The sequence below is a fragment of the Pinus tabuliformis genome, chromosome 4_1, assembly GCF_031772625.1.
Source record: "Pinus tabuliformis cultivar Carrire ecotype Pingquan chromosome 4_1, CPIR1, whole genome shotgun sequence".
Lineage (NCBI taxonomy): Eukaryota > Viridiplantae > Streptophyta > Pinopsida > Pinales > Pinaceae > Pinus > Pinus tabuliformis.
The window spans coordinates 493,751,887-493,896,065 of NC_142303.1; the positions used below are offsets into that span (position 1 = coordinate 493,751,887).

General features: G+C 38.4%; 1 protein-coding gene across 1 annotated transcript; it reads left to right on the forward strand.

The window, feature by feature from the left end:
• Positions 1-21,740: 21,740 nt before the first annotated feature.
• LOC149176682 (uncharacterized) lies at positions 21,741-84,821 on the forward strand. Its single transcript, XM_089421531.1, has 4 exons — positions 21,741-22,262; positions 22,354-22,451; positions 84,115-84,476; positions 84,696-84,821. Exons 1-4 carry the CDS (start codon positions 21,760-21,762, stop codon positions 84,819-84,821), a joined length of 1,089 nt encoding a protein of 362 aa, XP_089277657.1. The 5' UTR covers positions 21,741-21,759.
• Positions 84,822-144,179: the final 59,358 nt, after the last annotated feature.

Below are 144,179 nucleotides of genomic sequence, written 5' to 3' on the forward strand. Positions count from 1 at the left end.
ACACAATTAGAGGTTGTAGATCCTTGGATACACCTGACAGGAGGAATGCTATGTATGTGCATCATTCTAGTTCCTCATCCAGGAGACATCATCACAGTCATCATTGTCATCATCCTTGTAGGAGGAGGGAGTATTTTCGTGAGGAGTTCAAGAAAGTCAAGACTCCTACATTTGATGAAGAGATGAAGAAGCTAAAAGATGCAGAGGCATGGTTGCTTGGAATGAAGAAATTCTTCAGATTGCATATTTATTCAAAGAATGTGAAAGCTAAGATAGCCACTTTCAGTCTTAAAGGGAAGGCGGATATCTGGTGGGAGGATGTAAAGAATGTCAAGGTTATTCAGGAAGAAGACTTGATTTGGGATGAGTTCGAGAGGCACTTCAGGAAAAAGTACTTATCAGAGAGGTACTATGATGATAGAGCTAAGGATTTTTATGATCTACGGGTGGGTTCTATGACAGATGATGAGTATACTAGCAGATTCTTGGAATTATTGAGGTATTTTCCATATCTTAAGGAGGAGAAGGCCACGATTCATAGATTCATCAGTGGATTTCCAACAACATATAGAGACCATATTGAGTTTGATGAGCCTAGATTGTTAGACTAATCCATCTATAAATTGAAGCATTGTTATGAGCAGTCAAAGTAAAATGTTGAGCCTAAACATGACTTGAAGGGAATGAGAAAGTAAAAGGAAAATGGCCACCGAAGTATTGAAGACCTCAAGATGTAGGTGAGAAAGAAAATGTTTCTCCTTACAAGAATTTCATTACAGTTGAGAAGGGACATGTGTCACAGCCTGAAGAGAAACAGACTAGAGGTGATAGTAGAGCACTGTTGCAATGTTGGATATGTGGCAAAGATCACCGTAAGAAGGATTGTCCATTGTACCAGCGAGGTAGGCCTCATATCTATAGTGTTCAGGAGATGCAGATAGTTGGGGATGTTGGTCATAATATTCCTCGGATTTATGCGGTTGTGGACAATAGGCATTCAAATCACCACGCATCTATCATTCATATGGATGATAAGCTTTGTGATTAAGTTATTTCTATTTTGAATTATGCTAGATCTAATTGTAGTTATGTTAATCCTAACCTGGTGGATAAGTGTGGCTTGAGAAAAGGAGTGCATGCAGAGTCTTGGTTGGTGCAATTGGCTATAGGTACGAAGAAGAGATTTCATCATTGGGTAAGAGCTTGTGCATTTGAGTTGAATTGTATACCTACAACAACACATTTGAATGTACTTCCATTGGGATCGTATAGTATGCATTTGGGTATGGATTGGCTATATCTTCATATGACCAAAGTAGATTTCTATGATAAGGCTATTGAGTGCCTAGATGATAATGGAGAGAAGAGAATCTTGCAGGGGAAGAAGAATCCTACATTAGTGAGGATGGTCATAGCTATGCAGGCTAAACATAGTTGCAGGAAAGGGTGTGTGATGTTTGCAGTTCATATTTCCAATGACAAGGGTAAGGATGTTGAGGATGCAAAAATATTCAATAGGTACCTTGTATTGCAGTTGTTTCAGAATGTGTTTCCAGTAGAGATTCCAAAGTTTCCTCCACACAAGGAAGAAAACTTTTCTATTGAGTTGGTACCAGGGGAAACACCAGGATCAAAGGAACCTTATAGGATGAGCACTCCAGAATAAGTAGAGTTAAAGTTGTAGCTGAAGGAAATGCTTGACAAGGATACCTTAGGCCAAGTGTACCACCTTGGGTGCACCAATATTATTTGTGAAGAAGAAGGATGGTACTCTTAGATTGTGCATTGAGTACATGAAACTGAACAAGGTGACGATCAAGAGCGGGTACCCATTTCCGAGGATTGACGACTTGTTTGATAATTTTAAAGGAGAAACAACGTTCGCAAAGATAGATCTGCGATTAGGATACCATCAGGTACAAATCAAAGAAGAGGACATCTACAATACTGCCTTTAGGACTAGGTATGAACATTATGAGTTTGTTGTAGTTCCATTTGGTTTGACTAATACTCCAGCTAATTTTATGTGTTTGATGAATATTGTGTTGCATCCTTAGCTGGACAAGTTTTTTATTGTATTCATTAACGAAATATTGATTATACTATAAGAATGAGGAAGAGCATGCAGAGCATTTAGCAACAATGTTGAGATTCTAAGAGAGCATCAATTGTATGCTAAGATTAACAAGTACAATTGCTTTCAAACATAAGTACACTACTTGGGACTTGTTGTTTCCAAGAATGACATAGCAGTAGACCCAGAAAAGATAAAGGTTATCATGGAGTGGGCAGCTCCTAGAAATGTGGAGGAAGTTAGATCATTTATGGGCTTAGTAGGTCACTAAAGGAGGTTATCAGGAGCTTCTCGCGCATTGCATATCCTATTACATCATTACAGAGGAAAGGTAAGAAGTTTAATGGATAGAGGAGTGTGTAGCCAGATTTGAGCAGTGGTTGAAAAATACTCCAGTGTTAAAGATTGGAAATCCAAATAAAGAGTTTGTAGTATGTACAGATGTTTGTGCTAGAAATGTTGACCAGACCCACGAACATTCAAGAGATCTCCTTGATATGAAGTCCCAACTAGATCTCACACCATTTGGAGTAGGAATCCCAACAGTGGGTAGTAATGTTATGCCTTGACTGTGAAAACGCGTAGAGTGAAGTATGATAACTTTGGGTGAGAGCAAGTGTGTGACCCTGCGGAGAGTCAAGTGTGATGCATGAATATTCCAACACACGAAGGGAAAAGGAAGTGCGCCTCTTGGAAGTTTGTAATAGTGCGTAGCTTGAAAGGAACACACAAGCGTAATAACATCACAAGCTAACATGTAGAATATTCCACAAGTTAATGTGATGAATTAACACAACAACACATATTCAACAAGATTCATACAAATACAAATTAAATATTTCATAAGCATAAGTGTAAGTTAAATAACGTACATTATAAATACAATACGAATAATCCTACTATATCCACAACATATGCATGAAAGTGTGTTGGCTCTGATTTTATTATAAGTGAAAGTTCCATTCATACATACACCATTTATAGACCATTAGCACCAATAGTGGAACATTAAATTCAAGAACTCTTGCTCCTCCAAAGACATATACCGCTCTACTCTGCGGAGAAGCCAAGGTTCTTCACAATACTCCCAAGCTCCTTCTAAGCCTAAGCTACTCAAAATCTTGGCTCCCAAAAGCTCGTTACATGAGTTATGAGGTTCTATTTATAACAAGAGGGCGTGACCCTTCAAATCCCCTTTGTGACCTTTGGAATACCCTCACGACTCTTAAACTTATTCACAAAATGACTCATTACATTACATCATGACTCTTCGCATTCCAATATTGACACTTGCAATTTCACTTACAACATAATTACAAATAATATTACATTTTACATTTATACCCATGTAAGATAAAATAGGGTAGACAAAACATGACAACCTAACAAGACAGAACACTATGATGCTTGATTTTGGGAAAACTCTAGCTCAACAACCTCCACTTGCTACTTCTTGGTCACATATTGGTGCCAAGCTCCGTACTATGTGATGATGTCCCCAAATTGCGTGATGGTGTCTGGCTGGAAGTGGAATCTAGCCTCCATAGCATTAGGGTACTATGACTTGGGGACAGCCTTAACCTCTTTCTCAACCAAGGGAAACATTGTTCTGATATGAATAGGGCCACCAATTTAGTTTTTCATGTTTTGTCTGTTCAGCTCCAAATCCTCCTTTGTGGCACTTTTCTTCAGTTGCTCCAAATACTTTTCAATCTCCTGCCTAACTTGATGTTTGTGCTTAGCTTCGGTGAGTGAGCTAACTAATGGGATCTTGTGGTTTCTCACCATGAAATCCAAACTGTTGCATAATTTTACATATGAGGCCTGAATGTTTCCAATGAATGAGGCGAGTTGCTTGTTAATCTGAATCAACATTTGAACTCTTTCTTTCTCCAGCTTTGCCTGTGGCTTCATCTTATTTACCAAAGTAAGTGGTGCCCCTTTGTATCACATTGTCCATTCTTGCATGGTGGTGATGGTATTTTGCACATTCCTAAGAGTCTTAACAAATTCCTTCTCTACTGCTGCAAGCTATGAAAGCGGACAACTACCTTATGTACACCTCCTCATAGAGGTCTCGCATAGTTTCTCCATGTGTTGATACTTCACCAAGTATTGTTTCTCTCATTTCCTCTAAGCAGACATGAGCAGAGACTGCGTCCTGTGCTGCTGCATGAAGTTGTTTTATCTCTTGCTGGGTAGCCTGTAGGTCGTAAAATATTGAGTGTTTGATCTCGCTGCACCTACAAAGGCTAAGTTGGCCTCGGCAATGGCATTTGGATTCTTGTTGGTGTTTTCCACTATCACCCTTTATCTAGTGAATGCAGGTGATGCATGATCATCTGGAAAAAAAATTCTTTGCATTTGTACAATTCTCCCCTGAAGTTCATTATATGACAGGTTTTACACATCCATTACCGGATCATCATCAAGGGGAAGTATGCCCCCTTCCTCGCTTGGGGCTAACTCTGTGGCTAGAGGTCGTGGAGACTGAATGATGTCCTATGTTGTAATAACCATCAGATCAATATTTTCATCCTACAACTCCGATCCCAACTCCATGTTCGCAACTTCAATCAAATCTTTGAGCAGCTAAGCAAGCTCCCAGTCCTACATATGTTCGCTCTCTCCCTCTGCTGCTCGCTGGTTTTATTCTTTCTCTTTAACTTGAATCGGTGTTGTTGCTTCTGCCATTGTGCCTTTCCTTTATTCTTCTTCCTGCTTATGCTTCTCTTCTTGTTCTCTCCTTCTTTATTCTCGTTCTTCCCTCAGTTCTTGTTTTTTTTTATGTTCCCTCAATTTTGCTTCTTGCAAGCTCTATTTTCTCTCTTCCTCCACTGTTCTCTCTATATCTCCTGCTTCCTCTTTGCTTCCGTTACCAAAGATGTTGCATAAGGATTGAATTCGCTTTCACTTTGCAGCATTGTTCTCCCTCTTTTCTGTCAGCAACCTTTCTCTTTCCCTTATCTTATACCTGATTGTTGCCTTCTTCTAGTGTTGCTTCCAGAGTTGTCCTCTAGATCTGCCTCAAGGCTCTTAGCTGAAAGAGCTTCATTAACTTGCTACCGTGTTAGTGTTGACCCCTTTTCTATAAACAACTGAGTGACAATATGCATTGGAAAGTCTACTGATGTTTTCTCAACTGCTTCCCAGTACTGATTTCAGTGGTCTCTTTTGAAGCAACTCTCTTTGGTGCCATAATAACAATTACTGCTGGAGAGAAGTGCTTCACAATTGTGGTAACTATGGGACAAAATACTTTACAACAAAACAGGAAATTTGCTCTAGATTTAGCACCAAATTTTAGTGCATTTTTTTCTTCTAATTAGGATGAGCAACCTAACGCTAAAATTGACTCTATTGTAAATTTTTTAAAACTGCGTCTTTTTTTACGCCATATTTTGCGTCTTTTTTTACATCAGATTTTGCATCAAGATTTGCATCTATTTTTATGACAAGTTCGCTTATGGTTTTGTGCCACTTTTTGCATATGTTTTTTCATAATTTTTTGCTTCCTATTTTGTGCCATTCTTTGCTTTCAGTTTTATGCCATCATTTGTATCAAGTTTTACACCATCTTTTTCATATAATTTAAGGTCTTTTTTTACATCTAATTCGTGTCAAGTTTTGCATCTAATCTTATGCTAGTTTTTTCTTCTAATTTTGTACCTATTTTTGCATTTGGTTTTGAGCTAGTTTTGCGCCAGTTTTGTGCCTATTTTTGCACTATTTTTGACATCCAAATTTTCATCATTTTTCTTTCTCATTTTGTGTCCACATTTTCATCTCATTTTGTGCCTAGGTTTGCGTATGAATTTGCATCTAGTTATACATCATTTTTGGCATCCAATATGGTGTCCTTGGTTTCACCCTTTTTTATGCTCAATTTTGTATCCCAATTTTACACCATTCTTTGCATACTCATTTGGCATCTAAATTTGCTTCCTTTTTTGTTTATTTTTAGCACCAAACTTGGCATGCCCTTTTGCATTCAATTTTGTGTCTAGTTGTTTTTCCTTTTTTGCATCTAGTTTAGTGTCCATTTTTGCATCCTTGTTTGCACCCAGTATGGTATCCTTTTCTATGCCCTGCTTTGTTCTCTTCTGTGTCTAGTGTTGCACCTTTTTTCACTTTTAGTTTAAAACCCTTGTTTAAAATTCGTGGAGGAAGGTTTTGGCGGAAATGAGGCTATATGTTTAGAATGTGGCAAAAGCATAGGTTAATTAGTCAGTGTGGCTACAACTCCGTAGATGCAAACCTATTTTTATTAAAACACCTGTTTAGGGAACTATAGATACTATGGACATATACATTTCATGACAATAAAATCCCTCTATTATTTGAAGTAACTGGATTAATAGGATAAAACTTGGTGCTCAAACCTTAATGTTTCTTCTGCTTCTAAGTAATGGAGCTCTTATCATTGTTATACCTGCATTATCAAAACCCATGTATCAACGCAGTAGATATAGCTATGGATATACGAATCTCACGACAATAAAATATTTTTATCAAAATGCATGTAGTAATGCTGGTATACCTACATTATCAAAACTTGTATATCAGGGAAATAGATCTAGCTATGGATATATGCATTCTAGAACAATAAAAATCCTCTATCTAAAGCCCCCATGTCAATGAACTAGATATAGAAATCACTTGTATCAACGAATTAGATCTAGCAAGCCCATGTATCAATGAACTAGATCAAACAAACTCTTCTAGAAAACACCTGTATATGTCAACTAGATCTAGCACACCCTTCTAGCAAATATTTGTATTAGCAAATTGGATCTATTAAACCCCTCTATCAACGAACTAGATGTAGCAAATGGATATGCATTCCACAGTAATAATAACCCTCTAGTTGTGAAAGCCTAGATGCTTCTTCTGCTCCTTAGTTATGAAGTTGTTATAAACAAAAATAGATAGATATATTGATAGTATATAGATATATAAGGAGGGAAAAAAGAGAGTAAGAAGGAAATTTAACAATAAAAAATGAGAAAAAAACAATAATATAAGGAAATCCAAAAATAAATAAAACAAATGAGGCAAAAAACAGAATGGGGAGAAAATTTAAGTATTAATTATTTAATTCAAAAAAATGATTTCTTTATATTTTTAATACATAATAACTTCTAATAATATACTTTTAATATATTCATATTTATAAATATTTATATTTTTAAATACTTATATTTTTCTTTATGTTGTTTTTTATTATTTTTACGTTTTCATATGTTTAAATATGTTTATTTTATTTTATTGGTTTTTGACTAATTAATGTTGACATTAATTTTATTTGATTTTTCTGGATCTTTATTTCCTCCATCTACGACATGATGATGAGTTTGAAAAGTTAGACCCAAAAAATATAGTTGTGATTCTCTTAAAAAATATTTTGGATTATATTAATATTTAATTTTGATGTCTGCATAATTTTTCATCCGTAAAATATAAATTTTATATTAATTTTGGTTGAAGGTACATTCTTATTCTCTAAAATACAAAAATCTATATTAATTTAGGTTGAAGGTATATTCTATTTTTCTAAAATATAGAAGTAGAGTAGGGTAAAATTAATATTAATTTAGGTTATTCTAAATTTGTAAAATACAAAAAGGTATTGTATTGATTAAAATGTTTATATTTACTCTGAATCTACCAAGCATAGAGAAGGATTAAATTTCTAGTGATGTAAATCTCTTTTTGAGTGAAAAACTTGAAAAAAGATTTGCACCTTTAGAGATTTGATCCCTCTTAAGTTTGGAATTAAGATAGATCTTTGTTGGTGTTATCAAATGCAGAGGAATCAAATCTCTCGAGATGCAAACTCATTTTGAGTGAAAATTTTGAGAAAAGATGTGATCCCTCTCGACACTTAGTAGATTCATAATTAAGATGGGCATATGCTTTTTCTTTATAATATTATTTATAGTATATATAAATTTAATACCTTTATCTATAAAAAATCTTAATATTAATTTTATTATAATCATCATAATACATATAACTACATACATGTAAAGAGAACTTTTTTAGACATGTTTTGTTATTATTTTTAGTTAATTTTTAATGTAATATGCATAATATAGAGTATATATAGAGAGGGAGTGCGCACATATTTAGAAAAAGAATTTATTGTAAGTATTAGTTTATTATATGTTTATTAATTAATTAAATATAAAATTTTGAAATGTCATACTTACAAATATGAATCCCCCCTAGATTGAATGACTAAGACATGCCAAGTCAGAGATTGCATGGTGATCATCCCATCAAAGCACTCACAGATGAGGATGTGGCTTGATGGGCCTCTAAATTAGACATAAATTAAGGCCCATGCCTCTAATTTAAAACATAAATTAAGACCCATGACCATCCTTCAGCACATTAAACCTCTCTTTTTGCATTAGATAATTTATTTTTAACTTTAATATATTCGTTAAGAAGGTTTATGAATAATTGAATATTTGTGCCTAATATTATTTATTTTTTGTGGAATATTATGAGAATATTGGGTAGATTATGAAGAGTTGGAGGAGGATAATTTATGGATTTGTTCCCTACTACTGGAGGATCAATAATAAATAATAAGTCAACAAGATATTATGGAATTATGGCACAAATTGTGGAACTCCAGTGATTGAGAAAATCTAAGAATGTGATCCATTAATCAAGGGATTTCGATGGGGAAAACTTCCTCTATTCATGGAGAATGATTCTTAATTATTTTGTATAAGTACCAAGTCGAATTTGCCTCTAGGGAATGATTGAGAAAATCTAGGAATGCGTTCTTGCCATTTAATGCAAATTCATAGTATTTGAGACTAGATCTACTAATCAAGGGATTTTGGTGGGGAAAACTTCCTCCATTCATGGGGAATGATTCCCAATTATTTTGTATAAGTACCAAGTAAAATTTGTCTTCAAGGGGAGATTTTCATTAGTGTTATTGTGGAGAGAGCTCGTATTCTTGCAGCTCCGTTGTATTTTCTTGCAGGGATGTAATTTTATTGATGGAAATAATGAAGATTGGTGTCATGTTCAACTTCTAAATCTTGTTCTCCTACATAGGTCTCTGAGTTTCCTTGGGCTTGGCCATCCCAGGAACCTCAAAGTCCTTTTGTATCATTTTCTTTCCTCCTTTTCATTGTTTATTCACATGCATCTCTAGTTTTTATTTCTTTCTACTTCTACATTTAGTATTAATGATTTATTGTTGTAGGATTGAGTTAAATGGTTAATGAAAGTTCTTTTTCACGATCACGAGCCTTATTTCATCCTTAGAAAATCTTTGGAAGTTCATAGTAATCATTGAGTTCCTTGGATTAATCTTCTTATTCTCAAATTTAGATTGATGGACCTCATTTTTAGCAAAGAACAATAAATTTCTGCTATTTTTTAGAACATCCTAACAAGCTTCAATCAAATTGATTCCACTTGCATTAGATCACAAAAACATTTTAGTTCATAACAAAAATTACCCCATTGCATTTGCACTTGATTTGGTTAAACATTTCTTAGATTTACTAGCTCACTAGTTCTCAAATTTATGGATTTTTGACTAATATTGTTTTTTTTTGCATGGGTTAACATAGGTATTTTTGAGTGATTCCACTTGGAATAGGGACCTAAGACATCCTAGTTAATAAAAAAAATTGTTCCATCCAATTTGGATTTGATTTGTTTGGTCATTAAACCCTCAACAATTTCATCATTTCACAAGGAAACTTCTCCAAGTTTTTTGAGCGAATCCATCCATCTTCCGACTTTCGTTTTGAGTTCTGAGTGATCTTAGGAATTTTCCCACTCCATTCCACCCATCAAACACCTTTCCTAGACCTACCATCACCTCCAACACCTCACATTTTTCTCTCGGCTGTATCCTATAGGTTTCTTGTAATTCCTACAGGATCATCCTGTAGGTTTTCCTGAAACAGCCTGTTTTCAGGCCGAATTGATGGAAAACCTCTAGGAAGTCACCAAAAGCCTCCCAAGAGTCTTCGGATTTCCTGAAACAACCTGTTTTCAGGTCGAATTGATGGAAAACCTCTAGGAAGTCACCAAAAGCCTCCCAAGAGTCTCCCACACCATCCAACCATCTCTTAACCCTTCCATCTAATCTCCAACATCCTTAATTCACTTGCCACATCCACAAAAGCAATTAGTTTGCATACTTGATTTTGCATAAAAAAGACAAAAAAGAAAAAAGAAAAGATTTAGTTCAGTCTCTTTACTTGCACATTAGTGATGTTTGGTGCTTCTTACTTCCATGCTTAGATAGTAACATTTGATTCATGATAATTTAGCATTATTGCAAAGAATAGTTTCTTGGCAGTTAATTAGAAAATTGTGTGATTTAGCTTTGAATTTCCGTCTCTTTCCTTGTACTTTCTTTCTTGCAATAGGTTAAGGTTCTACTTCGAACATTTCATTCTCTGTAATTAGTTTAGGATTTGACTTCAGTACACACACTCCATTACATCATGACAACAAAGGAAGGACAAATTGTATGCTGCACATATAGTGTCGATACAATTTAATTTATATAACTTATATACTAATTTAAATAACCAACAAACATCCACAATTTACAGTAAATCAAAATAATAACCAACATAGATACACCTTAAGCATGGATCTATCTGAGCCCAAGATCAAATTTTTGTGCAAACTTATTTTAGAGTGCAAAACACACCATGTAAATTTTCAATGTATAATTGTACTTTTGAGACAACTACTTAAATATACATGACATATTCTTTTTTCTTTTTTATTATAGCTGATATTTCTTTCTATTTAGAAAATATTTTATTTTTATTTTAAGAAATACAAGTATCAACTCCAAGTTGAACAAAAACATAGTTACACATTGCCTGCATACACTATAAAATTGTAAAATGAATCTCTACACTCAATAACTTTTTCACTAAACTCTACAACCCATGATATCACTTTACCAAATTATCTTATCACAATCTACACTCTCATGTTTCAAAAATAAACCCAAACCTTTGTTCTTGTTATCGATGTCCACATTGTTAAATCACTCCCCAAAAAGTGAGCTACATTCTATCATCTAATGTGCCTTGCGTTTAAACTAAAATAGATATCTAAGAATTGAAAATATTTTTTTTTTAACCAATTAAGGGGAATCCAAATTAATATTATGATATTCACATGATCAACCGTCCTTTAGTTGCTGACCAAAGAAATTAAAAAGAAACTTTTATTTGCTGACCAAAGAAATTAAAAAGAAACTTCTTAACAAATTAAGAGGAATCCATAGATGTTCAGGTGATAAACAGTCCTTTCTTTGCTGTCCAACCAGTTTACTTTAGCTCGCTCATAGGTATGTGTTGTTACAGTAACTTTTCACAATTTAAGTATCCGACTCAAGATTTAAAGACGCAGATTTAGCAGAAATTCACTGCCCAAACTTTGTTCAATTGGCTGCAAAGCTATCTTAGTAGTTAGTCGCTGCCACACAACAGTAGTAGGTGAGAAGAAATGATGTCATAGAAATCGTCATTATCACTAGCCAATGTCACAGTGACAAATCTCTCAGCTCTGGCTTAGTGCAAAAGGTTTTCACTCGATGAGTGCCAGATGTTGAAGAGAACAATCAATCAGACATGAGTCAATGAAATTTCTGGTTAAACACAAAGCCTCCTGCAACTCTTCAGCGGAGCTTGCCCGCGCAGGCTTTAGCTCCCTGTGGTATAACTAAACGTAGAGCTGCGTACAGTATAACTCTAGCCAACCTATTTAACAGTTGAGCATTGTCAAATTCAGCTGCTTTTTTTTTTTCCAGTGGGGAGAGAAGCATCCCCTTTGAAGAATCAACATATATCATATATCGTCGAAGTGAGCAGATTTTTACAAATCGCTGAAGCGAGCAGATTAAGTCATAGCCGAAACAGATATCGCCATAGCGAGAGTTCATCAACGGATCAAATGTGCTGCGGCGATTAAGTCATAGCCGATTCAACATATATCATATATCGCCGAAGAAAGCAGATTTTTACAAATTGCCGAAGCGAGCAGATTAAGTCATAGCCGAAACAAATATCGCCATAGCGAGAGGTCATCCACGGATCAAATGTGCTGTGGCGATTAAGTCATAGCCGAAACAGATATCGGCATAGCGAAAAGTCATTAACGGATCAAATGTGTTGCAGCCGCAGCTCCCACAAGAATCGAACGTGCCTTAGGGGTGCGAAAACCAACCGCCCCAACCACCACATCATACGTGCATGCTTTACCAGTTCCAAAAAATCCATCTTTAGAATAAATTGAATACCAAATTACTTCTGTTTCAAATTTGTAATCAATTTGACTAGGGGAGAGATTCCTATTCTTGTGCAGGGACCAGTAGTTGATATAATACTGGTCCCACCAAACCACCAGTGATTAAGACTTTTGAAACCAATATTTAAACAGAAATAAATAACATTATGTTTAAATAAGTTTTAAATTATGTCCAAAAATCACCCATATATTGACTGGGCCCACAACTGTCCATAAATAGTATTTAACTATTTAATATTGCAAAACATATTGACCCAAGTAGAAAACAGCTAGAGCCATAAAGGCTTCCAAACTGGTCTATTCCAGAAGTACAAAACAGCAGTCACTTCAACCCCCACTCATCAGAACTGCAACTTTGCATCCCAAATAAATATGCCTACCTGCACATAACAAAAGGAATGTATGTCAGCCATAACTGCTGTGTTGTTCAACAACTAAACACCCTATGTTCAATAAATGACACCCAACCCAACAACAATTAAATCCAATTTGTTCAATAAATGACACCCAACCCAATAACAATTAAATCCACTTTGTTCAATAAATGACACCCAGACCCAATAACTGCAATAAATGACACCCAACTCACTCTATTTCTCATTAAAACAGATCAAAGCACATGGATCAACAAATAAACAATTCCCAACCATTAGATCACAGCAAATTAAATCCATACCACACATTCAAAATGAAGCCATTGCAATCCATGTGCATCCATGTCCACCAATTAAAATCAAGTCCCCAAAACTATAAAAGAAGTCCACCCACTGTTGAAGTTGCATCTTATGCTTTCAAACTATTCAGCAAACTTCAAGACAACATCACAGAACAGTAGCCAATATATTCAAGTCAGTTATATGAATTACAACTCATTCTTCTTACAGTTCTGTTTTTATTGTTTTCATTTATCAAATTTCTTACATTACAGTTCTTTCCATTCATTTATCAGATTTCTTACATTACAGTTCTGTCCATAGGGTGGTGACAGTTAACCTATATAGTTACAGTTAACTTTTTTTATACAGAGTTTATGTATGTGTTCTAGCTTATAGAGTTAAGCTATCGAATACAATCGTATCCATCTAATCAATGTCACAGGTTGCTTACCTTACAGGAATTGAAGGTTAGCTTACACGAATTATTCGATCATCAACTTCATAGGGATTACAACTTACATATCACAAATGTTACGTATGTCCAAATGTTACGTATGTCGTGCTAGTACTGTAGTCATAGCTTGTTTACCTAACAGGAATTGAACCTTCAACCTTAGCTTACAGGAATTGAACCTTGAACCTTAGCTTACAGGAATTTAGCGATAGCTTGTTTACCTAACAGGAATTGAACCTTGAACCTTAGCTTACAGGAATTGAACCTTTATTATGGCTTGGGTTCTATGGTTCCTCCATAAGAACACTGAACGCCTAGCTTCGCAGAGCAGCTCTCCCCCAGCCCACAACATAGTGTGGAATCTGGATCGTTTCATCGAGCACCATTTCTTTTAGATATAAAGGTGTTCTGACTCTATTGGATCAAGTCATAATCTACGCCTTTTACTAGTATACTACTATGGGGAGAGACTAAGCTCTATTTCAGAGATTGGACTCTCTTATTTTGATTAGTCCCTACTAGTAAGAAGCTGTTCCCGAGCCAGGTTCCCTGGATCCACTCCTAGTCGGGCCTAAATGAATGAATGAAGAAGGGGGCGGGCAGCACTCTAAAGAAAGAAGCCTTTGCTCGTTGGACAGCTACCGAACTGGCTTGCTTGACTTACTTTACTGGTCGACAACTATATTATTATAAGACCTCCTGTCAGAAAGAAGGAAAGGTTATTGTAAAAGAAAGAATGCCAGCCGATGTCAAACTGTACTCCTAGTGTGAACCATCCGATTTTGGGCAATTCAGAAGTGACAAGATCCGAGTGAACATGGATGAGTTAAAACATAGAACATAAACGAATTGTAACTTTAATGACTCTGATAAACTTAGTAATTTTTCACATATTTTCAGAAGCATGAAGCTATTGAGAAAGCAAACATTTTGATATTGAGTCGAAAGACTGCAAATAAGTGAATTTATACTACTGATGAATGGACCATAGAACTGGGGAATGGTATCTTAGAATGGAAACCCGAGCAGATGACCATTTCTCTTTATTGGATTAGATGACTGTAAGATTTTAGATAATGAGAAAACACAATTATAAGTAACATATCAGATGACAGTCTTATTGGCCTTCATATCTTTTCACCTCGTTGAGCTCGAGACCTTAGGGTATGGAGAGCCCGAGCCATACGGAGTTGTAAAAGTTGGACCAAAGGAATGGGGATTTACATAATTCAGCACTGTAAATTAAGTCACAGATAATGGAGAGAAATCTTGGAGCAGAGATTGTTCTTCACAATATTCAAAATAAGTAAATAAATTATATGAAAAAATATAAAAAAATAAATGACTGCAATGAAACTCAATTAAACTGAAGTAAAACCATTTGTCTATGACACCTGGGAGACCATAGAATCATAATGTAACAAGCTCTGTATCCAAAATGTTTTGTCCTTACTGAAAAAATGAAAAATGTGGGTAACATAATTTTCAATTGGTAATAGAATTTGATCATGGGTAAACAAGTAGAAGGAATCAAAGACCAAGATTTTTTAATTCAAAAAATGTAGAGAAAATTAGGAATAGCATTAAATATCCTCAAATTGTTAGCAACTATAGAATAATATTTGTTCTGAAATATTTCATCTCTTATCAAATTGAAATTCAACACACAATCTCAGTGAAATATTCATGGCCAAAAAAGTTACAAATTCGATCCTTGTTAAATATCAAAAAACTGAGTCTTTCTTTGACAGCTGAAAACAAATGCTCTATCAGGACAAAATCAACAAATTGAGTCTTTCTTTGACAACGTTGAAAAAAAATGCTTTGTTAGGACAAATTGTTGCATGAATCTGTGACCTAAAGGCCTAAGCTCATTGTGTCCATGGGAAAATTTGCACTTCAACCCATTTGAATAGGTTCCCTTTTTCTCATAATGCATGGACAACTTGATTTTATAATTATTTACCTCGTCATAAATGTTGGAACTTATTGCATTGCCATAAATTGTTTCTAGTTTCTGACCAAAAATAGAAAGTTCGGGCTGACCCTTTTGAAGTTCTTCTTCTGAGTGAGCAAACTGACAATCAGTTCCCCACCCACACTTCTTTTTAGCCTAATAAAAATGGAAAATAACATATTTGTATGGAGGAAGTGTAACTATTTTAGTAGCACGTATCTCCTTCACATTTGATAATTTCCTGTAACAAGCTCTGTATCCAAAATGTTTTGATAATTTCCTGTAATAGAGGAAAAGTAATTTTTGCAGAAGTAATAAAGCATAATTTAACATATATTCTAATGTCTAAATGCATGCAATAATTTTACAGGTTGTTGCATCTATGGCAAAAGGAAGTTACTCTGCTCGTACAAGGAGAAGTGGCAGGAGAGTGACAAGGGGTGCGCAGCTGCGATGCACATCGTCTGATGATGACAGGCCAGCTGATGTCGATGCCAGCGATGCACCAGGGAACATTGTTGAAGATGACCATGTGACAGCCGCTGATGTTAACACACCATCAGCCACAGAACCACCATCAACAACAGTGCAAGGGGCAAGCTCAACTAAAAAGATCAGTGCTATAAGAGGATGGACAAAAGAACAAATGTTAGTTGCAATTGACGACATAGAGTTTAATGGATACTCAGTTCGGGCATCTGCAAAAAAACATGGTATTCCTCCCTCGTCAATACATTATTGGATAAATGGACTGACTCATACAAAACGTAGAGGGCCTCTTACAGTTATGACTGAGGATGAGGAGGCCGAGGTGGTTGAGTGGTGTAAAGAGATGGCCCAACTGGGACATGGGCTAGAGTTGATACAACTCAAATCAACAGTTGCTCAAATCTGTCAAGGGAGGCCAAACCCATTCAAAGATGGGTTTCCTGGTAAATCATGGTGGTTTGGGTTTAAAACAAGGCATCCAGAACTTGTATTGCGTACTGCTGAGGGCCTTGACAGAGACAGAGCATTAAATTTGCGCCCTGCAGTTGTGCAAAAATTCTATGACACACTTTCTAGTGCTTATGATAAACATTCTTATGGAGCAGACCATATATGGAACTGTGATGAAACAGGTTTACAGGCAGGGAGGAATTGTGGCATGCGGGTAATTGCCAAGAGAGGGAGCCGAAATGTGCCAAAGATTTTGCCCAAGAGCAGGGAGTGGATAACTATTTTATGTTGTGTTAATGCAATTGGTACTTCAATCCCAGGATTTTATCTATTCAAAGGTAAAAATCAACTGAAAAACTATATACAGAACTGTGAACCAGGTGCATGCATGGCTGCACATCCCCATGCATGGATGACTAAAGAACTGTTTCTAAGTTGGCTTTTTCACTTTGCTGCATCGGTACCAGGTGGCGTCTCGCCTAATAACAGACACCTTTTGATATTAGATGGCCATGGGAGCCACATGGCTGTACAAACAATTGAGGAAGCAAACAATTTAGGCATCGACCTGTTGACATTGCCCGCTCATACCACTCATAGGCTGCAACCCCTTGATGTTAGTGTGTTTGGCCCTTTCAAGAACTATTTCAGGTCGGAGCGTGCTGCATGGATGGCAAAGAATCCAGGGGTTGAGGTGAAAAGGTTTGAGCTAGCAGAGCTTGCAAGTAAAGCTTTTAAAAGGGCTTTGACACCATCAAATATCAAGGCTGGCTTTAGGAGGACAGGAATCTGGCCACTGAACTATGATGCTCTTATGCATGACACTGGTTGTAGCCAAGCGTTTCATGTGGATGGTCAGGAAGAAGGGAATGTCCAAACATGTGTTGAAGTGCAAGAAGTAGATGACCAAGATGATGTTGTTGCAGCTGGTAATATGATTTCCCTGTCTCAAGGACAGTTATATGCTGAAGATGATGAAACTGTGTGTGAAACACAATATAACAATGAACAAATTCCTAGTAACATGGAGATTGTTCCACCAACTCAAGAACATCAAATTCCTGTCGCTGATATTGCTAATGATATTGTTGAACATGCAGTTGACAATGACCAATTGACATTGCCAAGCCAAGTAACCCCACCTTCATGGCTAGCAGAAGCAATGATCAATTTGAATGCACATAGTGTCTCAGCAACCAATGAAGAAAGCATGAACATGCCCTCACAACCAGCAGAATTGAACAGTGAAATTGTTCATTTTTTTGTGGACAATAGATCAATGGAAGAAGATGAAGGACATAATGAGGCATCAAATGAAGATAATGATATGGTTCAATCAGTTCCAACAGATACTGAAAGGGAAGTACCAAGCAATGACATGCAGGTGGAAGGGGTGGAGAAGACACTTGGACGGTTCCTAAAGCTACCAGTAGAGAGAGTATCAATGAGAAAAACGCAAGGTGCACCGGGTAGTCTTCGTCTGGGCCGAAGCTCACAGCTACTCACCTCAGAGGACTATATAAACCTGTTAGTTGAGTCAGAAAAAAAGAAACTTGAAATGCAAGAATTAAAACAGAAAAAGAAGGATATGGTCAAGGAGAAGAAGGCAGCAAGGATTGTTGCAGCACAACAGCGAGCAGAAGAAAGGATTGAAAGAGATAAAGCAAGGCAAGTTAAGGACCAACAAAAGCAAATGGCAAGACAGGAAAAGGAAAAACGAAAGGCACAACAAATGCTTGAAAAGGAACAAGGGATGATCAACGATACAAGAATAGCTGATGAAACTAGGATTATTTCAAACTCATTGGACTCCATTGCAGATAATACACCATTATTCCAAGATCTCATAAACATTCAAGTGCCCCACTATCAAACCGAGGGTTTACCCACTTGCCTTGTTCCTACCAGAGCTGGTGTCAATTCTCTGTATGCTCATTACACACCTCCACTTAATGCAGGGGTCAGTAGTGCAAATGTGAGGTATGGGTACTCAATACCTCCATGGTTGGAAGCTGCAAATTGGAATCAATCATATGGCAACAATCGACCATTTCCTAATCAGCCCTTGACTGGTAGGCCAACCTACCTGGCTCAAGAAGGTAACTCAGGGAGTTTTGGCACTCAAGATTCTCAGGGCCATAAAGAATAGGGGTGTCATATGTTTTCGGTTCTAACCACATTATGATGTGGATTTTGGATGGATTGTATCTTTTTCTTGGCACAGCAACATTTTGGCTTACAACCTAGTAGTGATTTCTTGTGGCAACCTAACTGTGTGTTGATAAGAAATTTTCAATGGAATATGTCTTTCTGTAAAATATTAATTATGATAAAACTATTTCTATAAGTTATTCTGTGCGCACTGTACAAAGCTCTAAACTCACTTATGGCTCCAATAAGTGGACCGTTATAATGTGATGACAGTGCTGGGCAAGTTTACAATCACTTAACACTGAATAGAAGTCTACACTCACAATTAGAAACACCTCCTGCTCGCTTCTAATGTACGAGGCACTAGTAGTAAGGAACTCTATACTTAGCATGTTATTGATTGAATTAGAATGAATAAGAACTTTACATTGCTGGAAACTAGAAATACAATAAAGAACATAGTTATGATTTTTATCAATCACCTAGGGGAGGGTCGCCAATACATGTGCGCCCTCCCCGCCACGTCATAATACCACGCGTCAACCCACATGGCTCCGGTACGACACCTGTCCACCGTGGAGTATGCCCAACTTATAAAGAGCATGTGTTTTTATATGTGTCAGTAAAAATGATGGAAGTATCTAAATTAATCAAATCAGTTGATGAACAACTATGAGAATCATATTGTTCCATCTTGTTACATCAACTTTCCAAAAGCAATTGAGAAATTTGGGTGCACAGTAACCTAATCAGCTATATGACGAATTGTGGCTTAGTCATTAATTCTTTTCTAAGCACCTATTCACCTTTTTCATTTTCCTTCATGAGTAGATCAATTGTTTGACAATTACAATAATTTATAAATCTACAAAATATAAACCAGCGTAGACCCATCTTAAGATGGGATCTTTTAAGCATCAAGAGAATCATGTCTCTGTTTCTTTAGATCCCTTTTTACACTTATGAGTTCTGGGGTTAATATTGATCTATAACAGTGTATTACGGTACAGAAAAATTATGAATTGCCTCTAATACATGTAAGAAGGAAATTCCAAAGCAGTAGATATACAAAAATCCCACAAAATTGCTTCAGAGCTCAAAATCTACAGCATGTTAAGCTTTCCTGTAATTTAAACTTCCCTGCACAAAACTAGGCATTGCAAAAATAAGAGAGATTCAAAGGAAATCAGTGTACCGAAAGGAAATCCAGGGTAACTGCAATTGTGGGTCTTGTCATCAACGCTGGAGATAAATAATGTTTAAAATTTGAATGAACCTTAGGAAAGATCAACAATCAGGCAGAAGCACATGCCATTCTTAAAGGGATTGAATTGGCTCTTGATAAGAGTGTTCACAGTATCTAATGCATGGCAACTAAGCAACAATAATTATGTTTTTTGGAATAGAGATTATACCGACTCCATAAATTTAAAATTTCAGTAGGTCATGTGCTATATACGGGTCAAGGAGGGTTTTGATTCAATATTCTTTTCACATATTACAAGAAATTTACATTCAGAGGTACACAATCTAGACAATTCAACAGCTACAATGGACACCAGCACCCTACAAATATATCACTATTATCAACACATTCTCCTCTCCCGATAGCTCTGCACTCCTTATATCCCTGTTCCCCAAGCAACTAGGAAGAAAAGTTTCAAAAGTGCATAGAAATCTGTTTGCAGAATCAAATATTCCAACTTAGCACAATTCCTACACATCCCTTGGAAGTACAAAGGTTGTCTCCAACACAAATGGCAGACCACCAAAGAAATGGACTCTCCTATAATTGTGATGAAAAATATGCTCCAGGTCATAGGTGTAAAAAACAGAAATTGTTCCAAATTGATATGCCCACTCAAGACCTGACCGAAGACATAACCACTGAGAGACACTGGAGTTACAGGTTGAAAACACCAACACTCTGACTCAAGCAGATATCGAACCTATTTCTTCATGAAGAACGGTCAATCTCTCTGCATGCATTATCGGGCATTTCAACTCTAACAAAACCCTGACAAGGAAACTCTAACAAAACCCTGACAAAACTCTAACAAAACCCTGACAAGGATTTAATCCTATAAAGTTTGCTAGTAAAAGCTGAGCGATATTAAAAGGAAATAAAAGAGTAGAAGCTTTGTTCATAAAACAGTAAACCCTACCCATTTCTGGACTATATAAACTCATCAGCTGTAAAAACAAAATAACCTTCAAATAGAGATGCACCGTCACAAGTGAAAACGATCTCAAAAACTTAGCACTATGCAAGGTTTTACAGCATAAGGAAATCATAATATTCTACAATGAGTAAATCAAGAATAGTAGCGTTCAAATAGTATCCAGAGAAGTCAATTTAAATAATAGAGAATGCAACTTGTGTGTAAAATTCGGAATAAGACTTTCATAGAAGGAAACAAGCTAACAGTTATGACTTCAAGAAACCATAAATAAATTAACAGTGTAACTGTGATTAAGGTCGTAAAATGTCCACGGCTTCCATACAAATGTCCATACAAATGTCCACGGCTTCCATACAACACTGTAGCCCAAGTCAATTTAAATAATAGAGAATGCAACTTGTGTGTAAAATTCGGAATAAGACTTTCATAGAAGGAAACAAGATAACAGTTATGACTTCAAGAAACCATAAATAAATTAACAGTATAACTGTGATTAAGGTCGTAAAATGTCCACGGCTTCCATACAAAGTCCATACAAATGGCCACGGCTTCCATACAACACTGTAGCCCAAGTCAATTTAAATAATAGAGAATGCAACTTGTGTGTAAAATTCGGAATAAGACTTTCATAGAAGGAAACAAGATAACAGTTATGACTTCAAGAAACCATAAATAAATTAACAGTATAACTGTGATTAAGGTCGTAAAATGTCCACGGCTTCCATACAAAGTCCATACAAATGTCCACGGCTTCCATACAACACTGTAGCCCAAGTCAATTTAAATAATAGAGAATGCAACTTGTGTGTAAAATTCGGAATAAGACTTTCATATAAGGAAACAAGATAACAGTTATGACTTCAAGAAACCATAAATAAATTAACAGTATAACTGTGATTAAGGTCGTAAAATGTCCACGGCTTCCATACAAAGTCCATACAAATGGCCACGGCTTCCATACAACACTGTAGCCCAAGTCAATTTAAATAATAGAGAATGCCACGTCGTAATACCACGCGTCAACCCACATGGCTCCGGTACGACACCTGTCCACCGTGGAGCTGGCCGTGTGGGCTATCACCTCCAACATTAAAACACGAACTTGGCGCCATTTACATGGTTGGTCTGGGCTCATTTCGACCATGTTCCATTTTCCCTTTGTCTTTCTGCTCGGGGCCGGTAGTTGGGCGAAGCCCCCCGCCGAAGATGGCGCGGGACGGCCCTGTAACCTGCGCGCATGGTGGTTAGAACCTGTGTTGGGGGAATGCTGTGTTCGGTTGACAGGGTTTGTATTGTTGCGCGCAGAGTCGTTTATTCGTGTGCTGGTGCGAAGGTTTGATGGAGTTTCTGGGTTTCTGGCTGGGACAGCGGTTCTGCTTTTCTTGTGCTTTTCCGCCTGGATTTCTTGGTCGTTCTGGAATGCAAGTTGTTTAACATGGAATGCCGGTTGTTTAGCATTTCTCTGGTGGTGGTCTTATTCGGCGATTTTGTTGTTTGGGGAGGAGTCGGTCGCCATTCTACTGAGCTTGAGGTAACATAACATTTTTAGGGTTTAGCTCTGCTGTTTTTGTTGTTTTTGTGATCTCTAATGGCTTCTAATGGCTTTTTTCTTCCTGTTGCAGGTGTTGCAGGTGTGGAAAAGGACGTTGCAGGTGTGGAGAAGGTCTGGCGAGCTGTGGGGAAGGTGGGGAGGTCGGCGACCATCCATGGCCTGTAACCGGTAGGATTTTTAATCCTACCAGCTTTACTCTGTGTTTTTCAACACAAGCATCTCTAACAGGATATTTTGTGAACTTTCTATGGCATTTTATGGCAGTATTTTGAGCAATTTTTTGAGGGTTTAGGGTTTTAGGCATTCTATGGCATTTTTGCTGTTTTAGGGTTTAGGGTTTTAGGCATTCTATGGCATTCTGTCTGTTTTGGCTGTTTTAGCCTGTTTTAGCCCTCAAAACGCTCTGTAGCTGCTCTCCCCTGACTTGCATAGCCGGCCTCGAGCAGAAAGACAAAGGGAAAATGGAACATCGCGGAAATGAGCCCAGACCAACTTTCGAAACTCTCTGTAGCTGCTCTCAATTGCCTTGTTACTGTGTTTGCTTTATAGATAAAAACGCTGCATTTTTATTGTCCCTGCTATTTTATCTTTTTCATTTGGGATATGAGGGTTTCTCTTTTCTTTCATAGAGTTCTGAGTGCTCTGCTTGAGTTCTGAGTGCTCTGCTTCGTGCTATTGTTTGTTTTATATTCGACTGCTCGGAGGGGAAGGCTCTTCTAAAGCCTCACTAAACCCTTATGAAGCTTCTTCGCAGACTTGGGCTACAGTGTTGTATGGAAGCCGTGGCCATTTGTATGGACTTTGTATGGAAGCCGTGGACATTTTACGACCTTAATCACAGTTATACTGTTAATTTATTTATGGTTTCTTGAAGTCATAACTGTTATCTTGTTTCCTTCTATGAAAGTCTTATTCTGAATTTTACACACAAGTTGCATTCTCTATTATTTAAATTGACTTGGGCTACAGTGTTGTATGGAAGCCGTGGACATTTGTATGGAAGCCGTGGACATTTTACGACCTTAATCACAGTTATACTGTTAATTTATTTATGGTTTCTTGAAGTCATAACTGTTAGCTTGTTTCCTTCTATGAAAGTCTTATTCCGAATTTTACACACAAGTTGCATTCTCTATTATTTAAATTGACTTCTCTGGATACTGTTTGAACGCTACTATTCTTGATTTACTCATTGTAGAATATTATGATTTCCTTATGCTGTAAAACCTTGCATAGTGCTAAGTTTTTGAGATCGTTTTCACTTGTGACGGTGCATCTCTATTTGAAGGTTATTTTGTTTTTACAGCTGATGAGTTTATATAGTCCAGAAATGGGTAGGGTTTACTGTTTTATGAACAAAGCTTCTACTCTTTTATTTCCTTTTAATATCGCTCAGCTTTTACTAGCAAACTTTATAGGATTAAATCCTTGTCAGGGTTTTGTTAGAGTTTTGTCAGGGTTTTGTTAGAGTTTCCTTGTCAGGGTTTTGTTAGAGTTGAAATGCCCGATAATGCATGCAGAGAGATTGACCGTTCTTCATGAAGAAATAGGTTCGATATCTGCTTGAGTCAGAGTGTTGGTGTTTTCAACCTGTAACTCCAGTGTCTCTCAGTAGTTATGTCTTCGGTCAGGTCTTGAGTGGGCATATCAATTTGGAACAATTTCTGTTTTTTACACCTATGACCTGGAGCATATTTTTCATCACAATTATAGGAGAGTCCATTTCTTTGGTGGTCTGCCATTTGTGTTGGAGACAACCTTTGTACTTCCAAGGGATGTGTAGGAATTGTGCTAAGTTGGAATATTTGATTCTGCAAACAGATTTCTATGCACTTTTGAAACTTTTCTTCCTAGTTGCTTGGGGAACAGGGATATAAGGAGTGCAGAGCTATCGGGAGAGGAGAATGTGTTGATAATAGTGATATATTTGTAGGGTGCTGGTGTCCATTGTAGCTGTTGAATTGTCTAGATTGTGTACCTCTGAATGTAAATTTCTTGTAATATGTGAAAAGAATATTGAATCAAAACCCTCCTTGACCCGTATATAGCACATGACCTACTGAAATTTTAAATTTATGGAGTCGGTATAATCTCTATTCCAAAAAACATAATTATTGTTGCTTAGTTGCCATGCATTAGATACTGTGAACACTCTTATCAAGAGCCAATTCAATCCCTTTAAGAATGGCATGTGCTTCTGCCTGATTGTTGATCTTTCCTAAGGTTCATTCAAATTTTAAACATTATTTATCTCCAGCGTTGATGACAAGACCCACAATTGCAGTTACCCTGGATTTCCTTTCGGTACACTGATTTCCTTTGAATCTCTCTTATTTTTGCAATGCCTAGTTTTGTGCAGGGAAGTTTAAATTACAGGAAAGCTTAACATGCTGTAGATTTTGAGCTCTGAAGCAATTTTGTGGGATTTTTGTATACCTACTGCTTTGGAATTTCCTTCTTACATGTATTAGAGGCAATTCATAATTTTTCTGTACCGTAATACACTGTTATAGATCAATATTAACCCCATAACTCATAAGTGTAAAAAGGGATCTAAAGAAACAGAGACATGATTCTCTTGATGCTTAAAAGATCCCATCTTAAGATGGGTCTACGCTGGTTTATATTTTGTAGATTTATAAATTATTGTAATTGTCAAACAATTGATCTACTCATGAAGGAAAATGAAAAAGGTGAATAGGTGCTTAGAAAAGAATTAATGACTAAGCCACAATTCGTCATATAGCTGATTAGGTTACTGTGCACCCAAATTTCTCAATTGCTTTTGGAAAGTTGATGTAACAAGATGGAACAATATGATTCTCATAGTTGTTCATCAACTGATTTGATTAATTTAGATACTTCCATCATTTTTACTGACACATATAAAAACACATGCTCTTTATAAGTTGGGCATACTCCACGGTGGACAGGTGTCGTACCGGAGCCATGTGGGTTGACGCGTGGTATTATGACGTGGCGGGGAGGGCGCACATGTATTGGCGACCCTCCCCTAGGTGATTGATAAAAATCATAACTATGTTCTTTATTGTATTTCTAGTTTCCAGCAATGTAAAGTTCTTATTCATTCTAATTCAATCAATAACATGCTAAGTATAGAGTTCCTTACTACTAGTGCCTCGTACATTAGAAGCGAGCAGGAGGTGTTTCTAATTGTGAGTGTAGACTTCTATTCAGTGTTAAGTGATTGTAAACTTGCCCAGCACTGTCATCACATTATAACGGTCCACTTATTGGAGCCATAAGTGAGTTTAGAGCTTTGTACAGTGCGCACAGAATAACTTATAGAAATAGTTTTATCATAATTAATATTTTACAGAAAGACATATTCCATTGAAAATTTCTTATCAACACACAGTTAGGTTGCCACAAGAAATCACTACTAGGTTGTAAGCCAAAATGTTGCTGTGCCAAGAAAAAGATACAATCCATCCAAAATCCACATCATAATGTGGTTAGAACCGAAAACATATGACACCCCTATTCTTTATGGCCCTGAGAATCTTGAGTGCCAAAACTCCCTGAGTTACCTTCTTGAGCCAGGTAGGTTGGCCTACCAGTCAAGGGCTGATTAGGAAATGGTCGATTGTTGCCATATGATTGATTCCAATTTGCAGCTTCCAACCATGGAGGTATTGAGTACCCATACCTCACATTTGCACTACTGACCCCTGCATTAAGTGGAGGTGTGTAATGAGCATACAGATAATTGACACCAGCTCTGGTAGGAACAAGGCAAGTGGGTAAACCCTCGGTTTGATAGTGGGGCACTTGAATGTTTATGAGATCTTGGAATAATGGTGTATTATCTGCAATGGAGTCCAATGAGTTTGAAATAATCCTAGTTTCATCATCTATTCTTGTATCGTTGATCATCCCTTGTTCCTTTTCAAGCATTTGTTGTGCCTTTCGTTTTTCCTTTTCCTGTCTTGCCATTTGCTTTTGTTGGTCCTTAACTTGCCTTGCTTTATCTCTTTCAATCCTTTCTTCTGCTCGCTGTTGTGCTGCAACAATCCTTGCTGCCTTCTTCTCCTTGACCATATCCTTCTTTTTCTGTTTTAATTCTTGCATTTCAAGTTTCTTTTTTTCTGACTCAACTAACAGGTTTATATAGTCCTCTGAGGTGAGTAGCTGTGAGCTTCGGCCCAGACGAAGACTACCCGGTGCACCTTGCGTTTTTCTCATTGATACTCTCTCTACTGGTAGCTTTAGGAACCGTCCAAGTGTCTTCTCCACCCCTTCCACCTGCATGTCATTGCTTGGTACTTCCCTTTCAGTATCTGTTGGAACTGATTGAACCATATCATTATCTTCATTTGATGCCTCATTATGTCCTTCATCTTCTTCCATTGATCTATTGTCCACAAAAAAATGAACAATTTCACTGTTCAATTCTGCTGGTTGTGAGGGCATGTTCATGCTTTCTTCATTGGTTGCTGAGACACTATGTGCATTCAAATTGATCATTGCTTCTGCTAGCCATGAAGGTGGGGTTACTTGGCTTGGCAATGTCAATTGGTCATTGTCAACTGCATGTTCAACAATATCATTAGCAATATCAGCGACAGGAATTTGATGTTCTTGAGTTGGTGGAACAATCTCCATGTTACTAGGAATTTGTTCATTGTTATATTGTGTTTCACACACAGTTTCATCATCTTCAGCATATAACTGTCCTTGAGACAGGGAAATCATATTACCAGCTGCAACAACATCATCTTGGTCATCTACTTCTTGCACTTCAACACATGTTTGGACATTCCCTTCTTCCTGACCATCCACATGAAACGCTTGGCTACAACCAGTGTCATGCATAAGAGCATCATAGTTCAGTGGCCAGATTCCTGTCCTCCTAAAGCCAGCCTTGATATTTGATGGTGTCAAAGCCCTTTTAAAAGCTTTACTTGCAAGCTCTGCTAGCTCAAACCTTTTCACCTCAACCCCTGGATTCTTTGCCATCCATGCAGCACGCTCCGACCTGAAATAGTTCTTGAAAGGGCCAAACACACTAACATCAAGGGGTTGCAGCCTATGAGTGGTATGAGCGGGCAATGTCAACAGGTCGATGCCTAAATTGTTTGCTTCCTCAATTGTTTGTACAGCCATGTGGCTCCCATGGCCATCTAATATCAAAAGGTGTCTGTTATTAGGCGAGACGCCACCTGGTACCGATGCAGCAAAGTGAAAAAGCCAACTTAGAAACAGTTCTTTAGTCATCCATGCATGGGGATGTGCAGCCATGCATGCACCTGGTTCACAGTTCTGTATATAGTTTTTCAGTTGATTTTTACCTTTGAATAGATAAAATCCTGGGATTGAAGTACCAATTGCATTAACACAACATAAAATAGTTATCCACTCCCTGCTCTTGGGCAAAATCTTTGGCACATTTCGGCTCCCTCTCTTGGCAATTACCCGCATGCCACAATTCCTCCCTGCCTGTAAACCTGTTTCATCACAGTTCCATATATGGTCTGCTCCATAAGAATGTTTATCATAAGCACTAGAAAGTGTGTCATAGAATTTTTGCACAACTGCAGGGCGCAAATTTAATGCTCTGTCTCTGTCAAGGCCCTCAGCAGTACGCAATACAAGTTCTGGATGCCTTGTTTTAAACCCAAACCACCATGATTTACCAGGAAACCCATCTTTGAATGGGTTTGGCCTCCCTTGACAGATTTGAGCAACTGTTGATTTGAGTTGTATCAACTCTAGCCCATGTCCCAGTTGGGCCATCTCTTTACACCACTCAACCACCTCGGCCTCCTCATCCTCAGTCATAACTGTAAGAGGCCCTCTACGTTTTGTATGAGTCAGTCCATTTATCCAATAATGTATTGACGAGGGAGGAATACCATGTTTTTTTGCAGATGCCCGAACTGAGTATCCATTAAACTCTATGTCGTCAATTGCAACTAACATTTGTTCTTTTGTCCATCCTCTTATAGCACTGATCTTTTTAGTTGAGCTTGCCCCTTGGACTGTTGTTGATGGTGGTTCTGTGGCTGATGGTGTGTTAACATCAGCGGCTGTCACATGGTCATCTTCAACAATGTTCCCTGGTGCATTGCTGGCATCGACATCAGCTGGCCTGTCATCATCAGACGATGTGCATCGCAGCTGCGCACCCCTTGTCACTCTCCTGCCACTTCTCCTTGTACGAGCAGAGTAACTTCCTTTTGCCATAGATGCAACAACCTGTAAAATTATTGCATGCATTTAGACATTAGAATATATGTTAAATTATGCTTTATTACTTCTACAAAAATTACTTTTCCTCTATTACAGGAAATTATCAAAACATTTTGGATACAGAGCTTGTTACAGGAAATTATCAAATGTGAAGGAGATACGTGCTACTAAAATAGTTACACTTCCTCCATACAAATATGTTATTTTCCATTTTTATTAGGCTAAAAAGAAGTGTGGGTGGGGAACTGATTGTCAGTTTGCTCACTCAGAAGAAGAACTTCAAAAGGGTCAGCCCGAACTTTCTATTTTTGGTCAGAAACTAGAAACAATTTATGGCAATGCAATAAGTTCCAACATTTATGACGAGGTAAATAATTATAAAATCAAGTTGTCCATGCATTATGAGAAAAAGGGAACCTATTCAAATGGGTTGAAGTGCAAATTTTCCCATGGACACAATGAGCTTAGGCCTTTAGGTCACAGATTCATGCAACAATTTGTCCTAACAAAGCATTTTTTTTCAACGTTGTCAAAGAAAGACTCAATTTGTTGATTTTGTCCTGATAGAGCATTTGTTTTCAGCTGTCAAAGAAAGACTCAGTTTTTTGATATTTAACAAGGATCGAATTTGTAACTTTTTTGGCCATGAATATTTCACTGAGATTGTGTGTTGAATTTCAATTTGATAAGAGATGAAATATTTCAGAACAAATATTATTCTATAGTTGCTAACAATTTGAGGATATTTAATGCTATTCCTAATTTTCTCTACATTTTTGGAATTAAAAAATCTTGGTCTTTGATTCCTTCTACTTGTTTACCCATGATCAAATTCTATTACCAATTGAAAATTATGTTACCCACATTTTTCATTTTTTCAGTAAGGACAAAACATTTTGGATACAGAGCTTGTTACATTATGATTCTATGGTCTCCCAGGTGTCATAGACAAATGGTTTTACTTCAGTTTAATTGAGTTTCATTGCAGTCATTTATTTTTTTATATTTTCTCATATAATTTATTTACTTATTTTGAATATTGTGAAGAACAATCTCTGCTCCAAGATTTCTCTCCATTATCTGTGACTTAATTTACAGTGCTGAATTATGTAAATCCCCATTCCTTTGGTCCAACTTTTACAACTCCGTATGGCTCGGGCTCTCCATACCCTAAGGTCTCGAGCTCAACGAGGTGAAAAGATATGAAGGCCAATAAGACTGTCATCTGATATGTTACTTATAATTGTGTTTTCTCATTATCTAAAATCTTACAGTCATCTAATCCAATAAAGAGAAATGGTCATCTGCTCGGGTTTCCATTCTAAGATACCATTCCCCAGTTCTATGGTCCATTCATCAGTAGTATAAATTCACTTATTTGCAGTCTTTCGACTCAATATCAAAATGTTTGCTTTCTCAATAGCTTCATGCTTCTGAAAATATGTGAAAAATTACTAAGTTTATCAGAGTCATTAAAGTTACAATTCGTTTATGTTCTATGTTTTAACTCATCCATGTTCACTCGGATCTTGTCACTTCTGAATTGCCCAAAATCGGATGGTTCACACTAGGAGTACAGTTTGACATCGGCTGGCATTCTTTCTTTTACAATAACCTTTCCTTCTTTCTGACAGGAGGTCTTATAATAATATAGTTGTCGACCAGTAAAGTAAGTCAAGCAAGCCAGTTCGGTAGCTGTCCAACGAGCAAAGGCTTCTTTCTTTAGAGTGCTGCCCGCCCCCTTCTTCATTCATTCATTTAGGCCCGACTAGGAGTGGATCCAGGGAACCTGGCTCGGGAACAGCTTCTTACTAGTAGGGGCTAATCAAAATAAGAGAGTCCAATCTCTGAAATAGAGCTTAGTCTCTCCCCATAGTAGTATACTAGTAAAAGGCGTAGATTATGACTTGATCCAATAGAGTCAGAACACCTTTATATCTAAAAGAAATGGTGCTCGATGAAACGATCCAGATTCCACACTATGTTGTGGGCTGGGGGAGAGCTGCTCTGCGAAGCTAGGCGTTCAGTGTTCTTATGGAGGAACCATAGAACCCAAGCCATAATAAAGGTTCAATTCCTGTAAGCTAAGGTTCAAGGTTCAATTCCTGTTAGGTAAACAAGCTATCGCTAAATTCCTGTAAGCTAAGGTTCAAGGTTCAATTCCTGTAAGCTAAGGTTGAAGGTTCAATTCCTGTTAGGTAAACAAGCTATGACTACAGTACTAGCACGACATACGTAACATTTGGACATACGTAACATTTGTGATATGTAAGTTGTAATCCCTATGAAGTTGATGATCGAATAATTCGTGTAAGCTAACCTTCAATTCCTGTAAGGTAAGCAACCTGTGACATTGATTAGATGGATACGACTGTATTCGATAGCTTAACTCTATAAGCTAGAACACATACATAAACTCTGTATAAAAAAAGTTAACTGTAACTGTATAGGTTAACTGTCACCACCCTATGGACAGAACTGTAATGTAAGAAATCTGATAAATGAATGGAAAGAACTGTAATGTAAGAAATTTGATAAATGAAAACAATAAAAACAGAACTGTAAGAAGAATGAGTTGTAATTCATATAACTGACTTGAATATATTGGCTACTGTTCTGTGATGTTGTCTTGAAGTTTGCTGAATAGTTTGAAAGCATAAGATGCAACTTCAACAGTGGGTGGACTTCTTTTATAGTTTTGGGGACTTGATTTTAATTGGTGGACATGGATGCACATGGATTGCAATGGCTTCATTTTGAATGTGTGGTATGGATTTAATTTGCTGTGATCTAATGGTTGGGAATTGTTTATTTGTTGATCCATGTGCTTTGATCTGTTTTAATGAGAAATAGAGTGAGTTGGTTGTCATTTATTGCAGTTATTGGGTCTGGGTGTCATTTATTGAACAAAGTGGATTTAATTGTTATTGGGTTGGGTGTCATTTATTGAACAAATTGGATTTAATTGTTGTTGGGTTGGGTGTCATTTATTGAACATAGGGTGTTTAGTTGTTGAACAACACAGCAGTTATGGCTGACATACATTCCTTTTGTTATGTGCAGGTAGGCATATTTATTTGGGATGCAAAGTTGCAGTTCTGATGAGTGGGGGTTGAAGTGACTGCTGTTTTGTACTTCTGGAATAGACCAGTTTGGAAGCCTTTATGGCTCTAGCTGTTTTCTACTTGGGTCAATATGTTTTGCAATATTAAATAGTTAAATACTATTTATGGACAGTTGTGGGCCCAGTCAATATATGGGTGATTTTTGGACATAATTTAAAACTTATTTAAACACAATGTTATTTATTTCTGTTTAAATATTGGTTTCAAAAGTCTTAATCACTGGTGGTTTGGTGGGACCAGTATTATATCAACTACTGGTCCCTGCACAAGAATAGGAATCTCTCCCCTATCTAATCCTTGAAATTACATGTCTTGTACTTTGTCGTAGGAACTCACTTTCCAACCACTTTCCAACCGACCACCAATACAGACCATTCGACACTCTTAATTTTGAGGATGGAGGAAATCAAGAAGGGATCAGATGGAGTAAAGCTAATATTTAGGAATAGAGATTTAATTAACTTTCAAAGGGTAGGTAAGATTTATAAATTCGGTCGACTTTCTAGTGTATGAAAAGAAATAACATATCTGATATTTCTTTATAGTAGAAATGGTTTTAATGACCTCGTTCATGGTTTATAGAAATATTTAGTTATGATAGGGATGGTGTTCATGACTCAAATCATGGTTTATGAATTAAGCTTTATTTTTATATTTAAAATTATATAATAAATCATGAAATTTAAAGTATTTTAATGTGTAAGAAAAATATAAATTTTATTTATAATAATATAAATTTTTAATATTCATATATATATATATATGATTACATAATCATTTATTTTATTTTGACTCTCAAAATGATAGATTAAGTTAAAAATGATGAATTGTGTTATCTAATATAGGTGGAATCAAAGATCTCATAAAAGAATTTATGACTTAAAAATATTTATAATAATATAAATTTTTATATTCATATATATACAATTATATAATCATTTATTTTATTCTGAATCTCAAAATGATAGATTAAGTTAAAAATGATGAATGGCTTGTCTAATATTTTTATGACTTAAAAATTATACGTGGGATCAAAGATCTCATTAAAGAATTCTTAAAAGGAAATAGGAACTTTGCTGGAAGTTTGGGTCTAACAAAATGGTTTTTATATTTTAGCTTATGATTTGAAATCAAAGTTTAAATGGTTTTCATATTTTAGCTGATTTGAAATCAAAGCTTAAGAATTTATATAAGTTGTTAAATCAAATTTATATTTTATAGTTTATGGGATATTTATAAATTGTTAAATCATACTATATATTTTGTTGGAAAATTATGTATTTGGTTATAGGATTATTGTTACAGTTTAAAATAGTTTTATAATATATATTTATTTCAATAAAATGTTATATATATAAAATTTGGAGATAATGTTTATATGAAAGTTTCGAGTTGGTTTGATATTTTGTTGAGAGAATATTTCAAATTCTTTATCTATATTTAAAATCAGTGGGATCTCAATCCAACTATATATTTGTATAATATTTGTGAATGAATTAAGTGAAAAATAAAATAATTGGTATGCATGAGCCCATATGCGCTGGCTCTCAGCCCCTTCGGGCCGAAAAAAATGGAGAGTGTACGTATTTGTTTTAAGAGCATAATGTCATAGCAAGTTAGTTATTTTTTAAAGAGATTTGCCATCAGGTAAACACAACATCCTCACGGAGAAAACTGACGGTAATAAGTAAAGGTGGTTATGCTGAGGCATTTGGGCATTAACTTGATATAGGTGAATTTGGTAGTGAGACAACTTGTTGATATACAGAGAGTGCGCCCAACTTACCTAGATGTGATATGTTACAATTAAACTTCATCCCGCTTAGATCCACCTTGCTCTCGAAGCTCATTATATTGTCAATACTAAGACAAATGTTTGGATCATAGATGAAGGTATTAGGCATGTTGCAGTTACTGAACATCTCGGCTCTGATTCAGGTGTAAGACTAGTAAGACACTAGTAAGACTCCATTACTGTATTGTCAATATCATTAGGGCATGTTGGTTATTGTTGCAGGTTTTGTCTATTAAGTTTGATGTGCTGTGCATTGATTTAGCCTAGAAAGATAATGATGGTCTTATGATGCCCTCGACACATCCATTTTGGTGGGCATGTACATATACTTGCAGAGCCAACCAATAGCCATTATGAGCTTTCTTTGAGTGTTGCAAATTAAAAATCACTCTCATTACCACTCATTCATAAGCATGTACATTAGTGTTTGTGTCTACAGATGACGAGCGATCAACCTCATTGTGAATTCATTGATTCACGGGATCAAACCAACCATAAATGTTATCAAATGGATGTTGGTCAAAACAGATAATGAAACCTGAGAAGTATCTCAACCCCTACATGCTTGCTAGCTTGGTCCGTAGGAACTTGTGTTCCACAGTGCTTCCCCTGATCCATTTTGTGCACCCATCCCCAAGAATGTGAAGAATGACGATCTACGATTTTCAGCTGCACATTGGTTTTCATCCATGATATTCACAAACATGGACAATATCATTACAATCATTGTGTAGAATATTTTAATATACCTTACTTGTAAAAGGAAATAGATCGTTGTAGCCACATTTCCATCTTAATATTCATATGGATTTCCATGTTAATATTGACAGACAAGCTTCAGTAATGGGTGATTAGGAGTTTTTGGGTGATATATATAGTTATAATTGAGTTTGTAAAATTTTACGTTATGAAGAACCAATAATAAAATACAATAATATAATTTAAATAAGCGGTTTTCATTATATATGGTGCAACGAGAACATATCATTGATTTGGTTACGTCTACCGTTTGTTATAAAGTTGATGGGTCGAATAAATCCAGGAACATCAACTACATGTTCTCCTTATATGTTGCTAAGTGTGCTAGAGAGATTCTCAGATACAACAAGCTATGTCATCTAACATATGAGAGTTTGTCCATAGGATGGTTCGGTTACTTCGCTATATTTTCTAACAACTGCAATGAGCTATGTAACTTGTCATAATAAAGTATGTCAATAGTTATTGATTTGAGGCTTCTGCGATCTATATTCTTTGTAGTACTATCTTTGGAGTCATCGCATTCATGTTTGATTGGAATCGACATTTCGAACCAACCTCTGTGGTTCATCATCAGGACTAGATCCATGAGTGAAATAAGTCAAAACTCAATGAGGTTTAAATAAGGCTAGGGTTGGGATGGGAATGAATAATAGCCGACATGTTAGATGATGTAATTTTGCTTTATAATTGTTTATTATTAATTTAGTCATTGTTTTAGTTATTGGTTTTAAATACATAATCTAATATCTAGTTTTTGTTTTTTAGATTTAAAATAATGTCAATAGTGTTGATCATGCAAGCTCGATAGTCGGAGACAATTGCACATTAAATGAGTCAAGTGGGAAGTTTGAAGATTGTGGTGGAGAAAGAGCATGGTCGGTGAGATTTCAAAATGCCCACAAGTGCTAATTTGTCATTTTTGTATTAATCTTTGTGATATTAATTTTGACATGTAAGCATTAAATGAAAGACTTGAAAACAATGCTTAAATTTAGAGTTGGATTGAGATTTTGTTGAGTGAATATCTTACTTTTCTTACCCATTTTAAAAATCCGTTGGGTATATATTTGTATAATATTTAAATTCAACTTTTATCATATTTATAAATAAATTAAATCAAAAAAATTACACCCCATATGCACACAACCACAATATAACACAATATAACGCACGTACAAATGAATCTTACCCTCAGTGAAGATTATGGACAAACTGTAATTTAGAAAAGGGGTATGGATGGCTTACTATTTACAAATGGATAGTCAGCACACCCAACAAATTCTAAAATAAAAGGTAGGTTTTAACTTAATCAACTTCGGAAAACAAATAAAAAAATATCTTCTAGAATACATAATTTTATTCCCTAAATTTCTTTCCTACTTACTCCGTTATTAATATGTAATTAATATCACATGATCACGCAATCGTTGATTTTTATTATTTGCTTTTGATATAAAGAAGCCTTACGTTAACTGCACTTGGGCCCAAAAGAAGGGTTGCTGGCCGTATTCAGCTAATCCTTTGACAATGGTGCCATAACTCACCACCAATATTAGAGCGGGTATCTAATATTATAAATCAGGCGTTGAAAATCTGTCTGTGCTTTCACACTGTTCACCAAACAACGTACACCAATCATGACTGGAATGGAGTACGGTCCCGTTCAGTCAATGAAATGTCGTTTTAGCGTGTGCGATGGAGAGATCAGGGGGAACAGAGTACGGTCCCGTGCAGTAGAGGAAATGTCGTTTTTGCGTGTGCAATGGAGAGATCAGGGCAGTAAATTCCTGTAGGTCTGTAGACCATCTCGAAGGGATTTTCCGATTTCATTTTTAGAGCATTGGTTGTCTCACCACGGTTTTGGGATTTATATTTGTTGGCAGCAACCTCCTTTATGAAAATGGGGGGCATCAGAAGAATGGTATCAAAGTTATTATTGCGACCGCGTAAGTCGAATATAGCCTATATCTCGCTAAAGTCCCAGCCTGGAACGTTGCCTCACTTTGTTTCTGATTATTCTAATTCTGAGGATGGTTTTGTTACCGCAGAAGGATGTTTTTCTGTCGATGTAGGGAAGGAGAGAATACGATTCTCTTTGCCCATCTCTTGTTTAAATCACCCACTTATACGCGCTCTCATGGAGAGATCGGCGGAGGAGTTTGGAATGGATCAGAGTGGGGTTCTCACCATCCCTTGCGATGTGCAGAGCTTCCAACACGTGATGTGGTTGGTTCACAGTGATCCTAACCCCTCGGATCAAACCATAGAGGATGTTGTCAAGCACTATGTTCTGATCAGTCAAACTTATCTCGATGGAGAAGCAGACTAGATATGAGTTCACAAGGCTAATTACGGCCCTGTAATTGTGTTAATATATCGAGGAAGTAGGTCATGGCCCAGAGTGGAAGGAGGGAATATTGATGATAGATAAAATCAGTAATCGATATTCAGAAAATCTTTTTTATTACCATTTCACATATTGTTGGCATAGAGTCCCAGCCTCATTTGTGCCTTCCCTATTGTTGTGATCCTCCTTGTGAACTATCGTAGATGGCTATATGATTGTGCATTCAATATCGTTGTCACTGTTCTCAACCATGGTAGAGCTGGATGAAGGATCTTTGGTTATTCTATTATTTATTAGTGTCAAATTTATGGAAATTTCATTGTGTATACATCTCATGAATGGATGTTTAGATTTCAAATTAAGGTTTGGGTTAATAGACTTATGTCCAGGTCAAAGGAAAACTATGTTTCATTCGGCAGGTTATGTAAGTGAGAAAAGTTGTTTTGTTTTTGTTGTTTCTTTGAACGCCCTGTGAAATTATAATTTTATATGATTAAGTTTTATAAAAGAAAATCTAGACCACTCCATCTAAATTTTATTTATTTTAATAATAATAAAATGTAGTTTATCTATATAAATATATTTATTTTAATAATAATATAATAAAATGTAGTTTATCTACATAAAAATTAAGTCACTTAAAGTAAAAAAAAGAAGCTAATATTCAGAAAATAAATAAATGAATACCAACCAAATTATACATTTTTTTTTAGTGAGTTTGAGTTTTTCTATTAATTAACTGGAAATTCTTAAAAATATAACAAGTTTTTCTTTTGTCTATCACTTCAAAAATCCAACCAATATCAAAAGTATAGAATTTATATCCATAGAGTTTGAGATAAATTCAAAAGAAGCAGAGCATCCAAGCTAGCAAAAAAACAAAAATATGCATATAGCTACCATGTTTATCTCTATGGAAGTAAAAGTAGATAAGCTTTGATAGATTATTAAAAAAAAAAAAAAACTACATGCCTAAATATTAATATATCATTCTATAATGTGAAAATTAGCACTTGGAGAAATATGGATACTTTAATGAGTAGCAACATGCTTGCCGGAAGAGTTTGAACAAAGGAGAAATGGAACTTAGAGCTTACATCTTTAAGTTAGAGCATGACCTCATCCAACAATAATAATACTTCCTCCCTGATTTCATATTTTTCCTATAAGATTTTCCCCTCCAAGGTCTTGATGTGTCAATATAACTTCACATTCTTCCAATATTTTATGTCTCTGGTGCTAGAATTCCTTAAATCAAGTACCCCATTATCAATTGGACAATATTTCAATCATGCATTGCATCATTATCCAATGGAGTTTCCACCTCTAGTGTTGAAATCTACCCATGAATGTGTAGCAGGGTGAGTATTCCAATAGACATTGGCAACTTCCTAGCTACAATCCTAAATGTGAGATCCATAGGGGCCTATACAACCACAACATCCCATACATCCTATCGTCCCACACTACATGATAACATAGGATAGACTAAGAGACATAATATTAGTATTACCAGTGAAATGCAAGGGAGCCCGGAAATGATGGGATCTGAGTTTCCAAAACCAAAGGTAGCAACCAAAAAAATGCAGAGGAGCAAAGAATCAAAGGAAATGGAAATGTAGAGAGTAGTACTAGAAACCTAAGTATAGCATGGAGCATGAACCCCATGGAGGCATAGTGCAAACTTAAGCTTCATAAATCCTATTCCTATGAAATAAGATGAGAGTTAAGGTCCCATAATTCTCTTGTGGTATGGCGTCATTTTCCAAAGTGTGCAAATATGACATAGCAAGGTTACAAAGACAACTTCCAGATCACTTGTACCAAATAGATGGTTGTCACATGTATACCAAGAACAACCATTATGGCACATAACTTCGATCCACCGCCACCCTAATGATGGCATGCAAATCCTACATTGTTCTATTGCCATTTGTCACAGTGAAAATGAGAGGGGCAAATGGATTCACTATATTGACCATTGCAAGCCTTACTCATGGAGATTATCACAACCCTTGCACCCAATTGGGAGACACCAAATTACATATGTTAGGAAAAATACAAAACATAAAATACAAATTGTAAATTACAATAATACATGGGGATAGCTTGCTAATTTACATTATTGAATAACATTACCAATCAAGTGAATAGTGTTTGTAATCCATTAGGAAACAATCACCCTAGCTTGTCTTCTAACTTTTCATGATAAATTTATTACCTAAATTGATGAAGCCTTCACCAAATAGGTTGTTCCACTATGCCAATCCCTTAGTGTGTGCTATCTTTTTGAGTTTTTTCCCCACTATAAATATCATGCTAATATGTATCAATATTGTACCTAGGCTAAAGTTTAATCATGTTACAAGTATGCAAGTTTTGTTGGGAGGAGGTGTATATATAATAAATTACAGTAGCTTTTATATCTTAAGTATTGTTATATGCTTTACTTTGTGATTGCTAATGTAACTAACAAATTTTGTATACTCATTAATATTCAAAATATCTTGAATATGTAATTATCCATCATAGGACAAGTAATATTTATATATAAGAATGTTGATTGTACAAAAGATACCTTAGCTACAAATGAGGGCCATGTTTATATACTAGGAAAGGTGCCCCTTCACGAATAGTCATGTCTTTTAGGACATGTCTTTTCAATATACTGGTTATTAATTATATCTTATGTTCATAACACTGTCTTCCCCTTTAGAAAATCTTGTCCTCAAAGTTTACTTATGGAACACTTTATATCTTTTTTTGGTTTTATAATGTATTTTCATCAAAGTGTTTCAAATTGTGTTGGTTGATCTTTAAACTAGCGTTTGCACCTTATGTTGCAAAGGAAACGCCGTAAGGCATAGAGTGGGGAAGAATATCATAGAGCGGGGAAGAAAAGGGACATGTGAATGGACATTGTTGAAAGCAAGGGTGGATGATAATGAGTTACAATTGCAATAGTTAGTTATGTGTATTCTGAAAATGGATATTTTATAAATAATAATAGTTTGTGGAAGAATAGCGACATGTGAATGGACATTGTTGAAAGAAAGGGTGGATGATAATGAGTTACAGTTGAAAGTATTAGTTATGTGTATTTTGAATATGGATATTTTGTAAATAATAGTAGTGTGTGGAAAAATAGCAACATGTGAATGGACATTGTTGAAAGCTAGGGTGGATGATAATGAGTTATGCCTGAAATGATTAGTTATGTGTATTTGAATATGGCTATTTTGTAAATAATAGTAATGTCATGTAGAGGTTATCCATTATCCATGTAGTTGTTTTTGTTTATGTGAACATGTTTTTGTACATTATTTTAAAGTTTTTTTTTGTTTTTTTGTCTTCCGAGATGTAATTTTTCCATATGCTACATATTTATGGTGTTATTAGAAAATACTAGTAGATTGTAATGGAAGAGGTGAAAGAAACGATACGACATTGTGAACAACATCATGGTTGTCTTTCCATATTTGAAAATGCATGAAAAATTGTTGGAGCCATCGAAGCTTGGAGTAAAACACTTATCCTTCACACCATCTACTATGAAGCAGGCCTCAAGTAAGTCTTCTAGTTTTTAAGGCATCATGCTTTTAATGAGTTTAACCTTCTAAAGGTTGCCTACTCCTAGACATCATAGGTTTCACACAATCTACTGTGAAGCAGGCCTCAAGTAAGTCTTCTAGTTTTTAAGGCATCATGCTTTTAATGAGTTTAACCTTCTAAAGCTTGCCTACTCCTAGACATCATAGGTTTCTTCTAGTTTTTAAGGCATCATGCTTTTAATGAGTTTAACCTTCTAAAGGTTGCCTACTCCTAGACATCATAGGTTTCACACCATCTACTGTGAAGCAAGCCTCAAGTAAGTCTTCTAATTTTTAAGGCATCATGCTTTTAAGGAGTTTAACCTTCTAAAGGTTGCCTACTCCTAGACATCATAGGTTTCTTAATCAATTATAAGCAGGAAATTTGTTATAATGAGCTGAGAGTTGTTCATAAAAAATGTTCAGATCCAGATTTTGGCTGTGTTTCTTTTCTAAGCCCTACCAACTTACTAGTTGATGACAGCTGTAGCTCAACACCCGATAAGTATGAAAATCAAAATTACTCTAGGAAGCGAAATTGAAGTTTGTCTATTCTTCCAAGTTGAGTGAAAAACTACCGTTGGTGGTGATGTCATGTAGAGGTTATCCATTATCCATGTAATTGTTTTTGTTGATGTGAACATGTTTTTGTACATTATTTTAAAGTTTTTTTGTTTTTGTTTTTGTTTTTGTCTTCCGAGATGTAATTTTTCCATATGCTACCTATTTATGGTGTTATTAGAAAATATTATTAGATTGTAATGGAAGAGGTGAAAGAAACGATACGACATTGTGAACAACATCATGGTTGTCGTTCCATATTTGAAAATGCATGAAAAATTGTTGGAGCCATCGAAGCTTGGAGTAAAACACTTATCCTTCACACCATCTACTGTGAAGCAAGTCAACATGCCCATGTGGATCACATGTGAGGAGTGATAAAATGTTTTCCAGAACTTTAGTATTACATCATTAAGTTTTCGGTAACTTTTACAATAATAAAATAGTTGTGCATTGATTGTTCTTGCATGACAACTTCGTAGACTTGTGCTACTTTAATAGGATCTAGGAATGGATGGGTGAATGAGTTGTATGGCAGCATAGTTAACTAAAGCTCGATGAGTTATGCCACAACATACTTGAATGAATGAATTTTAATGACTTTCACATCATTAAGTTTCTTATAGTATTTTACCACTTGTTAACGTGATTGGATTTTCCTTGCTTGTTTTAGCTTAACTTCTTTTGAGCATTCGGATTAGTTTGTGACAATGTTTTTTTTTTTTTTTTTCCAAAATGACAAATTCAAAAATTACCATTGGATGAACTAGTATAAAGTAAAGCTACAAAATAGATATATCAATAAAGCTACTCAGTAGCTTAGCAACTTTACACTATTTGATAGGAGAGAAGTAGATATTTTATTGAGAATGATTAATTAATTCTTTTAACTAACTTTACACTATTTGATAGGAGAGAAGTAGATATTTTATTGAGAATGATCAATTAATTCTTTTAACTATTTATTGTATTGAAATATATTTTTTATAACCTAATATAAAAGAAATATATAATTCCTTCATAATTCTATATAAATAATAAAATAATTTCTATCATAAAAAGAAACATGTATAATTATTTTAATGTTAATATGAAATTTAAATAGAATATCTATAAATATTAATAAAAATAATAATAATAATAATAATAATAAAATATTATAATTTCTATTTTAATTAAAATATTTTTATTTCAACCTTTATGTGTGAAAATATATATTATGAAAATATAAATTTTATTTAAATTTAAATTTAAAAAAATTTCATTATTAAAAATAATTAAAAAATATTTCATTATTAAAAATAATCAAATCCGTCAAAATTAAGATTAAATTGATCTATTAATTTTTCATTTACATACACTGAAATCGTCACGATTTTGCATTCACTTTCAAATGAATGCCACTCTCTTAGAAAACGATGTAGTGGCATGCTGTGGATTTAGATGTGGAGCGGGGTGCAATGGTGATTTTCTAGTATCTACATGACGTTATTTCAGTTGAAGGGGTGTTATAACCGATCAATGTGATCCCTACTTTGACAACAATAGTTGTAATCATCTTGGATGTGAGCCTTCATACACAACGCCTCAGTGTATAATCAGAAGTGGTCACACTCCAACCACTACAATGCAAATGCATGCAAAATCAAGTCAGAGCCATATAATATAATGGCTAAGGTTTCAAAAGAGGTCCGATAGAGGTCTCATTTTCTATTTATGAGGACTTTACCCATTATGAAACCAGTGTGTACAAGCATGTCTAGGGTCTCTATTTAGGAGGACAAGTTGTCAAGTTGGTCATTGTAGAACTATAGACGACAGGGAATTGTAGGGGTCCCTCTACAGCATTTTGCCTTCCCTACAAATTTTTATCATCAAGTTAACAATGGCGCAAATGCACGAGGATTTTCCATACATGAGATGTATTGGTTCCTTGTACTTGCATTATGTTGCAAATCTTAAGACATTATGGGATTGCTTGAGCCTTATGTTAAAGATGAGTAGGATCAAATGGAAGGATGACCACAATGGGTGTTTATGTTCGTGTTTTATTTCTATGGCAGTACTATTTTGATACACTTTTTCCTTACATAATGGTACCTATCATGCGTCAAATTACCGCTCATTTGGAATGAATGAATCTTCCTACTTGGCATGCAGGAGTAACTGGTAATAGTAATCGCCATGGATTAGATGACACTAGCCGAAGGCCACCATCAATTAAAACTGCTTTATCTATGTCCTTTCGCTAGCCTGCACCACATCGTGCTTCTACCCGAGATGCCTCACCTGCGTGTCAATTTTCAAACACTACCTCGTAATAGGAATGGCAGTGATACTATTACAAAATCAACCAATGGTGATCATTATCGTGATGCAAAAAGGAAGAAACGCAGAGGAACTCTGGGGTAGGCCTACAATATGAAGGTGAGATTGACAACTCTATCAAGAAGAAGTTCAGTGTGTACTGAGGCCACATCGCAGAAGAGATCTATCAGACCAAGTTAATTATGGACCCCTCGGTGTTTTTGACTTTTGATAGGGGGGCAGTGGGGATATAAGCCCAAACCACTCAACATAAATCGACGATGGACATAAATTGAGGGATTAGCCATTATCCTTCATTCTTCTATCACTCTTTAATGGCTGATTAAGTCTGCAAATTTTGATAAATTGGCCTATTTGATGGAAAGAAAGGAGATTTTAGGGTTTTGAAGACTTATTAGAGTCTCACTAATTTATCAAATACCTATTCACATTTCACAGGTTGATAAAACATTTTGATGCCTCGGCACTGATTCCCTAGCCAGGAATTGTCTCCATGAAACAACATCAAATTTGGCGTCTTTGCGGAGGAGCAAAAGTTTGAAAATTTTCCATGGGATTCTTGAATTTTCAGATCTAATTTTTGAAGGTGAACAAGAATCAGGTATAGGCTGTTTGTATTTTCACCTGGCCACTTCACTGGTTTTCAAGATTTCTAAATTCTGCTGATAAAAAAAGGAGTATTCTTTCAAGAGAAAACAGGTATAGATAACATCCATTTTCCAAGAAATTTTGATTTTGTTACTTGGCTCATTGTTGGTTCTTCCTATCCAGTTGATGAGAGTTTTCTTCTATCTTGTACAAATAAAGAGTAGCATACTCAGAAAGTTATTCCCATTCTCAGAAAAGGAAATTTTCATTTCTTCTCATATCCTTTGGTCAGAAAATTCCTCTTCATATTCTAAAAATAATGATGATCTTTCTATAAGTCATCTTGAACAAAATAATGTTATTTCTGCCCCAACAATTAGTAATTCATCCTGTAATCATTCTGCAAGTTTTCATCCATGGGTTTTAAAAAGATATGGGCCTCTTAAACTACCATATGTTCTTCATGATTTGCCCTTGAAGTATCTCAAGTATCGTCCCAAGTTTAATGGAGAGGATAATATTTCAGCAGAACAACATAGGAAAATGGACTGTAAAAAATAAGATGCATAGCCTGCACCACATCGTGCTTCTACCTGAGATGCCTCACCTGCGTGTCAATTTTCAAACACTACCTCGTAATAGGAATGGCAGTGATACTATTACAAAATCAACCAATGGTGATCATTATCGTGATGCAAAAAGGAAGAAAGACAGAGGAACTCTGGGGCAGGCCTACAATATGCAGGTGAGATTGACAACTCTATCAAGAAGAAGTTCAGTGTGTACTGTGGCCACAGAGCAGCAGAGATCTATCAGACCAAGTTAATTATGGACCCCTCGGTGTTTTTGACTTTTAACAGGGGGGCAGTGGGGATATAAGCCCAAACCACTCAACATAAATCGACGGTGGACATAAATTGAGGGATTAGCCATTATCCTTCATTCTTCTATCACTCTTTAATGGCTGATTAAGTCTGCATCTTTTGATAAATTAGCCTATTTGATGGAAAGAAAGGAGCTTTTAGGGTTTTGAAGACTTATTACAGTCTCACTAATTTATCAAATACCTATTCACATTTCACAGGTTGATAAAACATTTTGATGCCTGGGCACTGATTCCCTAGCCAGGAATTGTCTCCATGAAACAACATCAAATTTGGCGTCTTTGCCGAGGAGCGAAAGTTTGAAAATTTTCCATGGGATTCTTAAATTTTCAGATCTAATTTTTGAAGGTGAACAAGAATCAGGTATAGGTTGTTTGTATTTTCACCTGGCCACTTCACTGGTTTTCAAGATTTCTCTCGTCAGTAAATTCTGCTAATAAAATTTTGATCAAGATTTCCAAGAAATTTTGATTCTATTACTTGGCTCATTGTTGGTTCTTCCTATCCAGTTGATGAGAGTTTTCTTCTATGTTGTACAAATAAAGAGTACCATACTCAGAAACTTATTCCCATTGTCAGAAAAGGAAATTTTCATTTCTTCTCATATCCTTTGGTAAGAAAATTCCTCTTCATATTCTAAAAATAATGATGATCTTTCTATAAGTCATCTTGAACAAAATAATGTTATTTTTGCCCCAACAATTAATAATTCATCCTGTAATCATTCTGCAAATTTTCATCCATGGGTTTTAAAAAGATATGGGCCTCTTAAACTACCATATGTTCTTCATGATTTGCCCTTGAAGTATCTCAAGTATCTTCCCAAGTTTAATGGAGAGGATAATATTTCAGCAGAACAGCATAGGAAAGCTTTTCAAAACTTCACAGATTCCTTTGAGATTCAACACAATGATGTTTTCATGAGATTGTTCACTCAATCTCTCGATGGAGAGGTAAGGAGATGGTTTAGAGATCTAACAGCTGAGGCAGTAGATTCTTGGACTAAGTTCCATGATTTGATTTCAATTTTAAAAAATACAATTTTAAAATAATCAAGAAGTTCAGCCGAAGCACTTGTGGAGGAAGGGCATGAACCAGAAGACCAGAAAATGGTGTTTCAATCGCCATTTGGAACATAATTGATAAAGTAATTAATTGGAATTGAATGAAGAGAACACCTTACACAGAGGTCAAAGTTGAGCCCAACTATTATCCGCCCTCGTGTGTCTCGCACTGCGCTTTGCTTCTCTCCTCTGTTCTGCCTGCAGAGGAAGGACTGAAGCCGAAGGTGCCTTTCAATTCACAGGTGTTTGTTATTCTTTTGAGATCTCGAGGGCATGGAGGGACAAATACGCTCTGAAGCTCCGCGCGACGCCACTGTCATCAGGTCCAGGGATCGATTCTTGCTGATCACGTCATGAGAAACCAGGCATGGATTGTCATTGCGCAGGTAAGCCGATAGCCGCACGCTCCAATAATTCTTGAAAACCCAACAAAAACACTGCAATGATCAGTTTTTGATCAACGATCAAATTTCCTTCAATCGTCTAACATCACAGATCCACGGTGAACAATAGGACACGGTGACAGCTGGGGCAATTCATTTCAAAGGGAACGCCTTACGGCGTAATAATCCAACTTGCTTAATAACAAAGGTATTATATATATATATATTTTTTTGTAAATTGAGTGTAAGTGAGACCTAATGGAGGGACATATATGATGAAGACGAAGCTTGTGTTTACTTATTATGGATTTGCAATTCAAGGGAACATTATTAAGTCATAGTTTTTAAATAAAGAGCTTGTCAAAAACATTTTTACGCAATATATTAAATTAAATATAAATCAGCGGAGATAGAAAGTAAAATTAACATGGCTGTGGGAGTGAAATTTTTTATTAAGAATCTAAATTGATAAATAATAAAACAAATGAAATATAGAAATAAAAACACCTTTACATTCCAAAAATGAAGTTACAGTCATTAAATTTGGAGTTGATTGAGGAACACCCAAACATATTCTATAAATCTACCATGATGGAGGTAATATAAATCAATTGTGTTTCAAGATTATTCACAAAACAATTTATAAGTAATGTAACCAATATACATGTATCAAGAAATACCTTCAAAAGAAATATAAATTCAAAATGAGTGAGTGACATGTTAAGAACAATAATTACGGGAAATTTTCATAATTTCACCAAAAAAACATGATAATCAACAAATTTAAAAATGTTAATTAATAAATTTATGAAAACAATGTGAGTGTGGTTCGGGTACACTTGACTTGGTCAAGTAACTAGTGGTTTCCCGACTCCAATTTTGTGACAACCGATGGTTTCTCCCATGGTATGTGTGTGGAATATAGCTTATTTAAAGCTAGAAAGACTCAGTAAATTGGCATTGATGACTAGTGGGATCATAGAAATTATTTTTCTAACATGGACCAATTAACATAGAGTCTTTACACCTTTAAATATGCTACATAAGAGATGAATACCATGGAAAAAACCATATGTTATCATAAACCAGGAGCCCAAAAATTGATAGTAGCTTGCTTGACCTGATTCAAGTTTATCCAAACTACCCTAACAATCCCACCTTTAAACTTAACTAAGGGAGATTAACCCAATCTCAATCATTCATTAACAATCTCACCTAAGATCTCACATTCCCCCCAAGCTAGGATTCAAATACATCTAGCACCCTAGTATCTATCCAAGTGGTCCATTCCACAACTTGATGATTCCATGTGCCACTGCACTACATGTATGCCTGATCAAAGTCTTAAGGCCTTACAACAATCCATGCTCTTGTGCAACATGTATGCTTGAACAATAGGTCTTACAATTTCCTGGGGAAATACACCTGCCTTGGACTAAAACCCTTAGGGTGTTCACACACCACTGTTGTTATCACACCATTGCGACTCTCTTTACATACTAGCTCCTTCACTATCCTCAAACACAATTGACTCTAACTCCAATTTTTCGTCCATATGACCACTCTCTTACTACATCTCTAAGCTTTGTTGATCAATATATTTACCTAGCATTCCAACATCATTTGCACTCAGAATATCCATGCAATCTCTCCTTAGCACAACTTGCACCCTTTTAATTGGCTTCATTCACTTTTATCACTACCACTATAGCCTTGCGCTACACATATGCAATATTTTCCCAGCAACTTCTCCACGGCCTCCCAAACCTGCTAGTCCCAGTGCATGGCCTACTACGACGGCTTAGAAATGTGATAATTCTTAGATGTCTTCATTATATCAACAATATTTCTCATAGGTTGTTCTAATTAGTCTCCTTTTCATGGGTCTTGTTGTTTCTCTAGTTCCTGCAACTAATCATCGCGGGCTTCTCTCGATAACTTCTTCTCACCCTTCGGAGTGGGCTTCTTCTCCACAAGTTTTTCTCAGTGCCAAGCCTACTTTGCCTCCCCGTGCAAGCCTATGTCACACCTTTTGATGCATTTCTCACATTGTCACACTGCCAAGCTAACAAGCCTCTCTCTTGGCTCAAATTCCATCCAAAGATTACTACACTCCTTGTAATCTCCATTGGTCATGCACAATATTTCATGCACTTTTCTATAGATTCCTCGAATGGTTCTACTCATTTCTTTCACTTATTCTTTCATCAACTGCAACAAATCTCTTTTTGGAGCTATACCCATCTACTCCACCTCTCACATACAACAAAGCTCGTTCTCTCGACTTTCCTTGCTCCATGGGCATGGACATTTGTTATGTCATGAACATCTACTTTGTCATGTGCTTTATATACTCCCTCAAAATGGACATAAACATCTCTTTCATGCATTGTCTCTCTTTCCTATGATCCTACTTTTTCATGCGCACCTTTTTCTCAAACAAATTAGTGAACTTTGCACAACTAGGGCCATCATTGTGGTGAACATTAAAACCACTACCATTATTGTCACTACTTGTAGCAGACATCTCATCTTTTTTCTTTGATATTCACTAGGCTATGATACTAGTTGTTAGGATTAGGAAACACTAAGAGAAGTGGTGGTGTCTAAAGACACTATGGATGGGATTCCACTGGTCACGAGGATCAATTTACCTTGATTCTTTCCTCTTGCAAATAGACTATATTCTACACATATATCATGGGTAAAGCCATGGGCTCATACAAACCTTTAGCCAGGAAACCACTGATAATTTGACTGAGTCATGTTTACTCGAACCACCCTAACAAATAGGTTTTAATATATATATATATATATATATATATAATTCATCTATTTTGAAACTTCTAAAATTAAATAAAAATATTTTATCAATTATATTTTTTATAAAATTAATTTTATGAATTATTATATTTTTTATATAAATTAAATTTATGATAGTTCAATTCATAAGTTTTACATTTCTTCCGAAATGTTCACTTTTATGAGAATGTTATATGATAAATGATTCATACAAAGTGTTTGCAATGATTTAAAGATTTTATTATTTAGGTTATTATGAAGTAAACCACATTGTCATTTAGTGCATGTGTTGGTTTTTTTTTTTTTCTTATTTATTAGGGGGAGCCACTCTTTATGAAGATTGTTGTATGACAAGCAAGGACACAATGCATATGGTATACATGCCAAATTACCTAAACAATTAGAAAAGATAGTGTACCACTAAAAGACCATTTAACAAAAATCACACTTGCTCTTGATAAATTGGTTAATAGAGGCAACATTGGCTTATGTTAAGATATAAAGCGATAATGAAGAATAGCAGTTCTATTATATTTGAAAGAGTAGAGAAAAAATGCATGGTCATGGTCACTTGCGAGTTGTAGTGGACAAAGTTAAGGAGTTATTATGGTTCAAGCCGTGGCTCCTGAGGGAACTATGGGCTATGCACACCCCTAAAACCATTAAAAGGTTGTGGTCGAGGATACATCAACAACAAGGCCATGAAGCTAACCAAAATTGCATGAGAAAAAGTTCAAACTCATAGTAACAAAGTCTGTAAGAGGGAAACATAGCAGAAATGGGTTGTCAGGATTGGTTTGCTTTGTTTGTTAAAATTTGTGATTTATTTATCATCATGTACTAGTGTTGTTGCACGGGGAACTTCAAAAGTTAACACTGCACATATAATGCCTAGATACAGTAAAGAAACTACCCATCAATACTAGCAGTGTGTTAACTTTGGGGGTTCTATAAGAGGGAAACACACATAAGAAAAGGGTTGTCAAGATTGGCTTGCTTTGTTTGTTCAAATTTATGATTTCTTTATCATCATGTACTAGTGTTGTTGCATGGGGAAATTCAAAAGTTAACATTGCACATATAATGCCTAGATAAAGTAAAGCAATTACCCATCAATAACTAGCTAGCAGTGTGTTAACTTTGGGGGTTTACTCCAAAAGTGTTTACACTATGTTTGGGGGTGTTTCATGGGATTTGGGGTACATGGTTTATGGGGTGTTTCAAGGGATTTGAAGTACATGGTGTATGATCAACTCCTTGATTACGATATATTTGCACATTAGAGATGGATTATTCAATGCTTTCTTAACCTCAGTCGGGTGCTTGCAAGACAAGCTTCTATAGGGTGTTGGAGATCTTCAAATAGATTGGTGACATTCTACATGTTGGCCAAATGTGGATGGTTGGTTGCTTGGAGAATGCCCATACATTAGAGGAGGAATGTTTGGCATCAGATGGTTGGTTTCTTGGAGAATGCCCCTACATTAGAGGAGGAATGTTTGGCATATTTGAGGAGGGCATTAACTCCTTGACAATAATATGGGGTAGCTTGGATGCTCCCAATTGGTTCAAGAAGAGGGTGCAGATCAAGAAGAGGGTGCACATCACTTGTATAAGGACTGCACCATCACGCAATAATACATCAAACTACTGGAAAAAATACACTCTTATATTTCTCAAAAGTCCGTGATGCAAGTCAAGTTGAATATGATTTCACTTATGTTGTTATTTTGTTAATTGGAAGTAACAGGGAATAGTTATATCTTTGTAGTCTGCTACCAGAAAAAAGGATTGACTCTGAATAGTTATATCTCTATAGTCTGCTACCAGAAAAAAGGATTGACAATGAAGGAAAAATGTATTACTCCTTTGCATTAAGGAATTGGTCATATGACTAAAATTTCTTCCATTGCAGCTAAAAGATTTTGATGCATTGATTGTGAAGATTTCTTGTGGTGCAAAATTATTGATGGAATTTTCATGCACATTACCATAATCAAAGCAATTGTCTTCAAAGGCTCGCATTGCTTGTACATGATTGTAATTACCTTGATACCCTCGCTATGCAATTGTAAGCTTCGACAGATTCTGCACTTTCAGATGAACACACCGATTTTCTTTAATTTGGACATCTTTGAAAGAAGCCATTTTGAGGTACCGTATTTGAAACTAGAACATTATGACATAAAATCTCTGCAAAGAGTATTTTCCACAATTTCTTGTTGTTGGTGAACATGCAGCTTCAAACTGTAGGAATTTACAGGGTAAGTTCCTCAGAAAGAACACCGCTCACAACCAGATCACAGATCAATACACCAGTATTTTTGACGTGGTTAAAACCCTCAAAGAGGGAAACAGTCCACGGCTTGCGCCAACGTGGCTACTACAGGCAATTTATTAATCAAAGAATGAAAATTTACATAAGCTTCTCTCATGCACTGATTACCCGAACAATGACCCTCCATGCGCTTTAAATAGAACTCATGGACCAATCGGTGTCAAGCCACGGATCAAGTGTCGGTAATACCGAGGAGAGAGTGAACCGTCGGATCACTACATATCGTGACCGTCGGATTGTAAGTTACAAAATGTACAACGGTAAAGAAACACACTTTACCTAACTCTATACCTAACTCTAAACTAGACCAAGTTGAACTTAACTATTTCCTATGTGTCAGAATATCCTAACATCCCCCCTTAAGAACAACTTGGGATAGGATTGAAGGATTTACAAATATGACACAATAGGAGAAGGAAGGAGGCACTAGAGCCTATCCCCCCATAGTGACAACTTCCTGAACTCCAAGCATATATCGAAGTTTAGTGAACTTCGCCTCTGTGAGAGCCTTTGTGAAGATGTCTGCAACCTGATCATCTGTTGAACAATATTGCACTTCAAGAACATGGTCATGAATGAGCTTTCTGATGAAGTGCATGTGTAGTTCAATGTGTTTGCTGCGCTGATGCTGGACTGGATCTTTGCATAGCTGAATGACACTTTGATTATCACACCAAAGTGTGGTTGGATGCTGCTGCTCAAAGCCAAACTCTGATAGGATCTGACGAAGCCACAAGGCTTCCTTACTAACTTCCATGGCACCACGATACTCTGCTTCTGCTGACGAAAGAGAAATGGCAGCCTGATTCTTACAAGCCCATGTAATAGGTCCTGAACCAAGAGTGAAGACATAACCGACAGTAGACTTCCGATCATCAAGGTCACCAGCCCAATCAGAATCAGTGAAACCAACTAATAGAGGAGCTGCTTTGGCACTGTAATGAATCCCAAACTGTACTGTACCTCGAACATAACGAAGTATTCTTTTGGCTGCTTTCCAATGACTTTCACAGGGGTTTTGCATAAAACGAGCAACAAGGCCAACAGCAAAGGAAAGATCAGGACGAGTATGGGTTAAATACAAGAGTTTTCCTACAAGTTGACGGTATAAGGTAGCATCAACTTCAGGAGAAGTACAAGAGACTGAAAGTTTGACTCCAGACTGAAAGGGAGAAGGGGTTGGCTTACAGTCTTCCATGTGAAAATGACGAAGAATATCACAAGCATACTTGGACTCGGAAAGGGAAATACCCTCCTTGGATTGCAAGACTTGAAGACCGAGAAAATAGTGTAAGTGTCCTAAGTCTGTCATTTCAAATTTCCTTTTGAGGCTAGACTTCACATGGTTTATAAGGTTGGGATCACTACCAGTAAGGATAAGATCATCCACATAAAGAATAAGGATGATAAGAGAGTTGCCCACTTTCTTGGTGTAGACAGTATTGTCAGAATGACACCTAGAAAAGCCAGATTCTAAAATAAAGCTATCCATTTTGGCATACCAAGCCCGAGGAGCTTGCTTGAGACCATAAAGGGATTTCTTAAGTCGACAAACAAGGCTAGAGTCTGTTTGTATGAAGCCAATGGGTTGTTCCATATAGATTTCTTCCTGCAAGTCCCCATGCAAGAAGGCAGATTTAACATCCATCTGATGGACTTCCCATTTTAAAGAGGCAGCAAGGGAAAGAACAAGGCGGATAGAGTTCATTTTGGCAACAGGGGAGAAGGTTTCAGTGTAGTCAATGCCTTCAACCTGTGAAAAGCCCTTAGCAACAAGACGAGCTTTATGTTTATCAACTTTCCCATCTGGTCCATACTTGGTTCTGTAAACCCATTTACATCTAACAAGTTTGCGTCCCTTTGATAGAGGAACAAGATCCCATGTATCATTTGCCAACAATGAATGATATTCTTCATTCATAGCTGCTTCCCAATGTGGATGGCCTGAAGCTTCTGCAAAAGTGTCAGGATCATGATTTACTGGAGCTTGAGCCAGTAAAGAAGAGGCTCTTTCAAACTGAGAACGTGTACGTCGCTGATCTGTAGGATCACCGGCAAGATCACCTGCTGCATCCCGAGTAGCACGGACCCATCTTGGAAGTTGAGGATCCTGAGAAGGTGGGGGAGGATTATCATCCTCACTTTCATCATCTGAAGAAGAAATGTTTTCAAAAGTAGAAGAGATAGGAAGAGGTGGCACATCCGCCGGACTAGGCTCGCAGGCCGATTTATCAAATTTTACATCTCTTCTAATGATAACATTTTTGGACTTAAATGGAATAAGTCTATAACCTTTTACATCTTCAGAATATCCAACAAAAGTACATTTCTCACTCTTAGGTTCTAAAGCTTTATGCTTTTCATCTGGAATATGGGCCCATGCTTCACTTCCAAAAACACGAAAGTGACTTACATCTGGTTTAATGGAACTCCAAGCTTCTTCTGGAGTGATATTCTTTAGAACCTTAGTAGGAGTGCGATTGATTATATAATTTGCACAATTAATTGCTTCGGCCCAAAAACTAAGACTGAGTCCTTTAGATTGCAGCATACAATTAGCCATTTCCTTTAAGGTGCGATTTTTCCTTTCAGCTACACCATTTTGTTGTGGAGTGTATGGAACAGTATGTTGCATTTGAATTCCATTTTCGGTGCAAAAGTTGATGAATGTGTTTTTAACATATTCTCCACCATTATCAGTTCTTAGCTTAAGAATTTGATGTCCAGATTGTTTTTCAACAAAGGCTTTGAAGGCCAAAAATGTGTTAAATACTTCGCTCTTGAGTTTAAGAAGTATACCCAAGTGCGTCTGGAGAAATCATCAATGAAAGTTAAGAAATACTTGCAGCCAGAGAATGAAGCAACAGAAAGTGGACCACATAAATCACTGTGCACAAGCTGTAAAGGGGCTGAGGCGTGCCAAGAGGCACGTTTTTCAAAACTGTCCCGATGATGTTTTCCGAGTACACATCCGGAACAAACACCATCTCTGCAAGATACCATAGGAAGACCTGTCACCATATTTTCTTTACATAGATGCTGAAGGGAGCGATAGTTTAAGTGACCAAATCGCTCATGCCAAAGTTTGCTCACTTCATCATTATGAGCAACAAATACTGAGGGAAGATTTGATGACCCAAAGTTGTGAAACTTATACAACCTTGTGGAATCATCAGCAATACCAGTAGCTAGAATCTGTTTAGGATCTCTTAGATCCTTGATTACAACATCATGAGGTGAAAATTCAACAATTTTACCTTCACCTGAATGAGTGATCTGATATACAGATAGAAGGTTGCAGGATAAGGTTGGAACACATAATACATCATTAAACTGACCATTGTCTAGATGAACAGTTCCAGTCCCTACAACATTAAGAGATCTATCATCACTAACATATATATTTTTGGTGTTACAATCATTTAAAGAAGAAAACATGGCTTGGTTTTTGGCCATGTGATAAGAGGCTCCAGAATCAATGAGCCACTCATGAGAAGGAGAAGAAGAAGATACATTTAATGCATAACCAGACTGAGATGATTGACAACGACATGCAGAAAGTGCCATTCCGGAAGTTGAAGTTGAACTATGCTCCACATGGATGTTATGTTTCTTCATTGCAGCTTCCAAGGCTTCCATCTTCTTAAAGCATTTAGATTCTAAGTGGCCATCTCGATTACAAAAGTTACAATGTCTATCAGTCTTCTTCCATTTGTTTTTATTGGGCTTATCATTTTGCTGAAATGATCTTTCATTTTGAGGCTGAGTTTGCTTAGGACCCTTGTTTGGTTTAGGACCATTCTTTTTAGGATATGACTTCTTAGGATTCTTTGAATTTGGTTGCTGCTGGACGGCTAACGCTTTCTTGGAAGAGTTTCCAAGATTAAGAAGACCAAGGTGTAAGAGTTTTTCTTGTTCTCTTATTAAGGAATCACAAAAGGAGTCAAAGGAAGGAGCCTTGTAGTCTTTTCCTTGACAAATGAAAGCTTCCCTTGTAGAATGGATAGTGGAAACAAATACAGAGTAGGCTGGTCCCAACTTAGTAAGGATGGAATAAATAAGGTTACCATCTTCTTTCTTAACCTTAACACCTTCCAAGAGATATCTAAGGGTCTTGAATTTGGACAAGAAATCTTCAATGCAAGAAAAATTATTAGGATCCAAAGTAAGCAACTCATTTTCAAGTTGATGGGCTCTAATTTCATTTTTAATCCCAAAAAATTTAGCGATTTTTTCCAATGCTTCATGAGGAGTCTCAAGTTCTGCAATATGGAATCTAAGATCAGGAGAAATAGACATCCCTATCAAACCACGTGCTTGATCTTGTCTATTTTCCCATTTTGCATCTTTGTCTTCATCTTTTGGTTTCTTCTCTTGGTTTGTGGCTATTCTGTAGAGACCTTTACTTCTAAGTAAATCTTCCATGTAGGCTATCCATTGGAAGTAGTTAGTGCTGTCAAGAATGACTTGGCATGGACTTTCCATTTTTTTTTTAAAATTGAAGCTGAAGATGTTGAAAGTAAGTGTTTCAATGGATAGATCTCGAAAAATTAGGCTGTTTTAAAAAAAACGGCTCTGAAAAAGGCTTCCGGATGAAGAAGTTATGGCTTTTTGAAAAAAATTGTTGAAGTTGCCAGCAAAGTGCGCGAATGTGCGTGAATGAAAAAATCCGCCCCCACAAAATGGAGACTTGAACCCAAGACCTCTACTCTCTTAAAATAGCTTTGAACCAATTGATCTATACAAAAAATTTGAGAGAGAGAGAGAGAGAGAGAGGGGGGGGGGGGGGGGGGGGGTTGGCCTTGGTTTGCGTGCTTGCCTTGAGAAAGCTCTTTTTCCCTACAAAACACAAAACACAAAACCCAACACGAATATGCAAAGAAAAACGAACCTTGCAGCTCGAAGTTAGCTTTAGCCAAAAAACTAGATATTTAGAAAAAAATGTACCTTGCGGCTCAAAGTTAGCTTTAGCCGAAAAACTAAATATTTTTCTCAATGTTTCTGATTTTCCGAGATCACACTAAGGTGCAGGGAAAAGAGCATACGCATGAGAAAAATCCTTCCTTTCTGTTTCTGATTTGCCCAGATCGCACAGAGTCGCAGGGCAAAGAGCATATGCAGAAATGAAAGGTATAGATCCGATTAAAAAAAAGGCTAAATAAACCGAAACCGAAATAAGCAGAGAGAAAATAACAGTAAATTGCAAAAACACTGTATACCTCCCGATCTGAAAAATGACGCAGCTAGGGCTACCGGAAACCTTTTCGCGTGAAACGAAAGGGGTTCCTCACTGGAACAGATGCTCCGAATGCAACAGAGCAGTCCTCTCGGCCCGAAAGCAGTCAGAAACAACAGATCTAGGAAACGACAGCCGCATGCAGTTCTACCGGCTTCAGATTTGGATCACCAACGGACGCGGCCCTCAAATAGCTCTGATACCATGTAGGAATTTACAGGGTAAGTTCCTCAGAAAGAACACCAAAAGGACACCGCTCACAGATCAATACACCAGTATTTTTGACGTGGTTAAAACCCTCAAAGAGGGAAATAGTCCACGGCCTGCGCCAACATGGCTACTACAAGCAATTTATTAATCAAAGAATGAAAATTTACATAAGCTTCTCTCATGCACGGATTACCCGAACAATGACCCTCCATGCGCTTTAAATAGAACTCATGGACCAATCAGGTGTCAAGCCACGGATCAAGTGTCGGTAATACCGAGGAGAGAGTGAACCATCGGATCACTACATATCGTGACCGTCAGATTGTAAGTTACAAAATGTACAACGGTAAAGAAACACACTTTACCTAACTCTAAACTAGACCAAGTTGAACTTAACTATTTCCTATGTGTCGGAATATCCTAACACAAACAAAGTAGCATAACTATTGGTATCAATATTATTTGATTCTTCTGAGCATGTTGCCATGTACCCAACTATACCAAATAAAATAGATAGGATAGTAAGCTCACCACACAATTTGTATAGCCAAGAATCTTCTAGCATTGATATAAGTAATATTGAACTAAATTGGAATGCAAACGATACACAAAAAACCAAAGTTACCTTTGTGACCAAGTTATTCAACAATTGCTTGCTCATCCACTTCTATATTTTTTCTCTCTCTTTGCACTTCAAGAGGAACAACCATTAATTGATGAGAGAATAGCATTCCAACCTACAAGAGTAAATAAACAACAACTCCACTCGTTAACTAACTAATTCCCCAAACAATGACATTGAACTATACTACAAAGGACAATGACATTGTGCCTAAAGAATGCATATAAACATAAAATAATCAATTACTCAAATCTAAGTCTTGTTTGGTGATATCCAAAAACTGCTGGTCCTTATGGGACTTAAGGTTTTTAATGTCAACCTCATCAATTGGATAAATAAGGAACAATACCTGAAAAATCATGATATCTAGTAAGACAACCACGAGCCATGGGTACCCATAACAAAAGGTGGAAATTATTCACTGATGTATTACCTCGTAGTATTTCTCTATACGCTTTTCTAAGAAGGGTGCATTTCTCACACTGGTGATGTTGTTTGCAGCAATGTAATAAATAGCCTTATGGCATTTCTTCATGCTATCAACATAATTTTCTACACACACTCATCCTCGTTAAACGATGGACAAAAGAGAAGGAGAGGAGTCCTTGTGATTTGCATGGTCCTCATGCGCTGAACATGTGAATCCTCACCATGAGAACACCAAAGGTAAGAAACCTTAAACATCCATTAATGGTGTGACTTCCTCTTTACCTTTTATTACACCATTTAAAGCAAGATTGATATATCTACTTATGATGGACACATTAATGCTGATAATATCAATGATTGGTTTGGCCAAATGGAGGTATATTTCGGTGTCCAAGGATAAAAAGGCAAGGAAAAAAACATACTTTTCTATGCTAAAAATGATTTTTGCTTTTTCTCGAGGCTTGAGATCTCATAGTAAGGAATAAGAGCATTGGTGATTGCGATCTCAAGGTATTTTTCCATATAGATCTGACCTCTACATTGATGAAAGGGTGGACCAATCCAAGGTGAAGAACCTTGGGTTAGTGTTTCTCCTACATATACATAGCCTTAGCCATCTAGTAACAGAGGTAGAGGGTTACAAACATTTGCTGGAGTTCATCGACACCTGTGCTGAATGCATCGACAATGCATATTTTAGTTAGTATGTTTTTATATAAAATATCATTATTTATTTTATATATGCTAGTTTTGCATGGGCTGCACGTGCCCCCTCTTCATGCTAATTGTTTTTTTTTTCTAAAGATATGTATATGCAAGAGGAACATTACCGTAAGGTTCTTCACATTTGATTGGTCCACCATTAGCTCAGAGCTATATGATAAAATACTATGAGATATCAATGGATAGTGCTCTTATTCCTTACTATGATATCTCAAAGCTTTAAGAAAAACTGCCACAAGAGAAAGGAGGGTTTGTCCCTTATCTTCGAGATATGGGAAAGGCCATTGCAAGATTTCCTTGTGGTCATAATGGGAATAGGCCATGAAAAGGGATTTAACATAGAGAATTTGTCAAGCTCATAGATGAATTGAAGAGAACTAGGTCCCAAGAACTAGTTGTTCCCCTCATACTAGTCAATTAGGTTCAATCAGGTCGGTGACAACTCAATATATTATAGAACCTTTGCTACCAATACACTACTATCTTTCCATGTGCAAGTGCATTGTAGAGCATAAAATCGAGGGAACAACACTCTTTAAGGCGTTTCAGATGAAGCAGTATCTTCGAGAGGACATCAAATGAGGAGCGAGATTGTCCAACCTAGCCAAGGTATGAGAAGCATTTGTTGGATTCAAATTTTCAAGTGCATACATATATGGCGAAATAGAGCAGGCCTATCCCATAAATTTTCCTACTTGGAACATAGATTCCTGTGAGGCTGCAAAACACACATTAGTTCTGGAAATTTGATACCTGCTTTGGATTTTAGGTAACATATTACATGATAGTTATGATATTTGTGTCTTTGCATTACTATGGTGACTTCCTTGCTAAAAAATGGTGATATTGGCATACACGTGGACTATGAAACATGAATGGATCCCAATCCTAAAGAAACTAGGAAATATTGTTCACTTGGCCTAATCACATGCCATCTTGGATAATGTAGGCTGCAAGAACCCAAATCAACCAGATGATCGTATTCATAACAACACAATTGTAGGATTTTATAATGTTGCTCCTAATGTTGAAATACACCCTATTGATCAAAACCATATTCCATCATAGTTTGTTTTGATTCATTGATGCAAGATCCTAGTGAGCAACATCCATGATTATTTTGAAATACCATAGTTTCAAAGGTTAACTCTTGCAAGATGAGAAACATACAAGTGTTACCCAAATCAACCAGATGATCATATTCATAACAACAAAATTATAGGAGATTATAATATTGCGCGTAATGGTGAAATACACCCTGTTGATGAAAACCATATTCCATCATAGTTTGTTTTGATTCATTGACGCAATATCCTAATGAGCAACATCCAAGATTATTTTGAAATACCATAGTTTCAAAGGTTGAATCTTGCAAGATGAGAAACATACAAGTAAACACTGTTAGTTTTGTATATCCTTGTGTCTCTGCATTACTATGGTGACTTTCTTGCTAAAAAATGGTGATATTGGCATACACATGGACTGTGAAACAAGGATGGATCCCAAGCCTAAAGAAACTAAGAAATATTGTTCACTTGGCCTAATCGCATGCCATCTTGGTGAATGTAGGCTGCAAGAGCCCAAATCAACCAGATGATCATATTCATAACATCAAAATTATAGTAGTTTATAATGTTGCTCCTAATGTTGAAAGACACCTTGTTGATCAAAACCATATTCCATCATAGTTTGTTTTGATTCATTGATGCAAGATCCTAGTGAGTAACATCCAGGTTTATTTTCAAATACCATAGTTTCAAAGGTTGACTCTTTGCAAGATGAGAAACATACAAGTAAACACTGTTAGTTTTTGTAGCATCAGATGTGTTCTAGCCTTGAAATTTCGTGGAGAGGCTAGAATACATGAGATCTCCAAAACCCAGAAATCATTTCTGGAAATTCTGCCTAGAAATGACTTAATTAGATTATTAGTCATTTTTTTAATATTTCCTAAGTTTAGCACCTAAAATGACTTAATTAGATTACTAGTCAATTTTTAAATATTTCCTAAGTCTAAACTTAGGGGAATATGACTAATTAATCAGAATTAATTCAAGTTAAAGTGTGAATGTTATAGAAACTCACACAGATTGACATCAAATTAATCATAGCCATCGATTAAGATCTAATCTTGGTCGTTGAAGTCTCAACAAAGGATTATAAGAAGTCGATGGGGCTTGGAGAAATCACTTGAGTAGTTTGATTTCCTTGGCAAATCGATTTCCTGAATTGCAGCAGTCAGTTGCCGGCGAGAGAGCCAGTGAGATCGAAGAAGTGAGAGAGGGGAAAAAATAGTGAAGCCAAAGGAAGGATTCCAGATCCGGTGAGTGCATTTGCAGAGAGGCAGAGAAACCACGGTGAGGTTGACGCAGAGTAGTGCAGTAGCCTCGAGAGGCAATTTCGAATATGTTGGGTAAAAACAGAGTTTCAGTGCCAGAAGCCGGGAAGAGGTTCTAGAGGCCAGGAGAGACGTTTTCCTAAACAACAGCAGACTAGAAAGCTTGAGGAGAAGTTGGTTCGACTGAGTGCAGAAGTGGCTACGCTAGGGTGACGCAGTAGCTATGTAGAGCTAGTTTGGATGACTCAACTTGAGTTGAGGTCAGAGCCTGGATTTGTGTGTGGAGTGAGGAAATTCCTCACTAGATTTCTCTTGCCAGTTTTTCTCTGTAGGATTTGCAGTTGTACTTAGATTATTTCAATGTTGCATAATAATATAACCCTCAGCTGCTACACCAGTTTTCCCAAGTTGGGCTTTTCTGGGGACATTGGTCCAAAAATAATTGTGTAAACTTATGTGTGTGTGTTAGTATTTCTTCCAACACTTATTTCTTTTGCAGCGTATTTGTGTAGGTTGCAGTGTAATTGATTTAGTTTTTGTTGTAGCAAACAATAAATAAATTTTAGATAGAGGAGGAATGACCTGTTGTAGAGTTTTGTGAACCTAACGTTTCGGACTACAAAGTGAGTCCATCATCAGGGGATGCGGCAATAGATGATCTTTAAAATTAATGATGTATCACAGAGCTATGATCATTTTTAGCTCTGGATAATCTTAATTTTTCGAAATCTGATGCGCTGTCCATCATATCCCTTCCATGGTAGGACTTGATGTTGTTAAATAGAGAATCCATACAGGTGAGAATGGTTTTAGATAGAGGAGGAATGACCTGTTGTAGAGTTTTGTGAACCCAACGTTTCGGACTACGAAGTGAGTCCATCATCAGGGGATGCGGCAATAGATGATCTTTAAAATTAATGATGTATCACAGAGCTATGATCATTTTTAGCTCTGGATAATCTTAATTTTTCGAAATCTGATGCGCTGTCCATCATATCCCTTCCATGGTAGGACTTGATGTTGTTAAATAGAGAATCCATACAGGTGAGAATGGTTTTAGATAGAGGAGGAATGACCTGTTGTAGAGCTTTGTGAACCCAACGTTTCGGACTACGAAGTGAGTCCATCATCAGGGGATGCGGCAATAGATGATCTTTAAAACCAACGTTTCGGACTACGAAGTGAGACATCATCAGGGGATGCGGCAATAGATGATATTTAAAACCAACGTTTCGGACTACGAAGTGAGTCCATCATAAGGGGATGCGGCAATAGATGATCTTTAAAACCAACGTTTCGGACTACGAAGTGAGTCCATCATCAGGGGATGCGGCAATAGATGATCTTTAAAACCAATGTTTCGGACTACGAAGTGAGTCCATCATCAGGGGATGCGGCAATAGATGATCTTTAAAACCAACGTTTCGGACTACGAAGTGAGTCCATCATCAGGGGATGCGGCAATAGATGATCTTTAAAACCAACGTTTCGGACTACGAAGTGAGTCCATCATCAGGGGATGCGGCAATAGATGATCTTTAAAACCAACGTTTCGGACTACGAAGTGAGTCCATCATCAGGGGATGCGGCAATAGATGATCTTTAAAACCAACGTTTCGGACTACGAAGTGAGTCCATCATCAGGGATGCGGCAATAGATGATCTTTAAAACCAACGTTTCGGACTACGAAGTGAGACATCATCAGGGGATGCGGCAATAGATGATATTTAAAACCAACGTTTCGGACTACGAAGTGAGTCCATCATAAGGGGATGCGGCAATAGATGATCTTTAAAACCAACGTTTCAGACTACGAAGTGAGTCCATCATCAGGGGATGCGGCAATAGATGATCTTTAAAACCAATGTTTCGGACTACGAAGTGAGTCCATCATCAGGGGATGCGGCAATAGATGATCTTTAAAACCAACGTTTCGGACTACGAAGTGAGTCCATCATCAGGGGATGCGGCAATAGATGATCTTTAAAACCAACGTTTCGGACTACGAAGTGAGTCCATCATCAGGGGATGCGGCAATAGATGATCTTTAAAACCAACGTTTCGGACTACGAAGTGAGTCCATCATCAGGGGATGCGGCAATAGATGATCTTTAAAACCAACGTTTCGGACTATGAAGTGAGTCAATCATCAGGGGATGCGGCAATAGATGATCTTTAAAACCAACGTTTCGGACTACGAAGTGAGTCCATCATCAGGGGATGCGGCAATAGATGATCTTTAAAACCAACGTTTCGGACTACGAAGTGAGTCCATCATCAGGGGATGCGGCAATAGATGATCTTTAAAACCAACGTTTCGGACTACGAAGTGAGTCCATCATCAGGGGATGCGGCAATAGATGATCTTTAAAACCAACGTTTCGGACTACGAAGTGAGTCCATCATCAGGGGATGCGGCAATAGATGATCTTTAAAACCAACGTTTCGGACTACGAAGTGAGTCCATCATCAGGGGATGCGGCAATAGATGATCTTTAAAACCAACGTTTCGGACTACGAAGTGAGTCCATCATCAGGGATGCGGCAATAGATGATCTTTAAAACCAACGTTTCGGACTACGAAGTGAGTCCATCATCAGGGGATGCGGCAATAGATGATATTTAAAACCAACGTTTCGGACTACGAAGTGAGTCCATCATCAGGGGATGCGGCAATAGATGATCTTTAAAACCAACGTTTCGGACTACGAAGTGAGTCCATCATCAGGGGATGCGGCAATAGATGATCTTTAAAACCAACGTTTCGGACTACGAAGTGAGTCCATCATCAGGGGATGCGGCAATAGATGATCTTTAAAACCAACGTTTCGGACTACGAAGTGAGTCCATCATCAGGGATGCGGCAATAGATGATCTTTAAAACCAACGTTTCGGACTACGAAGTGAGTCCATCATCAGGGGATGCGGCAATAGATGATCTTTAAAACCAACGTTTCGGACTACGAAGTGAGTCCATCATCAAGTCCTACCATGGAAGGGATATGATGGACAGCGTATCAGATTTCGAAAAATTAAGATTATCCAGTCCTCTATCTAAAACCATTCTCACCTGTATAGATTCTCTATTTAACAACATCAAGTCCTACCATGGAAGGGATATGATGGACAACGCATCAGATTTCGAAAAATTAAGATTATCCAGTCCTCTATCTAAAACCATTCTCACCTGTATGGATTCTCTATTTAACAACATCAAGTCCTACCATGGAAGTGATATGATGGACAGCGCATCAGATTTCAAAAAATTAAGATTATCCAGTCCTCTATCTAAAACCATTCTCACCTGTATGGATTCTCTATTTAACAACATCAAGTCCTACCATGGAAGGGATATGATGGACAGCGCATCAGATTTCGAAAAATTAAGATTATCCAGAGCTAAAAATGATCATAGCTCTGTGATACATCATTAATTTTAAAGATCATCTATTGCCGCATCCCCTGATGATGGACTCACTTCGTAGTCCGAAACGTTGGGTTCACAAAACTCTACAACAGGTCATTCCTCCTCTATCTAAAACCATTCTCACCTGTATGGATTCTCTATTTAACAACATCAAGTCCTACCATGGAAGGGATATGATGGACAACGCATCAGATTTCGAAAAATTAAGATTATCCAGAGCTAAAAATTATCATAGCTCTGTGATACATCATTAATTTTAAAGATCATCTATTTCCGCATCCCCTGATGATGGACTCACTTCGTAGTCCGAAACGTTGGGTTCACAAAACTCTACAACAGGTCATTCCTCCTCTATCTAAAACCATTCTCACCTGTATGGATTCTCTATTTAACAATAAATAAATTATTAAAAATTAATTTAACAATTAGGAGAATTATTTCCAATTGTTGTAATAGGATTCAGGTTTTTGAGTTTTCACATGGTATTAGAGCGAGGTTATCAGCCAAAGAGCTCAGTAATGAAGGAAGAGGGAGTTTCTTTGTTCATTGAGGGGCAACAGATTGAAACCCCAGAGGCAACGTAGTCACCTTGGCCAAGAGGCTGAAATTCTTGAGGAGATTCGATTTTTTTGAGTGAGAGGCAGAAAAATTCATTCTCTCCATATCGAAGGATTCCAGAGGCAAAGGGAGCATATAATGCCCTAAGTTCAACAATTAACAGAATTTAAATTTAACTTTATATTTGTGTGTGTATGTTTATGTGTTCCTGCATCACATGATTAGGGATAGTAATTACAATCAGCATACATATAGTAATTAAAATAGGCATTAGGCATGTATAGTTAATGTTAATTCATGTTTATGATCATTGTTTTGACAGTATTATATTCACAACATAAAGGATTTCACGCATATATATAGTTAATATGGATCCAAGTTATGAACTGTAGCCTTTCTTCTATTACCTAGGAGTCCATTTAACTGTGTAAACTAACAATTTACTGTGCAACTTGTGTGAAAGATACTTATCTAAAATCCATATGGGAAACTCAAGTGCGATATTGTCTGATATAATGCCCTAAGTTAAATAATTAACATAACTTAAATTTAAGACTTATACCCAATTTAACCAGACAATGAATTTTAGATGGAATTTAAAAATACAATTGCAAGTACTTACTTGGAACTTTCGCTTGATGGTGTTGTTACCTGTTGTTACTCCTGCTCTCGTTACCAAAATGATCAAAACCTCCCAGCCAAACTAGGCACATTCTCGGTGCCCAGCTCCAAAGTACTTCACAATTGAAGTACTATGCCTCTGTGCCCAAAAATAATACCAAGAAAAATTAAGGCTTCAACCTCCTCTGTCTGTGGCTCTTTGCTGTAATTTTCCTCCTTCCTGCAAGGTATGCTCGTTCTCCCAGTCATGTCCCTTTCCTTTTATATTTCTCCAAATCACCGTCTTTCTTCTCTTTTCTGTCTCTGCGTCTTTGTCCTGGTTGCGTGGAGCTATGCATGCTTTATTGATCCTTTATTTAGATTGAGCCTTTATATAGATTTGATTGAGCTTTTATGTAGATTTGATTGAGTAGATTTACTCCATTTGAGGGTAGGCTACGTAGTTTTTTTTTGTATTTATTATTAACTTTATTTAAATATTTAATTAATTTAATTTACTTTATAATTTTAATTAAATAAAATTATAATTTTATTTATCTGAACAAATATAATTCGTAATTTAAATTATATTTTCTTTTGATTAAGGATTTATCATATACATGTATATAGGGGTGGTATACATATCAAGTACCCAACTTGATATATTCATTATATTTCAATAAGTTAAAAATTTACTTCAATGATTGATTTATTAACTTAAGCTTAGATATTTTCCAATATTAGTTGGTATGTATACTATTGCAATACATGCAGGTCATGCATATGTAGTTATCATATGGGCGGCCTGTATGCATGCTAATATTCACATTCTATTTGTAATTGTAGGTGGGTCATTACAAAGCAACCAAATTTTTTTGCAAAGCAGATCTCTAGCTAGACGCAACAGTTTTGTAGCAGTTTTCTAGAACAAAGCTAGCATCGGGTGGAAGAAGAGCACACACTAAGGGAATATTTTCCTCAGGGAACTTCTAGTCTCAAGAAGTTCGATTTCCCTTATAGATCAACAATCGTTGTGTGTAGAGTTTCTCATTCCAGAAGGGAGTGCGAATATGAGCAACAACTGAGTAGAGGGAGAGAGGGAGTTTTAAAGGTTTATTTCTCCAGTTTTGAGTTTCCAGCTCTGTAGGAATTGTCGTACGAGATTGCCAGAAGAGGTTGTGTGAGTTAGCCATAGTGCAGATCTGAGCAACAAATTGACTTCGAGTCGCTGGAGGCAGATGCCGGAGGAAGTGCAATCTGTCTAGTGTGAGTTGCAAAGAAAGGAAGGGTCCCATGTAGGGACTAGGCTCGAAAGGAGATAGTGGGGCACTAGATCCAAGTGGAGGAGGAGTATGAGACTCTAGTGTGCCAGATGGGTAGGGTCTAGCACAATTGCAATAAGGAGATCAACCAGATCAGTTCCATATTGTTGCAACGGGACCATCACCTTTGCTACAAGAGCCCATAGTATCATTATAGCAGGTTCAGTGTCAGCAGACGCAATCTGTCATTATACAATTGCAAATCTAGTTGCAGTCAGTAGTCGAGAGACAATTGCAGAGCTAGATGCAGTGATACAGGCAGTGAAAATTGCCTAGTTGTAGGATGCAGGTGCAGTTCCAACCAAAAGATTCCTAGGGCAGAGCTACACAATCTAGTTTCCAGTACAGGAGGACAGTGCGAGTTGCTAGGAGGGAGCAGAGGGGTTTCCCATTGGGAGATCAAGATTCAGAGGGAGCATCCTTATGGAAGCTAGTGCTTCAGGATCTGGGGATATCAGACTCATTATTTCAGGGTTTGTAGTAGTAATGCAGAAGCATTAGCAAAGCAATAGCAGCAACAGTATGAGTAGATCATATTTTGCTATGTTTTTCGATATGCCTCCAGGAGTGAGGTGGGGAGACTTGGTGTTGTAGCCCCTGAGTGCTATAGATGGGCATGATCCTTGAGGAGGTCCACCTCATGGATCAATACCTTACTATGAGGGTCCACAATATTCAGTAACAAGATGGATCAACAACATTTGATGCAGTTAGGTGCCAAAGAGACAATTGCAGAGACTAGTAGCAGTGAGATGCTGGGGAGCGTGATGCAGAGTCAGTAGCAGTGCAGATTCTTTAGTGACAATGTAGATACTAGCAGCAGTTAGAGACTTAGGTGACAGATGCATCATATTAATCACAATTGATTCAATATATAGGATGCTTTTCAGTTGCAGATGTTGTAGTTGCAACAAGAACATATCAGAGGGAGTTGCAGTGTTGGCAGCAGTTCAGCAAGGTCAACAACAACACAGATGCAATGAATATCAGAGTTGCACAGTGGTTGGTGGACAACAGTGCCAGACATCAACAACATGACAGGAGATGATGCATAAACAAGGTGTTGCTGTAGGGAGCAACAACATTAGAACACATTCCTCGCTAAGAGGGAGTGCTAGTTTTGTAGCATCAGATGTGTTTTAGCTTTAAAATTTTGTGGAGAGGCTAGAATACATGAGATCTCCAAAACCCATAAATTGTTTCTAGAAATTCCACCTAGAGATGAATTAAATTGATTATTAGTCATTTTTTAAATATTTCCTAAGTCTAAACTTAGGGAATATGACTAATTAATCAGAATTAGTTAAGGTGTGAATGTTCTAGAAACTCACACGGATCGACTTCAAGTTAATCCTAGCCATCGATTAAGATCTAATCTTGGTTGTTGAAGTCTCAACAGAGGATTATAAGAAGAAGTCAACGGGGCTTGGAGAAATCATTTGAGCAGCTCGATTTCCTTGGCAGATCAATTTCCTGAATAAAAACAGTCAGTTGCCGGAGAGAGAGCCAGTGAGATTGAAGCAGTGAGAGAGGGGCAAAGACAGTGAAGCTGGAGGAAGGATTCCAGATTCGGTGAGTGCATTTGCAAAGAGGCAGAGAAGCCATAGTGAGGCTGACGCAAAGCAATGTAGTAGCCTTGAGGCAATTTCGAATCTGTTGGGGAAAACAGAGTTTCAGTTCCAAAAGCCAGGAAAGGTTTTGGAGGCCATGAGAGACATTTTCCCAGACAGTAGCAAACCAGAATGATTGAGGAGAAGCTAGTTTGAGCTGAGTGCAGAAGTCACCGCGCTAGGGTTACACAGTAGTTGCACAAATAGTTTGGATGGCTCAACTTGACCTAAGATCAGAGCCCAGATTTCCCTGTGGAGTGAAGAAATTCTGCACTAGATTTCTCTTTTCATTTTTTCTCTATAGGATTGCCAGTTTTGGCATCCAATTGTACTAAGATTATTTCACTGTTGCATAATAATAAAACCCTCAGTTATTGCACTGGTTTTCCCAAGTTGGATTTTTTCTGGAGACATTGGCCCAAAAATAACTGTGTAAATTTATGTGTGTGTGTGCTAGTATTTCTTCCAGCATTTATATTTTCCGCAGTTTATTTGTGTAGGTTACAGTGTGATTGATTCAATATTTGTTGTAGCAAATAATAAATAAATTGTTAAAAACTAATTTAACAATTAGAAAAATTATTTCCAGTTGCTGCAATAGGATTCAGGGTTCTGAATTTTCATAAACACAATGAATTTATATGTGTGTGCTAGTATTTCTTCCAGCATTTATATCTTCCGCAGTTTATTTGTGTAAGTTGTAGTGTGATTGATTCAATATTTGTTGTAGCAAATAGTAAATAATTTGTTAAAAATTAATTTAACAATTAGGAGAATTATTTTCAGTTGTTGCAATAGGATTCGGGTTTCCGAATTTTCACAAACACAAAGAATATAAGGATTTTATTGTAGACTTGATTTCTTATAAGTCAAAACTTATTAGCAAGTAAAAGAGTTTCTGTAAAAATGCCACTGCCAAAGAGAATTCCTTTGTGGCAATAATGTTACCAAGAAACTACTTTTAGGGGGTGAGAATTGTAGTCCTTTCAATACTCTCTCTATATGTCGCAGATGTGATGATGCACTGTATGTTATATGGGTGTTGTGGAACAAAAGCAGAGATAATTCTATGCCAGAAGAAAAGTTAAAACTATCCTAGAAATAGAGAACGATACATGGTCAACGTAGGAAATCACAAACATGTTAATGAATATTATGTTTCAAGTCTGTAGTCCTTTTGATCTCCTCGACTATAAAGTTCACCTCTAAATGCACAAACATATATCTCTGGAGTTAATTCAGTAGGTTAGTCTTCTTTCACATTAATTAGAGAAGTGTGCACCAACAATAATCTTATATTAAGCAGACTATTTATTTCTGATAAATCTTCCATCCATACTTATGGACAAACACAATTAGTACTCAAAGAATCAATTTTTCCTTGAAAATATCAACATGAGCATAAAGAATCAAAATTCCCTTCAGCATATCAACATGAGAATCTCATGGGATTATTTAGTAGAAAATAAAGCAGTTTTACTACTTTGATGATTTTTCTTATTCACTAAAAACTTGAAGCAACCACATAACATATACAAGTACTACATGAAATTTCACAATTGCATATAAAACACAGTGATTCCATTATCCATGAATGACCAACATTGCAACATACCAAAAAACACATTTGAAACTCCAAATTTGCAGGTGTGTGGCTTGCACTACCTAAAACTCCAAATTTGCCATCTTGTGGCTTGCACTACCAAGAAAATTTTGTAGTCTTGCAATTTGAGTCCTTGAAAGCTCTAGAATCCATATCAATGTTCCAGGTTTTCCTTCTTGAGGTCCAAACAGAACCCCCAATAATTTGAGTTGATGAGTGGAAATTTGACCATGGCCAAAAGGACTAGCAAAATACAAAAACGAATAAATCAACATAAACTACAAAATATGTCAACACTGGAGGAAAGGATGACAAGGAAAAGAGCATAGATAAGGATCAGGTCGAAAAAAGATAAGGTCAATAGAAACATTCAATGAACAAGATAATCCACCACAAATGAAGCAAAGGAAGAAAAAAAGTGAGACTATGTAAGGGGAATTTGAATAGAAAAGAGTAGGAGAGGGATTGAAAAAACAGGGGTGGAAGAAGGTTCTAAAATGAAAATTCAAAAGCCAAGTACAACCCTCTAAGGCAAGACAATTTTTCCTTGGGTATTATCTTCTCATCCCCCTCCCAAGGTTTGCATGTCTTGTTGAAATTTCTAAGTCTGTCCATTAGAAATTTTATCTGTATTCTTCTGGTTTATTTCTCCTACTTGTTAATTACGAACAAGTTATTTAAACATATAAACATCGAAATAAACACAATACAGTCTCAAGTTTCAACCATCTATAGATCAATAGTTGAAAGAAATAGCAAACACACAAGTGACACCGTTATTTTTGGACAACTCGTCCCTGGAAAATCCCAAAGTGGGAAAATCGGTGCAACAATTTTTAGGGTTTATTTTATTATGCAGTTTATCCTTGAGTACAAAAAGGTGCCAAACTGGCTCACCCGATAGAGAAAAATAACCGACAGTAATACCTCTCTATTCAGAAGCAGATATTCAGAAAATCTGCCCCACGAAACCCTCTCCAGCACCATTGAAGCATTGTGTCAGCGCTCCTGGCCTTTGCGTTAGCCTCAAACCCCTCTGTGTCAGCCCTCTGAGGCACTGCGTAGCCTCTACGACCTTCTGCGTCACTCCTATTACCTTCTGCGTGGATGACGCATGCCCTTCTGGCTCTACACTGTCTCTGTTGGCCTCTGCGTGTTCCCTCTGGCTTAGCGCCTACCTCTCTCTTCTTTTACGCTGGTCTCTCGGCACTATCTCTGCCTCTCTATCCAATACTCACTGCTCCTCGTTGCAAAATGATCACTGATTCGACTTTTCTTATCAAAGCTCGCATTAGAAAATTGAATGATTGATCACTCTGGTGTGTTCTCCAACTGACCCTCAAGCCTCATCTTATACTTTTCTTGTTGGTACTTCAACGGTCGAGATTAGATCTCTAATCAACGACTAAGATTAGATTTGGTTTGATCCATGTAATTTGGAACCTTCTAACCCATTTTTATATTAATACCCATTAATATAAGATGAGGCTTGAGGATCTCTAATCAACGACTAAGATTATATTTGGCTTGATCTGTGTAATTTGGAACCTTCTAACCCATTTTTATATTAATACCCATTAATATTTTATTTTTCCTAAGTATAGACTTAGGAACTCCATTAAAAATATCAATTATTTTAATATCTCCTTAATCGGGTAGAATCTGCCCAAACCCTGGGTCTTGGAGATCTCATGTGCTTTAGCCTCTCCACCAATTTTCATGGCTAGAGCACATCCGATGCTACCCCAAATCAACACTCCCTCTTAGCTAGGACTGTGCTCTAGTAATACTCCACACTGAGTATCATCTTGATTATATGGCACCGGTACCTATGCTGATGCTAGGCCTCCCTGCCCAACATCCTCTGCATTGCTGCATCTTGTACTGCTGCCCATGGCCCTGCCACTGCCACTGCTGCATCTGTACGACAAATTTCTCTGCATCCGTGCTGTTGTTGGTCCTTTCTCCCAACGCTACATCTGCACTGCAACCCCTTCTCATCATGCTGCATCGTGCTACTGCTAACTGCTACTGCACTGCAACTCAGTTACTGAGAAGTAAGTAATTGGTCCACCCAACTACTGACATCCATGTCAGGCTAGAAACACTCTCGATGTAGAAGCTCTCTCTGCCGCTAACAAGTGCTCCCTCTACTACCTTTGCGCTGTTGCAACAACTCCTTGCCTGTCACACCGCTGCAAACCTCTATGTGCCATTCTGCACTGTTGCAAACTCCTTTGTGCCTCTTGCACTGCTGCAGCCTACTAGCTCTACGTTGCTCGGGACTACTGCAATGTAGCACTCTCTGCCGCTTCATCCGCATTCGTCTCTATCGACATCTGCCAGACATGCTACTCTCTATTCGGGGCTCCCGTAACAAGGTATAATCCAAGAGTTTGGGTACCTCAAGGATCCTGCCCCTCATCGCCTGTAGTCCTCCTGACTACAGCTCGATGTCTCCCCACCTCTTCTCTAAAGGTACATGAGCACTCATGGCACACAAAACAGATAGGATCGTGGCCTTCTAGATGACAAAGTTGGACCATCAGTCCATTCATGGCCATCTCTCTACACTTCTTTTCGACTCCTCTGAGTCTCTACTTCCCATCTGGAAGTTCTTTTCTAGAATCCCTCTGAGTCTCGATTTTCATCCTGGAAATCCGCCTGCCAATCGTAGAGTCGCACCTCTCTGATTTCCTATGAACATGCAACACTGATCCAGATTCCTTGGCTGGAAATCTGCCTTGGTAGTGACTCCCTCTACCTTGGTTTTGCCCCGTTAGGTACTATTCTGCCCACAACACTCCACTAGCTTCACTCCCCGCAACCTGCCCACAGCTTCCTATGCCCCAACAACTAAAGGACTGAGCCTCTAGGCTCTGCACAATCCCAACACTGGCTAAAATGCTCCCTCAGCCAACTGCGTCAACCCTCTTGGTCTCTGCATGGCTTTGTGTGAGCCTTTTTTTGCCTTCCTCAGCCTCTGCGCTGGCCTCTCTCTGGCCTGGACTAATAACGCAGTCCCTCTGCGTCAACCCTTCTTCTGTCGCTTTCTGCAAGGAACAACTTCTGTCACTCTGGACAACTATTTCTATTACAAGTGCTCTGCTTCACATGATGCCTTCAACTCTCTTGTGATTTGCAACCACGCTCTGATACCATGTTGAAATTTCTATGTCTAACCGTTAGAAATTTTATCTGTATTCTTCTAGTTTATTTCTCCTACTTGTTAATTACAAACAAGTTATTTAAACATATAAACATCGAAATAAGCACAATACAGTCTCAACCATCTACAGATCAACAGCTGAAATAAATAGCAAACACACAAGTGGCATCGTTATTTTTGGATAACTCGTCCCCGGAAAAACCTAATGCGGGAAAACCGGTGCAACAATTATGAGGGTTTATTTTATTATGTAGTCTATCCTTGAATACAATTGGGTGCCAAAATGGCTCACCCAACAAAGAAAAATAACCGAAAGTAATACCATTCTATTCAGAAGTAGATATTCAGAAAATTTGCCCCACGAAACGCTCTACAACACCACTGAAGCGCTGCGTCAACCCTCCTGGCCTCTGTGTCAGCCTCAAACCCCTCTGCATAAGCCCTTTGAGGCACTGCGTTAGCCCTCCTGGCCTCTACGTCAACCTCAAACCCCTCTGCATCAGCCCTCTGAGGCACTGCGCAACCTCTATAACCTTCTGCGTCACTCATGCTGCCCTATGCGTGGATGACGCAAGCCCTTCTGGCTCTGCGTTGTCTCTGTTGGGCTCTATGTGTTCCCTTTGCCTCAACGTCTGTCTCTCTCTTCTTCTGCGCTGGTCTCTCGACACTATCTTTGCCTCCCTGTCCAGTACTCACTGCCCCTCGCTGCAAACTGATCACTGATTCGACTTTTCTTAGCAAACCCCGCTTTAGAAAATCAAATGAATGATCACTCTGGTGTGTTCTTCAACTAACCTTCAAGCCTCCTCTTATACTTTTCCTGTTGGCCTTTCAACGGCCCAGATTACATCTCTAATCAACAACTAAGATTAGATTTGGCTTGATCCATGTCATTTGGAACCTTCTAACCCAGTTTTATATTAATACCCATTAATATTTTATTTTTCCTAAGTTTAGACTTAGAAACTCCATTAAAAATATTAATTATTTTAATATCTCCTTAACCGGGTAGAATCTGCCCAAAACATTTCTGGGTCTTAGAGATCTCATGTGCTTTAGCCTCTCCACCAATTTTCATGGCTAGAGCACATCTAATGCTACCTCAAATCATCATGTCTTAACAATTGCCACAAGTGAAATTCCTAGTACATCTGATACTAGTCCTTCATAAGAAACAGGGCATCCCTTAACACGGGATGTTATCGTTCAACCAATGGATTCTTGTGATCCTTTGCAGATTTTACAAGAAGAATGAAGGAGGGGACAAGAAGGTAAAGGAATATCAGAATTTATTCATACAACTGAGGCTATGGTACAATCTAAGTTGTTAGACTTGTTAAAACTCAAAGATAAGGAATTATGTCATTGCAACGTTGGAGCCCTTCACACAAAAACATGCTAAAGAATGAGGTCATAAGAATGGAGAGCATTATAAGTCACACTCGGAACAATTGGAATTTCTCTAGAAGGTGACATATTAGTGGCTTGGAGTTGGAGCTCAAGCAAGCATAGTATATGACAGATACGTGAAGTTTCCTTATTCTTTTGAGAGTACCCGAAGACAAGCTCTAGAACTAGAACTCCAACTGGATTAGGAACTATAACTAGTGGGATTGTTGCTCTATTTCAAACTGTATTAGGAACCACTTCTTTATCATGGTCAAAAGTAGGATCATTTATGGGAGGACTAACTCCAACTGCAACTGGAGGATCTTAAATCGTATCTCCAACCCTGTTTTCTTTTGATGCTTTTGCTCAGTTAATTAGGTCAACTATCACAAGATCTGGATTTGAGACTGCTGGATTTACTTAAACCGGGATTAGTTCTAAAATTAGTGCTTAAACTGGTTAACGAACAACTGGTAGAGATAATTGATCAACTGGTTTAGGATCATCTAGAGCGCTATACTTTATCTCCTAAGGACTTTCAGCTCTAGCCTTGCACCAGAAAGAGTGGATAGAGCATATCACACTCAGTGGTATCGATTTAGTCAACTAAAGGACTCTTGTCTCCTTAGCCTCTTGATGGGGGTGGATTTTGATTTGTTAGTTTTCAAAATGTGAATTGTGAATTATCTGTTGAGAGATAATAATTAAAAAAGAAAAAATTAATATTGGGTTTACCTTCATAGTTAGAATAACCATCTCCCTTAAATTAAACATTGTCAACCAAGCGGCATTGACAAACCCTTCCCCAAAACGTATCCTGCAAGAAATGACAAATATTTCATTTCCATAAACCCATAATCTAATGGATCAAACAACCCTGCAACAGAAACATGACAGTATACCTTGAAGGAAGTTATACTTTCCTTCTTATCTTTCTAGCAATCACCATTATTTTTCAAACATTCATTCATTTCCATATCTGAATTGGGAAAAAAAATGGTTACTTCCATGGATCTAATACTACCCTTTAAGATTCCTTATTCTTGAAAATTCAAGGTATATGGATATGGAACTAAAATTCAACCACCCATAAAGAAAATTACCATCACTCAAGCACACAATTGGATGAATAGTTTCCTAAAAACCTACACAAATTTCCTTCAAGACAATCCTTTTGTTTAGTTTTCCTGCGATTATAACATGTTAGTTTGCCACATTTTGTTACTGCATTTTTTGGGGTCATATTTATAACTAGAGGGAATTCTAGCGATAACACCAGATTTTGTACCACTCCATCAACAAGTGTTAAGGATTGAGAATACTGAGTCATTCCTCACTGTCAAGGCATCAATGATGGTTCTCTACATGTATCCATGGATCATGTTTCTTATCCTCTTGTTGGGTCTCTCGTTTATGGTCACTATGTTCGTATTTGCAGAATTGCAGAAGCAGTCTTGAGAAAGCATGGGATGTATAATATCCACATCAAGAGATATACCAGGTCTATGCATTCAAAAAAGTATTAACTTTGGCAAACCACTTCAAGGTTGCCTGCAGCAAAAATGGTTGAGCACCTATCAACACTTCCGACATGAATTGTTTCCATGAAAAATGGTGAGGGTCCTACTACTAGAAATAAAAGAAAGATAGCAATGCAACATGGTAAGATTTCTTCATGATTTTAATACTAAGAAGCTTATTTTATATTGTCAAAGCATGTTAGTGCAGATATGTACAAACTACTATAAAATAAAATATTGTTCATGCCACATTAGGTTATTTTGAATGATAAAATGCAAGATATAGTGTTTATCAAAGAAACAATGAAAGGACCAATCAGAAACTACACCTCACCAATTTCATGATTACTCTGACCAAAACCTTTTTCACATGTGTAATTGGTCAAGTTCCAATCTCATTACATAAATTCTGCTAAGAAGACCTCCCAAGATTTTTCTTTTCTCAGAAATTATTTCAGGTGATATACAACTCATAGACATTCACCTTTAACTATGTAGTGATACTATAAATACAAGGCAAGAAAAAATAACTTCCAGGGCGAATTCCAACTAGTTTTATGAACTTATCACTCTAACCAGGTTGGAAAAAGAGTATTGTAACAAACTAAAAATTGTGTATGCCACACTAAAATTGAAGAGGACAGTACCTTCACGGGTGTTATTTAAAAGAGGCAAAGGCAATAACAACCCTATAAAATTTTACTAGGTGATTGTCGCCTTAAGAACAATTTGATTTTTTTACTTGCAAATGCAAGCCTGAAGGTATTTCTGGCAATCAAACGGGGAAAAGTAGAAAGACAAACGACCTTTGGTCAGATACTTGTTGAATGAATGAATATGGACCTTCTCCTGGATCTTGATTTGGTGAATGCTACAAGGAAATTTTCAGTTGAAGTAAATGAATGTATGAGTTCCTCTACTAGAGCCAATGTTGAATGTGTGTTCTCTACTCAGATCTGAACTAAACAAACAAAACTTTAAAGTCTCCTTGGGCTAAAACAAGCTTCTGTGACCAAAGTCCATACAACACAAAGCACACAATAGTCAACAACAGTCCTCAATCTTTCTAACTAAAAATTATTTTGGATTTATGAAATATCTATATTGAGCAGAACCCACTCAAATAAAAAAGCCCATACCATAAAAATTACAAAAATTCTAAAAGCCTTCTCAGTGCTTGGCAACAAATTTTCAAATCATGTAAACCTAGAAAATGGATAGATGCAAATCCTCCACACTCCTATATAGGCTATCCATATTTATGTTAACAACCATTGAATATTATTTTTTGTAAGCTTAGCAGTACCTTTCATTCATTCATCTATAAGCAGGCAGGTTAAAAATATATGGGTCGTTTGGTGGCCCTCAACTTGCCCAGTGGGAAACCAAGTCTGTTGGTCACTGAATCACATTATAAGCCATCCAAAACATAGATAGTTTTAGTCTTTTTAGCCAAGCCTTATAAATCTGATAGTCTGGAAACCAACTAATAAACATCAAACTGAAAACATAAATTCTACCCGACCTAAACAAAAAAAATAAGCCAAAATTAACATTCATAGCTTCGACCCATTAATCATCTGATGATTCCACCGGAGCAGGATCTTTAGCACTTGATCCTGGTAATTTAGATTGCAACATACATGAGATATGTCGCTCAATGCGGCCAATATAGGCGTTCTGATTCTGCAACTGATGTTGGATACGCTGGATCTCGTTTTGAATGTCTTGTAGACTTGGCCTGACCTCACTATACGTCGTTGTTTTGGTGGTCGTAGCCATTGCTTTGGCTATTATGCACTTCATTAATCGGTAAAGATGAATGGACGGTCTAAACAAGGTGAGATGGTCACGTGTGTACCCAGGGTCCATGATTAGTTTCCCCCAGTCTTCCGTTGGAGGTTCAAGCTCAGCTTGCGAATTCAACTCTGCCTCCCACTTCGTAATCAATTGTTTCACCTTCATGGTCCCTTTCCAGTAAGCCTTGACTATGGCCTACAGATTCTCAGAGTTTGTTTCTCAACCCATATGTTGTGCAGTCCCCCTCTGCATTGTCCCTTCCCGCATAGTCCCCTACCGTGCCTGCCGTGCAATTCCCTGTTGCACAGTCTCCTGCTACTCAGTCCTCTGTCGCGCGGTCCTCTGCCGCTCAGTCTGATCGAAAGATGGATCTACATATTTTCCTTTATCTTCCCGTTGTCTTTTGCCTCTTCTGCCTCGACTCAGGCTCCAACGTGAGGCTAAGCCTTCACCATATTTGCCAAGGTCGAGCCCCCTTTCTTCACCCTCTCCCACTTTCCCGCTAAGTTGCATTGAAACAGATATGACAAATTTTCAAAAAAGATGGATACGATACAGAAGGAAACGATATATATATATATATATATATATATATATATATATATTACCATTCATATTTTAGAATCTAGATTAGATCTAAAGACTAAAAATACATAATCAATTATCATCTATGATCTACCATGATTCATCATCATCAATTCAGCATAAACATTGTCATCATCATTAATGATTATTATAACATTCATTGATTCAACATATCATCAAGCTTTTGTTTCAAATTTCAATCATCAAGTTATCAACATGACAAGTTACAACATCATTACCAAAATTAATAATGCATACTACATAGTACAAAGTACAAAATGAACTATGATTGGCAGTCTACTATCATTATTCATCATTCATATGGTTGTTCAAAAATTTAGAAGTTAAAACACCATCATAAATTATATTTACATATAATCAAATATGTCTTCATTCATGTCACTAAGAAGTTCCACATCCTCTCCAGAAGTGGGACTGGGAACTTGAAGATCCACCTATTAGTGACTTCACATCAAACAAATTCATATGAGATATGGCATTCAATGTCAGATCCAAGTCAGGCAACTCTAGTTCCACGTCCCATAATTGGTGGCCCCAAATTTGTATTCATCTCTCTTGTGTAACATAAGACGAAGGTTTGAATGAACATACACTAGTTCCTCATCCTTCTTAGAGCCCAATCTTTTTCGATTCACTGAATGAATGAAGTCGTATGTACTCCAGTTCCTTTCTGCTGAAGAGGAACTAGCAACCTGTGACAAGATCATGATGGCCAATTTTTGGATATGTGGAAGTACCCCACCATAGAAGGCCCACCAATCAATTGGACTTAATCTGGTCTAGTCCCACATACAATCAATAACACAACCCCACCCTCTGATCCCACAAAATGAGAAAAATTTGCACAAATCCGAAGCCCAATTTCGAAATCTACAAAAAGCTTTCTAAAAACATTTTTAAATCCTTCTGCGACTTCTGGGCCTTTGTTTGGTGCGGTTCTTTCTGGATCACTTAGCAACTTCGCAGCATAATATTTTGGATTCACTACATCGGCCAAAAAGTGCAATGGGGTGCTCATCTTGTTCCACCTTTTGGTCAATATATCTTTTACTTCTCTGTAAAAGAATTCATCTGGGTCATTCTCCTTGGCATTTATAACCAACCTTATCTTCTCTATCATGGAATCAATGCCCTCATATGCCTCTCCCAAATTAGGCATGTCTATGTCAAACATACAGAGCAAATCCACAATTGGCTTAGTAAATGCCAAGAGGTACTCCACCCTATCCCAACATTCATCATCAACAACCAACCGTTTCAGTGCTTGTGCTCTATCAGATTGGGATTGCCTCCATTGATTCCAAAGAGAACTGCATACCATTGGTCGTAATGCATCTTTCACCTGCATAAGCCTTGTTAAGACTATGATGTGAGAAGAAAATTGAGTCACGGCAACCTGCAGGTGCCAAATTGCCAATGTTACAAATTTCAACAAATTTAAAACCATAATTTTGATTGAATAACTATTATGATTTACGAATCATGACATTTGAGAATCCAATTTAGATATTTGAATTTAGAGTCAGAAATTAAAATTTATGAAATAAAATTTAAAGTATAAGTACCTTAAGGAGCTCCAACTTCGCAAATCCCTATAGATGCCTTGGGACATGTGGTGGTTTGTGATAAAGGCTTGAATTTCTTTTGACTCTTCAAAAATAACTCGAATCCACTCAATTGGCTTCCCCATCTTGCTCAACATGAGGTTCAATGAATGTACAACACAAGGGGTCCAAAAGATGTGCTGATATTTGCCTTCAATAATCAGGCCCACTGCTCTACACACCGTTGCGTTGCCAATTATTATTTGGACAACATTTTCAGGCCCCACCAATTCAATTGCTTCAATTAAGATGTCAACAATGAATTGAAAATCTTTCATCTACCCTTCACAATCCACTGTCTTCAAAAACATTGTCCCATGTGGGCTCTGAGAAATCACATTGATCAAAGGCCTATTTCTTTGATCTTTCCATCCATAAAAAATGATGGACACCCCTACAATGCACCATGAATTACAAATGGGGCTTAATTTAGCCTCCAAATCTAAATTTTCAGCACACAACATTGTGGTGCGTACTGTTGGGGAAAATTAATTGCTTAATAAAAATAACTAATCACTTGAACATTAATTATCAACCCGAGGAGCGTCTTTTTATTTCAAGGAAATCGACAAAATATATGCATAACAAATACCAACAACTAACATTGATTCTATATGATTGTGTTCTATACTATCAAGCTCATTCAACAAGAAATAAAATGTAAGACTTGAATAATAAAACTAAAATTAAAAAGAAGAAAGTAAATGACAAGAAAAACAATTATGCTAATCACACAACTTGAATCATTGCTAAATTAAACCACACATTGTTGAATTGGAAATTTAATCTATTGCACCCAACATAATTCAAATGCTAATCTAGAGCAGTAAATTAAATGAAATCTAGAAATTGGATGAAATAACAAATCTGGAAAATGCAACAAACAACAAATTAGTTAAAAGAAAGGAAATCTACTTTAAGGAATGACAATTGAAATTCAAATAAACAAACACATAACTACACTAATTTACATGTTCAAGGCCAAACTACCCAAGACTCCGTTATGCCTAGAGAAATAATTCAGATCAGATTACAAGTAACAGATGTAGAACTCAGTGGATAGCTTCCTTCATTAAAATATATGAGAGAAATAATTACAACATAATGAAGCTCTTAGCTTTGCCTCAAATTCAATAATTGTTCATCTCCCATCTCTCATCTCTTATCTCTTCTCCTACATCCTATCTAATAATTGTCCATCTCTTATCTCCTAATTATCCATCCATTCTTTGATCTTTGTTTTCATTTAAATACACAAAGAGAAAATGGAAGTTACAACAAAGTTGATTACAAAATGATTTCCATTACAATTTTGGATTGATTACATAATCTCAATAAACAAGATCAGATCTAAAAGATCTTCCCATCATCATTCAACAGGAACAAGTCGAAACTGGTATTGCAATTAGAAAAAATTTGGAAAACGACCACAACAACAAATCTGAGAAAATCATCTTCGAAGAACCTTGCGTTTCTCTCAATCCAAACTGAATTTTGGAAACTGCTCATAACAAAACTAATTTGGTCCATTATGCACAAAACTCGTGTCTCGGATTTTCAAGATTCATCTTCATTTGTCCGAAATGTCCAATGCAAACTGTCACTTCTTATTCCAACAAATTTTTGAGTTGGAATATTTGATTATGAGTTGAAAATCAAATTTGCAATCTGGAAGAGATCTTGGAAGCTAAAATAGTGAGTGATAAAAATTCATTAATAAACCATCATTGGAAAAATAATGCATAATAATCTTCAATATATTAAAAATAAAGGATAAAAAATAATGTTTATCCATAAGAGTATAAATAATTATAAAATGGAATTATATGATAAATTATGATAAATGACGTGATAAAGAATGATAGAAATGGATGAAAGAGACGTTAAAAAGTGATAATAATAATGACAAATTAGTGGCCCTGTTAAGCACACATGGACAGCACAAAAGATGTGAAAGATAAATCATGTGAGTTCATTTTTTTATTAACAAAAGATGTACATTTATAATACAATGTTGTGACTCTTGGGTTTCAGATTCCAAGGTCTCTTGGACTGCTTAGTCTCTTCGGCTTCCACACTAACCCTTTAGGATTAGGTGTCCAACATTCCCCCCCTTAATCCAAAGGGTTATGTATGAGTCCAAGAAGAGAGCTGTAATACAAAATGTGCAAAAATGCATGGCAGCACTAGGCTGAATGTGCTCTATGAAATGTTGGTAAAAAAGGGCGGTGGTTTAAGGATGACCACCAACACTGGAACGCTTAGTGCAGTTCCCGGAACTCTTCCAAAACTGGCAAGAAACTGAAGTTTTCTGCTAGAGGAAGTGTTCTCAATCTGTGATGGTTTAAGGATGACCAACAATTCTGGAAAGCTTAATGCAATTCCTGGAACTCTTCCAAAACTGGCAAGAAGCTGGTGTCTTCTGCTAGAGGAAGTGTCCTTAATCTGTGATGGTTTAAGGATGACCAACAACTCTGCTGGAACTCTTCCAAAACTGGCAAGAAGCTGGAGTCTTCTGCTAGAGGAAGTCCCAGATTGCCAACTGAAGGCATGTTCAGGCATCTTGTCTCTGGCTACAACTCTGAAACTGGTGTGGCAGGTTGTGGCTCAAGCTCGCTTGATGTGACTTTGAAGCTTGTGGATGACCATCATTTCCCCCCCTGTCAGATACAAGGTGAGAAGATGGAGAAAACTCAACTGCAAGACTGTTCAATACTCTGGAACAAGTTCTGACATGTGTTTGGAATATCTTCTTGGCTGTTGATGCCCATTGCCAAGAAGCGATCCATCCAAGATGAATCTTTGTTCTTGCAGGACGTTTGTTTTTGAAGCATCTGTGTGAAGAATGGCTGGTTTTATGACAGTGCTTACATGGATGAAGATCAAAACAGTGATATTTCAGATGGCCAACTCGATCACAGTGTTGGCATTTCACAATCTGTTGTTGTTGTTGTTGTTGCTGCTGTGGAAGAGGAGTAGAATCTGGAACAGCTGAAACTGAACTGTCATAAGGAGCAGGTGAACTGTCATGAATGAATCCAGCACTCTGACACTGAATGGGCTTGGCATAGTCTGGAATATGAAAGGACAAGTCCTTGTCATATCGAAGACCAGTTTTGTGCTTGTTGTGGACAAGCTGTTCCCAAGGTCTGATGATGGGCTTGGGAAGTGCAGACTGAGTTTCTGCATTTGCATATACAACTGCTGCTTTATTTGATTGAACTGTACCATTATTAACATGCTACTGATGGGTGGTTGTCTCAATGTTCTGAACAGAAACAGGTTCAGAATGGTGTCTATTTTGATGTAGCTCTTCTTGTTGTAGCTGTGATTCAAGCTGCAAAAAATCGATCTTTTCTTGTGCATCATGCAGGCAGGTCTGAATGCCACAAAGAGTGTCTTTGCTAACATTTACCTTCCCACCAATAGTGGAGTGTATTAGTGTATTCAGTAACTCTAATACATCATCAAATCTAGCCATTGTCTCAACAAAGAAATGAACACTCAGCAAGTCTAGACAAACCCCAGCTATTGAAGATTTCAAAAAATTAAGAATATCAGTTTGAAAAATACATTGTCCAATACCAGTCTTTCAGAGATTCTGTTCTTTAAATTCTGTAGAAATTTCACATCTGACTAGACTTTGTAGCCGATTCCTTCAAACTTTATAAAACTTGCCTCTATATCCCTTCTGGAAGCTCAGGAATGCAAAAAGAATAAAAAATCCGCAAATACCAGCAAATGTTAGGAAGAACAATGTCAATTTAGGTCCATGGAAGAACAAGTCACCACGCTGTTCTATTCCTTAATCAGCATTTATAGATCTTCAAAAGCTTACTGCTGACCCAAGGATACTCTGACTATAGCAAATTTCTCATTTTCTTCATCACATAAAAGTCAAACTACCTATGTTAACGAGAGACAATTCCAAAGGTCATGTGCCTCATCCTGTGGATTTTTATATAAGTAAATCATAAAACCATCACTGCCAGAAACTATTACTTTACATAGCAAACTAATCCCTGCTTGTCGGGTATTTGCAATTGAATTTTACAAAACCTTGTGTGTACGAGAAAAATGTAACCAAAAAAAATGCACTTGGTGCCTACCCACTATTGCATATACTTGCCAACCTTTTCCGCAGTAGTAGTACAATTCTAATCATAAATCTCATGCAGCACAAAGCCTAGCAGAACGCTGCTTCTCGAGATCCTAGACCTCCCTTTTGATAAGTCACCACAAAGGGTGTAAAAGCTGCAGATTCTATACTTAAAAAATGTCCAGAGCATGGAGAGACATTGTCAATGAAGGGTTTGATTTATAATTGCATGGACTGCAAGACAGAAGCTTATGAGCTTGTTCGGCATGGCTTAAAGAATGATGTGAAAAGTCACGTCTGTTGGCATGTTTATGGCCTTCTGTACCGTTCAGATAGGGAGTACAGTGATGCAATCAAAAGCTATAGGAATGCTCTTAAGATTGATCCAGAAAATATTGAAATTCTACGGGACCTTTCTCTTCTACAAGCACAAATGCGAGGACCACCCACGCTTCCGCTTCAGGCAACTCTGATGTATATCAGCAGCAAACTGTCATTGAAAGCACACGACGGACATCAAACTATTAATACAGAGATGAGCCAAGAGGTTAATGAAGACAGGTGCGCTCTCGCGCTATATCTGCATAAAATCGATTTAATGTGTCTCATATAAAGCCGCGCATCAACGCTTTACATATGTGCCAATCACGCACTGAAACACCAACAAGACTACAATTCGAGTGAAAGAGATAAACTCCCTGCGGAACTGCGTCGAGAAGAAATTCGCCGAGAGGAATTGCTGAGAGAAGATATGCTACGCTATTAGGAGGAAGCAAGACGTGCAGCACGTACTGATTATCCTCAGGCTCCTTTAACTGGTTATGGTGTTGATCCTGCTATAGCTGAGAGGGAGCTATTACTATATGGAGCTGGAAGGGATTATATTCCTTAGGCGGCTCTGCAATCTCAAGATCCATATGCGAGTCTCCAATCACAATCCCCACGGCGCTACGTTGAGGAAGATCGATCCTCCCAAGAGCAATTCAATTCGAGCCTATGCTTATTGACTATTTGGAAATGATGCGTTATGACAGATATGTAGCTCAGCGTTCCAGACAAGAAAAATACACGGAGAAAATTACGTAACAGCGACCGAATAACCTTACTTTGAGTAGTTGAATCTGCCTCTACTTAACAATACCGTTGAGCATACCTCATAACCGCGTGGGGCAGATGCATTCCGTAAATCAATTCCTGGTGGAGTGGACGAGTGGAGCTTCATATGGTGGCCCCAGGGTTGACATTATGTTCTGAAACTTTCCTTCCCTTCCACAAATTAACGAAAAACCTTTCGATAAGAGCATTAATGGGAAGATGGATTTTCTCTGCACAAAACTTTAAACCTGGGCAAAGGATTTTCTTTTAACGACAATTTGAATCTTCTCGGCTGAGCAAAACACGTTCAGATGCATGTAACCCGAAAATAGTGTTCAAAGGCTTCAACGGATGTATAGTGCGCAGTCTTCATGACACCTCTGTCCTGATGACTGAGCGCAGCAGAAAACACATCTTCATGACACCTCTGTCGCAGCAGAAAACGGATGCGCAGAGATTCAATGAGGTGCAGAGAATCAGGCAGAGGACAGAGCGCTAGGAGGTGCAGAGAATCACGCAGAGGACAGAGCGCTGGCAGAGGTAGAGGACAGAGCGCTGGAATTTATGGGAGAGAACGTTTCGATTCTAGAACTAACAGAATGTTTTGATTACAACAGCCACTGAATGGTCTCCAGCAGCATAACGCACGATTACACTCATGAACCGCACCATATACCATTCAAATTATTTAAAAACAAGGCAATATCAAGCATCAACCATTCAAATGTTATTATTCAAAAGCATTCCAACGAACATATATACCAGCATATAATCGGTCTTCAAAATATATTTGCCATCACCATCTTACATATACAACCAGTGTATAATCGATGCGTAGGTTTACACAGGCCACAAAAAACAAGTGGCTCATAAAGGATTGAGCAGATTATGAACGAACTTGCTCTGATACCATGTTAAGCACACATGGACAGCACAAAAGATGTGAAAGATAAATCATGTGAGTTCATTTTTTTATTAACAGAAGATGTACATTTATAATACAATGTTGTGACTCTTGGGTTTCAGATCCCAAGGTCTCTTGGACTGCTTAGTCTTTTCGACTTCCACACTAACCCTTTAGGATTAGGTGTCCAACAGGCCCAACACGTACCTTCTCATATTTAGGGCTCTTGAACCCTCTTGGGGCTTCATTCACTGTTTTTATCATCTTTGCCCAGTAAGGAGATCACACAAGGTTAAAGGGAAGACCATTTGCATAAATGCATTGACCTATAGCTGCATTTGCTATCTCTCGGGCATCATTATTAAAACTCCTCTCAAGCGGCCCCAAATTACACTACTTTGAACAAACAATTCCATGAGAATGAAGTGGAGGCTTTGATGAAGATACCCAACCCTGTTGGGTGTTTAAATGGGAGGCAAGATTTTCCTCATTTACTTTAACATCTACCTTGCCTTGTTCTTTCTGATATTTTGCAAGTTTTGCCTTGCTTAAACCATTTCCATTTGTCCTGTTCTTTTTATGTGGGCCACTACATATTCGAATTGTTATTTTTTTGTAGCATCGGATGTGCTCTAGCCATGAAAATTGGTGGAGAGGCTAAGGCACATGAGTTCTAAAAAACTCAGAAACTGTTTGGTGATCTCCAACCGGATTGTACTTTATTAAAATAATTAATATTTTAAATGGGGTTCCAAGGTCTAAACTTAGGAAAATTAAAATATCGGGTATTAATCAAAATATGCGTGAGAATGATCTAGAAGGCAGACCAAGTCATGTTTTAATCTTAGCTGTTGATTAGAGACTTAATCTCGACCGTCGAAGTCTCAATAGGAAAAGTATAAGAAGGAGGCTTGGGGTTTATTTAGAGACACACAGAGAGATTGAGGAAATCGATTTTCTGAGGTGAAAAGTTCTCATGAGGAAAATTCATTGGGGAGATCTTGCAGCAGAGGGGCAGGGATAGTTAGGGAATACTGACAGAGAGGCAAAGAGACGCTTGTGGAGGTAACGTAACAACCAGAACTACTTACGTTGGGCCAGTTTGGGCCCATGCAGCCTTGACATAGAGCCAGAAGGGTCAACAGAGAGGAGAAAGTTGTCTTCCATACAGAAAGTTGGAACAATCAGGGAACTGCCTAACAGCCGGGCAAGCTGGCACAATGGGCAAAAGTGACAGTGCAGGGCTGACGCAGAGCCTGAAAGGCTGACACAGGGCCTATGGAGGGCCAGCGTAGAAGTAGCCGGGTTAGCCAGTCTTGTTGTCGGATCAGCCGAAATCTGCCAGGTGAAGTGAGGTAAAACTCTCTCAGATTTTTCACCATTGTATTTCTCTATAATTGGTTTGCTCGGAGGGGTACCAACATTTGTATTCAGAATTAATGATTAATAATAGAAAACCCTCAGAGCTGTTGCACCGGTTTTCCTGCATTGGGTTTTTCCGACGACTATTTTGTCAAAAAATAATTGTTTCCTATGTATCTTGTTCTTTGCTTAGTTTCCTTGTTTCATGCAAATCAAATTTAAGTAGTGTAGGCTACAGAAGTAATTTGCTACAGTATTCAGAAGAATAACTTGATGAATGTAATTAAAATCAAGTAGGTGAAGTAGATTCATATTTGTTGTAGTAGGAGTTCCTTGAGGATTAGGAATTTTCACATGGTATCAGAGCATTGATTTTGAAACAAGAAGAGCAGATCTAGCACTGAGCAGAGAGGCTGAAAGCTGCACTTGGCAGCAATTCGTATCCCCTTGAAGGGATTGCACAATCCTTGCAGGGAAGCAGAGATTCCGTGGAGATCTCTCTCTGAGAGAGTCAACAGGGAGGTACGATTTCCAGTTCATGAGTTTGCAGAGGAAGAGGGAGTGACGCAGAGCCTCAACGTAGTTCTTGAAGGACGCAGTTTCTGCTAGAGAAGAAATCCGTCAGAAAAGAGCAGGGAATTTTCTCCTCAAAGAATGTTTTGCCAAAAAGTTTGAATTTCTCACTTGTTGGGCAGCTGAGCAGTGCTGAGTAGTGACTAGAGGAGTTAGTTCGATAGTTTGGGTGAGATGGCATCGCATGGGCTCAGAGATCAGGACAGGTTCGAAGGAGCTTCCAACTATGTCATATGAAAAACCATAATCTTAGTTGTTCTGGAGAATACGATCTCGTAGCCTACGTCAAAAGTGTTGTAGTTGTTTCTGCTGACAATGATCAAAGGAAAAAGTACAAGGCTGAGCAAGGGAAGGTGAAGAGTCTCATTCTCGATGGAGTTCGAGATCATGTGGTCTCACACTTACAGGGCAAGGCTACAACCCTAGAGATGTGGGAAGCTTTTTGTTCTTTGTATGAAGGCTCTTCCGAACAACGGAAGATGTACCTAGAATAGAAGTTGCAGTAGACATTGATGCAGAAGGGAGAAGGAGTCAACTCCTATCTTCAACGTCTTCAGAACACCAGAGACCATCTCGTTGCAGTGGGGTCTACTCCTCAGTCTACCACGATGGTAAGGATAACCCTGAATAGAGTCTCAGATGAATGGCAAGTCTTCGTCCAAAGTATATTGGGCAGGGAAAGACTACCTTCATGGGAGGAGATGTGGGTAGCTCTTCAACAAGAGGAATTAATGAGGGACCTAGTTAAGGTCAACCTCAATGGCAACAGGGAGGAGGAGGAGAATGCAACTCTAGCATCAAAGGGACAACAAAAGAATAAGCGAAAACATGACATTTTGAAGGTGAAATGTTTCAGTTGCGGTGAGATGGGCCACTTTGCATCCCAATGTCCTTTGAAGCAAAAGGATAACGATGAGAAACATGATCCTAAGGTTTCTCCAGCAAAGATTGACAAAGATGAGATTGCCATGAGTGCCCATGCATCTCTAGGAGGGAGATGGGGCAATATTGAGCTATAGACGGATGACTACATGTGGGCAAGATCCTTGAGGAGTCCACCTCTTGGATCAATTCCTTGCTACGGGAGCCTGAGATTCAGCAATAGCGAGATGAACTTAGTGTCAGATGATGTACTGGATTGTTTGGAGAGACGAATGTAGTAGCTTGGGACCAGAGACTGATCAATGTAGAGCAAGGTTGGCAACAGTGCAGATGTCATAGTGCAAAAGTCAGTGGTAGCGCAGAAGATTCAGAGGGTCAAAGACTAGTAGCAGTGAGATGCCAACATTCATTATGTTGAACACAGTTAAGTTCAGCTAATTTTGGTTGTTTTTTAATTGCTTCTCTCAGCAATTGAGTTGCAGTACGAATGCAATGTTAGCAGTTGTAGTGCTAGCAGCATAGCAGATGAAACATTTGAGAGGGCGCTGTAGTATAGATGCAATAGTGGCAGTGGCAGTGTCATGAGCAACAGTACAGTAGTAGCAGCAACACAGTGTTGGTGGCAGCAACAGAGCGGAAAGGAGGTGGTTCAAAGACATAGCAGCATGCAACTGGGCATTGTTTCTAGAGCACATTACTCACTAATAGGGAGTGCTAGTTTTTGGTAGCATTGGATGTGCTCTAGCCATGAAAATTGGTGGAGAGGCTAAGGCACATGAGTGCTAAAGAACCCATAAATCGTTTGGTGAAATTCTCCATCCGAATTGTATTTTATTAAAACAATTAATATTTTTAATGGGGTTCCTAATTCTAAACTTAGGAAAATTAAAATATTAATGGGTATTATTCAAAATATGGGTGAGGCTGATCTAGAAGGCAGATCAAGTCATGTTTTAATCTTAGCCATTGATTAGAGACTTAAGCTCATCCGTTGAAGTTTCAACATGAAAAGTATAAGAAGGAGGCTTGGGGTTCATTTAGAGACACACATAGAGATTGAGGAAATCGATTTTCTGAGGTGAGAAGTTCTCAGGAGGAAAATCGATTGGGGAGATCTTACAGCAAAGGGGTAGGGATAGTTTGGGAATACTGACGGACAGGCAGAGAGAAGCTTGTGGAGGCAGCACAACAACCAGGAGGACTGACGCTAGGCTAGTTTGGGCCCACACAGCATTGACGCAGAGCCAGAAGGGCAAACGCAGAGGAGAAAGTTGCCTTCCATGCAAAAAGCTGGAACTGCCGGAACAGCCTGGAAAGCTGATGCGGTGGGAAGAAGTGACAACGCAGGGTTGATGCAGAACCTGAAAGACTGACGTAGGGCCTATGTAGGGCCAGCACAGAAGTAGCCGGGGTTAGCCAATCTTGCTGTCGGATCAACCAGAATCTACTGGGTGAAGTGAGGTAAAAATCACTCAGATTTTTCGCCATTGTATTTCTTTGTCACTGATTTGTCGGGAGGGATACCAACATTTGTATTCAGAATTACTGCTTAATAATAGAAAACCCTCAAAGCTGTTGCTCCAGTTTTCCGGCATTGGGTTTTTTTGGGGAGTATTTTGTCCAAAAGTAATTGTGTCCTATGTATCTTGTAATTTGCTCAGTTTCCTTGTTTCATGGAAATCAAATTTAAGTAGTGTAGGCTGCAGAAGTAATTTGCTTCAGTATTTAGAAGAATAACTTGATAAATGTAATTAAAATCAAGTAGGTGAATTAGATTCAGATTTTTTGTAGTAGGGGTTCCTTGAGGATTAGGAATTTTCACACGAACCCCATTGCCTTTTAACCCAAGAAAATGTGCTTTAACTCGTGTGTATGATCCCTTATACTCCTTTTTACACTCACTGCAAACCCATGCCAATGATCCTCCTCCTTGGATCTTCCCAACAGTAGTTACATATTTCCAAAGTGGTGACTTTGGATCAACTTTAGGGGTAGATTCAATTTCATGTTCTACTTCCTTTGCCTCACGAATGGTTGAACTTGAAGTTGCCATGAATGATGATGATGATGTAATTTTGTAAATGAAACTGCAAAATGAAATTATGTATTTCAAAACAAGTTACAAACTTACAAGCCTTGAAAAAGAACAATCATTATTAAAACCCGTGATTGGACTTGTGTCTAATATATAGATAAGATCAAGTTGGACTCATTTCCTATATGACACAAACTAATGGTTTCTATTTTCTATTTCAATGGTGGTGCGTATCTCAACTAACTTGTTTAAACTTTAGAGTATTTATTTCACGGCGCAAACTAAAGTTGATTTAGAATATCACATATACTTTATTACTTTATCATGTTCTGTCCATTGAAATTCTCATCAGATCTATCAACTTTTAAGTTACTGTGGTAGCTAGGTGAGGCACTGAGGGTCTTTACCACCAGATTGAATATTTAGATTAGTCTTTGTGAAGTTTATAGGTTACTTAGTTTAGTCAAGAATCACAAATAAGATATTCCAACTACTGAATTATGCTCTACAAAGCATTACTTATAGAAAAGCATATAAAACACTACAAAAATCATAGAACATGATGAAGAAAAAGAGTGATGTTTAATGCTACAATTATTGTAAGTACATTGGACATCCCAAAGGCCAAGGATGAACGTTGGGGGCTACATTGTGAGAAATGTTAGAAGTAGAATATGCCAAGGTAGGGAGAGAGATATAACACTACTTGATAGTGCCTCAAGGCATTTCTTTGATGGAAATTGTGCATTGTGAATGTGCAAAGACATGAAATTTTCAAATTATTTGCCATTAAGATATAGATCAAGAAGGATCTTATGATTGCACTGTGCAATATTTGATACTAGTGGCCAATGACAATAAATAAATATAACCTTCCCACAATCTTGCAGCATCTTGAACGGTTGAATTATACTCTAATGATAGTTTTCTATGTTAGTTTTATGACCACAACAAGAGTGACATTCTCAAACAAGTGTGGAAGGACGTTGAGGCTTCATTCTGCATAAATACTATGTGATAGGAAAAATCAGGGGTGCAAAGATAGTGGCGTGAAATATTGGAGAACTACACAAAATGCCTCCAAGCCATCCAAGTGAACACTACATAGATTTGCAACAAAGGGTTGTTCTACCGAATGAGGCATTGTGCAGGACTCCTTCATTGAAAAATGAAAAAAATAAAGTAACAAAATACAATATTTGTTTAGAGCACTTGCAGAAATGGTTTGGTAAAAATGGTTTTCGTTTTTCCACTCACAGTGACTCGACACTCCAGTCAACGGCGGCGACACTCGGCAATCCAGTCAGCGGCGGTGACACTCGACACTCCAGTCAGCAGCGGCGACACTTGGCACTCCAGTCTCACAGTTGGCGGCTTGGTAGTCGGCACTCACAGTTGGCGACTTGGCAGTTGGATTGGCTTGGCAGTCGGCACTCAGCTAAAATGATAAAAGTTAGCAAAAATGATAAATGTAAATAAAGGCAAACCGTAATTTGTAAATAGGTTACATTCCGGGCCCGACTCAATTAAAAAATTAAAAGGCAAAAATGTTCAAATCCGTTCCTGGCAGCCAGAGATGGTAAGATGTTTTCCTATCCGGTTCGACAAATCGTGAAATGTTTTTTGTTGAGTTGGATCCGTTTCATAAAAACCTAAAACGTATTCATTGTTCATGGAAACAAGTCGTTTTTCATCAAAAACGCCAAAAAAACATTTCAGATCCACATCCGTTGTTTCCAGAAGAAAAGCTGCCCAAAAACGTATTCGACCCATTTGTAATGCGTTTCGTACCGAAATCTAGATTCGAAATGGAGAACGTCATTTCTGGGGTGGTAGCTTGGCATTTCCAACAACTTATCTTTCCCGTGCTCGTGACCCAGCCCACTGTACAGAGGCTAGAAGTAAAGACAGTGTAGGCGGACCTAGAATATAATTTGTATGGAGAACCACCCGAAAACAAGCATCAACTTAATGAATGGTAGGAAAAACAAACGCAACGCCGGACAACACTGCGTCCCTTCAGAATTCCACAACTCGAGCCAACAAGCATATATAATTAATACCCCTATGGAGGTGGGAGGTATCACAAGAATAAGAATGGTGTCCCCCATAACTCCCCTGAGCCTTGAGTCCGTAGACTTGGCCCTGATCATTTTCCAAAACCCTTGTTCTCCACAGCGCTTGCCCCAACAATTCAGGCTTAAATCGGGAAACCCAATTATCAACATGCAGAGAAAACATCATGATAAAAAACTGGAAACCAGTAAACATGCCCATGCGAGAAAGAATATTGCCAAAAAATATAGAAATCGACATTACATAATCAAGAAGGCCTATATTTCCAGTCACAGAAACTTCTAATTTAACCAGTGTTTCCTTTCCCCTCCAGGCGCGAAGTGTAACCCGAGTAGCCGCCCCCCACCCAAGATAGATAGCATTATAACATACTAGTTTAAATGCCAACCACAAGCAGAGATAGGCAGCAGTTGGGTATTCCTTTCGCGTTCTCAGTGCTGTGAACCTGTAACCAACAAACTTATGCTCCTGAAGAAGCTGAGGACCCGAGTTTATATGACGGATATATGGTCTTAACTCCACCTTTGTTCCCACTACCTGTAGACGCCGAGGATTACCAACTTTCACCTCATGGATTTGCCAAGATCTACGACGCTGCAGATTATTATAGTGAATACGCGTGTGAGGACATGCGGGATACCACCCACCATCCCAAAACATTAAAAGCCCTGTCATGTCAATCAAGCCCAAGCAGGGCTCCAGCGGTCTCACACCCCGATCGGGGGAAGTGTAATGCCTATTTAAAAAACCGCATACATTTGGAATAGCCACTAACTACGTAGTGGGCATTGGCCACTGCCTTTTTTTATTGTTCTTTCTAGAAGAAAACGAATGAATAAAGAGCTCCAAAGCACACCTTTAATCCGTTCATGAATTATCCAACTCTCGGAGAATTAAAAAAACAATAAACATATAGAAAAGAGTTGAACCTCTTTTCAAGACTTTCTGTGGGTTTTAGGTTCACCTTACTATGATTTTCATCCCTTCATGAGCTCCCTATTGCTTAACATTAACACAGAAGCAAGGTTGCTCACCAAAAGTGGAGAAACAAAGTGTAGACAATTCTGGCAACCAACATTCACGAGCACGATCTCTGCTTTCTAATTTTGACCAACACATAAACAAATCCTCAATATAACAACAAAAATTCAGATAAAATAGATGTTATTTTCCGAATAAGCAATTCCAATAATATTCAATGAAAATAGAATGACACCCACATAGCAATAGCAATTGTTATTCTAAATAATTCAATTCAATTCAGCTCTCCATCCTATTCCTACAAATGTGGGCCCAAAGCCATCCTATTCCTACAAATGTGGGCCCAAATCAAAGTTCTGGCATAAAAGGGGAAAATAACGTAATAGTAGCTAACAATTCTTTTGATTAGAGACGAAATATAGGCTTTATCCTATAATTAGGACTTAGTATAGCTAGTTAGATACAAGTGTATACAAACATATACGTTCCATTCTTTTGATTAGAGACCAATAAAAGGGTTAATCCTATCATTAGGACTTAGTATATCTAGTTAGATACAAGTGGATACAAACATATACATTCATCCTCTCATTCGCATGATCTAGTGACACTAAATTGCAGAAAAAAGGGGAAACATAAGAAAATGAAATGGAATATGGGTTGCCATCATCACATACTCTTAATACAATTCAACCCTTCGCTAGATCCTTGGACATAGCACGTTGCAAGTCTCTTATTTTTCTCTCTCCAGCATGAACGAGATATCGCTTGTGCCATCGAACATTGGAGACAGACCCAGCTATTGAACTACAGGACTCACTCCAATGGAAGAATGAGTAATACATTCCCCTACATGATGAATCACGGACAATATATCCCCATGGTGAATATATATGGCCCGAAGATACGCAGAGAAACAGAATCTGGTTGTGAAAATCCACATGGATTACCCAAGATGCCTTCGAAACTCGACGACTTGTATGAGGTTGTCATAACAGATCATTTATACAGCACAGTAATATCACAGTTGGGTATAATGCAATTATGAAGAATGCAAGGTTTCAATATCACTGGTATAATGCAATTATGAAAAATAAGGTTCAAGTCAGTTTGAACATTTTCCAGTAAGAAGGAAAAAGACTTTGTACCAATTAGGAAAAAACTGTTATCTATCAATAAACAAAAAAACCAGTGGAACGGTACGTGCATAGCATAATACCCTGGGTCCAATCTTATTATCAAGAGTATTATCTATAGTAGGTCGATGGCCTTGGTTTAAAGAGGTGTTACAGGGGTCTTTTCTGAAAAAGTCACATTTGAGTTTCATTCAGGCTTCTTGATCTCTGAAAAATCACATTTTTTTACCAGGGATGCCTTGAAAGGTGAACCCTAAAATAGAGGCCTATTTAGTTTTATACATCAACAAAATTACATTTAGACTACATATCTATTGTCTTCTCTATTTACTTACAAAGATGTCATGAACCAAAGTATCCCAGAGGCTTGGTCATATGCAACGAAATAACATTACCAGGATATATGGCAGCCTAAGAAGACAAGATGAAGGTTCAAGAAGTTTGAATCAGTCTAGTTTTTTGAACTTAATTAAGAGGAATACTATGGAATTTGATGCTAAACTTAAAAAGTGGCAGTGTCATGTCACATCACGAAATTCAGATTCTAGAAAGCAGCCACGTACAAGTTATATACATTTTAAAGCAGAAGTTAGCGTGAAAGAAATTTTAAGCTAATTTGCAAAATACAGAAGGGTCAACAATTTAAGTTTCCAGCCTCAGGCTTGGGTTTTATCCATCTTTATGATATCTGTTATAGAATTTCGAGTGTGTGCTGTAAGAATGTGTGCATTGGCCAAGACTTCCATTGCCAATTTGTACCAAAACGTTTGAAGAGCAGTAGCAAATAACCTGAAGTCTCAGGTTGTCAAAAGCAATGAGAATTAATAATAATTTCTCCATCTCATAACGCATACTTGATTTCAAGCCTCCAAGCATAATTTTAGCATTTTGTACAGCAGGAGGAGAATATGTTGCAACCAAAACTGATGATAGCACCTAGTTTGCTATTAGAGGCAAGTTATCAAGTAATGAAGTGAACAGACTACCAATGTAAATAACATCATCAGTCTCAAAAAAGACTACGTAGAAGAATAATTAAGTCTAGGATAAAGGAATAAAATGTTAATTTTTTAACAAACAGTATTTATGACCACTTTTCACAAGTTGGTAAATACAATATCTCATAATACATATATTTTAAATACAAAGCATAAAGTCCTTTAAGTACCTGCTCTTAACTTTTATCTTATTTTAAATAACAGTTGGAAATGGCCCTCAAACTAGGCATTAAAGTCTTGTAATAAAACACAAAGTATGAAGTGCTATTGTGGCCTCATTTTAAGCATTTTATTTTGGCTCGAACATTACATTGTCAATCTAACTCTGAATTGTTATCTTGAAAAACATCGAAGCATATCTAGGGAAGAAAACTTATCTTGTAATTGATCCCTAGAATGTGAATTTTGAAAATACTAGAAGAAACATGGCTCCAAAAATAATTCTATAATTAAGCCCAACAATGTGGAAATAAGAAAATTAGATTAAAGCTAGCCTTCCAATATTGGTATCTGAACTTGAATAGGATAAAAATAATGTATCTAATTAGACATAAATTTAAGGTACAAACCACAAATTCCCCAAATCATTCTTTAGTTATTTTTCTTTACTTTAAATGGTAGTGTAAAGTGGCCCTAAATATAGGCTCGTGATTATCATTTTAATGTGGTGCTCAACTATGAAGACCTTATATTGTGAACAAGTTTTATGAATTTCCTTCTTCTCAAGCATTGGAATTTGTCAAGCAGGACATAAGATTACATAAAATTACATCTAGCGAAAATAACTCAGGCTCTGATTGAATTGTAGGGCACGAATTTTGACAATAGTTGCATAAATTCAGATCAGATAATAATAATGCTATAACCAAGCCCTAGGGTGTGTAAATAAGAAGAGAAAATAAAGCTAGCCTCAGATAGAAAAATAAGTGCAAAGTGGCCCTAAACACAGGGTTAAACATTAGCTTAAAATATTGAATTATGAACTTAAAATGTGACCGAGTTTTCAAACTTACTTTTAACTCAGTCACAAGAATGTAAATCTTTTACTAAAACATTTTTTAGAAGGACATGGGGTTATACCTCTAAAAGGGAATTTAGATTTTAGTCAAACCCAATGGACATTAATTTTGAACACGGTAGTAGAAACTCAACTGAAGTAGAGTCAAAATCAATATATGAAACCCCCTTCTTGTGGAATAGGGGACCTATTGTCACCGCTACAACATTCTCCAAAACTTCACTACATTCAAACTTTGGAGCCTACCAAACTGTCATATCAAGTGTCGCTTTGGTCATCAAGTGTTGTTTCAAGTCATTCCACATGTTTCAAGTGTTCTTGATCATTCCTAAGTGTCGTCACATTTTTAGAACACCTTTAGTGCACTTCTTGGTTATACTATATTTGTTTGTTATAAAACGACACTTTTGATCCCAGTCGCACAAACTTTGTTTATTGTCCTTGGAGAGTGTTTGTAAACTGGCATTTTGATGTGTATTTTTCATTCTTTTCTCCTGTCAAAGTTTTATTGATGAGTTGGTATGTGTCACACTTGATTTATGTCTAAACTCATTATGTTCGCCCAGGGTTGTGGGGGAGCGGCTCCCTGCCCCTCGAACCCGCTCCCGAATCGCGCTCCCGAAATCGCTCCTGCATGGGAGCGAATTTCGGGAGTGAAATTTTCGCTTCCTAGCCTTTTTTGCAATTTTTTTTTTTGTAGTAACATTTGAAATGCAATTTTTTTCAAAGGAATAAATAATTTTTCAGTGGGGCAACCTAATTATCAAGTCTATGTCCCTAGTATTGATACGCAATTCATGGTGATGTTAAATTTTTAAAGTAAAAGTGACATTCTCCTTAATCTTCATTTTCATCCTTTTACTTAAATTTCTAACATTACCATGAAATGACTTGGGATGTTTGAGAGTGGTTCCGATCTCATTGGATTTCATATGGAGAAAGTAGAATTTTAAATCTCATTCAAAATCCAATAGACTTATCAGTTTTTTAGGATTTCAAGATTGGGGGGATTGCAACATTTCCATTGGATTTTGTCATGTATTAGGGTATGGAACTCGTATTTAATGAAGAGCACCAATCCCTCTATGTACCTTGATGTTAGTGACATTGGTTGTCGAACTCCTCTATCATGACCCTACTAAAAATGTAACCATCACTCGAACAAAATCTTGACTTGACATGCTATGTTTTTTCTATCTTATGTTAATGAGGGTGATATTAATGACAAAGATCTTGATTTTCCAACAAGACTAAAAAATTAGACATTTCTCGCGGCGGCAAGAGACCCAAGCATTAGCAATAGATAATAGATTTACTTGTCTTTTCTAGTTTCTAGTAGTTTTTATAACTGTTGACTCTTTCATATTTATTATGATATTTTTTGTAAACAATATATGACAATTTAAGTTTGAAGTTTGAAGTTGGAAATTATAACTCATTGATAATGAATTATGAATATGATGCTTCGTGAAAGTTGAAAGTTGTTTCATTTCATTTCATTTTATAACATTTCATTTCATATTAGATATTATTTGTTGTAATGGTTACACTTAGCTTACAAGTACAACTTTGGTGATCAATAATGATAAATGTTATATATTGAATTTTGAAAGCTTGAAACTTTAAGATTGATGAATCATGATTCATGAGACTCAATATGTTGTACGTTACTAACTTGTGGATGTGGTTGATGAAGATTATAACTTCTAGATGATTGTTGTTATATTGTTCAATCTATGTTTTTCTATATCTAATTCATCATTCTACATGTTTTTGTTGACACATATGCATCAAAATATAAAATATATATATATTATATAAAAAATGCCACGGGATTCGCTCCCAAACTGGGAGCTTCTGAAAATGTCGCTCCCGCTCCCAAGTAACCTTGTGTTTGCCCCTTCTTTTATCTTTCAGACTTAGACAAATTTGGTTGCACAAGTTAGCCCACTACGGCTAGGAAGGCGCATGGCACACCCTTGAAGCTTACTCAGGACCCCTTCCTTGTTCCAAAGTGCGTCCTACACCCTCTAAGAGCGCATAGTGCACTTCCAAGCATCATCCTCTCCTTCCTTTTCCGAATTGCGCACTTGAGAATGCCTAAGCCTGATCCTTCAACCTTCAAACTTGCACCCTGTGCCCTCATTGACTCCCTTGAGCGCATAGCGCACTTCCAAGCCTCAGTGGCCTTCCTTCACCCTTCAGACTCGCGCCCTGTTAGAAAATCAGAAAGGAAAAACAATTTTATTATGTTGATAATTACTTGCGATATCATTGTGTTCTTATTAACTTTCTTATGTTCTTAACTTCTTCTTTTATCTTTGTTCCATCAAGCAATCATCAAAAACAAAACACGAAGATCAATGACACTAGATGTAGGCACTCAGCCAGGGATAAAACCACTCTTAGGGGAAAACCTAGTCAAACTCTTCCACTAGCAAATTCAAATTGAGATAGACCAATGCCCTAGACCAAAAGACCTTCCTCCTCCACCAAGTCAACTCTTCCTTTCAATAGATGATCTCTCCCAAAGTCACCAAGTGTCACCTTCTCAAATGCAACTTCAACCCAGAATTTTGGCTTCCCAGCTTCAGAATTTTGGCCCAACTTCAAGACTACAGTTTAGACCCTTCCAGCAGCTCAACAACTTCACACGTGTGAGAGAAAAAGAGAAAATTTTCACTTCTTGTGCTTGAAAAAGTCCTCCTTTTTCGCTAGCCCTTTCCTCCTTGTTCCTTGAATGTTGCACCTTTTTTTTTTGTCTCGGTAATCGCAGACCGAACTTGTTAAGTGGGTGCTCCAAGTGAGGTCAAGTTGTTGCCTTTATATAGGATATTTTGCCCCTCAATTAGGTTGACTTGTCCAGTTTGAGGCTGACATGGTGGAGGAGGCCTAGAAGACTTAATTTACATCAAAATAAATTTGTTTCTTGATTGAAAATGCCCAAGAAGGGTCTATTACATTATGACATGGACAAAGACACTTGACATAAACCCTACAAGCCTACAATGGAGGCTTTGACCTATAAACCATTGACCCAAGCATGAAACCCATCCTTTAGTAAGTCAATTTCTTTAATAATAAAATTATTTTTTATTTCTTTTGAAATATACATTACATCGTGACTCAAATACAATTATGAAGACCTACACTAGTTACATTCTTCAACACTCCCTCTTAACTATGGAGATGTTCATAATTGCATATATATAAAGGTACATGGAAGATCTCAAAATGATATGAACTATGAAGAGTTTTAGCACACGCAGTGCTACAGATTAGATATCTGACCAGGGTACTCTAATCGGGTGGGACAAAGGTGAACTCAAGCTTTAGCGACTCTAGGTACCATCGGGCTTTTAAGCTCTATCACCAACCCAAGGATCTAGCTGTGTATCTAAGGTCGGAGCTCCATGACCAACGCCACCCTCCCTACTTCGGGATCTAGACATCAACTCATAGGTTGGCTAGATGTCCTCCCAAGCATCTTGCCATAAGATGCTTCACCTCTCCTTACCAGATATATATCCATCAATCCAAGCATGCTGCAAATGTTAAATTTATTTATGGAGAGATCCTGCACAATCACAACCCTAATCAGTAATAAACTTTCAAATATATATACAAGTAAACACAAACCTTCGGGGTCCTCAATCATCCTCATGCTACTTATATCGTCATCAAGTTATTCAAATACAATTTTTTCAGAAGTTTTCTTCTTCTTTCACTTTTTCAACAACAAAAGATAGTTTCATTACTCTTTAAGCCTTTTGCAAATCCATCTGTAGAACTTTCATTCAATCTTCAGTTTCATTCTTTCTTCAAGGTATTCACTATGACTATATATCTCCCTCTAAGCTAGGGAGATATACCTTTTTCTTCTATCCAAGCTCCCTCTCAACTTAGGGAGATCAACAACTTCAAAACAACGAAGAAACTTCACTTTTTCAAGGCTTCATTTGTTTATCATGGCATCAAGTTCATCTTGATCATCACCATTCTTATAGATTCCTTCATCATGGTCAACATTATGAACATCTTCAATATCTTGAAGATCATGTACCTGCAACACTTTAATAGCAAGTACGACCAAAAACAAATCGAAGCATGAGGTTAACTATATCAAAATCATGTCATTACAATGGAAGCATCAAATCAGACAATCAACACCTAAACCTAGTTAGGTTTAAATTCAACAAGGGTCACATCTTTTTACATACTAGACTTTAACTTCTTGCTAGGGTTTTGTTATAAACCTTAGACTCTATCTTTGAGACACAAAGCCTTGGAGATCAAAAATTCAATCAAATAATAATTATACATCTAAGGTTTCAACAATATGTTTTTAGAATTACATGTCAGACTCTACCAGCGTTTGTTGCAAACCCTACATCAAAGCTAAATCATATCAATACCATCATGCCCTAGCATATCAATCTCTACTAGGGTTTTTGTTACAAACCCTAGATTTTTAAAACATTAAGTTAGCATAATTGCATATACATATATATTTCACATCAATATGTATTAGGTAAACCCAAAATACAAACATCAATATATAGAAGTTAGATATACAACAATTTTTACTAGGTTAGGGTTTCGATCATATGGATGAATATACACCTAGGATTTCATTCCTAGGATCTTACTTTAGTTATTACAAGGGTTTTGTTCATAAAACCTAATCCACCAAACCCTAAATATCTAGGGTTTCGTTCAGACATTAACAACAAACCCTAAAGGGCTATAACATTATCAAAGCCCTAAACTTCAAAAGCATAGGATTTCATCATATGTTATAGAATAAACCCTTAAGAAGACTAGGGTTTTATAATCAACATTGACGTACCCTTAGCATCAAGAGGCTAGGGTTTTATAGTGAACCCTAAAGGTTAGGGTTTCACAAGAATGATTAAATAGTATAACTAGGGTCGATTCAATCTAATGATTAATCAACCTAACAAGAATATTTAAGATTCAAAACCCTAGACATAACGATGTCAGTAATGTAAAGCAAATTCCAAAAGAGAATGAACATACCTTTCTATGAAGAGAACCTTGTAATAAAACCTATAGTTTAAGACATATCTTGAATTGTTCTTTAACAAACCTTGTAGGACATCAATTCTTGAAGGGCTTCCTTTGCAACAGAACTTCTTCCATGCTTCAAGTCTCTTCCATAACCTTTGTGTATTCTATAATCTTTCCTACCAAGGAAAATATAAAGAAAGGTTATTAACATACAATACAAACAAGCCTTGATGTGAGGAGGAAACCAAACATAAAAATATGAAACAAAGAACAAAATACTTATCTTTTGGTAAAATGGTGGATGTTCCCTCTTAATTCAATCTTTCTGAGGGACACCTATAACTTATCAAAATAATTCACAAATTTTCTAACATGACATGTTAAACATGTTTACCACACTTTGTCAACAATTCAAGGAAGCAGAATGCAAAGATGTGAAGATTTTTTTTTCAAAATTCAAAGTCATCAACCAACATTATTGTATCATTGTAAACCCAATTTTTGCAAGTTATATTGTAAATGATGCTAGTATGACCGTTTAATTATGTAACAACACATAGTTAAGCCTTTAATTTTGGCAACAAATTTCATCGTAGGAAGTTTTTTAACCTCGTCGAATTATGTGTGATTCTAAACACGGATAATTGACAAAATTTTTCTTCCAGTTTAAACCCCAAAGCTAGGGTGGAATTTATCAACAAGGTATTAGGTGAGTCCTAATGTTATATTGAGTTTTGTAAAAGTGTGTTTGAAAATAATTAAAGTACATCTGGCTAACTTACTTTATTACAAACATATTTGGTCTATACTAGATCATGCTGTGTCGCAAAATTGGGTAAATTATTGAGGGTTTGAGTCTAAATGTGTTTTCCCCTTTCAAGGTTGATATTCTAATAATTTGATGTGAAAAATATTTTGGTGCATGGTCCCTCACATTTAGACACCATGACTAAAATATTTGAAGGTGGAAAAATTATTAATCCCCTCTAGTGTCCATTAATTAATTTTTTTGGCTAAGATAAATAAAAATCTTAAGCTAGAAAATTGATTAATTTTGAGTAAAAAATAATTATAGAGAAATTAATCTCTCCAAGTAGAAAATACTCAAAAAATTTGTGGGTCAAAGATGAGTCTATTTTTGGAGGTCCCCCACCAAGAGAAAAATGGATATTTTAAGAAACATTGAGCCCTTGGACCTTGGTGGTTAATTCAAAGTCAAAATTTTGATGAAATTAATCAATTTTTTTTTTTGGATTAATTAAAACTGGGCTTTAAGAAAAAATCGATTTTTTCCTCAAAATAAAAAATTCGATGATGGAGATTAAAATATGATCAAACTAGTTTCAACAGTTGAGATTATTTTGATGAGGATCAAGCCAACTAACTGTTATTTACCACTTGGAGGGGTTTCTCTATATAAAGAAGTCATTTTGCTTCTATTGAATATCTTTGGATGATGTAATTCTTGAATGTCGGTATTGAGTTGTTGCTCTGTTGGGAACATTTTCTATCATAACAGAAAGACTTTGGGGTTTAGTTCATGGTGTTTTTCTTTCGTTGATCTGTGGTATGTGTTAGTTATGTGTGATCCTATATTGTGCTGAATATTGCTAAATAATTGTTATTTCATTTGTCAGTGATAAGAACATTCTATTCGTACATGTTATCTTAGGTTATTCACCATATAATCTAACAATTTTCTTTGAGAATATTATAGAGATTTACAGGTATGCTAGCACTTGGGCTCCAAGTTCATAGATTGTGGGAAGAGCTGACTATGTTTGAGCTCTGAGATTTCTTTACCGTATTTAATTTTGTAGGAGGGTTTGGCTAATGTCTATCTTCTTTTTTTCAAAATATCTGCATCCATTGTTATTTATCCAAAATCGTTTCTCCAAAAAAAAATTATTATTTTGTAAATATTGTAAATTAGTTCTAACCTAAGTAACCGGATTCGTTAAAAAGGGGCCACGTGTCCGAATCCTGCGAATTGGACATGATTCGCTGGGGATTCGAATCCCAGAAGGGGACACGTCGTGTCCTAACAGGACACGTACGAATCCCGTATGTGTCCCATTAGGACACAACGTGTCCCGATTCTGGGATTCGAATCCCCAAAAATGAAACCCACAGGGATATAAAAGACGTTGTTTTTATGTTTTTACCATTTCTCTCTTTCAGTTTTGCATACTTTTAGCTGTGGGCAAGGAACTAAGGGTTTGGAGCCAGGAGCTAAGGGTGTGGAGCGTTCGGCAAGGAGATTCAAGCACCAGGTAAGTGCATTTCATCTCTATTTTTTGCATTTCTATTACAATAGTTTGTATATGATTTTTTTTTACAAATATGTGCATGTTTTGTTTTTTTTTACAGTATTCATGGCTCAATCAAGGGCAGCAGTTAGGGGGCAAAGGAAGGGAAAGAATGTCTCCATTGAAGATGCTCCTCCTCCCCCAATATCATCAGAGTCTGCTGCAAGTAATGTTGAGGGAAGAGGAGGACCAAAAAACACCATTGAGAAATATCCCTTGTGGAAATATGTCACAAGAGAGGATGGGACAAGCACCAAGGGGAAGGGAGGAGGCAATGTGCAATGGAGATGCAACTTTTGCCACATTTCTTTCAAAAGCACATATTACCGTGTAAAAGGCCATTTGTTGGCTTTACCAGGTTGTGGAATTGGAGCTTGAAAAGTTGTTCCTTTACAAAAGAGGAAAGAAATGGAAAAGAAGTTCACTGTTGGTATGGAAAATGTGGCTATAAAAGCAAGAAAAACCAAGAATGAAGACCCCCTTCCATTTTTGAGGAAAGGCACCACTAAATTTCCATTTGAGAGTTCTATTGGGGGACAAGTAGCAAAAAGAAGAGCAATTACGCTTGGTCCAATGGACAAGATTTTTCAAAAAGAGAAACGGGAAGAGCTTGATCTCACCATTGCCTTCTTTTTCTATCAAAACTTCATATCATTTAATCTTACATGCTCACCTCTATTTATTGAGATGTGTCGAGCTCTAACTCACGGGTCTCCATCATGGTATGTGCCTCTTGGTTCAGAGAAGCTTAGAACCACATTGTTGACGAAGGCAAAAAAAGAGGTGCAAAAAATGCTTGAGCCTATTGTAGCATCATGGCCAACATCTAGGGTTAGTGTTGTTTCTGATGGATGGACAGATCCAGCACGACACCCAATCATCAACTTCATGGTGTCTTCCTTGAATGGTCCAGTTTTCTTGAAAGCAGTGGATACACTTGGAGAATACAAGGATGTACAATTTATTGGTGAGTTCTTTATTAAAGTTATTGAAGATGTAGGCGTTGATTCTTATGTGCAAATCATTACAGATAATGCACCTGTTTGCAAGGCTGCTAGCATGATTGTGGAAGCTAAATATCCACAAGTGTTTTGGACACCTCGCATTGTCCATTCATTGAACTTAGCACTGAAATCCATTGCTTTTGATGTGCTTTGGATTGGTAACATTATTGAGGATGCACGACATATCTGTAACTTTATGCAAAATCATACAAATGCCCTCACTATCTACAAGGAGTACAACAATCTATCATTGTTGAAGATTGTTGATACACAGTTTGTCTCTTCATTCATGATGTTGAAGAGGTTGAGGGAGGTCAAGACCACTCTTGGGGCCATGGTTATTTCTGAGTTTTGGTCTTTTTGGAGAAAGACAGATCAAGTAGCCTCTAAAAGAGTGAAGGACACAGTGCTAGATGATGCTTGGTGGGAGAGGGTAGATCTAATTATTCAGATCATGGACCCTATCATTTCTTTGCTTCGATTTGAAAATACAGACAAACCCATCCTAGGAGAGGTTTATGAGGGATAGGATTCCATGATTGAGTCTGTGAGGAGCATTATTCTACAGAGTGAGTGCCCTAAGTATGAGACATCACCAGAAGCTTTCTGTGGTACTATACAGGATATTCTTGTCAGCAGATGGGACAAGAATTGTACATCTTTACATTGTTTGGCTCACTCATTGAACCCAAAATACTACAGCCATGAGTGGTTGAATGGTGGACCTTCCTGCAGATTCCCTCCTCACATGGATGGTGAAATCTCATAGGGGAGGAAAGAGGCATTTAGGCGGGGTTTTCAGGATAGAACATTGCTTGATGAGGTGGAGGATGCCTTTGCAAAGTTTTCCACTAGCACTGGTCGATTTGCAGGATATGATGTGATTAGAGACAGGGGGCTAAGAAGCCCTATTCTTGGTGGGCAAATCATGGGGCAACAAGCCCTCCTCTTCAGTAGTTAGCCATGAGGCTCCTCTCTCAGGTGACTTCATCTTCTTATTGCAAGAGGAATTGGAGCACATATGGGAATTTGTATAGTGTGAAGAAGAGCAGGCTTGAGCAGTCCAGCGCAGAGACAATGGTGTATGTGCACACCAACCTTCATCTTATTTACAGGCAGAGGGAAGAGTGGTTGAGGGGAAAGACAAAGATGTGGGATGCCTTTCCTGATGATATGGGTCTGGACAGTAGTGTTGAGTTGGCATTGGCCAACATGGATCTCAATGATCCAGTGCTAGAGCTTGTTAGATTTGATGACAGTGATATTTTAGAGGGGTCATCCTCCACACTAGCAGATGCAAAGGCGACTATGGATACAGGGGAGGAGGAGGATGCAGAGGAGAGTAGTGGTGACCATGATGATGAGGACATTGATGCTGATTCTGACGATGACTATGAGGATTGATGACTCATGAGTCATGGGCTACCTATTGCCTTGAGGCTTGTATACCTATAGTTGTTTTATATTTTCTATTTCTATTTGCCACTGGCATGGCACTACCTATGTAACACATTTTGATTTGATGACTTAAAGAGAAAACTACAACTGTCAGTGTCTTTATCTTACTATCTTGTAGTTATAAGTTGTCTTTCATTTATGAATCATGATTTATGTGACCACTGACATGTATTTGAATTTTTTATGTACTATGCATGCTATAATGTTACTAACTTACTTTGTAAACAGTAAAACTAACATCTAGATGAAGATCTATGTTTGAAATCAATGAATTTGTATCATTAATGAGAATTTGTGTAAGAAATATCTAATTTTTAATATATATATATATATATATATATATATATAACGAATCCTACGTGTCTTGTTTCGGCGGGGTCAACGTGTCCGAATTTGACACTCGAATCCCCGTATTCTACGAATCCGGAATCCCCATGTCAGGTGACTTAGGTTTTAACCCATTTGTTTTGCACGCACTTGGGGATTTATAATTTTTGGGGTTTTATATTTTGTGTTTATATTTGGGGTTTTGGGATTCTTTGATTCATTTGTGCAGGTGGATTTCAAGTTGATCAATATAATTTTGTTGGGGTTTTAAGGCAAGATCTAGGCTTAGGAAGGTAAGATATGGCCTCCAAGCTTAACGTCCAACCATAGAAGGAAGTTGTCCAACCTTTTTTGTAGCAAATTTGTGGACAATTTTGTTTGCAGGGTTTCAATTTTTTTATTGGCCTTAAGGCCTAGTCGTCTAGCATATTTTCCCTTAGTTGTGAGCCCCCAAAGGGCCTATTCGGCCCTCGGCTCTTAATTGAGCCGCTGGCCGTTTAAGGGCTAGCCGCAACCCTTAGAGACCCCTCCAAGGCCTTGACCCCCTTGATTTGGCTAGTCGCGGGCCTGAAAAGCCTCGACCCCCTTGGTTTCCCTTGGTCGTGGCCTTGGGGAGCCTCATAGGTCTTTCACGCCCCCTCAAGCCCCTTGCTGCAACCACAGAAGGGCTTAAACCCTAGCTATTGGCCCTTCTAGTGCCTTTCCTAGCCTTGTGCCAACCTCTAAGGGCTTGACATTAGCCCTAGTGGGCTCATATCTGCTCATTCACTCCTTTTTCGGCTTCATTTGTCCTATATGTTCCCTGCTTTGGCCTCTAGCCTTGTCTTGTGTCTCTTCTACCCCTAGTCTTGGGGTTTTCCTAACCTTGAAGCCTTGCCCTAGCCCTGTATTTAGTCATCTCTGGTTTTGACATTGTTTGAGTAGACTAACATTGTGGTTTTGCAGCAATATTAGAGCTAACTTGGTGGTTGCAGGTAGCCAAGCTCATTGGAAGTCAAACTAGCCCTCAACTAGGCCTTTAGGCCTCTTGGTTTGCATCTCTTCCTCTCATTATTTTCTCTTTTTTGCTACAACAATTTATGTAGTCATATAAATCAAATAAAAACCATAAAAATTGAACAAAGGTCATCTAATAAATCACTTAATTTAATTGGTTAATCATTGGATCTTTTTGGCATCCTGTTGGTTTATGGAAGATTGAATCACTGATTTTCTGAGTTATTACAAGTCTGATATATGCTCTTTTGAGGTCTGATCTGAATATTAAAAGTATGATCTATAGCTTCTAACAAGTCTCATAACCAACTGGATATAATTGGAAGTTTAATGCATTGATTTTCTAGCTTATATTTGACACCATACACTGTTTCTTGACTATTGATATAAATTTGCAGTAGTAATAAATCACATATAAGTCTCTAAAATTAGTTAAGGAGTTGTTATAATTCATAATCATTTATGGTTGAAGTGATTTGGGATTAAAATTTTGGTCATGGGCCTCTATTTGCACTCTTGCATTCACACATATAAGTACTCTAATCAAGTTGATAAGTGTTTAATGAGATTGGTTGATTGTTCCAAATGACATTGTGATTAATGATCTTGTTTCTCATTGCTATTGTAATCATTGGATACATTTCTCATTACAAAATTGGATGTCTCTTGTGGATTTTATGAATTTAAGTCTCTCTCAAAGCACATTAATTGAATTCAATCTTAATTGAGAGATAATTGGCATATTGGTAATTCATTGTTATGATCTTGAAGATTGCTAATTGTGTCAAGGAGGATTGATCTTGTCCATTTTGATCTTGTTTATCTCTTAAGCAATTGTCCCTTGGTATTACCGGCCACTTTTTCTGGCAGCGTTAAGTTTGAGCACTTCTACTATGGTGGAGATTGTCATTCATCTTAGTGTTCTGAACATCTTGATAACACACTGATTTGATTGCGAAATCACAATTTTTTGGCTTAGCCAAAATTTACGATTTTTACCAATATTTTCCTGTTTTTTACAATTTTTTGGTTTTCTAAACCCTTGCCAATTTTATCATGATGCCGATGTTTGCAACATTGATTCATCTATTGTTTAAGTACTTTATTTTTTGTAATCGAAAATCATTGTAATTACGTACTTAAAAAACTTAATTATCTCACCTTAAGAGCACTCATACTTTGCATTAGCATTTTAGGACTAGCATTTTGCATTAAGTAATTAACCCCCAAGCGTAAGCTTGGTTGATAGAAAGGTAGGACCACCCTTTTCAATTAGCTTGCGAAGGATAGACCCTCATTAGTAGTTAACACGATGACCTTGCAATCATCAAAGCCACAGTCTCTGCAGCGCTGGAGGCATCGGGTGGTTAGATCTCAAGGGGAGGGACCGTTAATCAAGCCTCAACTTGCTTCCCCTTGCCTTCTCTCCACAACTTATTCGCGAGACTACCCTCAAAACAGTTGGGATAAGGGATTTACCTAGTTAAGCATATAAACTAAAATAAACCAAGATTTTACTTCTCACCTAGATTATGGGCTTTGCATTTCATATAGGATATTGAAACATCCTCGAGCAACAACTGTTCATTCGGTGACTTAGTAAATAATTTGTCTTAAGCAAGTAATTGAATCCATTTAAGGCACTGGTCTTCCACGATAATTTAATCAAAATCATTTAACTTGCTAATTCAACCAAGTTGCTAGGCCATTTAGTTGTGTCTCACTAACTTTTTGGTTGCCAACAAGTCTCTCATGCTCACATTTCATAGGGACTACCCCCCATAGCTTGTTGTATGGAGACATCTAGAATGGAGAGGGTGGGGATCAGAGTGGAAGCCCTCGTCCTGAGCATTGTCGCAAGTTTATCTGTATAGTTTGGGCGACAACATTTTATGGCACCATTGCCAGGAACTAATCTGTTGGTCCTTGGCATTCACAACATTCTTTTCTTCACATCATTTTGGTTCTTCATCCTTCATTTTTGATCTTTTTTGTTTAAGCCGACAACGCCACATTTTCTGGTGGCATTGTCGGGAATCCATTTCTTGTTCTCGGTGTTTCAACATCTACTCATATCATCATTCTCATTTTTTATTTTTTCATTAATCCATCAAGCGACACATTTCTTGGCGCTTTAACATCTCATTAATATTCTCATCACCTTGTTCACCATCACCTTTTCTCTTTGCACCTTAGCACCTAGACATTTGGGTTATTTTCCTGTTTGTGTGGTGACTCCACTTATTCATCCATTCACAAGAGCTTATACTAGAAGCAATTCTGGTAGCTTGGTTAACCTCACTCCCGATCCTGAAAAGGCTCTAAGAGCTCGGTTAAACAAATTACATTCTAGTAAGAATTTAATCTTTCTAGGATTGGAAGTCCTCCCTGATATCCACTTGCTTTTCCTTCATCCCGTCAGTTGAGACATCATGCATTTTTACAGGCCTTGCAACTTTGCCAATATCTGGGGGTATCCTCATAATATTCTAGATGTTGGTTTGGAAAAGATTCCTATGTTTCAAGGGTACAATGCAATCACTGTTGATGCTCACATTAGGAAGTTCACATATTTTCTGCAAAGACATGCTCACGCCATTGCCTACAATCAAGAAGATGTTAGAATGAAGCTCTTTATCCTCTCATTAGAAGATGATGCGTTGCAGTGGTACTTAGTGTTGATTTAGTGTAGCATCGGATGTTCTCTAGCCATGAAAATTGGTGGAGAGGCTAAAGCACATGAGATCTCCAAGACCCAGAAATGGTTTGGGCAGATTCTAAACGGTTTGGGAGATATTAAAATAATTAATATTTTTAATGGAGTTCCTAAGTCTAAACTTAGGAAAAATAAAATATTAATGGGTATTAGTATAAAACTGGGTTAGAAGGTTACAAAAGTCATGGATCAAGCCAAATCTAATCTTAGCCGTTGATTAGAGATTTAATCTCGGCCGTTGAAGGACCAACAGGAAAAGTATAAGAAGGGACTTGAGGGTCAGTTGGAGAACATACTGAGGGAGACCAGTCAATTCGATTTCTAGAGCGAGTTTAGCTGAGAAATTCGAACTAGTGGTCTAGAGAGCAGCAGGAGGCAACGGTACAAAACAAAGAGTCGGGATCAGCACTAGAAGACTAGCGCAGAGGTTGGAGAGGTAGACGCAGAGCCTCTCACGAAAATGCGAAGGCAATAGACTGCGGGGTCACTGGAAGGCCTGCGTGGGTGACACAGAGAGGCCCAGTGCTGACGCAGAGAGGTAAGAGCTGACACAGTAGGTCTAGGAGCTGTGTAGAGGCTAGCAAGCCTGACACTGAGGTTGGGAGAAGGGCAAGAGAATTTGTTCTTTGTTGGGTAAGCCAGTTTGGCACCCAATTGTACTGAAGAATTCTTGAATAATAAAATCCTCCTATGCTGCGCCGGTTTTCCGGCATTGGGTTTTTCTGTGGACATTTGTCCAAAATATCTGTGTTGATGTGTTGATTCTTGTGCATGTGTTTGTTTCTGTATTATGGTGTGATATCTGTAGCAGAATTTATTTTAATGTTTACTGAAGGGTTTTCGTAAATAACTTATTCGCAAATAAGTAGGAAAAATAAATCAGTTGTTGCAGTGATAGAATTTTCACATGGTATCAGAGCAAGTAATCAGAGACAGGAAAGGAAAATCAATTATGGGTCGAGACCATGATGCAGAGGCATTTACGTCAGGAGACTTGCACAGATTTTCAGAAAATTGCACAAGAGACATTAACTTTGATTTCTCTATGTTGGCTTCCAGGCTGGAAGAAGAAGTGGCTTGTGTCACTAGCTCTGCATCATCAAAGGTACGGTATATAGACAGTGGAGCCTCTTGGAATATGATGGTAATCTAGGAATGTTTCTCAAATTATCAGGAGGAGAGGATGAACTTTCAGATCACCATGGGGAACAAGGAAAAGTGTACTCCAGTAGGGAGGGGTACCATTGTTTTTCAAACAGAAACAGGGGAGCGGTTCCATGCTACCAATGTGCTACATATACCAAGATTGCGGATGAATTTACTTTCTGTGTCGCAACTTCAAGGCAAAGGCTATGACGTTTTTTTCATCAAGGAGAAAGTATACGTCAAACACCCAAGCTGGAAAAAGAAAGTGCAAATCGGGATCAAAAGTAACAGGTTGTACAGACTACAACTAGTATCACCAATGGCACTAATAAGTAGTCATGGAGACAAGGATTTGAACGAACTATGGCACAAAAGAATGGGACATTTGCACCACGGGGCTCTGAGAATTCTCAGAAACACTGTAACAGGAGTTCTCGATCTTAGCACGGAACGAGATGATGTATGCAGAGGATGTGCTTTGGGAAAGTATGCTAAAGCAACATTTCCTAGAAGTAAGAACAGAGCTAAGAGTGTACTAGGATTGATACACAGATATTTGTCAACCTATGTCCACTAAAGCTCTTAGTGGTGTTGAGTACTTACTTACCTTCATTGATGACCACTCAAGGAAAACTTGGATTTATTTTCTGAAAACCAAAGACGAGGTTTTCTGTCGACTCAAAGAGTTAAAGGCTCTAGTAGAGAATCTGACTGGGAAGAAAATAAAAGTTTTGTGCTCAGATAATGGTGGAGAGTATGTCGATAAGGACTTCACTAATTTTTGTGCTAAGGATGGCATTAGAAGCGAGTGGACAACTCCTTACAATCCGAAGCAGAATGGAGTAGCAGAAAGGAAGAACATGACTATTGTAGAAGCAGCTAGGGCCATGATGTATGATCAGGATATGCCAAAATTCCTGTGGGCAGAAGCATGCAACACAACAGTCTATGTTCAGAATAGAACTCCTCATCGGGCATTGGGCAAGATTACTCCAAAGAAAGTCTTCACAAGGAAGACGCCTGAAGTCAGTCATTTCAGGATATTTGGGAGCTTAGCATATTGCCGCATACCTGAGGAAAATAGGAAGAAGCTGCATCAAACTACAGAGAAACGATATCTAGTGGGATATAGCAAGAACACTAAGGCATACAGAATCTATCTTCCAGGGAGCAAGAAGGTAGTAGTTCGACGAGATGTGAAGTTCATGGAGGACAGGGCTTTCAGAAAATCTCGAGAAATGCCTTCTGAGGAGCAGTCAAAAGAGGAGTCGTTGGTCAAACCTCTTCAACCAACGAAAGTAAAGAATTCTTCCTTGGATCAGGAAGAATCATAGGATGAGGAGGAGCTAACAGAAGCACCTACTGGCAAAGGAAGAACGAGCAAGGAACTTCGTCAGATTCTGCGAGATGCAGAGGACTTCATCGGTGCACCAAGGAACAATAAGAGGGAGCGAAAACAGCCAGATAGATATCAGGGATTAGTAGCTCAGGATGGGGAGCCTGCCAGTTTTCAGGAGGTAGCTCAACATCAGGTTTGGCTAGATGTGATGGTAGAGGAGTACAACTCCATAATGGTGCATGATGTCTGGGAGGTAGTGCAAAGGCCTCAAGACAGATCAGTTGATCCGAATTGGATCCATAGAAGCCTGTTAAAGAACCATGACTGTATCAGGTCGAACAAATCTCCAAAAGAAATCCAAAAGAGCGATCAAAAACACCCTGAACCAGTGGCAGTGGTAGCCAACATGGAACGACAAGGACCTTGGTCAAAGAACGCTGACCGAGGCCCATGGAGACTGCGCAGGAGGCCAAAGTAACCCCTGGGAGCCCCAAAATGGGAAAAAGAGGTGATTTTTAATGCGCGATTAGCCGTTAAAGAAAAGCCCGAGCACTCGGTCGCATGGGGGAACCGGAGGATCACGGGCGGAAAAGGAAAAAGTGCTAAAACACAACGGCGAGACCCGTGCTCTGGAAACCGACGATTTTGATCAGGGCGCCCTTAAACGGTAAGAGGTTTTGGACGAGAGCGGAGTGATTCCATACATCGATCGATGTGTGGCAGGCGGAGGTGAGAGAAAACCGCCGTTGATCGCGCGCTACTGTTCGAGCAAGTCAACCGCGCAAAACGTGTGTATGGCATCGTATCTGGAGGGCCCAGATCGGACGGCTGAGATCGCGCTTGATGGAGGAAGCGGAACCGACAGGGCATTAAGCCGCGTTTTAGAAGGGATTTGGAATCCGTTTGACCGCCATGGTGGAGGAAGAACACATCCACAACGTAACTGAAGAAATGAACCGACGAAGCAGGCTGGTGCCGTTTAGAGGAGGACAAGTGGCCACTCCCTGAGCGTTCATGATGACGCCGAACAGGGAACTCCAAGCGCAGCTGCAAAAGGTGAATCGACAGAGGCGGAAGAGGAACCGAACAAGCATAGGGGACGAATGGCTAAAAGCCATGAACAAAGACAGTCGAATCAGTGAAGTTAGACACAGAGAGAAGAGTCGAGAGACGAAGAAGTGGAACAGTGAACCCAGAGAGGAGGACTGAACACAGAGAACAGTAAAGCAAAGCAGAAGAGACAGAGGGCCGAGCTGACCAGAGGCAGCATCAAGCACTAGAGAGCTTGAAGATTCAAGCCATCCCATAGAGGAATCTGTCCGGACTGAGCATCACATTTGGCTCTTTCCACTGTAGACCAGAAGGTCACAGAGCTGGTAGGAAGAAGAAGAGTTTGTGCACTCCAGTGGCTTGGGGAATCCAAGAACCACCCTGCCAAGCAAACCTGCTTCAGGAGAACTCACATTGAGTCCCTATATTGTAATTTCTTTGCTTAAGACACAATAAAACAAGGCCACCACTGAAAGCTGGACCAGAGATGTAGCCCTGGAGAATAGGGTGAACTCCTTATTAAAACTTTTTGTGTCTTTATGTTTGCTTACTGTATTTCTCTGTTGTTTTTCCATTTTATTGTCTGTGTATTGGCAATTTGATCGATCCGTTGCTTCAAATACACAAAACACACACCAGCACATGAGTCTGTAATACCTTAGTTTAATAAATCTTTAATTGATGTCACTCATAGGGTGAATATCAGATCAAGTGGTATCAGAGCTCTAGGCTGTGAGGTTAGACAAGCTTGTGTTGGTTTAGCTGTGAATGCTCATAAGATCAAAGCTCAAATTAGGAGAAGGAGAGTTGGTGGAAACTAATCTTGAAATTGGGAGAGTCTATTCTGGAAGACAATGTCAGAGGAAGGTTTTGTAGGGCCAGATCCTCAATTTATAGAGAGTTTCCTAGCTATAAAGTCTATGGTTGAAGAAATGTACAGAGACTTTAGAAAGCAAAAGGTGGAAAATTCATCAGGCTCTAAACAAGATAAAGAAGAAGATGAGTCTCACTTCCATGACCACTCCAAAGGAAAGGGGAAAGAGGAAAGCTTTTTCACACCTCCTAATAGCCATGTGCATAATAAGAAAGCATCTTTGATTAAGCTAGATGTTAAATTTGATTTGCCTATATATGATGGAGAGCTAAATGCTGAAAAGTTGGACAATTGGATTAGACAAATTGATGTGCATTGCAGAGTATAGAACATAAACTCAGGCAACAGTAAGATTCAGCTGGCAAGCCTATGCCTAGGAGGCACTGCCTTGGTTTGGTGGGAAGGCAGAACCCAAGCTGATATGAAAAGACATGGCAAGACCATCTCTGTCTGGAGTAAATTTGTTGCTACAATCAAAAAGTAGTTCTATCCATTGGCCTACATGCAACAAGCCATGATGAAAAGTGTGCAAGGGTATACTCAAGAGTTCAGGAAAAGAGCATTGATATTGGGTATCTCATTAGACTCACTAGAGACTCTTTTGAAGTACATTGGTGGTCTACACCAGTGTTGTTAAAATCCCGATAAAATCGCGATTTTTTCAAAAAATCGCGATTTTATCCATAACCCGATCAAATCGCGATTTTTATCCATAAAAATCGCCAATTTTTTTTATACCCGATTTTTTTCGAAAAAATCGGGATTTTTTCGAAAAAATCGGGATTTTTTGTGAAAAAATCCCTACTGGCGCGGGCAGCGGGCTTTTATATGCAAAAATCGATTTTTTTTTTTATTCATTTGGCTGTCCGCGCGGAGGACATCAGTGAAAGCAGTGACATTTTCTCGCAAGAGGGGCAGAGGAAATCAATAGGATTAGAGTCTTAGACTTTCATTTTATTGTATATGACATTATGACATGATGAGATACATTATCATATTTTTTGTTGATATTTTGAGGCTGAGTTGGGACTCAGGACTTACTATTCAGGACATGATTCAATGTTATGTGTGATTTTAGCGCTAGAAATGATATTCAACATCTTATATATTAGTTTTTTTATCATATTTATGTGTCAATGTATTTATTTTATGTTGTAGATGGTTTAGATATTAAAAAAATTGAAAAAAAATGAAAAAAAATGAATATTTTTGTGCCAAACGATTTTTTCCCGATTTTTTCCGCTTTTTTCCCGATTTTTACGATTTTTTCTGCTTTTTTCCCGGCGCCGAATAAATCCCGATCGCGATTTTAACAACATTGGTCTACACAGCTACATGAGGCGTACCATCTTCATGTTTAATCCCACTATTATAGATGAGGTATCTGTACAAGCTACTCATCTAAAAGCTTGAGGAAAGAATGGCAATCCAGAAGTTGGGGGACCATCCCAACCCACTGTAAGCAAGAGCAAGGAGAAAAGAAAGCAGAAGTGGAAAGTAAGGAAGGCTAACACTGCACAGAAAGCCAAAGCTTCATGCACTCACTATAAAAAGGAGGGGCATGATGATGAGCATTGTTGGATTCTGCATCCAGAGCTGAGACCTAAGAAGTCTGAGGGCAAGAAGAAGAAGACAGCTGCAGCTATTCAGAGAGATTTGGGGTTAGACTCGGGAGATGAAACAACTATAGCAGCCATAGGTATAAAAGGTAAGAATTCTGAAGCATCTACTAGTAATTCTGCTCAATCTGTTATTGATGAAGAAAATGAGAGAAAAAGACATGAGCTTTTCCATATTTGAGTTATTTTCAAAAATCAAAAGATTGATACTTTGTTTGATTGTGGCTCACAAGTAAATTTGATTTCTGAATCAATTGTAAAGAAATTGGGAGTAGCAACCTCACAAGAAACCATACCCATTAGGATGGTTGAATGATAAAGCACAACTACAAGTGACTAGACAGTGTAAACTCAAGTTTTCTTTTGGGCCAGCATTTGTATATGAGGTTGAGTTACACATAATTCCCTTAGATATATGTGGAATTGTTTTAGGAAGTCCTTACTTGTATGATAGAAAGGCTATTTTCTATAGAGCTGAGAACAAGTATCTTCTTGTTAAAGATGGAATCGAATACTTTTTAAGAGTTCATAAGCTCAAGAATAATTATATTCTCATAAATTTAGGACAGATGAAAAGAATGATAAATTCATGCAAACAATTCTTACTGATGGTTGTAAAGGAAAAGAAACCTAATAAAATCAATGTATTTGAGGGCTGTAATGCTGGACAACGCACTGATATAGAAAAGGTTGTTTCAGAGTATGATGTTTTATTTTAGGAACCTAAAGGTCTGCCACCCAGAAAGGGAATAGTACATGATATTATTTTGCAGCAAGATGTTCCTTTGCTTAACATTGGGATGTACAGGTTGTCTGCTTTAAAGAATGTTGAAATCAAGAAGCAGGTGCAGGAGTTGTCTGAGAAGGGCTTCATCAGGCCTAGCACATCACCATGTGGGTCACCAATCGTTTTGGTGAGAAAGAAAGATGGCTCATGGAGAATGTGCATTGATTACTGAGCACTGAATAAGATAACAATAAAAAATCGTTATCCCCTTCCTCGCATAGATGATCTTTTAGATCAATTGAAAGAAGCTGTTTATTTCACCAAGCTGGATTTGCACAGTGGATACCATCAGGTCAGAGTTGCAGAGCAAGATGCATGGAAGACTGCTTTCAAAACAAAGCAGGGATTGTATGAATGGCTGGTTATGCCTTTTGGCTTAACTAATGCTCCTGCTACTTTCATGAGATTAATGAATGATGTACTCAGACCTTTTCTTGATGATTTTGTTATTGTGTATCTGGATGACATTCTGATTTTTAGTAAAACGTGGGAAGAACATATAAATCATGTTAAGCAGACATTAGATGTTTTGAAAAGAGAAAAACTCTAAGTTAAACACTCAAAATGTGAATTTGGCAAAACATTTCTAAACTACTTGGGTCATATAGTAGGGGGACGTGAATTGAAAATAGATCCCTCTAAAGTGGCAGTCATTGTGAACTGCCCTGAGCCCAGGTTTGCTATAGAAGTGAGAAGCTTCTTAGGAGCAGCAAAATATTGGAGGAAGTTCATTTCTAACTTCTCCTCGATTGCAGCTCCCTTACATGCTTTAACAGGATTGAATAAGGTGTTTCAGTGGGGAGGCAAACATCAGAAAGCCTTCGACACCTTGAAAGAGAAAATTAGTACAACACCTGTACTAGCACTGCCAGATCTACAAAGACCATTTGAGATTCAAACTGATGCCAGTGACTATGCCATGGGAGCAGTGTTGACACAGCACGGTAAACCCATCATTTAGTCATCAGATATAAAAAGGGCATACATAACAAGGTTGCAGACATGTTATCTAGACCCATTATAAATGCATCTACCATACTTAAGCGTAATTCTATGCTACATGAAAGCTACATAGAACAATATGCTCAGGATATGGACTTCAAAGATGTATATGCAACTTTGAGTCAAGGCAAAAGAGTAGAAGAATTGGACTATCATATGAAGGACCGACTCTTATACCATTGTGGGAAACTCTGCATTCCACAAACTGAGAGGATAAAGATAATTAGGGAAGCACACACTTCTCTAATATCAGGTCACTTTGGGGTAAGTAAAACAGTTGCACAGCTGCAAAGATTCTGCTATTAGCCGAAAATGAATGAGACAGTTTCTAGATATGTAAGAGGGTGTGCCATGTGTGCTAAAAGCAAGCCCAACAATAGAAAACTAGGCTTGTACACTCCATTGCCAGTTCCTTCTCACCCTTGGGAAAGTGTTTCCATGGATTTTGTTGGAGGACTGCCTAAATCTAGGAAAGGTCATGATTATCTATATGTTGTTGTGGATAGGTTCAACAAAATGTGTATTTTGATACCTTGTAGTAAACAGATCACAGTTGAATAGACTGCAAAATTGTTCTTTGAACATGTCTGGGTTCATTTTGGATTACCCACTTCCATTGTATCTGATCGAGACACCCGATTTGTGGGGAAGTTTTAGTCTAGTATGTGGGAACTGATAGACACCAAGCTGAAGAAAAGCACAACTTTTCATCCACAAATAGATGGCCAGATAGAAGTAGTAAACAAGACAATGATCCAGTTACTGAGAGGATATTGCAGCAAACATTCTAAGCTTTGGGATGAACACTTGTGTTATGTATAGCATGCTTACAACAGAGCCAAACACTCTTCTACACAGAGATCTCCTTTTGAGACTTGCTTTGGTTTCACACCAAGGTCTCCTTTGGATTTTGTCTTTGGTAAAGATACCATGGTTGATGGACACAGTGATGTGGACAAGGCAACTAGGTTCATTGAACAGATCTAGGAGATCCACCAGGCAGTATAGGAACAGCTGGAAAAGAGCCAGGCCAAGTACAAGGCTAGGCATGATAAGCATCGGATGGAGCATAGTTTTCAGGTTGGAGACCAAGTTTGGTTGTATATTAGCAAGGACATGATGCAAGGTGAAGGTAAAAAGCTAAAACCTATCAAGTATGGACCTTTTAGAATACTTGAGAAAATTGGTGAAAATGCTTTTCACCTTGATTTACCAGCTTACATGCACATCTACTCAATCGTAAATGCAAATTTCTTGAGATTGTTTGAACCTTCAATGATTGAGGACCATGAAGAGCAAAGTCAATTGCCTTCTATTGATGACCTGCTACTTGAATACCTCAATGAGTTGCAGAAGGACATAGTGCTGGATAGGAAGGTGAGGACAATGCATAGGGGAGATGTTGAGTACCTCAAGATTGGGCTCAAAGGTTCAAAGCCAAGCAGTGCAAAGTGGATTGAGATTGGACAAGTGAAGAAACAGTACCCTCACTTAGTTGATGCTTGAAAACCAACTTTTGGTGGTCCAAAAGCTTTTTCAGTGGGAAGGCCATGATCTAAATTGGATCCATAGAAGACTGTCAAAGAACCATGACTGTATCAAGTCGAACAAATCTCCAAAAGAAATCCAAAACAACGATCAAAAACACCCTGAACCAGTGGCAGTGGCAGCCAACGTGGAATGACGAGGACCTCGGTCAAAGCGCACTGACCGAGGCCCATGGAGACTGCGTAAGAGGCTAAAGTAGGCCCTGGGAGCCTCACAATGGGAAAAAGAGGTGATTTTTGATGCGCGATTAGCGCTAATCACGCATCACTGGGCGAACAAGGCCATGAAGGAAAAGCCCAAGCACTCAGTCGCGTGGGGAACCGGAGGACCACAGGCAGAAAAGGAAAAAGTGCTAAAACACAACATCAGGACCCGCTCTCTGGAAACCGACGATTTTGATCAGGGCACCCTTAAATGGTAAGAGATTTTGGACGAGAGCGGAGCGATTCCATACATCGATCGACGCATGGCAGGCGGAGGTGAGAGAAAACCGTTGTTGATCACGCGCTATCGGTCGAGCAAGTAAATCATGCGAAACGTGCTTATGGCGTCGGATCTAGAGGGCACAGATCAAACGACTAAGATCGCACCCAATGGAGGAAGCAGAACCGACAGAGAATTAAGCCGCATTTTAGAAGGGATTTGGAATTCGTTTGACCGCCACGGTGGAGGAAGAACGCATCCACGACGTAACTGAAGAAATGAACCGATGAAGCACGCTGGCGCCGTTTAGAGGAGGACAACTGGCCACTCCTTGAGCGTGCATGATGACGTCGAACAAGGAACTCCAAGCACAGCTGCAGAAGGTGAATTGACAGAGGCGGAAGAGGAACCGAACAGGCATAGGGGACGAATGGCTAAAAGCCATGAACAGAGACAGTCAAATCAACGAAGTTAGACATAGAGAGAAGAGTCGAGAGACGAAGAAGTGGAACAGTGAGCCCAGAAGGAGGACTGAACACAGAGAACAGTAAAGCAAAGCAGAAGGGACAGAGGGCCGAGCTGACTAGAGGTAGCATCAGCACCAGAAAGCTTGAAGATTCAAGCCATCCCATAGAGGAATCTGTCCGGACTGAGCATCACATTTGGCTCTTTCCATTGTAGACCAAAAGGTCACAGAGCTGGTAGGAAGAAGAAGAGTCTATGCACTCCAGTGGCTTGGGGAATCCAATAACCACCCTACCAAGCAAACCTGCTTCAGGAGAACTCACATTGAGTCCCTGTATTGTAATTTCTCTACTTAAGACATAATAAAACAACGCCACCACTGAAAGTTGGACGGAGATGTAGCCCTCGAGAATAGGGTGAACTCCTTATTAAAACTTCTTGTGTCTTTATGTTTGCTTACTGTATTTCTCTGTTGTCTTTCCAATTTATTGTCTGTGTATTGGCAATCTGATCGATCTGTTGCTTCAATAACACAGAACACACACCAACACGAGTCTGTAATACCTTAGTTTAATAAATCTTTAACTGATGTCACTCATAGGGTGAATATCAGATCATCAGATGGATCTACAAGATCAAATACGCTGTAGACGACAGTATTGAGAAATACAAGGCCAGGTTTGTGGCTAAGGGGTATGCTCAAAATGAAGGAATTGACTATGAAAAGACCTTCGCCCCGATAATTAGGTATACATCTATTAGAACTGTGATATCTCTTGCAGCACAAATGGGGTGGGAGATTCATCAGATGGATGTCAAAACGGCATTTCTGAATGGGGTGATAGAAGAAGAGATATACATTGAACAAGCAGAGGGCTTTGAGACACATGAGAAGAAATCTCATATATGCAGATTGAAGAAAGCCTTGTATGGGCTGAAACATGCACCTAGAGCATGGTATGGTCGAATCGATGGCTACTTGCAGAAGATGGGATTTGTCAAGAGTGACACATATCCAAATCTTTACTATCTGGTTGTAGAGAATGAGCCTCTAATCTTAGTATTGTATGTGGGTGATCTCTTCCTGACAGGATCATCCAGGCTCATCGGGGACTGCAAGAAGAATCTAGCCATGGAATTCGATATGAAGGATTTGGCACGAATGCATTATTTCCTCGGGTTGGAAGTCTGGTAGCAAAAGGGGGAGATCTTCCTTGGGCAGGGGAGATATGCTACAGAAATCCTGAAGAGAATCAGGATGGAGGACTATAGACCCATGGTGTAATATCCCGTTTCCGGGATATCCCTCAAACCCAAGCAAACTCCAACCCAAGCACGTCCAAATGATATAGTGATCGGGAAACTCAAAGTGATAAAAATAACAGTGGTACATCATATATGAACATGAAATATAAGTAGATACTCAAGAAATGCAGAGAGATATGCTAAGCCATTTTATTATACTGAGTAATGGAAAGAGTACAAGAGGTGATCACACAGGTAGCACCTCGACTTGCACAAGGCAAGTGAAGAAATACACTCAGAATAGCAAAGGAAGGGCCTCTCTCTGAACTGCGTCCAAGCTGCTGGAGAACTGTCGTGGTGCTACCACTTCTGGAAATCAAATGAGGATTTGGGGTTGTTCCCCTCCTCAGAAAATGCTGAAACTTTGGAATCAGACTCTACTCGAGAAACCCAGAAAAACCCAGAAATCTTTTCTGAGATAGCTGACCCCCGAAAATCACCCCCTTGGGGATCTACGCTGTCCCTCAAGGCTCTGCACTACCATTGAATAGAATCCTCCAAAACTCCACCTGAAACTCTGCCAAAATCCTCCAATATGCAAGGGCTGATCCCTTGCTCAATCTCCCAGCTCAAATCCTCCGCAAAACCCTCAATCCGGAACTCCCACCAAAAGCACTGTGTCCCTCTCTCAAGACTACGAAGTTATCTAAAATGCTCAGTTCCTCCTCCCTCCAAAGATCAATCTTCCTACAAAAGACTGCTGAAAACTACCTTGCCCGAGCAGGCACTCGAAGTCCCCCGGGGCTAAGGGTGAGATCTCCGAACGGAGACACTCGATGCACTAAACAGTGTTGCAGACCAGCTAAACAGCCAGCGTGCTCTAAGTCGAAGTGACTAGCTCAAATGCACATAATCAAATGACAAAATGAGGAGGCTCCCCTCTCCCTTATAGCGTTGGCCTCTCTCAATCCCAAGGCCCACCTCCTCCAATGCAGTCCCTTTCTTGCCACGTGTTACTTTCCATCTGCGCAGTCCCTTCGAGTGTCTGCGTGGGCCCCATCTCTGCGTGGTACTTTGGTCCCCTTGGCTCCCCCTTTAAGTCACAACGTTGTGCTACTAGGAAGTGACTTTATTCTAAAGGTGAGTTGTGTCCCCCTTTTCCTCACCTTTTAAATTATAAATAACTATAGAAGGCAAAATTGAGCAAAATCGAATATTCCAACTAGCCATGGCTAATTAGGAATATTTCAGTCTCCCCCAGCAAAATGTTGCTTGTCCTCAAGCAATTGAAGTGATGGATGCTGCAAAATTTTCTCACTCTCCCAAGTTGCATCCTCGTCCAGTAAATTTTTCCACCTCACCAAGAATTCCTGGACTGTCCTGCTTCGTAGCTGCCTCTCCCTGGTATGAATAATAGCCTCTGGCTGCAACACCAAATGCCCCTCATCATCCGTGGGTGGTAGCTCATCTGTCACTGTCACATGCTGTCCCAATGCCTTCTTCAGGCATGATACATGAAAGACGTTATGAATCTTACTGCCTTGGGGCAGCTCCAACTCATATGCAACCTGTCCAATCCTGCGTATCACCCTATATGGCCTATAAAAGCGGGGCTTGAGCTTTTCAGGCCCCTTCTGCTTTAGTGACGACTGTCGGTATGGCTGTAATAGGTAGACCAAGTCCCCTACCTCAAACTGTCTCTCCAACTGACCCCTGTCAGCATACAACTTTTGTTGGTTCTGCGCTATAGCCATATTATCCTTGAGAGCTCGGAGAATATCCTGACTCTCTTAGATCCAAATCTTGGCTCTCGGAGCCTTGCTAGCACCAAACATCACGTCAGCAAAAGATAAAGGATGATATCCATACAAAGCATAGAATGGTGACATACCGATGGACATGTGATGTGTAGTGTTGTAGCAGTACTCCCCTAGATGCAGCCACTTCAGCCATGCTCTCTGCTGCCCACTGACATAGTTATGCAAGTAGCCCTCCAGCCACTTGTTAACTATTTCTGTCTGCCCGTCTGTCTGAGGGTGATAACTGGTACTCGGTGTCAACTCCGTCCCCACCAACCAGAAAAGCTCTTACCAAAATCCACCCATGAAACGGTTGTCCCTGTCACTGGTGATGGTCTTGGGAAGACCATGTAACCTGAAGATCTCTCTGAAGAACAGCTCGGCCACCTGTGCTGCTGTGTAAGGTGCGGATATGGCGAAAAAGTGTGAGTACTTCGTCAGTCGATCAATGACGATAAAGATGCAATCCTTGCCCTGTACTATGGACAACCCTGTGATGAAGTCCATCGAAATACACTCCCATTTCCCCTCCGGAATGGGAAGAGGCTGCAATAATCCTGCGGGATGGCTCATCTCCCCCTTGTTCCTCTGGAAAACTTCGCACTCTCGGATATGTTGGAGTACGTCCTCCTTGAGGCCCTTCCATGAGAACCTCTCTCTAATGGCCCTGTAGGTTTTGGTAAACCCCTGATGGCCGGCCAAAGGTGAATCATGTGATGCCTGGAGTATCTTCTTCTTGAGCTGAGATCCCTCAGTCAAGAAGATCTAGTCCCTATAGTAAATGATCTCATCGATCACCCTGTACCTGTCATCTGCCACCTGCCCATCCAGAACCTCACATGCAAATCTGTCCTTGGAGTACTCTACTAAGAGTCGAGCCCTCCAGTCTGTGTCCAAGCTCATAAGAGACAACGTGGCTAGTCTACATGAAAGGGCATCTGCTACCACATTGTTCTTACCCTTGACATACTCAATGTCAAAGTCATATGCTTGGATCTTACTGATCCACTTCTGCTGCCTCTCCTGTAGCTGCTTCTGCTCCAAAAAGAACCTGAGGCTGTTGTGATCAGTCCTCACCCTGAACCTGTTGTCCACTAAATACTGTCGGAACTTGGCCAATGCATGCATGATGGCTAGCATCTCCTTGTCGTATATAGAATACAACCTCTCGTGCGGAAGGAGATTTTGGCTCTCAAAAGCTATAGGGTGACCTCCCTGCATCAATACTACGTCGATCCCCTCTCCCGATGCATCACACTCCAAAACAAATGGCTGCGAAAAAGCTGGCAATACAAGCACTAGGCAGCTGCTCATCACCTCCTTGAGCCTGTCAAAGGCTCGCTACGCTGTATCCGACCAACTGAATGCCCCCTTCCTCGTCAAATCTGTCAGGGGTGCAGCAAGCTATGAGAAAATCTTGACGAACTTCCGGGAGTAAGTACAAATACCAATGAATCCCCGAAGTTCCGTCACGTTCCTCAGCTCCGGTCAATCTCTGATGGCCCTAATCTTCTCTTCATGGACTCTCACTCCGTCCACCTCTATGATGTGTACCAAGTACAACATCTCCGTCAATCCAAACTCACACTTGGAGAGCTTGGCATAGAACTGCTGCTCCTCCAAGATGCGCAACATTGTCTCAATGTGCTAGAGATGCTCCTCCCAAGTCCTGCTGTAAATGAGTATATCATCAAAGAATACTAACACAAACTTCCTCAAGTGACTGCGGAAGATGTGACTCATGCAAGACTGGAATGTAGCTGGGGCGTTGGTTAGCCCGAAGGGCATCACCAAAAACTCAAAGTGCCCATAGTGACACCTAAAGGCGGTCTTGGGAATGTCCTGTTCCCTCACGCGAATCTGATGGTAACCAGATCTCAAATCAATCTTTGAGAAGAACCGGGCTCCTCTCAACTCATCCATCAACTCATCGATCCTGAGTATGGGGTACCTGTTCTTCAGGGTCTTCTTGTTCAGGGCCCTATAGTCAATGCACATCCTCAATGTGCCATCCTTCTTCACCAACACCACGGAAGAAGCAAAAGGACTCGTGCTCGGCCGAATGTGCCCAAGAGCCAGCAACTCCTAAATGGCCCGCTCAATCTCATCCTGATAGGCCTTGGGATGCCTATAGGGGGTAGTAATCACTGCCTGTATGCCCTGCTCAAGCTCAATGGTGTGCTCAAACCCCCGGTTCGGTGGCTGTCCTGGCGGAATCTCCCCAAATACTGTGGCATATTGGTCAAGGATGGACTATATCTCTAGGTGCACTGTCTGCCCTGTAGTCCTTGCCTCTGATGCACGCAGCTCCACTACCCACTCTACGTCTCCCTTTCGGAAGACTGCCTCCATCCGATGAGCCGAGACAGTCTGAGGCAGATATGTGTGTTGTCCCCGTATCTTCTCATGCTTCCCTGTCTTCTCATCATCCCACTCCATCTCTAGTGTCTTCCAATCTGTCGTGACCTTCCCTAGAGTGATAAGCCACTGAACACCCAATATCATGTTGGTGTCTGGAATATCGACCACGAAAAAGTGGTCAGTCAGTGTGTAGGTGCCCATCGTCATTGATAACTCTGGAACATAACGAGCACACACCATGGTCTGGTCTCCTGGGACCAAAACTGAAAAGCCATCGAAGCTCTCTGTTTGTATACCTCTCTACTCAACCATCTGTGCATCGATGAAGTTGTGGGTTGCCCCACTGTCAACCAAGACTGATACCCGCTGGCCACGTACTGTCCCCCGTACGCATAGCATCAAATACTTGGGAACTCCTCGTAATGCTGCAAGGGCCCCTCCGGTAGGTGTAAAAGTTGCACCACCTGCTACTGGTGGTGGAGGTGGCAAACAATCCTGCATGGCATGACTACCTCCTGCCTCCACATCATCCTCCTCATCCTCTTCCCTTCCGCTCTTGGAGAAGACCTCAATAAAATGTGCTTTGCCAGCAGCACATCTATGTCCCGGTGCCCACGGCTCCTGACAGGTACAACACAACCGCTTCTTCTTCAACTCCCTCCTGGCATCATCATCAATCTGTGCTCGTCCTAGATTCCCCTTTGGAGGCGGAATCCTCACACCCTTCCCCTTAGGCTGGAAAGCCTGTCTCTGGGGGTAAGGTGTCCGGGTCCTGGGTAAGGCATCCTGTAAGTCCCGGGTCCTGCTAATAGCATCCTGGAGTGTGGCTGGTCTAGTGGACCTGACTAGACCCCGAAGTGGCTCTGCTAACCCCTCAACATACATGTAGATCCTCCGTGCCGTGGATAGATCGAGTACCATCACTGAAACCCTCAAGAAGTCTGCAATGTAGGTCTCTGGGTTTCCGGTCTGTTTGAGCCTCATCAGCTCAACAAAATGTTGTTCCGGATCCCTCTGGTCGAACCTCTCTATCAGTCTCTTGGTGAACTCAGCATATGTCGTCATTGTGGAGTGTCCAAGTGTAACAAACCCATGGAACCACCAGTCCTGGGCCTCACCATCCAAATGTAATGTCGCCACCTTGATGGCCTCCGTCTCCGACATCTGGTTAAGCTGGAAATAGATGTCCAGCTTCTCCACCCAAGACTTTGCCGAACTGTTTGATGAGCCATCAAACGTAGGCAAGTGAAATCTACTGGCTGTGCGGTGGGTGTCTCCATCATGATAATGCCAGAATCCTCTGTGATGGTCGCGGGGTCTACTATCCCGCTGGAGCTGAACAAAGTCTTTGAATGAGAAAGCATCCCTGAACTCTTACCCATAGGCCTGGTACTCCGCAAAATAATCGCCCATATGACCGGGCTCTGCCACCTGCTATGCTCCGGCCCCCGTATCTGCTCCTAGGAAAGGGAGCATGGTAGAATGTATATGGGCATGTGAGGCCACCTGCTGAGTAGTATCACGCTAAGTGGTACCCTGCTCTAGCAAATGGTGATATGCACCTGATCCCTCTCCGACCTAGAAAACCTGCGGGCTCTCACGCTGTCTAGCCTCCACTGCCGTGAACCTTTGCCCCATTACCTCCATCTGCCTCGACAGATCCTGCATTGATTTGAGGAGCATGTCCGCGAATTTCTTCTCGTCATCATCTGCCATCGGATCCTCCTGCTCTGCGTCCACCACAGGCTCCTCCTGTCCTGCATCCACCACAGGCTCCTCCTATTCTGCGTCCACTACTAGAACACGTCTCCCTCTCCGTAAATGTTCTCCAACCTACGCCCAGTGTCTCTGTATCTCCTACCTCTGTCACAGATGTAGGGCTTTTCCCCCGGTGTCATAGATTGCTAGCTCCACAGGCTGAGCCATATCTATGCTTTGATACCACTGTGATATCCCGTTTTCGGGATATCCCTCAAACCCAAGCAAACTCCAACCCAAACACGTCCAAATGATATAGTGACCGGGAAACTCAAAGTGATAAAAATAACAGTGGTACAACATAAAATAATGTGAACATGAAATATAAGCAGATACTCTAGAAATGCAGAGAGAAATGCTAAGCCATTTTATCATACTGAGTAATGGAAAGAGTACAAAAGGTGATCAGATAGGTAGCACCTTGACTTGCACAAGGCAAGTGAAGAAATACACTCAGAATAGCAAAGGAATGGCCTCTCTCTGAACTGCGTCCAAGCTGTTGGAGAACTGTCGTGCTGCTACCACTTCTGGAAACCAAATGAGGATTTGGGGTTGTTTCCCTCCACAGAAAATGCTGAAACTCTGGAATCAGACTCTACTCGAGAACCCAGAAAAACCCAAAAAACTTTTCCAAGATAACCGACCCCCGAAAATCACCCCCTTGGGGATCTATGCTGTCCCTCAAGGCTCTGCGCTGCCACTGAATAGAATCCTCCAAAACTCCACCTGAAACTCTGCCAAAATCCTCCAATATGCAAGGGCTGATCCCCTGCTCAATCTCCCAGCTCAAATCCTCCACAAAACCCTCAATCCGGAACTCCCACCAAAAGAACTGCGTCCCTCTCTCAAGACTGCGCAGTTATCCAAAATGCTCAGTTCCTCCTCCCTCCAAAGATCAATCCTCCTGCAAAAGACTGCTGAAAACTACCTTGCCCGAGCAGGCACTCGAAGTCCCCCGGGGCTAAGGGTGAGATCTCCGAATGGAGACACTCGATGCACTAAACAGTGCTGCAGACCAGCTAAACAGCCAGCGTGCTCTAAGTCGAAGTGACTAGCTCAAATGCACATAATCGAATGACAAAATGAGGAGGCTCCCCTCTCCTTTATAGCGTTGGCCTCTCTCAATCCCAAGGCCCACCTCCTCCAATGCAGTCCCTTTCTTGTCGTGTGTTCCTTTCCATCTGCACAGTCCCTCTGAGTGTCTGTGTGGGCCCCATCTCTGCATGGTCCTTTGGCCCCCCTTGGCTCCCCCTTTAAGTCACAACGTTGTGCTACTAGGAAGTGACTTTATTCTAAAGGTGAGTTATGTCCCCCTTTTCCTCACCTTTTTATTTATAAATAACTATAGAAGACAAAATTGAGCAAAATCGAATATTCCAGTTAGCCATGGCTAATTAGGAATATTACACATGGCTACTCTAATGATCACCAACTGGAAGAAGATTGATGCATCAGAAGACAAGGATGTTGATCCCACTTTATACAGACAGCTCATAGGGTCCCTGATGTATCTAGTCAATACCAGGCCTGTCATTTGTTACGATGTCAACACCCTCAATCAGTTAATGGTGGAACCAAAGAGGGCGCATTGGGCAACAACCAAACATGTTCTCAGATATATACAGGGAACAGTTGATTACAGACTCTAGTACACCAGGAGTAAGGATATTAGATTGAGTGGATTTACTGATGCAGATTGGGCAAGAAGTTCAGTGGATCGGAAAAGTACCTCTTGGTACTGTTTCAACATTGGATCAGGAATGACCTCCTGGTGTAGTAGGAAACAGAAATCTGTCACTCTGAGCTCAGCAGAGACAGAAAATATGGCTGCAAGCATAACTTCGTGCGAGGCCATATGGCTTAGAAAACTGCTTGTGAAGATGGAGGCGACTAGGATCTTGTGATAATCAAAGTTGCATCAAGCTCTCTGAGAATCTAGTGTTTCACGATCAGTCAAAGCATATTGATATCTGGTGTCACTTTCTCAAAGACTGTGTCCAACAACAAGCTGTACAGTTGAGCTACAATCCTATAGGAGAACAGGTGGCAAACATCCTTACCAAGGCCCTTGGAAGGACGAAGTTTGATTATTTTAGGGAGAAGATGGGGATGATAAAGAATCCATTTCAGTAGCAGAATTGGGTATGATGTTGCAGTGCAGTGGCAGTCAGCAGTAGCACGATGCAATATGATAAGGAGGAGTTTGCAGTGTAGATGCAGTGTTGGGAAGAAGCACCAGCAGCAACATGGATGTAGAGGGAGTTGCAGTGCAGATGCAATGTTGGGAAGATGGACCAGCAACAACATGGATGCAGAGGGAACTGAAGTACAGATGTAGTAGTGGCAGTGATAGAGCCATGGGCAATAGTACATGATGCAACAGTGTAGAGGATGTTGGGCAGGGAGGCTTACCATCAACACAGGTACCGATGTCGTATGATCAAAGTAATGCTCAGTGTGGAGTATTACTAGAGCACAGTGCTCGCTAAGAGGGAGTGTTGATTTGGGGTAGCATCGGATGTGCTCTAGCCATGAAAATTGGTGGGAGTTTAAAGCACGTGAGATCTCCAAGACCCAGAAATGGTTTGGGCAGATTCTCACCGATTTGGGAGATATTAAAATAATTAATATTTTAATGGAGTTCCTAAGTCTAACTTAGGAAAAATAAAATATTAATGGGTATTAATATAAAAATGGGTTAGAAGGTTCCAAAAGTCATGGATCAAGCCAAATCTAATATTAACTGTTGATTAGAGATTTAATCTCGACCGTTGAAGGACCAACAGGAAAATTATAAGAAGAGGCTTGAGGGTTAGTTGGAGAACATGCTGAGGGAGACCAGTGAGTTCAATTTTTGGAGCAGGGTTAGCTGAGAAATTCGAACTAGTGGTATGGAGAGCAGCAGGAGGCAGCGGGTACGAAACAAAGAGTCGGGATCAGCACCAGAAGACCAGCGCAGAGGTTGGAGAGGCAGACGCAGAGGCAGCAGACTGCGCAGTCACTGGAAGGCCTGCGTGGGTGATGCAGAGAGGCCCAGTGCTGACGCAAAGAGGCAGGAGCTGACGCAGTAGGTCTGGGAGTTGTGTAGAGGCCAGTAAGCCTAACGCTGAGGTTGGGAGAAGTGCTGGAGAATTTGTTCTCTGTTGGGTAAGCTAGTTTGGCACCCAATTGTACTGAAGAATTGTTGAATAATAAAATCCTCCTCTGCTACACCAGTTTTCCCGCATTGGTTTTTTCCAGGGACATTTGTCCAAAATATCTGTGTTGATGTGTTGATTCTTGTGCATGTGTTTGTTTATGTATTATGGTGTGATATCTGCAGTAGAATTTATTTTAATGTTTACTGAAGGGTTTTCGTAAATAACTTATTGGCAAATAAGTAGGAAAAATAAATCAGATGTTACAGTGATAGAATTTTCAAACTAAGACAATGATGACAACTCTTTTGATTCTCTGCAAGCTATCATCAATGCTTTTAAAGGGAAATATGGGGACAGAAAAGAAGGAAGATACTTGTTTAAAGCCATCAACAACATTAAGAAGAATGAGAATGGAAGATTTGAAGAATTCAATCAAAGATTTAATGGTATTATCAAAGAGATGACTCAAGATTATAAGCCTCCAGACAAGTCTTTGTTAGAGTAGTATCTTGAAGCCTTTTGTGTTGATACATCTATTAGTTTTTGTAGCATTAGGTATGTTCTAGCCACAAAATTTGGTGGAGAGGCTAGAATACATGAAATCTCCAAAACCCATAAATTGTTTCTTGAAATTCCGCCTAGAAGTGTCTCAATTAGATTATTAACTGATTTTTAAATATTTCCTAAGTCTAAACTTAGGGAATATGGTTAATTAATCTAGAAACTCACACTGATAGATCCAAAGATGATGCTTTCCATTGATTGAGTTTTAATCTTGGTCGTTGGTGCTCCAATAAATGGATTATAAGAAGAGATCGATGTAGTGATGGAGGAAACACTTGAGCAGTTTGATTTCCTTGGCAGATTGATTTCCTGAGTAGCAGCAGTCAATCGCCAAAGAGAGCTAGAGAACGAAGCAGTGAGTGAGGGGCAGCGGCAGTGAGTCCGGAGGAAGTTTTCTAGATCCAGAGAGGTAGCAGCAAGAGGGTTGCGCAATTGCTTCAGAGAGGGAAGTTCAATTTGTTGGAGAGAAATTCGTTCTCAGATCTAGAGACCAGGTAGAGGTTCCAAAGTGTCGGAGAGATGATTTCCTCAGTAGAGGCAAGCAGAACGACTTCATCAGAGACCAGTTAGAGGCTTGACGTCATAGAGATTGTGCAGAGGCTGACGCAGAGGCTTCAAGAGGCTGATTTCTCTGTAGGAAGGTTGTGCCAGGATTGCTTGTGGGGGAACGATAATTCCCTTGAATAATTTTGCCCAGATTTTATTGCTGTGGATTGCCAATTTCAGGTATCTAGATTGTGCTCCCAATTTTCAAGGGGAATAATGTAGTCAACACTGACGCTCACATAAGAAAGTTCACAACTTTTTTACAAAGATATGCTCATGCGACTGCATACAATCATGAGGACATTAGAATGAAGCTCTTTGTCCTTTCATTAGAAGATGATGCATTGCAATGGTTTCATGACAAGCCTGATAACGCTTTTGATTCTTTGCAAGCTCTCACTGATGTATTCAAATATAACTTTGGGGAGAAAAGACAGAAAATATTTGGTCAAAGAACTTAACTCTATTAAGAAAAGAGAAAATGAAACAATTGAAGAATTTAATCAAAGATTCAATGGTATCCTAAAAGATATGACTCAAGATTACAAGCCACCTGACAAAACAATGTTGGAGCAATATCTCGAGGCCTTTTGTGTTGACACTCAATATGAGATAAGATGTGCCAAACCTTCCAATTTAGTTGTTGCTCAGAATGTAGTTGAAGAATTAGAGAAGGATAAGAAAGCTTTGGGTAAATGAGGGATTTCTGGTTTTGAGAGAGGTTTGGTCAAGTTTAAAGGAAAAGAAACAAAAGAGGTAGAGCATGATCCCATTAAAGAGTTAATGCAAATGATTAAGGAAATGAGAATTGAACATGCTTGAGAAATAAGTTTCATGTAGTCTAGGTTGATTCAAATGGAACGAAATCAGAATCAAAATGTTTAACCTATAATAACAATAGAGGAAACAATAATCCATGGTCAAGAGGGAATCCTCCTAATGATCAGAGACCTCCCACTCCACTTGAGTCTACCATTGTTGTTGACCATCCTATCCCATTTTGTAGACCATGCGAAGGTTTCCATGAAGAGAGTGCATGTGTTATTGCTAGGAAAATTTTGGATGAAACAACAAATGAACAGATTAATAATGTAAGTCATAATTCTTCCAAGGAAGGTCATTGCATATATATGATTTCCTCATGCTTCACCCTAACTTCAGTGACGAAAAAGATCCTATGATACTATGACTCAAATCTATGGTGAAACTCCATCTCAAGAGCAAATTCTAGAGATTGCTAGAAGTAAAGGTTATACTTATCAAAGAAAAGTAAAGAGCAGAATCAAAGTAAACAGGTTGCATCTGTTGAAAAATGTAACCAGGTTTGGTCTTCAAAATTGTATTTGAGTCATAATAAAATGTACTTATGAAAAATAAATTGTATTATTATTATTATGACTTATTAAAGCATGGGTTTCATGCTTGGGTCATCATATTTTAGGTCAAAGTCTCCATTGAGGATTTCTAGGATTTATTCTAAGTCATTAAAGTCATTGTAATTTAAAGAGACCCTTCTTGGGCTTTTGAATCATGTAAAAGGAATTATTTTTGAGTCAAAAATGAATTATGTCACCTCCACACCAAGTCAACCTCAAGAAAGGTAAATCAACCTCACCAGAAGCCTATATATTGAAGCAGTTCGATTTATTTGGAGGATAATCACTCACACAAATTTGATCTCCTAGAAGAAGTCGTGAAAAAGTGTGAAGTTGCAATGGAAGGAGAATTCCAAGATCAAAGGTTTTGGGTTATCTCTCTCTCTCAAACATGTGATTTTTTGGGCTACAACATCAAGGTCGAAGTTCTGTTACGACATCAAGAAGTTTTGTTACGGGATCAAGGTTGAAGTACGACATCAAGGTCGAAGTGCTGCTTCAAGGTGGAAGTGCTGCTTCAAGGTTGAAGAGCTAAGTGCTTCAAGGTCGAAGTTGTTGCATTAAGATCGAAGTTGCTAGGTCGAAGATACTACTGCATCGAAGTGTTTCTTCTGTTACTGCTCCATCTAGGTCGAAGACAATACTGGACGATGATCATCTGCTGAAAAAAGAAAGGGTTGACTTGGTGTGGAGGATGTTTGCGTCTAAGTCAAGTGTCTTGGATTATCTCAAGAAAACTATTGAAGAAAGATTTTTTGACTGGATTTTCCCCAAGATTGGGGTTTTACCCTGGTTGTCCCCCTACATCTGGTGTCCTTGATCTTCCTGCTATTGTTTTGGTAATTGCTTGATGAACTAAGATAAAAGAAGAACATAAGAAAGAAAAAGGCAGGTTGAAGATCTATTGAAAGAAGACTAAGGAATCTCAAGAAGTTGAGCAACGGAATAAAAGGAGGAACAGGGATCAAGCAAACTTTGCTAAAGAAGTTTCACCAAAGAAGAACAAGATGGAAGGATCAAAAGTCAAAGACCTATTTGTTAGCCACTCTATCCCTTACGTATCCCTCAAGTTTGAATTAAGAGGGAGCCCTCACCACTTTCCAAAGATAAGTATCTTACTCGTATTATATTTTATATTTGGTTTTCCTTACTTATCTAAGTTTGTTTATATTAAATATTAATCACATTTCTATTCATATTTTCCTTATTTAGGAAAGACTTACTAAATACTCAAGGATTATGAAAGAAGACCTCATAAGACAAATCATTGGGATTGCAACGTTTGCTAAGAAACAGAGTTATGCCTTAGACCATAAGCTTTGTTCTCTTCATGATAAAGGTATATTCATTCTTTTTGATAATCTATTCTACATTACTAACATTATTGTTTCTAGCACTCTTGAATCATAAAGATTCTTGATTGAGCAATTCATCATTAGATAAATCTACCCTCCTCACATCTTTGATTATTCTTGTGGAACCCTAAAAAAGGTTCTCTATAAAACCCTGACTTAAGGGTATGTCAATGATAATGTGTGAAACCCTAGACTACTTAGGGTTATTGATGCTTTGATGACGTCATGTTTGGGGTTTTGGTATGGTAATGAAAACCCTAACTTGTTAGGGTTGAATGGTGATGTCTGAAATCCCAAACCTTTGAAGTATTGATAAATTAGGGTTTGTTATGTTTAGTATTGAAACCCTAAATCATTAGGGTTTGGTAAGGTGTATAAGAAAGACCCTTATAATATCCTAGAAATGAAATCCTTGGTATATGTGTGTTTGTCCAATCAAACCCTAGTCTAATCAAGTTTGTTATATGTCTAACTTTAATATATTGATATTTGTGTCATTGGGTTTGACTAACACATGTTATGATATGCTTGTGCATCATGATGGAATCCTAGATATATGAGTTGACCTAATGGTCATGCGTCCTAGGGTTTGGAACTAAGCCCCAGTCAAAGTTTCATTCTCTAGGATGATAGTACTTGTGAATTCTAGGGTTTTGTAACTAAACCTTAGTAGAAGCTCAATTCTCTTATATGTGATGACTAGTGTGACAATCTGAGATTTATGAAAGATTGTTGAAATTTGAAATTGAGTTGTGATTGGTTTTGATTGTTGAAGCTTAATGGCTCATGTTTGAAATCTAGGGTTTGCACAAAATCCTAGTAGGAAGTCTAACATATGAATTCTGAAAGTTGTTAGATGCTTTGTTGAATTATACTTGTTTGAATTGATTCGAGCGTTTGCTATATGTTGTAAAAGAGTTTGTCATATCTCTGAAATAAATATTGAAGCCCTTGATATAATGAGATTGATAACTTGATTGAGTTTTTAATGTGATTTAGGGTTTGTAATAAAAGCTAGGCAAGAAGTTGAAGTATAGAAGTAAAGGCTCTTGCTTATTATGTTTGTAAAGTCTAATGTTTCCATTATTATATGATTTTGATATGGTTAACTTCATGCTCCTATAGATTTGGTTGTGCTTGCTATCTAAGTTGTGGAGGTGCATAATCTTAAAGATGGTGAAGATGTTCATTTGATAAGCATGATGAAGAAAGTTATATGGACGATGATGGTCATGATAACTTTGATGAGAAGGATGGAAGCCATGAAAGATTCTCTAATGTCGTAAAAAAGAAGTTGATCTCCCTAGGTTAATAGGGAGCTTGGGTATATTCCTTATATAGGAATGATTAGATCCTCCATAGTTAAGAGGGAGTGATGGATATGGTTCTCTACTTCATGTGTCATGCACTAGACTAGGACTAACAACCGTAAGTCTTAGTGAAGGCCATGAGTGAGAGAAGGACACATCACTCTTGTCTTCATGGAAATAAGTCCCTAGTTAAGAGGGAGGGCATATTATAGTCATGATGGTTACCTTGAAAGAAGAAATTGGAGAATGCATTTTGAGGTGCTACTGAAAGAAGGAAAGCAAGATCCGGTTGCAGAATATGTAGTTGCATGTAAAGTAGGGAAGGAAGCTATATGGTTGAGGAATCTTCTATCAAGATTCATTTGAAAATCTCAGTCTTACTGTGAAAAGTTGAGAAGCAACATCAAGATGTCTGAAAAACCCCAGAGGTTTGTGTTTACTTATGTACATTTGAAAGATTGTTATTGATTGGGGTTGTGTTTGTATAGGTAAATCTCTCGGAAGTTTTGCATGCTTGTTGTTATCGATCAGCTTGATTGGAAGAGATTTGTTGTTACCAATCTATTTGATCAGGATGGATTTGCTACTAATTGTAAAAATCAGATTTGTTGAGGCTTTGTGAGTGAATCATTTCCTGGGATGACATCAGGCCAACACTATGTGCTGATGTCTAGAACTCGAAGTAGGGAGGGTGGCGTTGGTCGTAGAGCTTTGACCTCAGATACACACCTAGATCCTTGGGTTGATGGTTAGCAAGTAAGTCTGGTGGTTAGCTTTAGTCCATCTTAGTCCGACTAGGATAGATTGCACTGGTCAGAAATCTAGTCTGTGGCATTGCGGTGCCTAAATTGTTGAGAGACCTTGGATAGATTGCCCTGGTCAGGAATCTATTCCATGGCATTGCGGTGCCTAAACTCTTCATAGTTCACATAGTTGGAGATCTTCCTTGTACTTGTATATGATGAATACCTCCCTAGTTAAGAGGGAGTGTTGAAAAATGTAACTAGGTTCGATCTTCATAATTGTATTTGAGTCATAATAAAATGTACTTATGAGAAAGAACGAAAAATAAATTTTATTATTATTATTATGACTTATTAAATCATGTGTTTCATGCTTGGGTCATCATGTTTTAGGTCAAAGTCCCCATTGAGGACCTCTAGGATTTATTCTAAGTCAATAGAGTCATTGTACATTTAAAGAGACCCTTCTTAGGCTTTTGAATCATGTAAAAAGAATTATTTTTGAGTAAAAAATTATTTATGTCGCCTCCACACTAAGTCGGCCTCAAGAAAGGTAATTCAACCTCACTAGAGGCATATATATTGAAGCAATTTGATTCATTTGGAGGATAATCACTCACACAAGTTTGATCTCCTAGAAGAAGCCGTGAAAAAGTGCGAAGTTGCAGTGGAAGAATGTAATGTCCCTTCCTCAACTATTTTGGAACATGATTAATTTCTACATTTTGGGGTCAATTTTGGAGGTGATGGGGCCCATTCAATTTTATTAGGAGGCTAGAAGTTATTTTGATGTGGTTAAGTTATATGTGGGGACCACCCACACTAGGAGAATATGCATTCCCTAGTTCGATTTGCATGGAGGGGAAATCGATGTTAAGTGAGGGACCCACGATGGAGGGAAAATGGAGGGAAAAGTTCTCCACAAAATCTATACAAGGAAGGCAACTCTCCACATTTCATCATCTTTGGAATATCAAATTTCCCTTTGGTTGTTCGAGCTGCTTAGCCGAGTCACTTGTTGTTTAGCAAGAGTTCTTCAAGCGAATAGCTCACCCTTTCTCTGGGGCAGTGTTGATAATATCGGTATCCGGAAAATATCGGCGAGGGTCCAGAAAATATCTTATTGGCAATATCGCCGAAAATATCGGCAAAATATCGGCAAATATCGGCAAGCATAAAAAATGCATAATATATTCTTTTTTTTTTCAGATTTCTAAACATATAAAGCAATAACAACATGAACTAAACACATTGGCACATAAATATGAAGAAGGCATTGATATATATGATGTCAAATAGAAATGATACATCAAACTTCAAAGGCGATACCAAATCCTGCTGATCCCTGATAATTGTCCAATCAAGGACTCAAACAAAATAACATCACATATCCTACTGATCCCTGATAGTGATAAATTGATAATTGTCCAATCAAGGACTCAAACAAAACAACATCACATATATAAAACTTTAAAAGTATTTCATCATCATGAGTTATAAACTTATATGTAGCAAAAGTTGCAAAACAAATAAAACTAGCAGCTATCTATCTGAGACCATTGGCCTCTCCCTAGCAGCTTTCTTTCTGTCTTGTTCAGCAATTGCTTCACGAGCTTTTTGTATAACCTCTGCACTAGAAACCATACAAGGCATCACATCTGCATCATATGCAGAGAGTTTAGCCAGATGGTATTTCAATCGTGTAATCCCTCCTGACATCTTGGTCCCACACAAGTTGCATGATATATATGCCTGATTTGCCCCACCAACAGCCTCCCCATACTCCCAAAATGGGTCCACGACTTTTGGCATATTTGACATTTGTAGTGAACTAATTCAAACCTGGGGCACAAAAAAAATAAAAAATTGGCATTAAACCCCCCAACACAAAATGAAAAAATAATAAGTAATAACAACCTCATTCAAAAAAATTACTACATTATTTGCATTTTGCAATGTGAATGAAAAATGGAAATAAGAGGGTGCATAAGAAAGTTGAAAAAAAAAAATGAAGCTTGCTGCCCAAATATGGAGAAAACCCTTGCATTGGTTCATGGGCATGAAAATCATAGCAAATGGAAAAAAACAAAGAAACAAAATGTTGGTAGGCAAAGAGGCAAGCAAGCATAACCCTAAATCTATTAAAAAATCATTAACATAGGGGTTTTAAAGAACATACCTGCTAATGGAAGATATGAAGTTTGTCTCACTATTCTTCAATCTTTGATCCACAAAAAAATCTTAATTGGTGGTGATAATCGTCGTTTGATCTTCAAACCCTCCTTGACAAGCACCACAAAACTCTTTCTCTTTCTTCTCCAACACTCAGAAACAGAAATGAAGAAAAAAAAAACCAATTTTCGTTTTTGTAGCCGCAGAAAAACACGCCCGGTGATATATATTTTCGGGGCGATATATCGATTCGCCGAAAATATCGCGATATTTCCGATATTCGGCGATATATCGCCGATATTATCAACAGTGCTAGTCATCATGAGGTGACCTTGGAGAAATTGTTTGGGTAATATGAAGAGTTGTGGAGACACCTTCTATATGACAAGGTTGTCATTGATGACATAACATGGATACTATAAGTGAAGTTTGACAAGGATCTGTGAAGAAGACTTTGGGAGTCGTGATTTTTCTATCAAACATATCTAGACAACGTACAACAATGGGTTGGAGCCCAGAGGGTTGGTGCTTAGAAGGTTGGAGCCTCGAACAAACAAGGTTGGTGCCTTGAAGGATAGGGTTGGAGCCCTAGAGGATCGGAGTCCTCAAGAATCTAGGTTGGTGCCTGAAGAAGAAGATATAGGATTGGAGTCCTTTGGGTCGGTGCCTTGGAAAGTCCAAGTAGGTGCTTGGCATATGCCAAGTTGGAGCCTTGGTGTCTTCATCTAGGGTTGGAGCCCTACCTATATTGTACTTGATTCATTGTAAAGATTATATTAATAAAAGAATTTATTCCTATTGTCCATTTTGTGTTCTAAATATAAGTGATCTAACTAGTAAAAGTAACAATTGAAAAGAAACACCGATTCACCCACCCTCTCAATATTTCCAACAATTGGAATCAGAGCCAGTACTTTCACTCAAAGCCTCACAGCTTGAAGGTTGATCATTAGAACACAAATGGCGAAGACAAGATAGAAAGTCTCCAATCCTCCTAAATATGTGTCTCCCTCAACCACCGAATTTGAAGTCAATCAATTTGGGAAGGCTCCATTGTTCAATGGAAACTTTGGATATATGGGAGGCAAGAATGAGAAATTTCTTAAAGACTCAAGGCATTGAAGTCTGGGAATCAATGATCACTGGTAGCACGATGGATGATGAATCCAAGGAGTACAATACAAGAGCAATGAAGACAATTTTGAATGGGCTACCAAATTCTATAAAGGCCAATTTGGAAAAATGTTTGTCAGCAAAAGTTATGCGACGAACTTCATGACCTTCACTCAAAAGGAGCATTGACCATGACCACTAGTCAAGAAAATGATTGAAAGCAAGAAGGAAATCCATAACCCATCAAGGAAGCTGAAAATAAGAATGATGACATCAAGGCCAAAGAAGACCTAGAAGAAGAAGAAAGCAAAGAAGATTTTGAAGAAGATCTCCTCTCTAAACTTATGGATGCCATAGAAGAGATGAACGATTTGAAAAACGAAAATGAGGAACTTAAGAAGAAAGCGCTAGTTGGTGACCAGGACAAGACAAGGAAGGAAGTTGACCTTGTCAAGCTTCAAGTACAAGAAAGAGATGAGGAGCTCGCCAAGATAAATGAAGAATTTCATAAAAACAAGAGAAAGCATCACGAAGAAGTCATATCCATGACAAATAAATTGGATAAGGCAAAGAAATGGGAAGATACCTTGTCAAGCCACCTTGAACAAAGGCACAAGAGCTTGAACAAACTTGAAGCAGATCTATACAAGGAAGAGGTCTCCTCCCTTAGATCTCAACTAGAAGAAGCAAGGAAACAAGCACAAGGAGCTGAGAAGGTGACAGAAGCTTTGGCATTCATAGAAGAACATGTTTATGAAGCAGAAAAGGAGAGAAACACCATGATATTCCAAACAGAAGAAAATGATGATGACATCACCAAGTTAAGATCATAAATCAATTCTCTTAAGGCCCAATCATGTGAAGCAACCAAGATGAAGGAAGAAATGGAGATCATTCTATCAAAGAAGGATGAAGAATGCAAGGAAATGAAGGAAGAAATTGTCTCTATTAAAGAGGAAGTTGACTTGCTGAATAAGAACTTGAAAAGTTCTCAAACCCTAGATGACATCCTATGTCATCAAAGGTCTCCCCTTGATAAATCAAGTCTTGGCTATGAAGGTCAACCCTCAAACAAGAATGATGCAAACCCTAATGCTTCAAACAACAAGGATCTGGAGAAACTTGGAATAAATATTGATGCTCCCAGTGCCAACAAAGGTAAGGATAAGAGTCAAGACAACAATGGAAGAAATCCTATTCCAAGAAGAAATTCAGATGGTGTTAAGGATGCAAGAAGTAATGGTTATCATCAAAGGATCCCAAGGCAAAAAGACTTCAGAAGTACATCAAGGAAACCTTCTTCTCCCAGGTACCAAAGTATATTTCTTGGTTATTGCTATTCTTGTACAAACTTTGGGCACATGGCAAAAGATTGTAGGGCATATCACAAAGACATATTTAATGGTCCCCGTCAATCTTCGAGAAGCAATTTTGCAAGAAGTCATGAATTCTTATTCATGAACAACATAGAGTGCTTCAAGTGTCATAACATTGGACATATGGCACGTGATTGTAACTTGACTTGGGCCCCTACACAAGCTAGAACCGTGCCAAAGAAGAAAGTTACACAAGTATGGAGAAGGAAGCAAACTGAATACAGAAGTCTCTTGACCACTCCAGCCAGCAACACATGGTATTGACCTGATGAAGTTATCCTTGATATTCCAAGTATTTAATGGGGAGACTCTGCCAAAAGTAAGACCATGCATACAATAAGGGGGAGCTTATGATGATTAAGCATTCTTGCAGAATCCATCCGTGAATGAGGCTTACAAAATCCTTGATGAGCCACTTGGACATTCATTCTTTGATAGATCATCTCTCGGGAACACTCCATTGAAGAACATACTCCTTATTCATCTGATGGACTTTTAGCAGGTAATCTTTCCTGAGCTAGAAGAGGTTGTGTAGACAGGGGGAGTTGGTTCATCACATGAAGGAATGTAAGCACATCTATCATGGACCACATTGCCAGAAAGAAAGAGCACCATGACAGGGGGAGTACTCGGGCACCCCATTTTCCATTGATGTCAAAGGGGGAGAGAATGTTGAAAGGGCAAGAATATTGCCATCAATGACAAAGGGGGAGATTGTTAATCTAGGTTGTCATTGATGTCAATAGTTGATGTCAATCGTTGATATGGCAGTGACTGGGATGGAAAATATTCTTGAAGATGCCAGAGGATGACTACAACTCTTGTTTAAGTTGTCAAGACACAAATGAAGTGTCAATCATGTATCTTGATCATAATGAAAGACTACCATATCACTATACTTGATGAAGGCCTAGAAGAAATACACATGATGACATGTCCTACCTCCGATGATTTGATGACAAACCTCCAATGATGTGAAGCTTGATGTCCTTACCTCCAGTGATCCTAATAATGAAGACTACATAATGATGGTGACCATATGTTGAAGAAGACAAGGTGATGAAGAAGGAAATCAAGGACATGATGATGGTGACTCTATGAAGAAGAAAGCAAGTACATGATTATGAAGACAAGCAATGAAGAATTCAACCCACGAAGAAGCCCAACACTCAAAGGCATTCTGCCCTGCCTCCATTTTTGCACTAATAAATAATTAGTCACATTAAAGAATATATTTTGCTACCTGTTGTGGCCACCAACAACCCCCCTCTTTGTTTGGTATTAGCAATAACACCAAGCAAATGGGGACCCTTAATAAAAAATCCAAAAAAACATTTTATGAAAATTTTTGTATTCGACTCCTTAAAGCTGTATCGCATCGCGAGAAGAGAATAAAACATTTTCTTATGAGCATAATAAACTGCGAAGAAGCGACGCGAAATTCATCGCATCGCATACATTATGAAGCACTATTAAATGAAAAATATTAAGAAATCTCCGACGACCGATATGCGACGTCGCATATCGCAACATCGCGTAAGCAGCACACAATGATTGAATGACTAAGCGCGATCTGCGATCTGCGATGAATGCGATTTGCGATAAATGCGATCATGAATTTCTGCGATGACACATCTTGACGACGCGATCCGCGATGCTGCGATGCGAGTCGCAGAAATCACCCATCGCAAATTTTCCTCAGCGCAGTATTCAAGGAAAGCTATCCGTAAACCAAAATTGGGCGTGCGCCTTAAAAGAAATTAATGAATGTACGCCAAAGTATTCAAGAAGGACAGTTTTGTGTTTTTCGAAGAGTCAGTTCGCTATGGGTGTCATGATTTTATACATTCATAAGAGCTTAAAGCTTTCATGTCAATCTTTATTATCATTACTCTTTTCCTTTGCGTAAACTGTAAGACAGGAAATAACATGAAGCAATGTGCAGGAAACATCTAAGGAAAAGGGGAAAGCGTCAATGCTCGGAGAACAGAGAAGAGATGCCTTCATAAACGGATGTCGCATGCAACAGGACCACAGATTCCAGAGTATCACTCAACAAATGTTGATGTCAATAGGTCATCCAACGCTCAGAGTCAAAAGCGCACAAAAGCAGCATGTTTACAAAAGATCCTGAAGCTTATGCCCGGTAAAGGAAAAAAGGCGCTAAAGAAGGAAAACGCACCAGAAAAGCCCGGAACAAAGAACGGAGGCAGTGTTCGATGCAGAAAATTGTTCAGA

Coding starts and splice junctions, on each gene's coding strand:
- LOC149176682 (XM_089421531.1), top strand. CDS start 21,760: ATGGCTCCGGTACGACACCTGTCCACCGTGGAGCTGGCCGTGTGGGCT. Junction 22,263..22,353: donor GCCATTCTACTGAGCTTGAG/GTAACATAACAT, acceptor TTCCTGTTGCAG/GTGTTGCAGGTGTGGAAAAG. Junction 22,452..84,114: donor CCATCCATGGCCTGTAACCG/GTAGGATTTTTA, acceptor AAAAATGTCCAG/AGCATGGAGAGACATTGTCA.